The 144,179-nt window shown below is 48.6% G+C and overlaps 1 protein-coding gene across 2 annotated transcripts; it reads right to left on the bottom strand.

Annotated features, from left to right (window-relative positions):
- Positions 1 to 64,967: 64,967 nt before the first annotated feature.
- Positions 64,968 to 139,226, bottom strand: MYOM2 (myomesin 2; the record flags this gene model as incomplete). 2 transcript variants are annotated; one of them, XM_082608745.1, is made up of 36 exons in its annotated part: positions 64,968 to 65,497; positions 66,629 to 66,684; positions 67,807 to 67,829; positions 68,919 to 68,955; positions 69,205 to 69,368; positions 73,014 to 73,119; positions 77,627 to 77,665; positions 78,192 to 78,279; positions 78,469 to 78,582; positions 84,745 to 84,812; positions 86,167 to 86,226; positions 86,346 to 86,490; positions 90,772 to 90,908; positions 91,466 to 91,510; positions 93,746 to 93,852; positions 93,942 to 94,098; positions 95,171 to 95,285; positions 96,613 to 96,791; positions 97,982 to 98,108; positions 99,963 to 100,150; positions 101,755 to 101,876; positions 103,344 to 103,518; positions 104,287 to 104,470; positions 108,108 to 108,235; positions 116,762 to 116,815; positions 117,412 to 117,611; positions 119,588 to 119,729; positions 122,078 to 122,239; positions 124,228 to 124,392; positions 125,147 to 125,197; positions 125,281 to 125,369; positions 132,077 to 132,169; positions 133,304 to 133,461; positions 133,572 to 133,734; positions 137,594 to 137,752; positions 139,120 to 139,226. In XM_082608745.1, the coding sequence occupies 36 exons, from the start codon at positions 139,224 to 139,226 to the stop codon at positions 65,180 to 65,182; spliced, it is 4,425 nt and encodes a 1,474-aa protein (XP_082464871.1). In that variant the 3' UTR covers positions 64,968 to 65,179. The 2 variants fall into 2 exon arrangements, with proteins under 2 accessions (XP_082464871.1, XP_082464872.1); XM_082608746.1 differs by having other exon boundaries at positions 133,599 to 133,734.
- Positions 139,227 to 144,179: the final 4,953 nt, after the last annotated feature.

The raw sequence follows: 144,179 nt of genomic DNA, 5'->3' as shown, positions 1-144,179 counted from the left end.
CAGACAGAGAAGCTATTTCCTTCTTGTGTTCTCTCTCTTCACATTGCACTTTCAGCAGCTTTTAAAACTAATTCAGCCCTTTTCTTCAATGTGAAGCCTTCCCTCATGAAGGCCACCCACTGATACAAAGTAATTTAGACAAGCTGAGCCGCGCAACAGAAAGCTCTTTCAGGTTCCATTCTTCTGCTTTGTTGTGTTGTGTCTCCGACTCCGTAGCTGGGCATCTTCTTTTGAAGGACTGGTTTACTGAGACTTACACCTGGTGAGTGACCTCACAAGGGCCAACCTCTCATCAGGCATATTCCCCGGGAACCGGGCGAGGCAGGGGACAGCACCGCAGTGACAGGGCCACCCACGTGGCACTGGGGCTGCTGGTGGCCGCACCTGCTCCAGGCCTTAGGGTGTGTTTGCAATAACCATGCCATGTACCAGATGGGGGCGGGGGAGGGTGCTGAATCAAACCAAGTTTCACTTCTCACCTTTATTTACATGTATGCCTTTTAAATCAGCAGGAGGACATTCTCTAGAGCAATGCCCCCTCAAAAACAAAGTGTCCCTGATATTTTTTTTCTGTTTTGTCTTGAAACACCTTGCGAGATGAGGTAGTGACTAGGCAGGCTCTGATAATCCCATTCCGAATCTCGGGCACAAGAAGGTCACCCCACCCTTCTGGCTCACTGATTGATACGTTTCCGTCCTGTTTTATCCAAATGTCCCTCATAGCACTGATCCTATTATATTCCAGGCATTTATGTGTTTGTTTCATAAATATTTATAGGCCTATTTCTCCCAGTGGACCATGACCTTCTTCCAGCCATGTATGAAGACTCTATTATCTTTTTAACCTAATAAAATGTCAAAGAGTAAAAAGTAGTCACCGTTCATTAACTGCTTACTCTGTGCCAGGAACGGTGCGATTTTACGATGGTTTTCTGGGCCCTGAGATGCAGCACAATTGTGGGCCTCATTTTGCAGGTTTGGCTCAGAAGCACAGGACCTGAACCGCTGCCCAAGACCCAGGCCCAGCTGAGCCAAGGCTGGACCTCCATCCCGCCCGCCGGCCGTGGAATCGGCTCTAGCGGCTGTGCTATCTGCCCCACGGGCTGAACTTGAATAATTCAATAGGCTCTTACACAGAAGAGCAGTTATGATGTTGTTTGTTATCCTAGAAGACAGAACAGACCGAGGGGTGAAATGATAGACAGTCAGCTTTCACCGTGATGGGAGGAACCAACCCAAGGTGGCCACACTTCTTCTTTTTTTTTTTTTTGCGGTACGCGGGCCTCTCACTGTTGTGGCCTCTCCCGTTGTGGAGCACAGGCTCCGGACGCGCAGGCTCAGCGGCCATGGCTCACGGGCCCAGCAGCTCCGCAGCATGTGGGATCTTCCCAGACCGGGGCACGAACCCGCGTCCCCTGCATCGGCAGGCGGACTCTCAACCACTGCGCCGCCAGGGAAACCCCACACTTCTTCTTTTTAATCATCAGATACTTTCAAGGTCCTCAAAGCCTCCACGTCACAAACTCATCCTCCCAGTTGTGGCCAGACCTGAAGGCACACTGGTGGCATCTGTGCTCTAGATACAGTCTAAGCAGCCCAGAGGCCAGGGGCTCACATAGTCCCATGACAGAGCAGGTTTACAAGGTGCCAGAGAAAACGGGGTGAGGGGCCCCCATAGATAACAATGGGGGTAAGGCGCCCATTGACTACAAGAAACATCGTGATCCCAGCATGATAGCAATATAGGGGAAAATGGTCTTGCACCTGTGTCCAGTGCATCTATCAAATGTATGTATCATCATATACTTTTCCAACTTTTTGTTACCGGTCTTGGAAGAAGAGACACTGTCCTGCCCCGTGAAGACCGCTACACACACACTGTTGCTTTTCTAGAAGAGAAATACGGTGAATGCCTACTTCAGAACTTTGACATGTTACTATTTTTTGGTTAAAATTATTAAACTATTTCATGAATATCTGACCTTTTAAATACATAAGGGGAGTAGGGTCTAAACACGTAGTTATCTTGAGAACTTTCCCATTTAACTTATAATAGGAGTTGCTAATTAGCACAATAAAAACACAAGCCGTAGAGGTGAGCGAAATGTTCACAGTCATAACTGCAAGCTGTGTTTCGTCACTTATTTTATATTTTCCCCCATCTTGTTTAATTAAAGCAGCCACGCTTATTAGGGAAGAAAAATGCACTAATTACCAGATCACCCATACAGTTTGGTCAAAGATGGCAATGCCAGGACTCATATTAATGAAAATGTCCCAGGACTGTAAAGTTCCACTGGACTCGATTTTGTTGAAGCCTCCAGAGGAGTTCACAGGGGAGCCCCCGGCCCACAGGTGTCTCTCCCTGCGCCGGGCTGGTCTTCAGCGTCGCGGTGCATTGCATTTTCCCAGGGATCTGGCTTTACAGTGCAAAGATGAATAATCGCTTTGTCCTCTATCACCCTGCTCAGCAGGGAACTTGTGAAATTACCCGAATGATTGAATCTACTCAGAAAAATAAACGGGCCGTGGTTTTACCGCTCCCTCGGGCTGGGGGCCCGGCTCCTGGCAGGTGCCTGCTCTGTGCTGCTGGCCGGGAGGGCGGCACGGGGGCTGCGAATCCCCCTTAATTGGATTCTCCATTTTACTTACCCTGCTTTCCAGGCATCAAATTCCTGGAGAATGGCTGTCCTTCATGTTCCCATCTTGACTTTGATCACTTTTACTTTGTCTTATGAATTTTAATTCTATCAAGATTGATTGAAACTACCCCTGGAAATGAACACTTTAGAAAAGCTAAGAGCCTGGGTGGCTCTGAAAGCTGGCGGGATGGCAGGGTTGGCGGTGGAGGGCTGGGTATTTCCATCTCCTCACTCAGTCACCCAAGTTTTCTGTCACTTCATCTAAGGAAGGTTTGTAGACTCTGCACACTGACCTCTACTTCTTAGGAAAAACACTTTCACGCACACTGACCCGGCCAGACTGTCCTGATTTCCTCAGGGGTCCTGGACACAAGTGAAGTCCCCTCTGGAAGGCCCAGCTACGGCAGGGGAGGTCGAGATGGGCCTGTCTCGGGGAAAGGGCCTCAGAGGGATGGGTTTCTCACAAGAGGAGTCACACTGGACCTTCCAGGACCTGAGGGGTGACAGATGGTGCCTGTGTGTTTGTTGGGGTGAAGTGCGTGGGCGGGAGGTGTGAGGGGCCTCGGTCACCTGCTGCCTGCTCCGCGTCCTGGTGACACAAAACAGCTGCCCCTCTATGACCTGTCCCTGCTGTGGTCAGGAGCCCAGCGGGCTCAGCTGCGACCTGTGACCTTGAGGGAAAGCAGCAGGACATATTCAGGCCTCCCCCAGGGTCCACTCTGCCTGGCTGAGGCCTGGCTCCCCCTGTGGTCAAGTCCCAGCTCCTCGGTCACTCCCAGTGAGCCCCACAGGTAGGGTGAGAACTTCTTTACATGTCAACATTTGCTTGAGGAATTAGTACCTACACCCCAGTTCATCAAAGTGTCCCCCAGCTAGAGAGAACGCCGGGCTCCTTTTCACATGCTGCATGTGCTGTGTAACAAGCCACCCTACACAAAGGGCATCAGGGACTCACAGGGTGGTCAGCCCACCTGGCCAGGCTCTGCTGCCCTCAGCTGGGCTTGTACACGCATCTGGAGTCAGCTGGCAGCTCACCCTGGGACGGGTGGTCTAGGATGGACTCATCAATGTCAGCAGGGGGCTTGCAGTCAGCTGGACAGTAGGGCGACTGGCTGCATGACTTACCCCCAACGAGCTGGCCTGGCCGTGGTACACGTTCTTAGGTAGCAGCCTGTGAAAGAGAATCCTGTAGACGCCTAAGGCCCAGGCTTAGAAAGGGCATGCGATCACCTCCACCTCCTTCTCCTGGCCAGCCTGGACTCAAGGGCTGCAGACGTAGACTCCAACTTCTGACACTAAGACTGAACGGGGAGGGAAGGAGCAATTCATCTCTGCACTCCCGCCGGTCAACCCCAGCCACATCCCGCTGCATGCAAAGGATCCTCAACTCCTGCTCTGGCCCACGAAACTCTGGTCCAGCCCCTCCATCTGACCCACTTCCAGGAACCCATGATGTGCACCAGCCCAGATGGGGCCCCTTGTCCTGGGGACAGAAGAATTACAAAGAGGAGGCGTCTGTGCTTCCAGAAGAAACCATATAAGAGCATGATCTCGACCTCCAGGTGGGCAAATACTTCTGAGACAGGGTGTTTTGGTAAGTGCTAATCATTAAAAATCATAAAATGGACTTCACTGAAGTTAAGAACTTCTGCTCATCAAAAGATCCATTTAGAAAACAAATAAGAAGGCAAGCCTAGAAAAAAGAATCCCAACACACATAACTGAAAAAAGACATACATGCAGAATGTAAAAAGTACTGGAAATCAGTTATAAACATGAAAGCTCAGTTTTTTTAATGGACAAAATATTTTAATAAAAGTTTCAAAAAAGATATGAATGGAAAATGAGCACATGAAAGATAACTGGCCTCATTCTCATCAGGGAAACACAAATTACAGCCACAGTGGACATCATGTCCTAACAGCTAAAATTAGGAAGACAGACCACACCACATGTTGTTGAGAATAGGCGGCAACTAGAACTTTCTCACATGGCTGGTGCAAGGGCAAAATGGTACAGCCAGGTCAGAAAGTGTTTGTCGGAAAGTGTTTGACAGCTTCTTATAAGCTTAAAAACACACCTTCCCTGTGAGTCAGCAGATACACTCTACAGATTTACACAAGAGAAAGGAAACGTGTGTCCACACAAAGACACATAAAAGAGTGTTTAGAAGAGACAAGATTGGGGGGGGTGAAATGATGGTCATTAGCAGGTGGACAGTTAAATCGAGCATATATACACACACAATAGACTACTACTTGCCAGTAAAGAAGGAAAAAACTATTAATATAGTTCTTTTCTAAATCTATGTTTATATAGATCTATAAATCTCAAAGCATGATACTCAGAGAAAGAACAGGACACAATAAATACTGTCTGCATCTACTTATACAAAGTTTAGAAACAGGAAAATCTCATCTTTCATAACATAAATTTTAAAACAGTTAGTTATGGGTGAACAGAGTGAGTAGATGGTGACGGGAAACATTCTAGCGGGGACATTGTCTATATTTCTACCAAGATGATGGTTACTCGAGTATGGACAATTGCCAAAACTCATCAAATTGACACCATTTCTCTGCATTTCACTCTGTGTAAAGTTTACCCCAGTTAAGACTAAAAGTCCCAGCAGGTTTTATTGTAGAAATCAAGAAGCTGATCACAAAATTTGTTTGGAAATGAGATGGACCTAGAATAACTAAAATAATGTTGAAAAGGACAAAATTGGAGAAATTACACTAAGATCAAGGCCTACTATAAAGCTACAGAAATCAAAACAGTATGTTATTGATAAAAGGATAGGCAGATACTATAGATCATGAGCCCATACATACATAGTTCATTGATTTTTGTTAAAGGTAGAAAGGGCAATTTGAAATGGATCACAGTCCTAAAAGTACATGATCCTTCTAGAGAAAACCAAGGAGAGTATCCTCATGCTTTTGGTATAGACAGAGATTTCTAAGACAGGACAATAATAATAATAATAAAAGCATTTAGAAGGAAAAAAAGACAGGGGATAATACATTGGATTTCATCAAAATTAAACATTTCTACTTATCAAAAAACACTTCATAAAATAAAAAGCAAGCCAAAGAACAGAGAAAATATTTACAATACATAATATCTAACAAAAGGCATTTGTCCTCAATAGATTTAAAAAAATACAAATCAATCTGGTAAAAATTGGCAAAAGACCTAAATTGACAGTTCACAGAAGACATACAGATGGCAGGTAAGTAGCTGAGAAAGGTGGGCAGCCCCCATCACCAGGAAATGCAGGTCAAAACCACAGGGACTATCCTGGGAACCTGCTAAAATGGCCAAAATGAAAAGGTCAGTTACACCAACATCGTCAGAGATGTGGAGCAGCGGGAACTCCGCACTGGCTGATGGGAATCTAAAATCATACAACTATTTTGGAAAACAGCCTCGAAGTTTCCTATAAGGTTAAACCTATGCCCAGGCCCCTTGACCGAGCAATTCTACTTCTAGATATTTACTCAAGAGAAATGGAAATAAATATTGATAAAATGATCTGTTCAAGAAAATTCCTAAGAACTTTATGCAAAATAGCTAAACAGGGGAAACAACTTAGATGTCCATTAACAGAGTGGAAAACAAAGTGGAGTGACCTAGGCTCATCCGACTCCCGCAAGGACAGAATGCATCTCATAAGCGTTCCGCTAAGTGCAGGAAGCCAGCCGTTAGGAGGACTCTCTGTACAACTCCATCGAGACGGAGTTTTAGGGCAGGAAAAACTGATGTGTGATGGGAGAATCAGAAGAGGGGTTGCCTCAAAGGCAGGAAGTAATGATGGAAGGATTAGAGAAAATTCTGGAGGGATAGAAACGTTATGTCTCTGGAGGACAGTGATAATTAAAGATTATCTGTCAAAATGTATGAAGGGTATATTTCTAATCTCCATGTTTTATTATAAAAATTATACTTTAATTTTTTTCAAAAACGTTTAATGGAAAAGTAAGTGGGTCAGCAGCTGTCTACGTATTGGAATCGACTCCATCGGACAAAGACCACACCTACAGACATTTTTGGAAAAAATGCCTTTAATTCTAGATTTTCCGTTAATTTAGGCATTTTGGGTGCTCTGGGATAACACCACCAAGAGTCCTAGAAGCTCTTGTCTAGCTGTTTTTCTTACCTTAGACTTCCTTAACAAGGGTCTTGCAGCCACGCCCTGGATTTGAGGTCCCCACCTGTTTTCTATTTTGTTCTGTTTTGTTTTACATATTTTACTGGATGCGGAGACTGAAAGCCAGTTTCCTCTTGCAGCCCAGCAGGTCCTGGCCTCTCTGTATTCCCTCCAAGCTCAGCCTGTCGTATCTGGCCACAGGCCACTGGCGTGCTCAGCTGACATCGTCCGGAGCTCACGGTGCCAGATGAAGCTCACGGGCTCACTCTTCCTCCTCGTCTCTGCAGATGGCAGCTCCCGCTGGGTGGGACCGCGCAGCCCTGGGCCACATTCTCCCGGTTCCCATCATGGCGTTTCAAGCAAAGCCACATACGTGGCGGTCCTGTTGTGACTGTCGAACCTCCAGGTCAGTGTGTACCATTGGCATTCAAAACACCCGACAGCACTCGCCCTGTGCGGCCGGCGAGCCACCCGAGACCAGGGATCTGCCTGCCGCCCACCCTGTACGTCTCCCGTACCTGCCAGCGTGCCTGACACACACAGGGCAACAGCAATAAACACTCCGTGAGTATGGTATGAGGGAACCGTTCATGGTTACAAACATCGAAATAAGCCTCGAGTGATGTTTGGAATCTGCACACAGTCCTATCAAAATCAGCAGGTCCTAGACCATAATTCAGATCGGCAAGTGTCCTGTGAAACAAAGTCTAAACACAGAAAGATCTGCTCTGAAAAAAACAATTTTTCTTCTAATATGCTTCGCTACTCCTGTGTATTGGCAAGAAAGCAGAGGGACTTGTGATCAAGTGTGTCCCAATAATTTTTCTAACTTAATAAAAGAAAGACATCATGAACATGTTACCTCTGTCAATCCTCTTTTTAAAAATAAAGCTTCAAATAAATTATTGGGAAAAGGAAAAATGAAATCTCTGAAAAGACACCGTTTTTCAGGAAGGTAGTCATAGAATTATGTGTGTGTGTTTGTGTGTAGGGGAGCTGTAGGGGGGATGTGATTTAGAAATATATCGTCTATAATAGGAAACACTAATCAGTGCTTCAGTCAAGACAGTAGATCCTATTTTATGTAAGTTTATCTCAGCAAGTGTTTAGCAAACTCGACTTTAAGTAGGCACTAAAATCTCTGAATATATATATATTTTAAAAGACCACATCCTATGTTTAGTCAGGCTAACAGATGATTTAAACCAGCCAGGATTTTGGAGAAACAGGAAGCAGGACGGGCACTCAGGGGCTCTGGGCGGTGTGGCTGGGATGATACAATCACAGATGAAAAACTATTTCCAAACTCATGAGTCTCTCTTTATAACTTGATTTTGAAGAATAATTATTTAATAGCTATAATCATGGCATTGCCTAAGCTAGAAGCTTTTACTTAATCTAGAAAATTGTAAAAATATTACCAAGACTCTTTATACAGAAGTATAAGAATTTCTAACTCTCTGCCATTGACATTAAATAGCAACCATAAAGGGAAACTTTTGTTTAAAAATACAGAATTGACAGTACAATTATAGACAAGTTCCAGCTAGTCAATTTCTTAAGAAATCTGCCCCGTTCAAGAACCCAGAATATCGGGCTTCCCTGGTGGCACAGTGGTTAAGAATCTGCCTGCCATTGCAGGGGACACGGGTTCGAGCTCTGGTCCAGGAAGATCCCACGTGCCACGGAGCAACTAAGCCCGTGTACCACAACTACTGAACCTGCGCTCTAGAGCCAGCAGGCCACAACTACTGAAGCCCACGTGCCTAGAGCCCATGCTCTGCAACAAGAGAAGCCCCTGCTCGCCACAACTAGAGAAAGACCACTCGCAGCAATGAAGACTTAACACAGCCAAAAATAAATAAATAAAATAAACTTAAAAAAAATAAAAGAACCCAGAATATCGGTAGAGCTGTCAATGTAAATATAGACATGGTCGCCCAATTCTGGCAATTAAATCTCTACTTCAAATTTGTAATTTTCAAAATGTCTATTAGAAATAGAATGAAAAACAGCTGAAAGCATGTTTTTGTTAGTAACGTATGTCATGACAACACTCATCAAAGTCAGAATGCTTGAAAAAACAATTTGTTTCCATTTAAAACAGCTTTTGAAAGACTTCCCTGGCGGTCCAGTGGTTAAGATGCCACACTTCCACTACAGCGGGCCTGGGTTCAATCGCTGGTCAGGGAACTAAGATCCTGCATGCCTTATGGTGCAGCTCCCCTGTCCAGGAAAAAGATAAAACAGCTTTTGAGAAATGCTATCTCTCACAAGTATGCTTTTCCTGCTCTAACAGCGATATTGACGCAAACGCTTTTATCCCCTTTTAATGAATAAATATGCATTTAAAAATCTGTTAAAGTAGCTTATCATATTTAAACTCCACATTTTCTCATGCCCAGACCACGGCTGCAGTGTTCACCAGAGTGGTGATTGTCAAGTGCTACCACGTTTGCCTGCAATAAGATTTATTTTCATAAGAAATATAACATTTCTATTCAAATAGGCCATCTGTTCCTAAGTTCTCACAAGATTACAAGTTGAAACATGGTATTTTATCATTTCTTCTCTGTCCTTCATATTCCCTTTCACCCTAGCCAGTAATACACGGAAAGTTTTTAATTTATAGTCACAAATCAACTACAGAGTCTACGCTGACAATTAAAATTAAACTTGGGAAAATGGTACAAAAATATTTTTTAAGAATGAATACTGATATTTCTGGATGTGCCCCTCAGTCTAGATGGTGATATTGCAAGCTAATCAAATGTGAGAAATAAGAGAAGTATTAATCTTATTATATTACAAAGGCTACCTGGAACCCCAGACTTGGTCTCTGTGACTTAAAAATGAGGACTGATGTGGGGGAGGGGCAATATAGGGGGAGGGGATTATGAGGTACAAACTATTAGGTATAAAGTAAGTTACAGGGATATATTGTACAACGTGGGGAATACAGCTAATGTCTTATAATGACTATAAATGGAGTATAACCTTTGAAAATTGTGAATCACTGTATTGTACACCTGTACCTTATATGATGTGGTACATCAACTATACTTCAATTAATTAATTAACTAATTAGTTAATTAAAATGAGAACTGATATCATTCATTCCATGGTCATCGAGCCTCTCTTTCATGCGAATCACAGTACTGGTCTGCTCAGGCTGCCGTCACAAAGTACTAATGACCAGGGTGGTTTAAACAACAGAAATGTATTTCTCACAGTTCTGGAGGCTGGAAGTTCAAGAAGAAGGTGTCGGCAGGGGTGGTGTCTGCTGGGGTCTCTCTCCGTGGCTGGTAGATGGCCATCTTCTCCCTGTGTCCTCACATGGTCATCCCACTGTGTGTGCATCTCTATACCTCCTTCTCTTCTTCTAAGAGAGTCTGGAAAATCTTCATAAAGAACCTGGTACGCGAGCTGTGTTTTTATGAATGCCAGTTGAAAGCAGAAGAGCCGTTAGGACAAATGAGGTGCACAGTCTGGTGGTCCCCAGTGAGCCATGACTCCTGATGCCATGCCTTCATGCCTGCCTTTGACCCTGAAGTGGCTCTGCAGCCACTGAGAAGAGAGAACACAGTTGAAGCGGCGCTGTGCAGTTCTGGACCTAAGCCATAGGAGGGCCAGGCAGCTTCCACTTTTGCACTCTGGGGGAAGCCATCCACCGTGTAAGAGCCCAGCGACCCTGGGACTGCATCCTGGAGAAGAACAGGGGCCCCACCACTAGCCCAGCTGAGCCCCCAGCCCACAGCTACACCGACATGGCAGCTCCTTGGAAGGGGACGCCCAGTCCCACTGACCCCACACAGAGCAGTAAGCAGGAGGCAGATGGTTAAACTATGAAACGTGGGAGAGCAGGCAACCAGTAAGCAAGGTCAGTGTCACGGCAGATGTGAAGGACATTGAGGCCATGCCGTGATGAAAACGATGTGCGAAGCTGTGTAACTTATCCTGATGGATGACGCTGAGCGCTTGACTTCTTCTGCACTCTGACGCGCTACTGTTCTTTTCAAATCTGTGGTGGCGAGAAGGTGCTGTGTTGTGATTATAAAACTAGTTCTTTTGAAACAGATTATCTGCATTCAGTCACTGTGCCTAGAGGCTTCTATGCTTCCACAGCAATCAGTGTAAGGAGTTCTGCTTAGGAATCCAAATAAATTTATTTTTAAGAAAGTCGATGGCTCCGGGAAGTCACATAGGGGTTTAACAAATCTTGGAGTGACGAACATTCAACGTGATCATCCAGGACCTGAATTCTTAAAAGCAGCTGCTACTTCTGAGAAACATCTCCACACCCTTGGAAGAAGTAAACGGAGGAGAGACTGTCCCCAAAGTTGTTTCAGACTCACCTAAGACACAGAAATAAGGAGTAATAACACTCCTCCCTGCTGGGTCCGGAGGGAGCATTAGCCTGCAGTGAAGTTCATTTCCATAAATCACTCTGGGCCCTGATTTTCCGACTTCCCTGCCAGTGAATCATTATCGGTCTGATGCCTGCAGCGAGCCTGGGGCTGGTCACCGAAGCACCAAGGCAACCTCCCACCTCGCGCCTCCTTTTAACCTCGTGGGATCCGCACTTCTGAGGCTACAGAAAGAGGCTACTGTATCTGGTGGGACAGGGGCGGTAAGGGGAGGCCCACCTGGCACAGGGTTGGACAGACAGACGGGTCGGTGTCTGACACACAAGTGACTGAGTTAATGCTCAGTATGATTTGGGAAAAGAGCAAGAGGGCAAAATCTTCACGGTCAAGCAAAATTTGAAAGAAGCTTTTCTCTTGGCCACGATTGTGCGAATTCCAGGTAGACTGTGCACATACCTCTCAAAGTTTCAAATAGGTTTGGAGAATGTGATAAAAACAAGTGGGCTTGTGATAAAGTCTACTACACATATGTTATAAAACCAGGTAAAATTGCTTTTTATTTAAAAATCTATAGAAACATGAAAAATAACTCCCAGGACAAGGAGTGAATTCTGGTCCAGGCAAATGGTGTCGAATAAGAAATTGTAACACTTGCTGTTAGAAAGATGACAGATGGTTACACACACAAACACACACACACACACACTCCTATTTATTAAAAAGCTAACGTTTTGTATTGTATTGTATTTTTTGGCTGCATTGGGTCTTCATTGCTGCACGCGGGCTTCTCATTGCGGTGGCTTCTCTTGTTGTGAGCATGGGCTCTAGGCCCGTGGGCTCAGTAGTTGTGGCCCATGGGCTTAGTTGCTTCCCAGACCAGGACTCGAATCCGTGTCCCCTGCATTGGCAGGTGGATTCTCAACCACTGTGCCACCAGGGAAGTCCAAAGCTAACATTTTAAATACCTGCCCAGGGGCTTCCCTGGTGGCGCAGTGGTTGAGAGTCCGCCTGCCGATGCAGGGGACACGGGTTTGTGCCCCGGTCCGGGAAGATCCCACATGCCGCGGAGCGGCTGGGCCCGTGAGCCATGGCCACTGAGCCTGTGCGTCTGGAGCCTGTGCCCCACAACGGGAGAGGCCACAACAGTGAGAGGGCCGCGTACTGCAAAAAAATATGTATATATACAAGAGCAGAAGCCTTCCCTGGGTGACGGGGAATGGATAAACCAAGGGTCTGAGACTCTCCACCGTGGAGGCCAGAGTCACGGCTCATCTGATGGAAGATGGGCCAGTCTGCTGAGATCCAGGGCTCAAAGACGGGATGCCTTCCTGAGAGAGGTAAATTGCCTAGGAATTTCCAAGAACTGTGAAGTTAGATGAAGGAAAATTACCTAATAGCAAGTCATAAAGTCCTTTTCAATTGATTTGAGTATGAGCTCAGTTCCTTACACATTTCTGAGAGACAGAGGGTCTAAATCCTGTAAAACACAAGGCACAGGAAAAGAACACCACTGCAGAAATCAGAGAAGAGGATGCAGCCGAAAGAAAGAAGGCAAGATCCAATCCACGCGAGCCGTGTGCAGCGTCAGAGCCAGACAGCAGCCGAGCAGCTCCGTGCTGGACGCCGAGCACCTGACCAGTTGCCTCTGGTTCAATTCTCCTGACTAGAGAGAGGACGGACCATGAGGTCTGCAATGGGGGATCCCAAGTGATGCAGAGATCAGTCACAGAGCAGGGGAGGAGGGTCAGAGCATCACCACACACCTCAGCCCTGGTCCAGTGCTTCCACTTCTGCAAGCATGTCCCTCGCAGTAAGCCATATGCACCAAGATTCACATACAAGGAAGTCCCACGGTACACCATTTATAATGGGGAAGTAGACAGATGGGTAGACAGATAGAGTAGATAGATAGACAGACAGATAGACAATCAGTCAGACAGGGGCAACCTAAATATCTAACATTAGGGGATGATTTAAATGCCATCTAAAAATTTTTAAGAAAATTAAAAGAACAAAAGTCAAAATATAATGGCAAATGATGAAAATTACTACTAAACTATATTCAGTATGATTTTCTTGTTTGTGTTTGATAAATTAGGAATAAAAGCAGGGTCCAGTGATTTTGGATGGGACTAGAGCCCTGGACATAGGAATTCCGGACCCTCCACGCACAGGACACTTGCCTTGTCTGACTAAGATCATACTTTGTCTGGTTTTTATGATGTTAACTTGAAAATGGTTTCACTTTCACTTTATTCTCAACTAAGTCAGGTCCAAAAAGCATCCATATAGTATCTGCACTGCTCCTGCCCTTTCCCTGAAGGTGGAATTTTTCAATTCACTTCACTTCCAATTCATTGTTAACTTGATAGGAATTGGGGTGAAGAGAAAGGGTTCATCTGGGATTTGCAAATTCTAAAAGTTCTACAGATAGACAGCTGTTACGAGGGAGAAGACGGTGAGATATATTATAAATATATATAAGTTTCTTTAGGACAAATGCTGAGAATTTGAGGTAGGTGACATACAATGACAGCTCCCTTTCTTTGTCTGGGACCTGGGGTGCAGTTACTCTTTGTTTTCTGTGAGATTCTGCAAGGATAACTTCTGAAGCAAAGAGGGCTTTGGGGAACGTTGGGCAGTTGGGTTACAAGCTCTGCACTGCTCTCTGGCTCACTGGACACAGAGGACCATCTCGGTGTGTTCCTTCCATGCACCTCCCCTGGGAGGAGAAACTGCTCCGTGGCAGGAACAGGACAGCTCAGGTCCCAAGCAGAGGATTCTCCTGAGGGGTTCACATCACAGCTGCTCTGAAAACTGTACCCCTCCCCAGAGGGCTTCTGCAACAGACTCGTACAGATGAGCAACCACAAGACTCAAAATACCACTTTACCTTTAGTTTTGAGGGTAACCAACAACGCTCATAGCAGAACTCGGTAGAATCTCAGTTCTGGCATCAGCCTAGGGTCCAAGCCTTGACGAGTGTGATGGTGCATTTTACGCGTCAAGGTGACTATGCCACGGGGGGACCCAGACATTTGGTCAAACATTCTCGGTGTGTCTGTGAGGATGAATTTGGGTGAGTTTCACATCTGAGTTGGTGGATCTAGGAAAGCACTGGCCCAGTGTTGCCCTCCAGCCAGCACCGCGCCTGAGGCGCCTGTGACCCATGCATTAGGAGCTCCCCACCCAGGTAGCACCCTCCAGAGGCAGCTGACCGGGAGGCTGGGTGCCAGGAGCACCCAACTCGGCCTCCAGGAAGGCACTGCTTCTTTCCCACTCAGGGCGGTAGGCGAAGAAGGCGCGATGCAGGGCCGGGTGAGAGATGCAGAGACGGAAGGAGAATTATGACAGTGAGGGGACAGGGCTGGCCCTCGGGCCGTTTCTGGCCTTGCGACCAAACCAGTGCTGTTTGTAACCCTCCACCCCAGCTGTGGCCGTAGTTAACTACAAGCTGTACGTTCTAAGTTATTGGGGTTTAATGTGTTTTCCTACAGTGATAACCACTGAAAAGGCAACTTGAAAAAAACAAACATATTTCTGTCCCCTCATATGATATAAATACGTGAGCCTCAGGCACTGAGGCCTCTTTGATGCACACTCGTTTCTGACTAAAATCTCAAAAAAGTACGGAAACCATGTAACGAAAACTGCTGAAACACAGATTCATGAAAGACCCCATGTAGTGGGGTATCTGATGCCACCAGATCGCTTTTTTCGTAACTCAGGACTAGAAAGTTGAAGTCACCTCCCCTGAGTCACAAGCTAAACAGTGACAAAGCCCAGACTCAAACCCAGGACCCTGGTGTTCAGTCCAGTGATGAGATCAGCATCTTTTTCAGACAAGATCTAATACAAAAATCACCTCTTTTGGATTCCTGCTCTTATAGCCACTACAGGTGTTTCTATTTTGATTACTTTTGTCCCTAAGCAACTAATTACCTATTAATGTTCTTTTTTAATCAATTAAGCTACAGTTCTTCATGTCAAAGAATCTCATCAGAAGTAATGGTCTTGTCCTGCTGGAAGTTAATCTTGTTTTCTTTATTAAAACGTGTACTTCTTAATGCCCTTGAGGAAGGCTGAAAGGGAGCAGAAACAGAACCAATCTGCTTCGAATACTTGTCTCCTGTGTCATCATCATCTCGGGGGTTATTCTAACGTCTGCTCTACGAAAAGGCAGTCTCTTCCCATATTTCACAAATCGGGAAGTGTCACTGCATCGCATATGCGTAAGAAATTTCAAGCTACAGAATCTGAAACGACACCTAAAATCATTTTTCAACTTTATTTCTAGAAGTCCTACAGAATTCGACGTGCGGCAATCACGACCTGTGTTGTTATTCCCTGGAGCCTTAGAGGGTGCAGCAGGAGGTACCGCGTCTGCCACGCCTACCTCCACGCCTGGTCTTGCCGTGCAGGGAGCGGAAGTCTGAGAGTCACCTCCCTGGGAAGTCTAAGTCGTAGGCTAAGGCTGCAGGGTATCCTCAGATCTCTTCTTTCTTCTAAGCAGAAGATCTCTTCCCCAGGGTCGTCCTGGTTCACCGTGCGGAGGCTTGAACGTCAGACCACGCTTCCTACCACCACACACCCAGGGCTGAGCCAAAGCTGTCTCTTCAAAACCCTAGGATCCCCTGCAGCAGATGTTGAACTTACTAATTAAATAACAAATCTGAACTTTACAGAGGAGGAAAGTCAGGCTCAGGTAGCCCAGCCAATTCACCTGGCACGTCCCCGGGAGCTGGTTTACAGCCGAGGATAGAACCACCCTGCTCTTTGTGGTCCCCAAACGCCCTGTGACCGGGGGCTGCCTGTGCAGATGCATCATCACTGGTGCAGACCCGTGCTGTGATGGCTGGCGGAGGGCGGGTAGGGATGCAGGACCCCCCGCCCAGCACAAGCTCCTAGCAGGACACGGGCTACCTCTGCCTGGGGCACCCTCCCAGCCCCCTCAAGGAAAGCCAGCAGAAGGGCATTTCCCTGCCCTGGACCCGACCCAGAGACCCTGGCCGCTCAGAGGTGAGAGTGCCCACCCCCCAAAGGGAAAGTCATCAGTGTAAGACCCCTCCCCATAGCTAGGGTCTCCTGAGGGAGCTTCCAGGCTCTTTTCAATAACAGAAACCTAAGTGTTTGGTCATAATCAAGTTGGCCGCAGGAATTACGTCCATTTCCTGGCTGTCTTAGAAAACCACCAGATCGCACGCAACTTTGGCCTCATTGGAATGTTCTCTCGGGCCTTTCATCAGCCAGGCTTGAATATTCCAAAACAAGGGATTCACGCCAAGAAGCGACTTTGTAATGCAGAATAATTTTTAATTCAAAATAGATAAAACCTCTGTTGTTTCTTTTACGCCCTCAGTATATAAAGAAAATTGCTTACTTTATCAGCCAAATGATTGAGAGTCATCACCAGTTAATGTGAAGTCTAGAAAACACGTCATAGAAGACCAATTAAGAAAGGAAGAAGAATTAAAGAAAATTAAGGAAACACATAAAAATGACAAAACACTCGAATATGTTCAGCTCAAATATAAACAGGTTCGTTTCATTACATAATTGCTGGAGTAACTCCTTTTTTAATAAACACAGGAAATATGCCTTATAGATCATGCAGCAAATTGTTATTACAACTGAGTCCTTCTTAAGTAGCCAAATAATTAATACAGTGCCTCTCCTTCTATTGTTCCCTGGATGGAAGATTTTTTTCAGAGACCACGGTGTAAAAGTAATAACTTGCCCTTAAAACTCAAGGAATTAAATGCCCTATAAGACACATAACTTGTTTTTGTTTTTTTTTTTGCGGTACGCGGGCCTCTCACTGCTGTGGCCTCTCCCGTTGCAGAGCACAGGCTCCAGATGCGCAGGCTCAGCGGCCATGGCTCACGGGCCCAGCCGCTCCGCGGCACATGGGATCCTCCCGGACCGGGGCACGAACCCGTGTCAACTGCATCGGCAGGCGGTGACAGGCGATGCTCAACCACCTGAGGGAATGTAAACGTCTCACTAAAATTTAATGTTACACCCCATTCCCTCTGGAGGCTACTGTGGTCACCCTCTTCTCCTATCAGAAATTAGTTCTTGAATTCTAAAAACTACACATTCACAATACAGTCTAAGCAGCCCACATGGCAGGTGGGGTTTCCCTACTAAGAACTACAGTAGAAATGGTACCATCATCTAAGAGACAAGTGTCTTTTTGGAAATAGCCTGAAATAAAAAATGGAATTCTTGGGGAGTTCCCTGGTGGTCCAGTGGTTAGGACTTGGCGCTTTCACTGCCATGGCCCCAGGTTCAATCCCTGGTTGAGGAACTAAGAAGCTGTAAGCCGTGCAGCGCGGCCAAAAAAAAAAAAATTGAATTCTGTTTCTAATTTAGAATTCTGCTCAAACTGGAATCAGAGCTCGTAAAAAGGAGGAATTAAGAGTATTAGTACACTTTTCCTTTCAATAGCTGAAGATTTTTAATACATAAAAGGAGTCTGTTTAGCAATAAATAGAAGATGGCAGGAACAATGATTAAACTTCCATTTAAGAGAGCCAACTATTTTCAAACACATTGATTTTAAAGTTCTGATTTGCATTAAAGTAATTAATATGTTAATTATAAACAAATCCCATCAGTGTATTAATTCAAACCTTATACACTTCTCACCTACTTCAACTTTCTGTGTGTAGAAAAATGTACAAAACCTCCTCTTTGTACTTCTCTCTATGCTGACTAGGACCTATTCGTGATGCTAACAGAGAGAGTGGTACCAACACTAAATCAGGGCTTGGGATGCAGCTGGCGCTCTGCTAAACATCTCACTGCAGCTTTATGGGGTCCTTCATCAATACACAGACATAGAGAGCCTGATTCTGCTCTAAGTGCTAGTGATAAAATAGTGACCTGAACGGATGTGGTCCTGCCCTCATCTGGGACTTAAACACTAGTCAACCAGAAGGAAGATAAGTGCACAGAGACATAAAATGCATAGAGCGTTAAGTGTCGGGGGGTGGATATGCGAGGGGCAGTTAGCGTGTCCATTTTATAAAGGCAAGGTCGGGGATGAAAGTAACTTGTTCCAGGACACAGAGTTCATGGCCACAGACCCAGAACTGAATTCACTAAATTTGCAGTTTGTCAAACTCTACAGCCCAAACTCTTAATCACTGCACTTTATATTACTTTACCATGACTTGTGCAGGGTAAATGTACATATATTGGGCTTGCTTTCTGTTGACTGGGATAAGTTACTAATCAATTCATTCAAAACCTATATGGAGCACCTACCATGGGTCAGACATTGGAAATCCAGAAATGGATAGATATGGGCTTTGCCTTCTTGGGGCTCATCTCCAAGAGACTTCAGAGGCAAAAAAAGGAAAAAAAAAAATCCCAGATTATTATCAGGGCATGGGAGAGAAGTGTAAGCGCAGACAGGAGTGAGGGTCCTGACCAAGCCCTGAGCTGCTGTTGTACCAACACTGCCTCAATCCGTCACCATAATTATTTAAACATCTGATGAGCAAAGGGGAACAGCTTTTTTTTTTTTATTTTTGTGTGTGTGTGTGTGGTACGCAGGCCTCTCACTGTTGTGGCCTCTCCCGTTGCGGAGAACAGGCTCCGGACGCGCAGGCTCAGCGGCCATGGCTCACGGGCCCAGCCGCTCCGCGGCATGTGGGATCTTCCCGGACCGGGGCACGAACCCGTGTCCCCTGCATCGGCAGGCAGACTCTCAACCACTGCACCACCAGGGAAGCCCAGGGAGCAGCTTTTTCAAGAATAAGTAAAAGAAGCATCAGTCAATCATAAAAGAACCCTATGGGCACATAGCATATTCTTACACATGATATTAGTTGTTTGCCCCCGGAGTAAAGACTTGACGATGAGAGAGAGATGGGCTGGAAATACTTCTCGGTACCTGGCAGTCTCCTCGCTTTATTTCAGTCAGATGCCTTGGCCATCCCAGCTCTACAGTCACCAAGTTCCCTACCTTAAAAATACCCCAAAAGAGCAAGCAGTGGTTTCCAGGTCTGGCTAAATAAAGATTCTTTGTATAAAAATGTGAGTAGGGCTTCCCTGGTGGCGCAGTGGTTGAGAGTCCGCCTGCCGATGCGGGGGACACGGGTTCGTGACCCGGTCCGCGAAGTTCCCACATGCCGCGGAGCGGCTGGTCCCGTGAGCCATGGCCGCTGAGCCTGCGCGTCCGGAGCCTGTGCTCCGCAACGGGAGGGGCCGCAGCAGTGAGAGGCCCGCGTACCGCAAAAGAAAAAAAAAAAGTGAGTAAATGTCTCATTTGTCCTTTCAGCCTCATTGCCTGCTAATAATTATTTTTTCAAAAAAGAAAAGAAAACATAGTCGTTTACAAGCGCACCTTCAATTCCCCATCCCAGCGCGAGTGTTAATTAATCCTTCCTCCCAGGCCTCCGCCCACTCATCTCGTGAGATATGCCCGCTCAGCTGCACAGTCTTAGGGCGGGAACATTCTTCTTATTTTAATCTCCCTTCTCCCAGTGCCTTACTTGCACTGTTTGGATAAATAACTGCAGCTTGGAGAGGATGATAAACATGGATCAAAAACAACAAAGGAAGCAAATTACTTCCCGCCTACAAAGCAGCAGAATAGAACTAATAATCCCCGAAGACACCCCCCTGATTTACAGGTGCAGAAACTGCCTGCTCAGGACATGGCTCCTTCCTGAACGTGCGGGGACACAGAATATAAAGGAAATGAACTGGGTGTCTAGATTTCTAATAATGGCATTTAAAATGCAGCCCGTGCCTGGCCCGCACGAGGGGTGAATGAGCAGAAGCGTGAGCTGGAGTGGCCCGGGCAGGGCCCAGGACCGCACGGGGGCTGTGGCCATGGCTGCCAGGGCAGAGGGCACCATGCTCTAGAAGCAGAATCACCCACCCACCCTGACCAGGGGCCTGGACCACCCCATCATCGGCTCTTAGCGGAATCCAGGAGGATTCTTTCCTAAGTTTCCATCACCCGGCTGTGGACGACATTTGACTATGAAAATGACTTCTGCGCTTCTCCCCCAAATGCCCCTAAATCTTGAGTTAGGTGGCACCTTCCCTCTTGTCTTCAGAACGGCTGACACAAGCTTTGCGGCCCAGAGGCGACACTCGAATCTGACCGCAGGCCCAGCCCTTCTGCGGGGAAGTTACCCGTGAACTTGGGCAGCCCAGGCCCGACCGCTGCCCACCCTCCCCACCCCCCCACTCACCCCACCTCCCCTCCCCTTGCCCGAAGCCTCCCCCGCCTGCCCCTGGCCCCTGGGAGGCTCCATCTATTGAGACTTTATAATTCAGTTCTAGTCAACCCTGCCAGCTGCTCCTTATTTTTTTTAATTTTAATTTTTATTTACTTATTTTTGGCTGCATTGGGTCCTCGTTGCTGCACGCAGGCTTTCTCTAGTTGCGGCGAGCGGGGACTACTCTTCGTTGCTGCGTGCGGGCTTCTCATTGCAAGGGCTTCTCGTTGCGGAGCATGGGTTCTAGGCACGTGGGCTTCAGTAGTTGTGGCACGTGGGCTCAGTATTTACGGCTTGTGAGCTCTAGAGTGCAGGCTCAGTAGTTGTGGCGCACAGGTAAGTTGCTCTGCGGCCTGCGGGATCTTCCTGGACCAGGGCTCGAACCCGTGTCCCCTGCATTGGCAGGCGGATGTTTAACCACTGCGCCACCAGGGAAGTCCCCCAGCTGCCCCTTAGATGTGATCGCTTGAATCCCCACAAACACCCCAAAAGGAGGACATAATTAATCCATCTACAGAGGAGCTGCAAGCTCCTCCCATGTGGAAGAAAAGCAACTTCCCCCAGTGTGGACGGCAGGCGCCTCATAGCAGGCATGCAGGCGTGGTGAGCTCTACAGCGGGGGCACCTTCGGGGAGGTCCTATACCTCCCACCTCGTGGACAGGTGGACCCAGGCCTGCTTGAGAGGCCCCTCTCACCACTCAACGCAACCTCGGTCCTGACTCGAAGCCAAAGCAGATGATGGTGCTGGTGGTGGTCCCAGCCAGGGTGGGGAGCTTCCAGGGACTCAGAGCTGTTCGCCTCCCAGGTGCCGGGGTGCCTTCACCCAGATCCAGTGCGCTTCACTCCAAACATTCGTCTTTTTCGTTCAACCTTGAAAAGTGTGTAAATCAGAATCTGTGAGGATAAGGGACAGTGTCGGAAAGCCGAAGGGGAAGAGAAAGATGGGGGCATCTTCAGAGGGCAGAGCTGAGTCGCTGATGAAAGTGGGGCCCACGGACCCCAGACCCCAGTAACGAGCGACGCCCGCTGAGGAACAGAGTCCGTCAAACGACCTCGTGCGGACGCAGGAATCTTAGAAAACAAACTGGAAGATGGGAAGGTCTAGGCATAAATATTCAAGCAGGTGTTATGTCCTGTTGAACCTTTTTGGGGGATAATATCAGGAGGAAGGCATAGCGGGAAGGCATGGAGATGAGTCCTGTAGGGGCAAAGCAGAGGCGCGTCCCTAGATGTTCAGGCCAGAGGCATCCGGGGACGAACCGTGTGGGACTGACCTTGACGGTCTCCCCGGAGGCCTCTGATGCAGGGAGGACTCCTGAAGAATCAGAGCAAAGCCCAGGATTAGAGCGAGCGCGGGGGTGTCCCGGGGAGCTGAAACGAGGGTTTCAGGGCTCACCAGTGACTCACGCTCAGGACAAATGGAGCCGAGACGCCAGCAGGTCACAAGCGCGTTTTCACAAAGAGCAAAGCCAGACCCTCCTCGTGACCCCGTTGTCCCCTGATCTGGGCAGAAAACCGGACTTCAGCCTGAGCATTCACTGCGCAGCACCGCGCAGCAGCCGAGGTCTCCCCGCCTCTGCTCACTCCCTGACTTGACCTGGGGAAACTTCACCTGCTTAACAAGCCTGCTCCTTCCAGAGAAATCCAGGGGCTTCACCACACTGATAGCTTGAAACTCCCACCTGCAAGCTCTACACACGATGAGAGGCGGAAACTGTAAGGAAGAGCGATGCTTCCCTCTGGAAAGCAGCCGAGGCGAGGCCTTCAGGCAAATTATCACGCTGAACGTGCCGGTTTCTCTGCCCACATATCTAGATGTCCCTTTATCGCATCAGATGCACAGGAGACCAGGTCCCTTCCAGAAGTTTCCAGGTTGGAGGGAGCTGCACAAGGAACAGCTGCTTTCCTCCCAGCGTGAGAGCAAAGGTCGGTGCGGGGGACTGAGGTCCACCTACAGAGCTGCCACAGAAACGCCCCAGACCTAAGCACCCCGGCCCACCCTCGGGGGTGAAGCGGACCGTCCATCCGGGCTTCCTCTCCTCCGGACAGCTGGGCCAGGTGCCGCGCCTGGTTCTGTCTGACCGTGATCTCTCCACTGCAGCTCAAGTCCAGTGATCCGGACACTTGCTGGTTCCCTTGCCTCTTCACTCTTTCACTTTTGTGCTTCTCTATTTCCTTTCTTGTGTCTATTTCTCCATCGTGCTCAGCATGGTATCCTCAAGAATCAGAAAACTGACCTGATGGCAAGGTTTGAGTTTCTAGGACAAACACCTTAATATAAATCATTGTCTCCAACACAGGCTTCTGTGATCACCACTTGAACCAAAAGTTAGTTACTGTCTCTCTCCACTTTGGAGTTAAATTTTAATTTTATCAAGGTATAAATATGTGAAAATAAATATTTAAAAATAAATAAGTAAACTTAAAAATAAGTAAATATTTAAAAATAAATATTTTAAAGCCAAATATAACTGTCTCATAATGATCAGAATCACCAAAAAAGCCCTTACCCACTTAAAAAGATCCTCAGAAGCAAATATTCTCACCTCTAATCTGTTACTGATGTAAAAACACCCCATTGTGTGTCCTCAACTCCTTTCTCATCTGCCTCAAAATGTCTCTGTATCTTTTTTATGCTCGAGCCTGAATTGGCCACCACCTGGACTGCTGATTCTTCTCTGCCTTCTATACTTCACTTTAAAAAAATACTTTCTATTTTTAGACCGGTTTTAGGTTTACCATAAAATTGAGAAGAAGGTACAGGGCTTCCGTATACCCCCTCCCTCCCCCACTGCTTCCCCCGCTATCAGCATCCCCACCAGGTGGTCCATGTTTTACGACTGATGAACCTACACTGACACGTCACCATCACCCCGAGTCCATGGTTCACGTCAGGGGTCACTCTTGGTGTTGGACGTTCTGTGGGTTTGGACAAATGGACAATGACATGCATCCATCATTATAGTGTCATACAGAGTAGTTTCACTGCCCTAAAATCCCCTGTGCTCCACCTCTTTATTTCTTCCCACCACCAACCCCTGGCAACCACTGCTCTTTTTACTGTCTCCATAGTTTTGCCTTTTCCAGAATGTCATGGAGTTGGAATCATACAGTCTGTACCTTTTCAGATTGGCTTCTTTCACTCAGTCATATGCACTGAAGTTTCCTTCATGTCTTTTCATGACTTGATGGCTCATTCCTTTTTAGGTGAATAATATCATAATATCCCATCGTTTCAGTGGACTACAGTTTACTTGTCCATTCACCCTCTGAAGCACATCTTGGTTGTTTCCAAGTTTTGGCAATTATGAATAAAGCAGCTGTAAAAACCTGTGTGCAGGTTTTTGTATGGACATAAGCCTTGGACAAAACTTCTTCGGATAAATACCAAAGAGCGAGATGACTGGAGCATACGATGAAAGTATGTTTAGTCTTATAAGAAACGGCAAACTGTCTTCCAAGGTTGCTGCACCATCTTGCATCCCCACCAGCAACGATGAGAGTTCCTGTTGCTCCACATCCTCACCAGCATTTGCTGTTGTCAGTGCTCTGGCTTTTGGTCCTTCTCATAGGTGTGTAGTGGTATCTGCATTTCTTTTTAAGGAATTTTTACAGAAAGTTCTCCTCTCTCATTGTCCCTTCATTTTCATCCATTTGATTGACTCACTCAGAGGTCTATACACATGCCTAGGTCTCCTCTATGTGGAAAATGCATGTTAAGTTATTTTTTTTAATATGGTTTTAAAACTTCAAACTTCCTATTTTTTCTCATGACATTTGAAGGAAAAAAATACTAGTGGATAAGAGCCCTTATTTGGGGGTCATATTACTGAATTTACTGCCTATGAGGTCTTGGGCAAGTAGTTTAACTTCTCAAAGCTTCAATTTCCTTTGCAATAAAATGAGGATTAAAATAGAATGTACCTATCAGATTTCTGTGAAAATTAAATGAGATAATACATGCAATTAGCTTAGTAGACTTCCTAGCAGGTATAGTAAGTGCTCAGTAAGTGTTTACAGTAATAGTACAAAGGACTTTTGGCTTCTGCATTCAGAAGTTCAACAATAGCCTCCTAATTTCTTCCTTGGAATTTATTGTCTTCCTCTTTGTAGCTTGTGATGATCTTGGCTACCCTTCTTTCTCTCTCTCTCTCTCTCTCTCTCTCTCTCTCTCTCTCTCTCTCTGTCTCAGAACTTACCATACCAACCATAGGATAAGGAAATCTTAAGTTGAACATGATGACCAAGTTACTACTTCTGAGTGTGTGAGGCTTCAGGGCAGATATAAATCCCACTTCAACTTGCAACAAGATAAAGGGAAGCATTAACATAGTGTTCATACAGACTCACAACAAAAAGCCAAGTGTGAAAATATACAATTTTGAAAACAAAGTACATTTCAGGTTCAAATTTCAAAATGAAAAAAGTATACGCTAAAATATTATGAAATCCCAAGCATAGGAAACACTACTTAAAAGAGAGAGAGTAAAAACACCGCCAGACAAAACAGGGAGTTAAGTTATCTGACACAGTGGAGCCGAGATGGGGCCAGTTTTGGATGATGCATTTGCCAAGTAAGGAGGGAGATTTTCTGGCAGGAAGAATAATAAGAAGCAGATTTCTCTCTATCCCAACACCACTCTCAATGCCAGCCCTTTTGGTGCAAATCTTTCTAAGAGATTTTAAATGCAGCTTGTGTGTGTACGGTAAGACAGCAGTTCCTCCAGGACGGAGCTCCGGTTTGGGATCATCCGTGCATCTTTCTTCTTCCCTCTTCCTCCTGTTTGTGATTCGGTTGCTCATTCACCCAGGATGAAAGGACGAAGGGAAGATGGACTCTGAGCCAGTCCATTTTGCTGCTTGTTAATGGTGCTGGTCAAATGCTTGCGGGGTGGAAAGGTGGAAATAAATGGGGCGGGGGTGGGGGAAGGGCTTCTGAGCCCCATGGATTTCATTTTCTCAAGTAAGCTCTGCTTCCATTAGCACAGATAATTCAGAGTTGGCTGCATGGGTTCCCGTGTAATCGGGTCATCTGTAGGGAGATGAGCATTTGATTCCCGCACGTCTCTATTTAGACGCTAAGAAACAGCCTCCTTGGAAGCTTCGTGTTGCTTAATTCCGAGCAAACTCGAAGTGGAAATGAGAGGCACTAATGAAGATATTTGTGAGTTCATTATGGAGGAAATCTCAGTTAACAGAGAGTTGAAAGCAGGCAATTTTCCTGGTCTCAGGGAAGACCCCAGGAGAAAGCAGGATGCATTTACATGCTAACGAAAGAAACATTAAAAGCAGAAATCAAGCATGAGATTCATTTACAACCTATTCAATAATGTTTAATAACTTAGGATCTTATTCTCCTCACCTCCCAGGAACCATAGGAAGACGTATGGTACCATATGCCAGAGAACTCGGTGAATGAAGACGGCCTGTGTTTGTGAATTTACACTCTGCTTGTGCCTGAGAAATTACCCTGAATGACTATAATGCATGACCGCCATCATGTATTACGGGTGTGGGAACCTGCGCTGTATTCTCTGTACCAAGGGCAAGCAGCTCCGTGACCTTGAACATGCTGTGTTATTTCCCAGGGGTCAGACCCCCGCAAAGGTGTCCGTGAGATTCTCAGTGTCCCCTGGATGTACTCCTAACACTCTCCACCCAGAAGGAGGCCATCCCTCTCCTTCTCGACAGCCACACAGCTCAGAATAAAGTGACTACGATCGTCCTGCCTGCAGGAAACATCTCCAAGTCCATCCCAGGGTCCCATGAATGTGGCAGGCCAGCCGGGCCACCTGGAACACAGACCGTGTCATCGCCAGCCAATCCAGAATAGGGGGCATCAGAAAGCAGCGCTTTGTCCCAGTAGATAAAGGAAGAAAAGAGGAACAGACAAGATGGCAGGCGTCAACCAAATCATGATTACAGTCGCTAAGACCTCCAGCAACCTAAATAGTCTGTGAATTTATGGATAAGAAGAAGAAATAAGAATACACATATACTTACATATATATGCATAAATCAACTCTTTTAAAGACAGTGAGAGGGACCTCCCTGGCGGTCCAGTGGTTAAGACCCCGCGCTTCCACGTCAGGGGGTGGGGGTTCCATCCCTGGTTGGAGAGCTAAGATCCCACATGCCTTGTGGCCAAAAAAGCAAGAGAGAAAGAGAGTGAGAGAGAACGAGAGCGGTGACATTATTATTTAGGGGGCAACAGAGCACAGCTGGTTAGGCCGACGTGATGGCTTCTTTTAATCACCGGCTGCCACACAGAGGGACATCCCCTCACAGCCCGATACACCCTGCCTGAGCCAACCTCTCTGTCCCAAGCTGACCCAGAAGCTGCAATTACTCAAGGCCCTTCTCACCCTCATCTTCCGTAGGGCAGCTCTGGCGGTCGTGCTCAGCATCTCACAGGCCTGTCTACAGATACTGCAGAAGCCACCGGCTTCTCCCCCTCTCCCCCCATCCACTACCCACAAGAGAAGGGACGCTCATGGGTTGGGGAGAAAGTGGAGGGTAAGGCCTGGGGCTGGAGACTCAGGTCCCAGCCCTGCTTGTCATCCACGAACGGGGGTGATAAGCCCGTGTCACACGGAGCTGTCTGAGATTCTAAAATGGAGCTTTAAGAGCTGGAAATATATATACAAATTGCATATATAGCACGTGTGTAATTGCGCTGACTCGCCCAGAATGCGTCCCCACAGGACTTCGTTGTAATGACTACATCATGACGTGGTTCTCACTGTCAGGCTGCGAAGACCTGGGGGTTGGGGCCACCCTGTGTTTGCTTGTGTTTCCCCAGAGCTCCACGTGGCCCAATGGAGGGGGTCAGAACCTATGGTGTAAATGAGCCCAGGGGGACTTGCTGATGTGTGTGCCCTTCAACGAGACAGTCTCATGCATCAGCCTTGACTTCCCAGAGTTTTCAAATAGGCTCCTGGGGCCGTGACTCAGCCGGTGAGGGGGACGCGCAGCCGAACCCCAGGAGTCCCTGAGTTCCTGCCCCCCCCACTCCCTGGGTGATGACACCAGCCATCACAGACACGAGGGCTCCAGCGTGTCTACACCACTGTAGAGAAGCTCACGGCTCATCTTCTCTGGGGGCCATGCCCACGGGATGAAGGGAAACTCTGGAAACTTACCAGTGTAAGGCATCAGACTCTTGTGGTTAAGTGGTGTTTTTGATGGTTTTAATCTCAGGGATGTGTTTACACTTCGAGCATTCTGCATCTACCCCTGTGGGACATGGTAAGGCATAGACGTTTGGCCTTCATCTCCGATTCCTGGCCTGGGACCCCTAAGACCCTTGGAACTGCCTGAGTGATGGGGGGATGGGTGTCTGGTGTTCATAACAAGCCCCTCTCACCAGCCTGAGTCTGTGCCGATGAGGGAAGTCCCAAGGGGCCCAAGAGAGGAGCTCAGGACGGGCGGGGGCCAAAGGGATGCGTGCGATTAGAGGGTCGGAGCTTTCAGCCCCACCCCCCACCCTGGGGAAAAGAGGGGGTTGGGGACTGGGTTCATCCCCGACAGTCACAAAGGCGCTGGAGGGTCTCCAGGTTGGTGGCCACTGGAGGTGCGGGGGGGGGGCAGTGCACCCAGGGGGCAGGGAAGCTCCCGGCCCTCCCGCCCCCTCACTCTGTGCATCTCTGTTCCTGGGTTGTGTCCTGTCTAATAAACTGGTAAACATAAGTGTTTCCCTGAGTTCTGTGAACCGTTCTAGCAAATGACCAAATCCCAGGATGGGGTCGTGTGAACCCCTATTTATAGCCCACCAGTCAGAGTTACCAGAGCCCTGGACTTGTGATGGGTGTGATGGGTGTGACCCTTCACCAGTGGATCCGCACTAACCCCAGGCGATCAGTGTCAGAAATGAGTTAAATTGTGGGACACCCAGTTGGCGTCCACTGAGAACCAGAGAACTGCTTGGTGTTTCCTTCACCGTCTTCTCTCCATGACGGTGTCAGGGCAGGACTTCCTGGGTCTCTGTGGGTGACACGGCTCACCCCTCCACACCTTGGTTCCCTCACCGCAACACGGGGCAGGACAAAGGGAGGTCAGCCCTCGTCCAAGCCCATGGACACCCCTTCCTGTGACAGGGTCAGCTGCCCACATGCCCAGGGAACTGGTCAGTCACTCGGCTGCAAGGACAGGATGGGACCCACTAGATGCCCCAGGGCCCCTGCCCCTGCTCCCCCCTCAGGAGCTCCATGCAGGACCCTCCATCTTCAGGGCTCAGAGCCCTCCCACCCCGGACAGAGACAAGGACACCAGGTGGACAGAGTACCTGCCTGAAAGAAGCTCAAGGAAGAGAAGCCCAGATACATTTGTGCAGACTCACGGGGCGGACCACACCCTGAGGGGCTCTTGTGTGCACTGTGGACTCGGGTGATGAAGACGTGTCCCTGAGGCTCCACCCACTGTCACGTGCACATCGGTGGGGATGTTGATGGTGGGGCAGGCTGTGGCAGGGATGGAGTACCTGGGAAATCTCTGTACCTTCCTCTCAGTTTTGCTGGGAACCTAACTAAAAAAAAATGAAGTCCCTTTTGGCCTGAGCACAGCCAAGAAGGCCAGATAAACAGGGCTGTGTCACAGAACAGAGGGAATCCTAATAATCTCAGTGCCATCACCTGAAGTTCTGTGTCCACCTAAAATTCATATACTAAATCCTAACACCCAGGATTAAGGAGTTAATGGTGGGGGTGGCTTTGGGAGGTGATGAGGTCACGAGGGTGGAGCTCCCATGAATGAGATTAGTGCCTTTATAAGAAGAGACCCCAGAGAGTCCCCTTGCCCACTCTGCCATGTGAGGACAGTGACAAGACAGCCATCAATGAACGGGAACTATGAGAGATAAATGTTTATAAGCCGCCCCATCTGTGGTTTCTGTGAGAGACATCCGGCCCACTTAGTAATTGATTCAGCAAATGTCTGAGTGCCTTTCAGACACCTAACAGTATCCTGGCTTCTGGGAATCACTGACGACTGGAAAACATTAACCAAAATCCTGCTCTGTTTCACAGCAACAACCACGGCCAGAGAGGAGAGAATTTACATAGTTGGTTCCTTTGGAAGGTCCAGAGAGGTAAGGAACCACAAAATAGATAACACCATCAAACCTCACTGAATCCAACCTCCGTTTTTATTTAAAAACAAACAAACAAACAAAACAGCTTTGCGATGCACAGAAGTCCAATCTGCCACACAGCCCCTAGAGGTGAGATGGGAGACCCCCATCACCCCAATTCCCCATCCTGAGCTCTCCCCCGAAAGCAAGTGGATTTTCCAGGAGTTTGCGAGTCAATTTATAACCCATTTTGTTTTCAAAGCAGAGCACATAAAAGTGGAGATCAAGGGTGCTGCCTGGTATCTGATATGAGGACAGGAAAGCAGCCAGAAGAAGCACTGCCTAGGAAACGTGGTCATTCTTCTGATGTTTATTCTCTCTGTAAGATTTCTTTTAATCCTTTGCATAGGCTCTAACGAGAAACGCATAGTTTTTAATTTCTGACTTCTTTAAGCTTTGTTTGAAAAGACTAACTGAAAAAGATCAAGTCCTTTTAAGTGACACGTCTGTGTCTGTATGATTTTGCTCTGTCTTAATTACAACATGCAAGGGTGTCAGAACTAAAAGAAAAATGCAGATTAATTCTTTCTGTTGCTTAAATTTTTTATCTATGAATCTCATTGAGAATGTTTTATTTCTATAACTGATCAATGTACTCATTAATCTCACATGAAATAAAAGCATTCTAATCGATTTGCTTAGAAAACTTTTAAAAGGCAGCCAGAGCTGCCTGAGTGATGTCCAAATCAGCAAAGGACCAAAATGGTGCTTCAGAGTCATAAACTGTCTATTCATAGGCCACACTGGGAATGTTTCATTTCCATAATTGATCAGCTTATTGATTCATCTCAAATTATATAAATGCCTTCTAACTGATTTGTAAAATCTTTAGAAAACCTGAGCTGCAAGAGTGATTTCAAAATCAACCAAGTGCTTGATATGCATAGAAATATTACCTGGAGTCACAGAATCACTAAGAGTAGATGGAAAGGGGATTTTCAGAGCCTGCTTCTTTACTGCACTTAACGCAGGAGAATTTAGTAAGAACCTCTCCAGAGTGGGTCCTGTCCCCTTGAATTAGCTCATCCTGTGCTGGTAATAACGCTGGAGAGACCCAGTGAGCAGAAGGAGGGTGCAGGGCACCTGGAACTGCACCAACCCTTGGCTGAGGGCACCCCCAGCGCAGCGGTGAGAATAAAACCGATCTCACCAACCCTTGGCTGAGGGCACCCCCAGCACAGCGGTGAGAATAAAACCGATCTCACGAGACTGTGGGAAGGATCACAGGAAACCAAGCATGCGAAAGCTTCCTGTACAAGAGTTGAAACCCTTGGAAACAGCACAAACAAAATGAGAAGAAAACCAAAAAGTTGCACAAATGCCTGTGTATGTATAGAGTATATACATGCATATGTGTGATTAATACGTATGAAAATATTACACTGGTCATACCATGAATATGCAAATAGTGAGTACAAATCTGTAAGAAAATATGATTATAGAGTAGTCAGCGAAATGTATGGCCAAGGACAATCAAATATTTTTGACGAACAATCCAAATGCCCAAGAGCAGAGAAATGGTTAAGAAGTAGGCATATTTGATCCATAGAAGAAATATTATTATGCCATTCAATGCGGCACTGCTGAGGACTACTAATAACATAAAAACATTCTCATAAAGTGAAATGGAAAGAGAATATAAAACTAGGGAAACCATCTCTATGATTCTGGTCTACACACGACACATAGAAACGACTTTAGTTATTTCAACTTTTCATGTCCATTTATAGAATGGAATAAACTAAGCACCTATATACATATATTTTTAAAAGATGATTTAGTAGGAACAAGGATAACAGTGAAGATGTAGAAATCTAGGAAACTGTTTTTATGTTCATCAAAATAGGATAATATTGGTCTAACACGGGACAAAGGGAATGCCATATTACAAATCCTAACTTCAGTCATTCTGGACCTGCAAAATTCTGTTTTGTTTATCATTAAAAACATTTGAGGTCTTTCTTTCCCTGGGTATTAGTAAAATGTTTGTACATTTGCTCTACAATGTACCTGTGTGTGGAGGAGAAGACAGACCAGGAAGTTTGGTGTGTCTGCCACATGCCAAGTGAGCTGCGTCTGGACAAACAGCAGCCCAGATGCTGCAGGGCCGGCAGCCACCCGGAGGGCGTGGTCGGCAGGATCGGGCCCATTCTTATATTACAGTGTAAAGAAATTCCAAACGCACAGAGGTTTTACCTGAAATCCTCAACATGGCTGGGAGAAGGGGCTAGATCGCACATGCACAGCATGTCGAATAGAACTTCAAGACTGGAGACATTTGTCAACGCCATCTTATCTCATTCTCCAAACGACATAATACTAGGGAAAAGGGTCAACTACCCCTACTTTATACAGTGCTAGTAAGACAAAATTACTAAAGTTGGAAAAAGTGACCCCAATTGCCATATTATAATTATTTTAAACATTCTCACTAGGAGATCTCTTTCACCTTGGAGAGTCCTTTCCAGCTGTGCTCATTTCCAGCTGAATTTTAAAGAGATTCCAATGCTCTTATCTGATATTTTTGTTTAAAATGTTTAAATGATTTTCTGCTTCTCTAGAATCTCGAGCCTAAATCATAATGAACTAGGAATCAGAGATCCTCACAGATTCAGGACATAAGGCAAGATAAAATCTGCATCTCTTAAACAATTAAGCAATAGTATTACCACGTCAGTGTCCAGAGCCCTTGCCCCTACCAGTGACTAGTAACCCAGAAAAGTCGTGACTTGGCCTCATCTGGAAACGTCCAGCTTCAGAGGGGCCCTTTTGGTGGTGGGTCCTCTTAGCTGTCCTTCCTCAGCCATCTCTGACGGAATGACCTTGTGGAATTTCTCTTAGGAAAGCTGCTCCAAATACCCTTTAGTTGAATCATAACAGGATTTACAGCCTTTTCAATCTATCGTGGTTTAGGAGTAGATATTTTCACCCAGCAATTATTTTTCCCTTAATACTGAGCTTACCTACTGGATAAGTAAAAGAGATACTATCGATGAAATGCTCTTTCAGTGCCTCAGCTTGCATTTGTCAGCTCAGTCGATAGTTGATGCCCCAGGGCCAAATAAAAAGAGTAAAATTTTCAAGTTTTTAGAGACTATCAAACTCTGAACTGTCAGCTCCTCCTGATATAAATCTATTTTCATTTCAGTTTCTTCTGAGACACTTAGCTTCCAAACTGCCGTACTGAAAGTAAAAAGGAGGACAGAAGAGGGCGTATTGTTGAAACACAACGCAAATAATTCAAAAGCGCGAACGATTATACAGTCCCTGGCCGGTGGGATGGGAAGACGCTCACTGTACTTTCACCTTGGCAAATGAGTCCTTGTCTCTACATTGTCATTGCCACATTTCTATTTTCTATAGTAATGGATAGTAAGCTTTGCATTAAGTCGTTGTGATGTTTCCACGCGTCCTTGAAAACAGAGATTTATCTTACTGGTTAATTACAGATCAATACAGGTTAGAAATCACGGCCTTGTTGCTGGGCTACAACAGTCTCTCTGTTCCTGCGTCACAGTCTTTTGTGATCTCTCCTCAGTCAACACGGGATAAATATGCTTCCTGTCTGGAGAGTCAGACGGGCAGCCCGAGTACATCCCAGTGACACTGTCTCAGTGACAGGAAATCTCAAAAGGACGGTTATTCATGGTAGTTCTGTGCTACGAAGGCCCCACGAACACTGAACTAGCAAATACCTAATCACTGCTCGTAGGGGAAACACGGGTCACAACATCTGCATCAGTCAGTCCATATAGAACCTGGTTTTATGTGGGCTTCTGTTCAAAGACATCCTACTTAACACATAGTGTTGATTCATTAACGTGAAATCTCCGCTAACAGCACCATAAGCCACGCCCAGAGGAAGCTTCTCTGACACGCGTGTTTCCCTGTGAGGCCCGTCGCAGCCTTCTTGTCCTAAGGGGCGCTGGCCAGCCCTGCAGCACGGGCCTCGGGGGCCACTGTAACCAGTGACATCTCCCCAAAAAGCACAAAAATGCACGGAAACTTGGCACTAAATAGACCACGAAAAGAACGGTTTACAGGATGAGCACGACGAGTACTGAGTTTGGCGTCGCAAATAAATGTCGGCAATTAGGCTGGTGTGGAAAAGCGGCATCTGTGAATAATGGGGATCAGCTGTAGGTAACAAGGAAGTCAAGACACTCTCATGAAGACGCCTGCAGATGTGAGGATAAACTACAGGTGTAAAAAGTATTAATGATGCTTTTCAATAATCCTTCTGGATCGAATCTACATATAATGCGTAAACCAAGACTTGGGTTGTTTCATTAGCAAAAGCAAAATGTGCCCCATTTTCTTTCATTAGTCATATGCGTTGGGCCTCCTAAGTGGATCTGAGGCCTTTACAAAAGAAAAGAAGAACTCAAAATAACAATTTAGATCTAAAACAGGACAGGGACCATCAGAGAGAAGCAGAAGACATGGCTGTTAGGGGGAGCCCAAGTGAGTTTGTTGAGGAAAAAGGCAACGTGGACCTTGGAACGTGGTGATGGCAGCACAGGTGTGTGCATGGGTCCATACTTACCAAGCTGTTCATGTTCATTATGTGCTGGTCTTTATATGCCAATTACACCTCAACAAAGCTGGAAGGAAAGCCTTAATCCTGTCATTCCCACAGTGTCTCTCCACGACACTGATACACGTACCCTAGAAACAAGCCAAGGGCTCCAGTCTCTGAAACCCAAAATTGGGATTCTTTCCCAGCTTTCATAGAGGTGGGAAGGGAAAGCTATAGAAAGAATTCTTTTGCTATTTTCCCTCCAATCTTTGACATCTGTTCCTTTTTATCTAGTATTAAAGATTAATATCAAAGTAAGTCATGAAGAAATACCACCCCCAAAATGTAAAGATCTACCATTCGTGATTCTGTAGCTTGTTTTTATTTTTTGTCTTTGTTTGTTGGGACTGTGTGCTCATACTAAGTTTATTTTGTATATATAGGTGCGTGTGTGTGTACGTGAGTGCGTGTGTACGTGTGTGTGTGTGTATCTCACCAAGTGAGTGGAAAAGTTATCCCTTACTTGAAAATGCAATTAAATACGTCATTATTTCATGGTATCCAGCAAAAAGCAGCTACTTTCCAGTTACAATACCCCTTGAGTACTTTCAGAAAATGCTGATCTAATCCAACCTTTCACTATACATTTAGAGGAAATATGCCCCTAAAAGTTAAATCACAATCACTAAACATTATAGAACCTCCTTCCATTCCTTCATTCAGCATTTTGAGCACTTTTTATGCTCTAGGGACTGGACTAGCTCTCAACAGACAGACATGAAAGCAAACATACTCTCTACTACACTGCAGATCTCTCAGTCTCCTGGGACTTAGTATAAAATAACTTCAAATAGCCTTTTGGAATCGTTTTCTATCAATTGTCTTTAAAGTGTGATTGAAGAATATTCACTCATGACTCAATACTTTTGTGAGAAATACAGATTATCTTATCTGGGAATTTAGTTTTCTGCCAAGAAGAGTTAGTAGATCAGCAACTGATATCGACCAGGCGATGGTACAAGATCCAGTCTTGAATTCCCCACAAGGTAAGGGGAAATCTCCGTCCCTCTGACTTTGCTGTCCTCCTCTTAGCCAGCAAGCCTCTTTCTCCAATCCAACCTCCCAGCTGTTCCAAGGCTGAGTTTCTGCGTCAGTTCCTCTGGAAGCGCCCCCCCACACACACAAATCCTCAGACAAGCAGGACTCCTCCCTTCTCAATGCCTGGGCGACACTCCGTGGGGTTAGTTGTGCAGATACACTAAGAACAATGCAGAGGCATCATGGTACTTATTTGTTGATTTATTTGTTGACATTAAGCTCCTTAAAGCCAGAACTGGCATATGAACGGTTTACCCATGCACAAAACAACAGCTGATTCACATGAGCGCTTAGTGAGTGTTTCAAAATGGAATCAAACGGTGATGCTATTTACAGCATCAAAAAGTTGGCCTCCTAAGGTAGCGGTTAAGATGTGGGCTAAACTGTCCTCCCCTGGGCACGTGAGTGACCATCTTTCTACTGGAAAGTTGGATGGATTTCCCCTCTAGCACACATTAACACACATGTGGCTAACAGAGAGACCAGCAGGTGGAAAAATCTGATTTTCTAAAAGGGCTCAGATGACCTCGGACACGTCCAAAGTGCTCGGGAGAGACCTCTGCTCTCTGAGTAATGCCCTTGCCTTCATCTGAGCACCAGGTCTGACGCCCCTCCCCCTCTCCACCTTCCCTGAGGCCCAGGAAGCCATCCTGACTTCCGAGCATGTTCCGGAGCCTCCCGTTTATCTGCAGGAGCAGGGCAGCCCCTCAATCTGCTTCCACTGGTCTCCTCCAGCCTTGGTCCCCCGTACAGCACGTTCTCCCCAAAGACCTAATTCCTGCCATTATGTCTCCTTCAGATGAGGAGACCAGATGATGACATTTGGTTCTTCTCAGGGGTACCCTGACCACCTGGGGATGGGGTCCCCATGATTTGGTTTGAGGATGGCAGGAGGGGCGAGAGCAGGCTTTGTGGGTGTCTTGAAAGCCTCCAAGATCCCTGTCGCGGGGACCCCGGTGGCTGGGTTGACACAGTGGCCGTGTCCTGGAATGTCAATAGTTGGTGACTCAGGTGCGCTTCAGTGCTATTCAGTTTGTGAGTCCTCTGACCCCATCCCCACCTGGAAGGTCCTTATCCTTTATCTCGATTGTCTAAGACACCTGACTGAAGATTCCTTCATCTCCATCAATGCTACTGGTCACAGAGCTGGAAAGCATCCTTTCCAGGGCACCGGCCAGGGTGCACGACAGTGGCTTCCCGTTCACCTCATTGTCCGGTACAATAATAAACCTGAAACAGTGACGAGCTTAGATAATAAACACATACCAGTCTAGGACTCAAGTGCAAACAGCTGTCAGGCACATCCAGGGAAAGGTCTCAGTGTAATTGTATACTATCTACTATCACAAGCAAGGAAGACATGTCTTTACCTCAAATTCTCTCAGGGAAAGCACCACCTCATCCCAAGACGGAGGCTATTTTGGTCCCTGTGGATTCTGACTCCAGGTATAACAGAGTTTTGAGGTACATGGAGAAGATGTCACCCTAAAATCTAAACTGACTCTTTGGTTGGCAGGCAGGAAAGATATTTATAAGGTGGGGAGAGGGCAACTCTAGTCTCCACACACCATCCCACAGGGGCAGTCCCAGTTACCCCAGGGAACAAAACAGGACAGTTTTCTAAAGAACTTCCAGGGGAACTGCCTGACCTGAAGTCGGCCTTTATGTTCAAGCTGGTGTTTCTTAATTAGAGTGTATGGTAAACACGTCTAGTAGAAAACCTACACCATATCTGTGGCTCCAAAGAGACCCCAATCAGGTGGCTTCATTAATCTGCCCAAATGCAGGAGGCGTGCAGACCTTCACTGCAATGTTATCAAATAAGCACCCAGGTTTCAATGAAGTTTTTAAAAATGCGCACAGCAAAGCCCAGCCACTCTTACTGAGACTCTTGTACTGAACACGTATTTGTTCATCAGTGTGAAGCAGCCTTTGGTCACCCTTCACGCCCAGACTACATGTACTCGTTGTTTTTAGCTGGATTTTACACTCGGCACTGTCCCTGGGGCCAGTGTGTTGGGAAAGTCCGTCTGTGCCGGGCTCGCCGTTACCATCTGGAGGAAGGGAAATCTAAGACCAAGCTAAGGGAACCCAGGCTTGAGTCTGAAAGACGCCGTGGGTTTAAATCAGCAGATGCATTACAGAGGTGCCTCCCCTGGTGAGGTTCAGTGCTCTCACCCATCTCCTCCCTCAGCGGCATCCTTCTCACTACCTGTAGAAACCAGAAGAGTTCAAATCCAGGGTCTTTCCAGTTCTCAGGCCGCGATGCTGTACGAAGCTGGCAGTAGATCCAGAATCTGAGTTCAGATCCACTCCATGGGGCGGGGAGCCGGCAGCATCAGAGTGAGATCCTCAGCTAATGTGCATCGTGGGCCATGGGCAGTGATGCAAAATCACCTTCGTTCCAAGAACAACAAGTGCTTATTAAGGACCATCCCATATCTTCCCCCCAGGCCAGCCCCCTCCTTCCCGCCCTGAACAAGACATCGGCAGTGTCTCTTGCTCTAAAAGCCTGAACCCCACTAGGCATCACCACACCTGTCACCTGCTTTGGGGACTTTAAACAAGAGTGGAGTGTGAGCCTGACACTCTCCGCATTTGTGAAACCGGACAAGTAGAGGCTGGGGTTCCCTGGTGACAAAAACACAGGGCCTATCCCCGTGCAGGTCAGCCTGGCAACAAGACACCTCCACAGATGTAGCTGATCTCAGCCCCGGTGGCTATTTTATTTGCCCAGACTGTGCAAGCTTCAAGTGGAAATTTAGACAATTTCCCCAGAGTTTTCTTATGTCTCAGTCACAGACTTGGACGGAATCACTCCATATCACTAAACAAATAACCTGTTAGCTTGTATTTCCTTTAATGACTTCAAGGGGCAATTTGACAGGACCCACTAAACCTGTGGGCTTCATCACGATCAGGAATTCTTCCTGTTCCTCTGAAATGTATCAGAGCGTTGCTCTCTGGATGGGATTCGTATAAAATTAGCTCAGTAGTCATCCTTATCACCCAAAATGATTTCCGGTTAAATCGAGGAGGAGATTAATTTGTTCACAGTAATGTTACAGATCTAATATATGAGAAGAGAGATTCCAGAAGATGCTGAGGGGAAAAGGCTTAAAATGAGTATTGAATGATTTGGTGCAGAGTCTCACCGGCTTTCCTCCCCTTGCAATGCATTTATGAGAGCGAAATAATATCCTGGTGAAGGGCTTCTGTGCGTTCAGGCGTACGTCTCCAGGTATAGGATGATCATCTTGCCTCTCTGGGGAAATGTGATGGTGTCATGGTCCCCATTCTGTAAAGGATAAAGGCAGCCTGATTGGCAAAGCGATTTCCACGTTTCCAAGAAGCAAGGAAATCCCACTGCTGGACCGTAGCCTCCATCCCTCAGAACTGTCGTGCAGAAGCGTTTACAACGGCGCTCACCTCTGAAACAGACATGATCGCTCGGAAATTGAGGTCACACCCGCTGAAATTGCCAGTGGATGTTCATCCTGTGAGAAGTGTCATTAACGCAGTTAGGAGGCAGGAAAGCTGGAACGGGGTTGACACTCAGGCGGGATGCAGGACCTGACAGAGGAAGAGCTCGCTGTCTCTGACCCTCCACGCATCCCTTCCTCCAGGGAGAAAATGTGATCCTAATTGCCAGATAAAAGCCCTGTTTCGTTTGTAAATTTTGTTTTCGAAACCAAGTGTTGAATGGTGTTGTTGATGTTGCCATTTCATTTATTTATATCGCACGCATCATGCCTTTCGATTCCCCAAGAACCTTGCGAAGCAGGAAAGAAAAGTATCTTCGCTCCTATCACACAATTAACGAATCTGGGTCTCAGACGTGCTAAGTGCCCGGCACAACTCCACTGTGGTGAGCAGGACCCCAGGAGGGACGCGGCCACATGAAGGCAGCATCTGTGGAGAGTCCCCTCGTGCTCTGCCAGAGGGACCACTTGCTGGGTGACTGTCCCCTGGACAACAGAGGACACTCAACGGGCAAAGGGCTGCTTGCGCCCATCTGAGCTGACCCCAGGTGGGGACACCGGAGCGTGACCACAGCCGCACATCCAAGTGGAGGGTGAGGGTCTGCACGGCCAGGAGATGAGGGGCGTCCCGCTCCCCAGTGCACGGTGGCCCCTGTCCCTCCCCCAGTCCCACGTGCGGGGCTGAGATACACGTGGTTGAAGCACTTGCAGTTGCAGGAGCCGCCTCACTAGGTCCCCGGCTACGACGGTAATTCTCTGTGTCACCTGGACGGGACTGAGGGATGCCCAGAGGGCTGGGGAAACGGCATGTCTGGGCCAGGCCTGTGAGGGTGTGTCTGGAAGAGATCAGCATTCGAATCTGCGGACAGTAAATAGGATCAGCCTCCCCAATGTGGGCGGCTTCATGAGGAAGGGAGAACTCTCTCCCTGTCTTTTCTTGAGCTGGGATGTGTCCATCTTCTGACTACGTCCTGGGGCCTTAGGATTTAGGCTGACATACATCACCGCCTTTGCTGGTTTCTGGTTTGCAGACAGCGTATCTCAGCGTCCATCATCACGAGAGCCGATTCTCCTAACAAATCTCCTCTTGTACCTCAGTCATCTATCTGTCTATATCTATCTGTCTCTATCACCTATCTATCCATCCATCTATCCATCCATCCATCTTATTACTTCTGTTTCCTTGGAGAACCCAAGATGCTCGCCCTTGGTGTAAAGGTGACCACAGTGAAGAGGCCAAATGGGAAACTTTGAAACTGCCCACAAGCCCTGGCCAAGATATCAAATCAAAACCATTGTCACACCGGGGGACAGGGAGGGGAGTAGAGATTAGGGCCCTAATTAAAGACGTAAAGTGGGGGCGGGCGCACCTCTCCTGTGGTCAGACCGCACGTATGTCAGGTTTTGCAGACACCATGTCTCTGTGGCCACTGCTCAGCTCTGCACCCCAGCGATGCATGAACCCCATGAGGGCTGGGCTCACACAGAGCAGTGACAGAACGGATGTGGGCTCGGTGGGGTCCAGTGGGCTGTCAGGTGCGCCCGGGGGTGCAGGGTGGTGGTCCCCGCCCCGCCCCCCTTAGCTCACTGGAGATGGCTCTATGCAGGCCAACGTCTGTGGACCAGCCCGGGTGTCACCAGGTAGCACCCAGCCCGAGTGCTGTTTCCACAGCAGATTCCTGAGGCCCTGGCCAGAAGGTGTGTGGCCATCGAATTGTTGAAGGCGTTCTTCCTCCTTCCAGTTAGAAAAGAGGACGAAAAACAGCTGGATTCACATGGGACACACAATAATCTCCATTTAGGTCCCGCCTCAGGGCTAGGCTTCCTCGCCCGCCCTCTCCCACATCACAGGCCAGCTCTGTCCCTGGGAAACCCGACAGGAGCCACACAGGTGACTCTAAATCTTCCAGCAGCCACATTTTGAAAAGCAAAGTGTTAAATTAATTTTCATAATGTCTCTTATTTAGCCCAATACATTTAAGATATTATTTAACATGCAATCAATATAAAAATTATGAACATGGTATTTTACATCTTTGTTTTCATACTCAATCTTGAAAAACCAGGGTGTCCTTTGTCCTCAGAGCACCCCTCAGTTTGGACCAGCCTCCTGTCAAGTGCAGGATGGACCCAGGAGGCTAGTGGCCACCACTTGGACACTGACGCTGTGGTCTAAGGGGGTCTGGACCAGTGGGGCAGCCCAGAGAACACGTGACCCGTAGCACCAATGGCATCGTGCTGATCAGAGGGGACAGGATGCACGCACTCCAGGGGAGGGACTGACCTCTGGGCCTCAGTTTCCTCTGACAATAATTGTGACACCTCGACGTGGGTCATCATGGAAAGTAAATGACTTCATGTGTATCAAGTGCCGAGAACAGCGCCTGGCACATTCTAACGTTCGGAAGTTGTTTCCATCATTAACTGTGTAAAACGACAGGTTGATGAAAGAAGAAATATACTAATAAACAATTTTAAAGGGAAAAAAAGTGAGACTCAAGCACTTTCATGTAACCCGAATCTGTCTGTTGCCCTTAACACCAGAGAATGAAAAGGTGAGGTTTGTGGGTATTTTCAAACTCAGCAACATTTACACGGCTGCACTTACTAGTTTATGATGCTTGGGCTGAACTGTTCCCACCGACGTGGAAATACATTTCACACCAGTCAGTAATCTCAGTATCCCCACAAAACCACCTTCCCAGCCCCACAAACCATCTTAGGGGAAGTGGCCCAAGTGGGCCTGGCCTGTGAGTCTCCAAACAAGCGTTACCTGGAAATAGAAGATCCCAGAGGCCCCCTGGAACCTGGGAAAGCCCTGGAATCAATTATAGCAAGGGAGAGGGAGAGGGGACCCGCTCTGGTGTTTATACAGGGCAACAATTCAGCAGTGCTTTTGATTAACTGCCTAAGTAAAGACCAGGCTTAATATATTCTGGATCTAAAATAGAAAGGAACTCAGCCTGACAGGGGATAATAAACCAACGCGAGCCGTATAATGGGCTGTAACAGCCTTCCGAGTTCTCGGCACAGATCTGAGAGCTGGAGTCAAGTGAAAAGGAGCTTACATTTAGTGCTCAGAGGAGCCAGCCGCTGGCAGGCACTGAGGGCTGCAGAGCCGGGATGCTGCGGCCCAGGGCGCATGGATGGGACTCTGTGGACCGGGCTTTGTCTTGGGTTTTCCGAAGAGGGTGAATGGGGAACTGATTGAAATCTCATCATGCGTCTCCACCTTTACACATCACTCCCACTCCCTGCCGAGCCTTCTGGAAACTTTCACTGATAGAGTCTAAAGCCCCAGAAAGGCTCTATGTAAAGAAAACGGAGCACCTCTCCCCACTTTTGCTGATTTCATATTAGTTAACCACATAAGAGCTTAGTAAGCATCCCACCTACTTCACTTCTGGGAGCACCGTGGTCCAGCAGCCAAGGCCACGGGTCTACAGGAATCAGATGAGTCTGAGCTGTTGGACCCTGTTGTCCATCTCGGCACCCCGTCTCTGTGCTGCCCTCAGCCCTGCACCCCGGGACCCAATGCCTGCCGTCACCCACAGGTTTCCAAATGCGGTGACTGTGGTTCCATCTGTGAAGCCTGGCCTGCAGAGTGAACCACTGCCTGCCTGCTAAGGTAGGTAATTAGAAATTTTGATATCAATACACATACCCCATCCATTCCCCATGAATGCCAATGGATTTAGGGGTTAGAGGGAGAGAGAAAAGACAAGCAAAAAATGCATGAAAAAAATACAGCACGTGTAACATGAATCTATCCATATAAAATTGCGTTTGTGCCCATGTGCACAGAAATTTGGGGATAAATAGATAGGGCTGTCTAATGATATAATGCTAAAAGGAAAATAAACTTACTATACAATGTATATAGTATTTTGTTACACATTCAAGATTTTGTTAAAAATTTAAAAATAAATAAAACCCATCTACATGCCTATATCTGGAAAAATGCTGTGTATCTCCAGTTTGATGTGATGAGGTTTAGTTATGATTCATCACCTAATGCATCCTTCAGGAATTATTAGCATAATGATTTTTCAGAGTACAAATAAGCAAACAAAGGAGAGAAAACACAGATAATTACTAAGTTAAAAACAAAGCGGGGCTTCCCTGGTGGCACAGTGGTTGAGAGTCCGCCTGCCGATGCAGGGGATATGGGTTCGTGCCCCGGTCCGGGAAGATCCCACGTGCCGTGGAGCAGCTGGGCCCGTGAGCCATGGCCGCTGAGCCTGCGCGTCCGGAGCCCGTGCTCCGCAACGGGAGAGGCCAGAGCAGTGAGAGGCCCATGTACCAAAAAAAAAAAAAAAAAAAAAAAGCGCTGGGATTTCCCTGGTGGTCCAGTGATAAAGAATCCGCCTTACAATGCAGGGGACACGGGTTCGATCCCTGGTCAGGGGAACTAAGATCCCACATGCCGCAGAGCAACTGAGCCTGCGTACCACAACTACTGAGCTCACGCCCCTCAGCTAGAGCCCGTGTACTGCAAACTACAAAACCCACGCGCCCTGGAGCCTGTGCGCCACAGCTAGCGAGGGAAAACCCGCACGCCACAGCTAGAGAAGCCCGTGCACCACAACAAAGAGCCCACGGAACGCAACTAAGACCCGACACAGCCAAAAATAAATAAAATAAATCTTAAAAAAAAAGCGCCATTTAAAGAGCACCTGTGTGCAAAGTTAGCTGCTGACACCGTGACTCCAGAATGCACAGTTGTTGTATTCTGCAACTTTCATCTATATGTTTATCCATCCCCTTTTATTTATTCTTTTCTGTCATGAATATGCATCGGTTTCTCCTCAATCACACTCAGCTTGCTTAAGTGTAGCTACTCCTTTGAGATTTATGCTCATTTTCTGAGCACCGAGCGAGGAGAATCTGCAGGAAAAATCACGCTGCATGATTCATATCATATCATATAATTCAGATTATAGCCATACAAATCACATCCATGATTTGTATGCCATAATTTCAGCCAAATTTAAACAGCATCACATCTGTTATCTACAGAAATAACCATGAATTACCTCTCAAAACAATTTTCCACATTCTCAAAGGTACCACTTCTCTTCCTATTTATAGATATTTTTGCCATGAGATAGTGAGGTATGCGCTGGGCAGCTAGGTTGATGGAGAAAATACCTTTTTTCTTGAATTTAATTAAACAGAAATGGATTGAGTCCGTACTGTGTGCTGGACCCACACTGTGAACTGCAGGAAACACATTCCGGCCCATGCGGGCTCCTCACTCCGGCTCACCTGCCACGGTCACAACACCTGCTCTGCAGCCCCTGGGCTATCACCGCTGCAGGCTGCTTGGGTTAAGTGATCTCAGGGACATTCTGAGTCCCACGGAGATACTGCTCAGAGGTCATCCCGCCCAACGTGAAAGCATGTGGGAAATCACAGAGAATCATAACCAGGGGTATCTCTTTACTCCAGAGGATTCAGGGATCCCACCTTCACTGCATGAATCTTGACCCACAAGGGATGGCTAAGATCTCATGCTTAGCTGTTTGTGTCGTATTTTCTGGTAGCCCTTTTGGGGTTCACCACTGGGTGTATGCTTCTGAATGCGATGACCTCTAAACAGAGCAGAGTTCTGCAGCGAAGCTTCTTTTCCGTGACTCTTGAGTGCCTTTTATGGTCTTTTAAAAAAATATCAAGATATCAGACTGCATCTACCAAAATATACGTAATTCTAGCTTTCATCGGAGGGAGACTAATTGCTCCCACTTCGATTGTAAGGATAATGTGTGCTGCCCTTTCTTGAAATGAAAGATTTATAGATCATTTTAAAGGCATTTTAATCATTTTCTTCTTCTTTTTAATTCAGCATATTAATTTGCAGGGACATACTGACAGCATTTAAAGTCTCCACAAACTTAGAGGGAAACACAAAACAGGCACTTCGATAATTCATTAGGTTGAACGAGGTATCTGGGATCACGGAACGCGATGTATGTGCCTATAACATGGAAATGCCCTTAATTATATCAGGGGTCGCCAAACAAGCAGCTTGACAGTGAGACTAATTCTTATCTATTAAAAGAAAGGAGGGGGGGGCTTCCCTGGTGGCTCAGCGGTTGAGAGTCCGCCTGCCGATGCAGGGGACACGGGTTCGTGCCCCGGTCCGGGAAGATCCCACATGCCACGGAGTGGCTGGGCCCGTGAGCCATGGCCACTGAGCCTGCACATCCGGAGCCTGTGCTCTGCAACGAGAGAGGCCACAACAGTGAGAGGCCCATGTACCGCAAAAAAAAAAAAAAAAAAGAAAAGAAAGGAGGGGGTCGGTGAGGACTTCACCAAATTCATTTTACGTGGGCTCTCCAGCATTCCGTGACAGCGTTGCATGTGTGTTTGCTGCGTGTTTGGATTTTGCAGAAATGATACATTGAGCGCTGAGAAATGCACAAGCAAAGAAAAAGAAAAATTAAATGGCTTAGGAGGAGGAGATGATATTAATCTTTGGAGACTCTGCAGTGACCTTGAGCCTTTCTGGTGGGAGACGCTCTGCCCGGATGAACTTCCCAGGAAGGACCGGGAGTGAAAGGAAGGGCTCCAAGTGGCAGAGCCTCTCCTGTGCCCTCAGCCCCTCGCAAAGTGTGAGTCTTTATCTGTAAAGTGACCGTCCTTCCTCCCTGAGTTCTGTGGGTGTAAAGAAATGAGTATTTGTGGATGGTCCCCCGTCGAATTACAAAGTGATGTGGGAAGAGGGGATGGAGGGGACTCCCCACTTCCCTTCCTCCCCTCCCTCTGCAGGAGAGGCTTCTGAGGGAGGGTGGGGACCAGGGGGCTGTGAGTCCAGCTCTGGGGGAGGCTGACACGGCCCCTCCCCTCAGGAAGGTGCTGTGCGCACCTCCTACAGACTGACCAGCGGAGAATGCAGCTCTGACCTCACCTCGCCTGAAGCAGTACCTTGTGCCATGTCACCTAGCAGCTCTGGGCCAGTTCCCGTCTGCACTTCAGCAAACAGCATCCTTCAGCCACATGGAGCCCAAAGTAACCCAGCCCTTTCCTCGTGTCTTAAATTTGAGGAACCACACTGACTACTCACGCCTCTGGCAGGATTAGTGTAGCCACCTTGTGCTAAAAGTGTTAAATTTTTTAATGAAAATGCCCCTTTGGCTGATGGGAAGTAATTAAAATCAAGATGAGAGTGAGTAAATAAACACTATTGGGGAGAAATCCCTTACTGGCAAAATAAATAAACAACAATTCTCCTTGAGGCTGTAAGGTGGAGCAAGGTTACATCCATCTGTTTTACAGGTCGGCTTGATAATGAAACCAGAGAAGGTGACAACAATGTGATCCCATGTGCTCATTCCCTCCCGAGAGGTGTTCACGACACAGAGCACACTGCAATAAGCTAATTCACAACAACAATTCTTTTTATCTGTTGATGCGTCAAAGTACATAGCCATTGCCTGTTTTTAAAAAAAAAACATTGAGGGCTTCCCTGGTGGCGCAGTGGTTGAGAGTCCGCCTGCCGATGCAGGGGACACGGGTTCGTGCCCCGGTCCAGGAAGATCCCACATGCCACGGAGCAGCTGGGCCCGTGAGCCATGGCTGCTGAGCCTGCACGTCCAGAGCCTGTGCTCCGCAAAGGGAGAGGCCACAACAGTGAGAGGCCCGCGTACAGAATAAATATAAATAAATAAATAAAACATTGATTCTTCGACAATAAAAGTAACAGGAAATCAGCTGCTACAGAAGGTCCTACATGAGCATTGCTGTCCAGCACACTCCACACAGCCACTTCCTCCCCAGAGGCAGACACCCCCCCAACCCTGAAAGTGCGTCCCTCTCCTTAGTAAGGCTCCTTCTCATCCAGGTATCCGCCCAGGGTCTGGGACCGTTCCTGTCCCCGGGGAGGGGGGGAGGGGGATGGAAAAGCCAGGGGTCCTTACTCAGGGATCTCCCTGCTTGGTCTGGGTCCTTGCCGTTGTGCCCCAGGCATATTAAATGGGTCATAGCTTTGTCCTTGTGTCCTGAACACACCATCATTCCCTGTTTCAGCTCCTCCCATGGGCGCTCCTGGGATTTCCCCATCTCCCACCCAGAAATTCTGACATCTCCTGGCCCATCTGTCCGTTATGATCCACCTGCCGTCCTGTATCTCTCAACAGCCCCGCTCCCGGGTGGCCCCTCCAGAAGCCCTGGTGGACATTTCTGATGCTGAATGCTTCCCAGGCCTCACCTGCCCACACGGCCACCTGTTCTGGTTATAGAAGGTATCCTGACTTGACAGGGTCCCTTCCTCAGCACTCACCGCTGTTCCTGCAATAGGAGGATGAACACCGAATCCCAGCTCTTTTCACTTGGCCCAGTGCTTGCAGGTAATTCATTCCTTCACGCCTGGCAAGATCACAAACTATACTACAGACGTATTTCGGGAAGTCCATTTTTTGCATGTTTTGGCATATCCTCTCATAAAATGTGCAAGGTTGGCAGGGGAGTAGAAATGGAGATCCACGTATCACATCACTAAATATAGGAAAGTTAAAGTCAAGCTAACTAGCAGTGAAGTAGAACGCTTTGGAGCCACTCCCCTTACAGATATACTTTCATGAAATCCAGGAAGGTCTGGTTCTACCTGACAACTTGTAACAGAGTCCAAGCTCACTCTGCTCGCTGCACGACAAGCCAATACAACCGGAGACGAGGTGTGGAGGCAAGGAACACAACTTTATTTGTAAAGCCAGCAGACTAGTGTCTCTGAAAAACCATCTTATCGCGCCCTGGATGCCAGTTTCTTTGACAGAACAGAGAGGGGGAGGAGGTGAGGAAGTAAAGTAAAAAGGCCACTTATCTTGCAAAACATCTCCCGTGGCCAGCATCAGGGAGGGGATGTGTTAATCTCTTCCTTTCTGCAGCCATTCACAGGTGGGCAGGGTCAGATTGTCTCCCTGTGAGCTGAACAGAGGCACCTTAGTTTAACACTCTGGCAGAGGGGCCGGGTTCCCTGAGGCAGGCCATTATGTGTGATTGTAATAACAAAAGCAAAGACTAAAGTCAAAGAAACAGGTCCAAGATGGAGTCAAAAGTGTCTCTTCCCTGTTAGGAACTGTTGGTCTTCTCAGAGCTCCACCTGGATGGGGGGCGGGCTGCAAGGACGGCTGGGCCCCGGCCCTCCCCCACACCCTGGGCTTCTCACCCCAGGGTACTCCCACGATGCAAGTGGCATCACACACACACACACACACACACACACACAGGAGTGTCGATACCCAGGCTCTGTCCACCTGCAGATGGGTGCCTCTTGGCTGCAAACTGATGAAGAGATGTGTCCCTCAGTCAAGGGACCTGGGGAAGGAGCCCAAGAACCCCTAGAATCAAGGCCAATCTCCAGGGCATCTAAGGCCCCATGGGCACATCCCTGGACCCCACCAGTCAGAACATAGCCTGAGAGGGTCCCATCAGGGGTCAGGGTGGCTCCTGTCTGGACCAAGGACAGAACTGCTCTCAGCACCCAGAGTTCGCCATTAGGAGAGGCGCTAGGACCACTGCCAGTGTCTCGCCTCCATCCTCCTACAGAGAAGGGCACCCGGGACCACCTACCACCTCTGCGTCACCCAGCAGTAACTTCCATCTGAAGGACGGTCCAAGTAACCATCGGACCAGAGGAGGAAAGCTGCTGTGCTCAGAGGGCACAAGGGGGGGGGGCTGCAGAATGACCGTGTGCTCAGTCTTCATCCTGTCCTTGGTCCCAAGGGCTCCTGGGGGAGCATCTGAGCTGGAAAGAACAGAAGGAGCCCCCGAAACACCGCAACCACGGGAACCCGGAGTGGGAGAACACCCTGAGGAAGCTGGCAGGGAGGGGGCACCCCTCCTGCAGGTGGCTCAGGGGGGCTCGGCTCAGGGACACCGGCTTTTCCGGGTAGGCAGCACTGGTCCTTGGATTGTAAACTCCACCACCGAGCGCACCTAGGAAATAGGGACTGTGGACTGACCTGATCTCAGGGTCCCCTCCCCACCAGGGCTGAGGTCAGAACGGCTTCCTAGACCCTGGACGGCATGAGCTGGCAGGTATCGGAACAATTCGGGGCTGGGAGAAGTCCTGAGTGGGCTGTGCTGGGTGCACACGGGATAATATACTCACATATTCATACAGCACCGGCTTGTAAACCCTTGGGAAAGCAGCCGTTCCTGCACAGATACACACTTTTCATTCTTTGGGTGTGTTTCATCGAAGGCCTCAAAGTCAGATAAATTACACCTGACCCTGGGAATGTATGCACTGCGTGTGGGTCTTGCTGCGCTGCTCGCTTTTTGGAAGCTTGGGGTTTTTTCATTTTCTTTTCTTTTCTGATACTTCACCTCGCACACAGAGGGCAGGCATCCTCTCACTCAGTGCTCGGTAGCATCACCAGCTGTGAAGCCCCAGGGGGAGAACCCTCCAGGACCACTGCCCAGCCACCTGCCTGCCACCTGCCTGTCACCTGCGATTTTGCACGGAAGCCCCTGGTGGACGACTTACTCAGGCTGAGTGCCAGGCCTCCTGATGCCACCTGAAAAGATGCTTTTCAAGAACCAAGAAGAAATGAACGCATGTTTATAAACAGATAAAAACAACTGCTTGGCGCACCAAGGGAGCTGGGAAAACCGGAGCTTTCGCTGTTATTTTATGTTTCTGTTTCCAGTTCACTCAGGACATACTTTTGGGCACTTAGAACATGTTTCAAGGGAATCACAGCCTGATGGTTTTATCATTTTTTAATTTAATTAAACATATATTAAAACTTTTAAGATCGAAGCTATTTTCCCTTTTGTTACCTTTCTCAGTACATCAAAGAACTCAGAACCCAGAGAATCACTTCAGTGTTTTCTTAAGTCTTGCTCAGGTTTCCTCATTGTCTTTGGACACTACTGAGCTCAGAGATAAATTATTTCCATATTCAATCATTGGGTAAGTTCTCACCTCCGCATGAATTTCTGTGTGTTAATTTTTTAATCTTAATACTCCCTTTTAATTTTCTCTTTGACCTAACTTCCCCTCACTTTGTGTCATTGTACTGTACATATTGAGAATTATTTCTTAACACTTTTGAAATGAGGGGCAGGATAGGTTGACTGACCAGATGGATGGATGAATAGATAGAAGGTAGATAATAGGGTAGATCGATACAGAGGTGATAGATACCTAGATAGATGATAGCTAAGTACATACATACATGCATACATAGATGATAGATAGATAGGATAATTTAAGATGTTATTAATCCTCCACACCCATGTGGAAGAACAGAAATAAAATTCTTAGCACTGATGACATGGTTTGAGAAGTAAGGAAAGGAGCACAAGAGAGGAAACTGGGATAAAAGTGAACAAGGATTTATTTTCCTTTTACCACTTTCCAGTATTTTTTTTTTACGATGAGCACTTATTACTTTCAATAGTTTAAAAATGCAGAACATTAGAAACATACATACTCTATAAAAATAAATGCTAAGTAGATAAACTATTAGAAATATAAATGAATATAAAAAATATAGGGTTGAAATGTAATATATCTTTAAATTCTACATATAAAAATGCCACGAAGGCTGCACCAATTTACATTCCCACCAACAGTGCACAAGTGTTCCCGTTTCTCCACATTCTCACCAACTCTTGTTGATAACCTAATTTCTGATCTATTCTAAAGTACCTCAGAAGACACCTTCATTATATACTCACTCATTTTATGTATATATATATATATATATATATTCCCCCGCCCCGCCCTGCTTTGATCATGCCACCAGGTATGTGGGATCTTAGTTCCCTGACCAGGGATCAAACCTGTGCCCCTTGCAGTGGAAGCGTGGAGTCCTAACCACTGGACCACCAGGGAAGTCCCTACTCACTTTATATTTGGAAGATAGAAGCACAAATGGATTCTCTAAGATTGGAGACGGAGCAAAGAGAGACCTCCACTGATGTCTAATTCACTCTCCACAAAAGAGCTCAGAGACATGTACTTTCCAGCGAATTTATAGCAGAATATTAACAGCGTAATCATGACCTGTTTTTATTAAATGATTTTATTTGTGTTTGCTTGGTAGATAAGATTTATGGTGAATTAAATAAGGTCCATGAGATTTTTTAAATTAAATATATTAATCATTTAGAAATAGACATGTTTATGTATTTGGTGGGTACTTTTCTTTTTAAATAATGAAAAATAATGAAATCCAGGGGAAAATTTTGATCCACACAAAACAAAAATTGAATCTAAAAATGGTACACACACACATATATACACACACATACACACACATACATATACACACACAAACACACACTTCTCATTTGTTTCTTATTTTTTCCTAATTTCTCCACTTTCCCCTACTTTGACACACATTTCATGGATAAAATTTATTTTTAAATATTATTTTAATTTTAATAATATTAATGATACTAAATACTATTTTAAAGAAAAAAAATTTTTTTACAGCAGCTAAACAACCTGTCAACACCATACTTTAAGGAACAGGAATTATACTGGGTTGCAAAGGACAACACAGGAGAAAGAGGCATTTGACTTTTAAAGGATGATTTTCCTGAAGTTCTGAGGCCAGAGGCCGCGTCCAGATATGCTGGCTGAGATGACCTTGAACTTGGGAGTATTTATAGCCTGTTGAGTTACATAAGCCACACAAGCGTACACTTCATCAGGCAAGAGCGCTGACGGGCGCATTCCGTCAGGAGGACGAGCAGGACAGCTGGTGTGTGTGGATCGTCTGTTGCTTAAGTTCCTGCTAAAACTGTCAGCCACACCCTCACCCTCTCCGCCGCTGGCAGAAAGTTGGCACAAATTGTTCCATAGACAGCAGTCTCTTCATTATCCTTTAGATTTATCCTTTAGAGCAGCCCAGGACGGTGGCTGCTCTAAAAATAAAGCTTTTCCCCTCCTCGTTCTGAAATATGCAATGACAACACTGGATAAAAATGGCTAACGTTTTCAAAAAGACAGAAATCATGCCTCCTTTCAAAAGGATGGATGTCTGCTCCATCCTTTTTCCATGTCTGACTTGGAAAATTGGATTAAGAAGATGTCAGCTCACTGCTAAGTCTCAGTTTGTTAGAAATGCAGGTAGCAGAGCTCAGGGAGAGGAAGTCAAATCACTGTTAAATCTGAAGTTGACAAAGTTTGAATATTCGCAGGTGGAGACATCTCTGTGAACCAAAGACTGAGGGGAGGAGCCATCAGTTTCAAGATCAGGAGGCCCCGTGTCTGCTCTGTTCACAGGGCAAGCTGTTTTTCAATCTCATAATAACCCTGCAAAGAGTTACTGTCTCGATTTTACAAATGGAGAGAGGACTCCAGAGAGAACAGAGGTGATTTTCTTCAAGACCCTGGCACCTCGATGAGGCAACGATTGGTTACAGCTTCCGGTCATTTTTATTATCAACACATATTGTGATGAAAACAAACAAGGGATTAACGATTCCCGCTGAACTCTCAACATCTGGCACTTGAAACAGTAAACAGCAGATGAGAGCAGCAATTAGTCAACTGGGATGACGTTCCCTCCACCAGCCAACAAGATGTTGACAAGGTGAAGACAGACCACAGTGTTTTAGAAGGTTCTAGAAACAGTCCACCCCAACTGGAGACAAACAGCTCCTGCACACCAAGTAGAACAATTGAGGAGAGCCACTCCTTACAGCATCACTACATAACCTTTCCTATCATCCCCCAAAGACGAGATACAGGAGAGGATCCAGGATCCACCAGAGATGGGGACTGTGAACCCTCTAATTTGGGGAGAAGCCAGGAGAGTTCGATGGTCAGGGACCCCTTCCAAAGGGCGTCAGCACATGATTATTAATAATCATTGCTTTACGTTAAAAAGGAAATAAATAAAAGAAGAGCATTTCCTGAATTTTCAACCTGTGCCAAAATTTCTCCTTTTTCAGCTACACTTGCCACCTCTCCGGTGTTCCATCCACCCCCTACCTGACAAACCTCTTGTCGCTCAGGGGCCGTGTCCCTCGTAGACGCCCAAGGAGGCTCCCTGCCACCTGCACCTATGCTCCTAGGGCGCTGATTTTGCAGCCGGCTTTGCACACCTTACCTGCCTCCCCTGCTGGATAGAAAGGCTCTGCTGTCCTGAATAAATGACAAAGAACTTGAAACCACAGCAAAGGACCACAGATAAGGTAGAATGCGCCGTAGCACTGATGCTCTAAAAGCTACAGCCCACGGTAGGATACAGGTCAGCCTGGGCTGGAGGAAGGCTAGAGGCTGTGAGCCCAGGAGGCGAAGGTGAAGTGGCCTCTATTCTCCCTGCTCCCTGAGTACCACTGGGAGAGGCAGCGGGAAGGGATGGGAGACCCAGGGTCCAGGGAGCTTGGCAAGTGTCTCGTTCCTGCAACTTGCAATGTGGCCAGCAGCCTGTGGGCTCAAGAGGTCCCCTTTCCCTGGACTGGAGGGGCTGGCAGTGGGCACTGCACTGGACTTGTTCTACAACATTCTGTACACACCCCTGGGGAAACCCGTGCACTCTGAGGAAGTAGGACCTCCAGGGTTGTCGGCCAGTTTGGGCACAAGTACCCACAAGACCTCGAAGCCGCTGTGTCTGTGGACATACACACTGGACATTCCTCTGCTTGTGACCAGCGTCCTCAATGGCCATGCGTGGTGGATGTGCTGACCTCTGTGTTCAGCCTGTACTTTATGGTTTGAGGTTATGTTTCTCTTCAGAAAAGTGTTTCCCCTGTTGGTACCTGCTTGCCCAAGTTAGCCTTTGCTAATTGGGTCTCCACCATTTAATGTTAAAGAAATAGGAGAAACCGGCTGGTTAGAAAGAAGATTATAAACAGGAGAGAGAAAATTATAAGGTATCCATTGTTAGCTGCCAAGGTTAATTGTTCCTAATGGTTTTTCACCGAGTTTTAATTACACACAATCTGAAGGTGGTCTGCCTGGTGGTGGGGGAAGTAACCACAGGGAAAGATTCTGCAAGCCCCTTAAGATCAGGAACAGAAAACTTCAAGAAACCAAATTTACATGGCAAAGCCACGCATCAGATGTTTGAAAGGAGAGGTGGTGGGTCCAGGAAGAGGGAGCCTGCCTGGGGCCACCTGGAGGCCTGTGGCTGCGGGACAGGGCTGGGTCCTGGGTAGGCGGACTCGGAACTCCCTTAGGACACTCCCAAGACGTATCATCCTGCATCTTCCAGCTTGAGGGCACATTCCCAGGGGCCAAGGTACCACATAGTCTCACCGTTTTTCAGTGAGTTGTAGATTCAGCAAACAAAAGCTTTTTTGTATTTACTCTCTGTTCTCAAAGAGTTTGCAAATGTTTATTAAACTGAAATCTCACAAACTCGAACAGGTGAGCAGTTCCCTGGAACTGGAAATTAAACTCTTGCAATTGACAGGTAACAAAGATCCTACCTGAGTATTCTTCTCATTGGAGATACGGAGCGTGTCAAGGAGAGATGACGAGCTGGCAGAGACTCAAAGCTCTGTGCTGGGCGAGTGAGGGTTTCCTGCCTCTGAATAGATGTGGTGCATTTCATGTCCTCCTTCACCCTTCTGCCTCGGAGAGGACGTGAGGTGGCAGCCGCATCTTCATCGAGCTTCCACAATCCTGCTTGTGGACCTGCCAGTTCGTAAATCAGAGAAATTGAGTGTGAGTCCACCCCCTTCCCTGGGCAGCCTCCATTTCACATGATTATTCAAGTTACCATCAGGTTCCTGGTTCCCGCACGGCACTGGACCACCACTTGGGAGCACCCATCTCTCAGTCCCACAGGTGAGGTCTCCAAGGTCCCCAGCACATAGCTCACGTGCTGCCCACATTGGACTCAAGACCTCAGACCCCAGAGCCTCTGCACTGCATCCCTGCCTTCACGGAGGATGGAACCTCAACAACGAAAACACGAACGTGGGAAATGCTCACTTATACCATCTCACTCAAACGCTTTGGGGCCGCTTTCCTGTTCTGATGTGAAGAACATCGTCTTTCGAAAGAAGAAAAAGAAGATAAAACTTATTTTATCCTTTGTTTCTCAGTGAGTGGCACCTCCACTGATGATGATAAAATCATTAAGTGATCAAGTTTTCTCATTTAGTCAAAAAACAATATCTAAACAAGGGGTAATACATAGGTTATGGTGTTTGGTTGAAGTAATCAGAGGAAATACCGCAAAGGCTGTATTTTTCCGTCCATGGAATGGGGAGATTCTAAGCGGCTTTCTTGTGCCTGTAGGTACGGTGTTTTGTTGCTGGTGGTGGTTGTATTTTGCTTTCTTTCTGTTAACCCAGGCGATTCAACCCCGGCAAAGGCAACTGCAGCACCCGCCTTGGGCCCAAGACCCTGCTCATCACCTTCACACGCTTTTACTATAAGAAAAGGTGAGATTCATCTGCCCTTTTTTCCCTTGATGGACAAAAAAAAAGGTAAGGTTTTATCTTCAACTTAGTTACAGCAGGGGACAGCATTACCTCACGTGTTTCTTTTCCCCTGGTAAAAACTACAAGAAAACAAACCTTTTTTTTCTTTAACCCTTAGGCCGAATCTGTGTCCAGGTTAGTAATAGCTGTTCGGGGGAGGTCCCCTTCCTACAATCGAAAAGGGAAACGCGATTCACTATTTCTCTTATGCGACAAATCGATGTGAAGAATAACATACCAGGGAACATATTTTATTTACATTAGTTTAAGAAATCTGTCCCAAATCAGCTCAAATGCCTGCAACGATCCATTTCCATGAGGCAGAGGCGGGCAGTTTTACTCCGAGGGCGGGGTCTGACTTTCACAGCCCTCATACACCTGCCGCCCATGAGTGCCTGTTTATAATTGGGAGCCCAAGGCGAGAGAAGGGGTCACTGACCCTCATCTACCTAAGAAGCGGGGTCCAGACTAAAGCGGATACCTGTCCTCATTCCCTGAGAATGGCTGTTTTCGGTAGGTTCCACCTCCTTGATTTATTTTATTGTTTTGTGGTCTGTATACTCATATCTTTTTAACCAAGTTAAGAGGGAATTTTCGCTGCAAATAAACACAAGCTGAATTGAGGGCGATGGAGAATCAGGCTAAGGGGACCAGGGACCCCGCCCGCCCCTCCCAGCCCAGCAAGGACCAGCCAGCGCCTGCTTGCGTTTCTGGAAACCTGTCCAGAGAATGTGTGTCTGTAGCTGAAACCTGAGGAAGAACAGCAAAGAATAGCAAAGAGGTCTGTCTCCTGAGGCTTCAGAGTAAATGGTAAACTCACAAGTTAAAGACGCCTTGTGAGTCTGAGTTGAGGGCAGATGACATGTCGACTGGGCAGCAGAGACACAAGGATGCTCAACGCTGAGAGCAGAACAACTAATTAATCCCGGAGGACGATGCGCTCCAGCTCCCCCAGGGGGTACAATTTAGCTCAAAGTCGCCGTTTTCCATTACTCTGCAGTATCACTGAGAAACATTAAGGTACATTTTCTATTTGTTACACCAGACGTTACACAAGCAATTTTCTCAATGTTGCGATACGTGTTAAGATTGGGTCTTGTTCACGTAACCACACTGATCTCGTAGAAGCTTTGGACCAGCAGACCTGGTTGATTTGTCAGACTGTTTATCGTTTGATTTTTATTTCTTGTCCTCACAAACGACAATGACTTCATCAAACTTAAAATATATTTATTCCTTCAAAGAAGAGTCCCAATTTAACCATTATTACCAAAAAATTATATAAAAATACACAACAAAATTGAGATAAATGGAAAAGAGGGCAGAAGAAAAATAAATACTATCAGGAGAAGAGTTCTTATTCAGTGTGTCTGTCTTAAAGATCATGTGAACTTGACCTGGGTGGAAACGTCAACACTGAGGTCCTAGCGCCTAATTCTTCTTGTTTCTCCAGGTACCACTGACAAAAAGTATACATATGAAAGATATACAACGTGATGATTTGATACTACGTACGCAGGGTGAAATAATCACCACAGTCAAGCTAATCGACACATCCATCACCCATGTAGTTACCTCTTTTTTTCTTTGTAATTCTTGAGGTTTAAATGGTTGTTTATGTATAAAGAAATCAATGTCTGTGTTACCATACTGATAGGTCTCAAGGGAACCCCTAGCTGCAATTTTGGAAAAAAAACTATTTTCTTGACTAGATTCAACTGAGACCACATCATTGTAAAAATGATGCTGATTGGTTGAACACAGAAATAGAAAAGAAGTAAATTCTCAAAAAATTATTTGTAACAGTGTATAGAAGGAAGTGGGAGTGAAACCTCAGGAAAATAGATCAGAAAACGTAATAAGCCACAGAAGACCGTAAGGCAGGTAGCAGTGGCGTAGGGGTGGGAAATACTTAAGCATCCCTTTACTTAGGTAGCCTAGTTGATAAACAGGAGCACTTGCTTTTTCTTTTTCTTCTTTTAATCGTTAGAAGGGAAAACAAGTAAACATATTGCCCGGGCGTTTTCTTCCATCGGTCAAAAGAACTGGGGCATCTAAAAAAGTCACTCTAGCCACGAGATGACAGCCTCGATTGGGGTCTTGAAGGGGTGGGGGCCCCAAGGCCCCGGTCACCAGGTATAGCAAGCACCACGCCCACCCACCGGCTGGAGCACGCGCCGCCCACTTGTAGGAAAGGCCCCGCCCACCTTCTGGGGAGGCCCCACCCACCGGCTGGAGCAGGCTCCCCACCCCTGCAGCTCACTGTGCCCCTTTCTTTCCCAGCATGGGCCGCCCTGGGCCTCCCGCCTCCGTTCACCCAGAGCGCTGAGCTGTCTGGGGCCTGAATGCTCAGAAGGTTTGTCCCTGGATTCCAGGTCCCTTCTAGCCCCTTTGCTGTCCCCAGGGTCCTGACTCCCTGCCTGGTTAATGAACGCCCTGCTGAACTTAAGGCGTCCTCCATCCCTTCAGAGCCGGCTTCCTGCCGGTGGCAGGTGGTCTCAAAGGCGACCTGCTTCTCTGTTTCTCACCTGGTGGTCTCCGGGGGTCAGCCATCCTTTACCATGTGGTGAGCTGTTTCTTTAAACGCTCTCCGCGGTTCAACTAGGACATGGGAACAAAGCCAAAAGCATGGACATCCTGGGCGAAGGAGCCTTCCCTGAAGCCAGAGAACCTGCTGGAGCCCAGATTCCACCACGCCTCCGGCAGCACGCAGGTGTGTTTGCCCAGCCCACCTGCGCCTGCACCGCATCCGCCCTCCACGCGCCCACCGGCTGGCAGCTGAGGTCTTGAACTGACTCCTCATCAAAACGACAGACAGAGAAGCTGATGTCCTAAAATTCAGATCTGAGAAGTACTTTAGGAAACTTTTGAACTTCCTGAAAAATCCCAAGAACCTGTTGAAAAGGAGTCTTCTGGAAAGTCCCGCATACGAGACGAAAGCTGAGTGTCACGATGGCGGGGCCCGAAGTGTGCTGGGGAGCTGGTGATGCAGTGACACCCCGGTGGTACGTGGATGGAGCTCAGCTGGAGAACTGCTGGTCCCACTTTTACAGATTAGGAAACTGAGGCACAGAAAGATAAAGAAGGTTTGCCCAAGGTTGCTGTGCAGCTGGGTTCCGACAGGGCCAGGACTAAATCCTGAGCTCTCCCTGCGACGCTGTGTTCACCACTTTTCTACGGCAATGTATTAAAAGCAACGGAAGAAACGATGTTTGCGTTACCGGAGAAGCGGAGGAACATCTTTAATAAAATAAAAGCAGATACATCAGTGTGGCTGGTGAGTGAGAGCTGGAGTAGGGAGCGGAGTGAGGAAGAGGAACCAGAAGAGCAGACGTGGTGCGGCCTTGGCGTCATAAAGCTGAACCGAGTGGGGATTGTTTATCTTCATTTTCGTTTTTAATATAACCCTTTATTGTACCTCTTTTATATGCCCCCTTTGTTTAAAAAATACCATCATAATTCTATGCGAAAATGAGGTTTAAATGGATTTTCAACTATCTTAAGCCAGAAAAAAAAAAGAAGAGAGATTGTTATGTGTAATCTTTTGTTCCATTTCTTTTTTTTTTTTTTTTTTTTTTGCGGTACACGGGCCTCTCACTGCTGTGGCCTCTCCCGTTGCGGAGCACAGCCTCCGGACGCGCAGGCTCAGCGGCCATGGCTCACGGGCCCAGCCGCTCCGCGGCATGTGGGATCTTCCCGGACCGGGGCACAAACCCGCATCCCCTGCATCGGCAGGCGGACTCTCAACCACTGCGCCACCAGGGAAGCCCTGTTCCATTTCTTATTTAACTATACGTCCAAGGGGCAATAAAAATGAAAAGAGATCCCCCAAACTAACCATGTTTGTTCACTATAAGACAAAAGGTGATAGGGGTTGCTAATGCCCCCTGGCAGCTTCCTCTCCCAAACTTGCATTGTGAAAAAGTCCTTTGAAAAATCGAGAAGCAGGACAACCGTTGAGAAAGTACTCAAGGACAAACAAGGGCACCTGGGTGATCACAGCTCCCCGAAGATCCAGAAGCTCCTCTGGTTCAGATCCCACACCCTCACCCGATAGCTCCGCAGCATCATTTGCTTCCCAGCATCATGGGAAAAATTCCAATGCTGTAATTTACTGCTTTGAAAAATGAGGGCGCCTGCTGCGTTTGACATGCCTCTTTGAAACAGGGAATCTTTAAAATTCATACCCCAAACTTAATGTAGAGATAGATCACATCTTTTTATGACTTCACTGATGTAATGAGAGCCTTGTAATATCTCACAAGGTATGTTTTATTCCTTCTAATGTGTATCACGTGAAGATTAAGAGGCTATATTATTGCCTTCACAATGATCTGCTATTTCCTGGACACAGTAATTTGCCGGACCTGTCCTTGTCACTGGGATAAGCATAATGCCTTTAATAATTTTCCATTCACTAAGCGATGTGTTTGCATCAAAAAGATGGATCTGGTTTGCCCGGGCAGGCAGGCGTTCGGTACCTGTTCTCCGAGTGCCATCTAGAGGTTTCAGGGCCCCGAGCACAGGAACTGCCTGGGAGAGCTTTCTCCACGTTCATTAATTTAGCATTGAGAGCTTGTTCCCCAGGCTGAGAACTAGCATCTCTAAGAGCTGGGTTATCTCATCACTTCACTCCAAGCGGGAACTGTGGGAACGCAGCCGAGAGAGTGCCGGCAGAAAGGGGCTGAACCTGGGTCTGGGGCAGATTCGCGCTGAGGACAAAGAAACCGTTTGAAGCCGCCAGCACTCATCTGAGCTTAAAACCCAGCGCCGCGGAGAAGCGGGCCTTGGAAAGGCTGTTATATTGAGTTCTGTTTCCAGCAAACAAGATGCCCATCAAAGGTGATGCGAGGAAAGCAAAGGCTTTTATCAAAACCCTGCCGGTAGCGCATCCTTTCAGCCCACCTGCCTTCTGAGTGACCGGCCACCATCCTGTCCCCCTGCCCGCGGGCGGCCGTGGTGCGTCTCTGAGCTGCGGCCCGAGGGGTCACAGGTCATGGGAGCTCCCGTGGCATCGGCCGCCTCCGCCTGGAGGGACCACGGTCGCCAGGCTGGTGTGTGAGGCTGACCGGCCGTGTGTTTGCGTGTGACGTGGCACCAAGTGGAGAGAAGTGTGAGGCCAGGCGTGGCGCACTGCTTCACACCAGAGCCACAGTGTGACCCGCAGTGGCCTGCGAACGTCCGTGATGGAGAGGTAAGCGTGACCCATGTCGCTATGGAACTACCGCCACTGATTACCCACAATCCCCTCTTCTACTGCTAAGGCAGCAAAACCACCATTTTGAAGGAAAGGAGGTACAAGCCCAGCATCCCCAAGGCCTTAGTGTGAAATGAATGCTTAGGGAGCGTGAGGACAGAGAGGCAAACCCCCTCCTGCGGCGCCGCAGCTCCACGCAAGCAGCCGCGAGGACGGGGACGGGCCCCGACTCGTGGGAAACTTCCCTGAAGGGAAATGGTGAAGAGTGGCCTCAAATTTGACTAAAATCACAGAAAAGATGGTTGAGAAAGAGCAACAAAGTGTGGATGAGGAAAAAGAGGGAAAAAAGTCAAGAGGAAAGTAATCTGGGTTAAATATTAAATGTTAATATTAAATAGTCATACAATGACGGTCATCATGAGAGCACGCACGCACGCACGCAGCGCGTGCTGTGCACCAGGCACCGGCCTCAGCGCCTTCTCTGTGCTCGTCACGTGACCACCAAGCTTCGTCCGGAGCCTGGGGGTCAGGTCCCACCACTGTCCCCGTTTTACAGTGGACGGAGGAGGACCTGAGTCGGTGACTGTGCCCGGCGCCCAGTGCGTGGGTGGCAGAGCCAGTGTCCTCACGGCTCAGGCGTCTGGGCCCTCTGGCCCCCTCGGTGCAGAGGCGCTGGGAGCTTCAACAGGGACATGGTGGGGGGATGGGGAAGGGAGGGCGGAAGAGTTGGGGGGGGAGAAGAGGGATCCTTATTCCTAAAGAATAAACAGGGCTTCCCAGGTGGCGCAGTGGTTGAGAGTCCGCCTGCCGATGCAGGGGACACGGGTTCGTGCCCCGGTCCGGGAAGATCCCACATGCCACGGAGCGACTGGGCCCGTGAGCCATGGCCACTGAGCCTGAGCGTCCGGAGCCTGTGCGCCGCAACGGGAGAGGCCACAACAGTGAGAGGCCCGCGTACCGCAAAAAAAAAAAAAGGATATGGGCAATCTCAATGCCCAGTTTTATAAGACGCAAAATCTCTGTATTTCCCACGTGAGTTGAACAAGTTAACACAGTCGTTTCCCCTGGGTGTATTGAAATATGATTGACGTATAACACTGCATGAGTTTCAGATGTAGGATGATTTGACACGTGTGTCTATTGTAAAACGATGACCCCGCCATAGCCTCAAATCACATAATTACTATTTCTTTTTTGTGGTGAGGACATTTGAGATTTAATCTCTTAGCAACTTTCCAGTATGCAATGGAATATGATTAACTATAGTCGCCATGCTGTGCATTAGACCCCCCCCAGAACTTACTCATCTTGTAACTGGAGGTTTGTGCCCTTTGACCAACATCTCCCCATTCACCACCACCCCCAGCCCCTGGTAACCACCATTCTTCTCTCTGTTGCTGAGTTCAGCTTCTTTACATTTCACGTGTGAGATCATTCAGTGTGTGTCTTTATCTGCCTGACCCTTTCACGGAGCATAACACCCTGGACATCCATCCATGTCATTGCAAATGGCAACATTTTATTCTCTTTTATGGCTGAGCAGTATTCCATTGTGTGTGTGTGTGTGTGTGTGTGTGTGTGTTCACAAATATGCATCACATCTTCCTTCTCCACTCACCCGTGATGGGCACCCAGGTTGTTGCCATGTCTTGTCTATTGTGAATAACGCTGCAGGGAGCATGGAGGTGCAGGTATCTCTTCAAGACAGTGATTTCACTCCCTTTGAACGTACACCCAGAAGCAGTGACATATTCTTTGGGTGATAAGCAGCTAGTAGGACTGTTTAAGCTACAAAACAATGTTTTGGTCTGTGGTCCCCTTAGTAGGTCCTGTCTCAGTTCTGGAAGCTCATGTCTGGTAACGTCATCAGTTTGGTGAAGCGTCATTTTTACAAATGCCAAGTCACACTTCAATCCTTTACATTCCCACCTGCTCAACCTGTTCTCCCAGATGAAGCCTTCTTCCATGGTTGATTCATATGCATTTATACCTAACAATTCTCATGAGATGGCCAGAGAACTAGATATTTTTAACTGATGGTTGATTTCTTTAAAAGCCCCCATTCCACCCTCACCTACCACATTTCATAATCATATGAATCTGAAATTCACTCTTGCTATAACAGCTATCAGAATGCATATCACACTCACTCGTAAAAGGCATCATTTTCCTCCATTTTTGTAGATACAAGAAAACAAGACTTAAAATAATCCAAGTGTGGAGGGGGGTGGTGGGTGGGATGAACTGGGAGATTGGGATTGACATGTATACACCAATATGTATAAAATAGGTAACTAATAAGAACCTGCTGTATTAAAAAATGTATACCATTTATGATAGGATTGCAAAAAAAAAAAAAAAGAAAAGGTACATGGGAGGGTATTTTCATCTGTCTTTGTGTCTGATTGTGTTTTATGTTTTTATTAAACCTTTGTTCTACCTTTTAAAAAAAGTGCCTTATGCTATGATAATTAAATATTATGTTTTCCAAAAAAAAAGGAATCCAAATGACTTGCCCGTAATAAAAAGCTGGCCGTTCGCTGAGCTGGAACTCGGTGCTGGACCTGGGCTCCACGCACCGCGTTTCTGCAAGGAGTCGTCCTTACCAAGGCCTGAGGTCGTGAAGCAGAGGCAGATGTGTCTCATCACGAGCTTTCATACTGAGGCAGGAGTGAAAATGAAGCCACACGTGAACTTGACCTCTGCGGTATTAGGGGACAAAGGTCACCGCAAATGACCAAGAGGAAAGTCCTCACAAAATTCCAGCCTGTGGATGCTGAGATGTCAGAGGTCAGGTGACACCCAGACAAAACCCCCAGAAAGGGGACTCGCCACCCAGGTGCCAAACACAGAACATGGTATTCAAGCTGAATTTGGACAATTTGGGAATAAGAATAAATAAGGACAATAAAATATTACAATCCACTGAATACAATAGGAACCCATAGGTCCAATCTGAGGATGATAGATAAATACAGACATTCACATAGACATAAACGCAACACATAAACCCACGCCTGAGGAGGAGGGGACCCTTGCTCAGAGCCGGATGCTGAGTAAGAAGCCTGGAGGGTGCAGCTGTCTGAAGCATCACCCTCCTCAACCATCGGAAGGAAGATGGATTCAGATGAGACTTATCAGTGGGCGCTAAATCTGGGTGGGAAAGCGCCGAGGAGCAGGGTGTTTACATGGTCCTAAAGTGCCCCCACAGATGGTGGCCTGTGAGCTGCACAGGGACACAGAGCAGCTACCCTGGGTTGCACGATGATATTCAACTTCCAGTGGAGGACGGTGGGATATTGTGCTTCTGGACGTGCCCCCCGGGGAGGCCACCGCACCCTGTGGTAGTGGGCTGGCTGATTTTGTGTGTCACCTGGGCAGGGCCGAGGGATACCCAGAGAGCTGGGAGAACAGTGTTTCTGGGCGTGTCTGTGAGGTCGTGTGTCTGGAAGAGATCAGCATTTGAACCTGCAGACTGAGTGAAGATCATCCTCCCCTGTGGGGGCGGCCTCATCCAGTCCACTGAGAGCCCCAATAGAACAAAGAAGCGGGGAAAGGGAATTCGACGTCTGGTCTGCTCCTGCCCTCGACTTCGGAGCGCCTTTTTCTCAGGTTTTGGACACAGACCAGGAACCCCATTGCCCCAGATTCTGAGGGCTTGGGACCCAGAGGGAATTTTACCACGGCTAAACAAAAATGACTACTTAAACTAAAACATAAGCAAGTTCTTTCTAACTAAATAAAGGTCAAATATAGAGAAATCTGCCTGGGTCTACCCTTGCCAACGATGTTCTTGGAAACACTGGTGGACTTTGCAGTAATAAGAAACTCAGCTAAAGATCACCTGTACAACAGAAGAGGTAAAAATGATTTTAAAAATTCGTATCGAGACTCACAGAAGCCTGCTCAGCTGGCTGGCATTATGAGGGATGTACTTATATTTCAGGATTTCTTTGATTACCTTTGGAAAATATAATCCAATGTCATAGAGTTTGGATTGGCCTTAATGACACAGAGAGAGAATATTCTGGACTCTCAAAGCTTTCTCTGTTACGGAGCAATATGTTTAATACAAAACTAAAATACGGAGATTAGGATTTTTATGCCAGAGGAATTTCAGCCTCTTTCCAAAAAAGGGAGAAAAGTTCAAAGAAAGGATATGTTCATCCCACACATTTTTAAATCTTCACCAAGAGATCTTCTGTAAACAGCCAAGTTTCACTTTTCCCCCCATGACCACTACTGTGATCGTTTCAAATGAGTTTTCTTCCCTTCGAAATGCCTTAATTAACACACTCAAAAAGCATGCAGCCATCTATGTATTTTGTTTTCCTGACAGTGATTTTACATCCAGTGGACATTTCTAAGCCCGCACGAGATGTCACCTTCCCAGTCCAGTAGCCTCGGGCCTAAGTCCTCACGGGGAAGCTGCTGGGGGTAGCAGGCTGTGCTGGGAGTCTGGTCCCCACCCCAGGCTCCCGGCTTGGGGTGCATCACCTGCTTGTTCCAGCTGTGAAGCTGCACCGTGACCCGTAATTAAACAAGCCAGAGGGGAGCAGGGAGATGTGCTGGGGACGCAATGGTACAGGAGAGACACCGCAAGTTGCCTTTTAAAGTTTTATTCACCTGAAGCAAGAGAGAGCTGAGAGTACGGAGGCACACACGCTGTCCCACCAGCATTTCAGAGCCCCTAGGCCTGAGGGCACTAGAGGGCACAACCCCAGCGCAACGTCAGCTCACCTCCAACCCACCCCGTCCAGCACCTGCAGACACAGCGGTGCAGCCTCCCGGAAAACATCTGCGTTTCCGCTTAGAAGGACAGAAACCCCTAATCACCAAACATGAAGATTAAAACCGAAACGCACAATTGACTATCAAGCCACGCTGGACGCCGCGGGCCCTTGTCACCTGCTGGGAACAAGCACCCGTGCCGTCTGGCTCCTGGGCCGCCCCTCAATGGGTGGGCGAGGACGCGGACGCGGGGATGAGCTTGGGCTTGGCCTGCTGGGGCAGCACCACATCGGGGATCTGCTCCCCGTGCTTGTATACGCTGACCGTCACATCGATCTTCTCGCCCCCATACTTGTTCTTGACGTGGATGCTGTACTTGCCCGAGTCCTCGGAGGTCACGCCCTTGATGGTCATGTTGACATACTTGGCCTGCTCCACCTTGACCAAGAAGTGGTCGCTCAGCTCGATGTCCCTGTCGTTCTTGAACCACACCACGTCCGGGTCCGGGTTCCCGAACACCGTGCAGGTCAGGTTCAAGGTCTTAGGGGGAGGGTGGGCAGAGAGGGGAGAGTTAGAGAAAGAAAAGCCTGGCGGCCTCCGAGCAGCCTGGGCCCTCCACCCACTCGGCTATTGATCTGCCCTTCAGGACATTTATTTAGTCAACACGCTCTTTACGTATGTAGGCACCACACTAGACACCAGGGATCCAAAAAGAGCAGGAAGTTCACAGCTTCCTGGGGCAGCTGGAGAGAAAACTCAAAGGTAATCTTTTCTATTTATTCCCAGATCTAATTCATGCGTAAGTTGATTAAAAATTTGAAGGTAATCAAGCTCTGGGTTTTCCAGTAGGTATTTTTAGCCTGGTTCTAAATTTCCTTTATATTCAGACTCATGGGTTCCCTTTACCAGTTGTCCTGGCAAATCCAGAGACTGCGTTGTCTTATGATAAACTGCATTGTGGACACTTAGCAAAGCATGCTTTCGGTCCAGGATAAAGTAAAACTAGTGCTAATCCTCAATCCATGACCTGCAGGTACAGCTCGCCAGGTTTTCCTTAGCTGCTAAAGAAAAGGGCTCTACATTTTCGTGTTTTGGCCTAATAAAAATTCTCTCAAGTAGCTATGTCCCCGTGACACTGAGATGGAATCACTCAAGCACCCAGAGAAGTACCAATTAGGTATCAGTAATTCCAGTGACAGGTGACCGATTAGAACTCCAATAAATGGTTTCCCTTATACACCCCAAAATGACCTTGACAACTGGAGCGGAGATTGCTCTTTTTATTGCACACTTGACAAGGCGGCTCCCACCTTCACACGAGGCAGGTGGGTCGCGTGGGCGAGGGTGTGGGTGGGGCCCACCTGCCCCTTCATTCACGCCCTCGACCGGCCCCCCGGACCCGTGGCGTCAGAGCCAGGTGGACACCGGGGCTGGAAACACCGGGCGTTACAAACACACCATTTAATGTGTCTCCCCGTGGTGGGAAAGGTGCTCTGTGTGCATTCGGAGGGTTAGACTATTCCCTTCTTTGAGGACACAAGTTTCCCAGAGGCAGCCTGGGCCCAGCAGGACCCAGGACGCCCCCCTCCACACCAGCTGCTGGCACTGGGCCTGCCTTGGGGACCCCCCGCTTCAGCCGCCCTCCCTGGGCACCCCGTTGCCTGCCCTCACCTTTCCCTCCATTATGGTCACCACGTCGGGTAAGCCGCCGAGCACCTTGCCACGATCTGTAAGAGCGAAGTGACTCTGCTGAGAAAATCGTCCACGGGGACGATCCTGGGGGTCGAGCCCTGGGCTGAGCACCGAGGGGCACAGCAGGAGCTGGGAGGGGAGCGCTGGCCCGGGAGAGGACACAGGGCAAGGCACACCAAAGTGGGGACCCGTGCTAAGGTGCAGGGTGGGAGCAGGGGGTAAGTGACTCCAAGCATGGGGGTCGTGAAACGGTCGAGAGGAAACGCAGCCGTGAGCCGGGCGTGAGGAGGAAGGTCTCACCAGGGGCTCAGCACAGGGCAGACCCCGTCCTTCTGTAATTTAGTCGGGAACGGGGGGCCTGGCCTCTGGAGAGGGGATTTTGCAGGGGGATGTATTGCAGATATATTTTCATTTTCTGTCTACTGTGATGCTCTGACATCTGAAGTCCCACCTGGCTGGGCAGAGACAACCCCCCCGCCAGCCAAGGGCCCAGCCAGGAGCCCGCCTGTGACCTATGACGACAGCCCGGCCAGGCCCGGCCTCCTCCGCCTGCCCCGCCCCCGGGGAGGTGACTCTCCTCTGCCCGAAACACCCGGGCCGGGTGCCCGGCGGCTCGGGGCAGCCCTGCCACCCAAAGCCCAGCAAAATCACTAAAAGCAGCCAATCGTACGTGTTCCCCCCGCCCCGCCTGCCTTTCCCCTGGAAACCCCAGTAAAGGCCGTGGCCTCAATCCCTGCCCTCCGTCCTGTCCTCCGCCCCCTGACCCCCTGGCCATCCCCCCACGTGCCCGGCGTGGCCCTGCCTCTAGGACCCGAGAGTTCAGCAAACCGTCCTTCCTGGGCCTGTCCTGAGCCTCCTCCGGCGGCCGCTCCTGACTGACCAGCTCGTGAAAGGACACAGAACAGGTGGTGGAAGGTGAAGGCAGAAAGGAGGCCGGGGGGGTGGGGGGGGGAGGGGGAGCTGAAAGGCAGGCTGTGGGGAAGCTGGGGATGAGCAGGTGAAAGCAGCAGGGGCTGTGGACAGTCCTGAGGGCTTCCAAGCGGGCGGCAGGGTTTGCTGTCTATTATTTAACGCACGAAATGAACACTCGTAAGTGCAGACCTTCTGCCCCACCCCAAATAATATTTTGTGCTCGTTATAATCTAACATGTACTTACTTTTCTCTGCAAAAGCAGCTGCCCTGAAAATTAAAGGGGGGCAGAGAATAAAAGAGTCATGAGCAAATGCTATCAACCAAGAGCATCACACATTTCAGAGGTTTGCTAGAGATGAAAGCCAGATGAAGAAGGAAACGTGTTTGCTTCTCCTAGAAGAACACATTCGGGTCACAGGGTCTGAGGACCCGTATGTATGTACTTTTCCTGCCGTTTCCCACTGCCCTGTCTTCCAGCTGATAAAACTCACAGAAAAGTTTCTTTTTTCACCAGATTACATTGGAGATTTTTAGATATTTTTGAAAATGTTGGTATTTGATTTACCTAAATCGTCCATTCATCCATTCAACAAATATTTATTGAAAAACCTAGTATGGGACAAAGACTGTTCCTGGTGTCAGATGCTCTAAACTTTAGACACATGTTTAGAAACCCCCAGTTATTCTTTAAAAAGTTGCTCTAAACACTGGGACATTGTTCAGCTAAAAAGAAATGAGAATTTTCTGTACCTTCGTCTCAATTTTGCTGTGAACCTAAAACTGCCCTAGAAATATAAAGTCTTAAAAAAGAACCTAAATATATAACATTAAAAAATTGCTCTGTGTGATGTGTTGCTATAATTATACCTATTTCAGAAATTCAGCATTTAAATTCATTTAAATTAACCCAGGGTTATTATAACTCTAAAATTAACTGATAGATGCATTTACAGTTTAGAAGAATGCCTTCTTCTAGATACTGAATGGCTTAAATTGTTTGTTTGTTTGTTTTTATTGCGGTACCCGGGCCTCTCACTGTCGTGGCCTCTCCCGTTGCGGAGCACAGGCTCCGGACGCGCAGGCTCTGTGGCCATGGCTCACGGGCCCAGCCGCTCCGCGGCATGTGGGATCTTCCCGGACCGGGGCACGAACCCGTGTCCCCTGCATCAGCAGGCAGACTCTCAACCACTGCGCCACCAGGGAAGCCCTAAATTGTTATTTTTAATCCCAGCTCCTAGGAACATCACATTCCTTGGGTCAGCTAGGCGTCCCTAGATGTTCCCACACTCAGCCAAAATGACACCACGTCATCTGGACCCCAGACGGAAACATAATAGCCAAGCATGCAAATCTTACTTGAGCTGCTGGAATTCGGCAAATGCTTCATCAAAAGCTGCAAGGAAATATTTTGTACATTAGTAACCGTTTGAATGTGTTCGGCTTTTGTTCATTCCCTTAGCTGCTCTGCTCGTGAGTTTGCTTGATGAAAACTGATTGGTTTGCTTAATGAAATAGCCAAATGAATAAAGTATCTTCTCTGAATAAAAATGGTAAAATCAGATTGCTTCCCTCTCAGCATCCTTGATCACTAAGGTAATCCCTAAGTACAAAATTATTAGGTGCTAAAGAATAATGATCTTACCTTGACCGGACAGGTCAAGTGACCGTTGATGGTTATTTTTGCCGTCAAAAATCTCGAAGGTGTATTTCCCTTTATCCTTCTCGGTGGGCTCACAGATCTTCAGCCAGGCCATCTCCTCACTCCCGCCAACCCTCATGTGCTCACTCGATGCAATCTTAGCATCCCTTTGAAAAAGTCACAGGGACATACTCAATTTAGAATCTTATATTACATGTAAGATACCGGTGGGGCCATATTACACATCTTTCAGGGGGAGCCTCCTCTAACTTGCTGGAGCTGATGTCATCATAGACTTTTCTGGATGTTATACATTTACTAACTACATCAGCAGCTCAGCTCTGAAAACCTTCTGAAATTAAATCTGATACTTAGTTTTTAAAGATACCTTATGGTTTAACATATGCTTATTGGTAATAGGTAACAGACTATCAGATACTCTAGACAGTATGGCATTTTTCTGCTCAAAAAGTTAAAAATAGAGTCACCATGTGATCCAGTGGATGCACACCCAAAAGAATTGACGGCAGGGGCTCAAACAAATATTCGTACACTCATGTTCATAACAGCATGACTCACAGTAGCCAAAAGGTAGAAACAACCCAAGTGTCCATCGACAGATGATGGATAAACCAACTGTGGTCCATCCATATAATAGAATATTATTCAGCCTTAAAAAGGGAGGAAATTCTGACACCTGCTACAACATGGATGGGCCTGGAGGACACTATGCTGAGTGAAAGAATCCAGTCACAAAAGGAGAATGACCGCGGCATCGGCTCAGCCAGGACGAGGGGTAAATGCTGCACTAGAGGAGGAGGAGTCCACCAAACGCCAAACCACACGCAACCCGCTGGGCGCCCTTCTCAGGGCCCTGACCCCACCTGGGCTCTAGCGCAGGAGCCCACGGCCCCCTGAGCCAGCATGTGCACAGCCTGGCGCGTGACCCTGAGCTCAGCTCCAGAAAGGAGCCACCCGCCTTCCATCCTAAGCCCTGACCTGAGTTCTGACCCCGCCTCTGTCACAGCCCCAACGCCTTGCTGGACTGGGCACAAATGCTGTTCCCAGACACCATGTGAAGCCACCCGCCAGCAGAGGGCCAGCAGCAGACACACACACCCCCACCTGGCTCCCCCTCCCAGCTCAGAGCCCCCAGCCTGGCTCCACCCCTGGGGTGAATTCCAGAACCCTCCCTAATCAGCAGTCCCATCCTCACCCTACACCCGCTAAGGCTGGCTTCTGCTGAATTAGCCAACTTATAAGAAGGCAAACAAGTCCTGGTAGCAAAGCAGAGCTGCTGGCTGCATTGAATTTGTTATCACTGTTACCCCCTAGGCAGTGACTTTGGCTCGAAGGACTATTTGTTTGTTATTGTTTTGGGACTTAAATGGGGCAAGTCGGATAAAACCTCTTCCTTGGTTTTATTATTGGATCACAAAACATGACCAAATCCCTTCACTCCCAACTAAATTTAAAACATCTTACGTTAAGGTAAGAAAGAGGAGGATGGAAGAAAGCCTAGGTGTGTCTGCTCGTTTGTGCGAAAGAAACCCAGGAGATGGGTCCCTGCAGGGTGTGGGGAGGGGCTGGAGGAGAGGGTGGGGAGGGGTGGTGGGCGCACCTGCGCGGCAGCCCCACCTCTCCCCTCCCCCAGGGAGCTCCAGGCTTCACTGAGATTTCAGGGGCTTCTGCATGTGAAATTTCCCAGATTGAATTAAAATCCAAAGTATTTTCTTCTATAAAGAGGCCACGTGGCGTCTTCAGTGGCTGTGATGCTTCTAAGTCTTCAGTGGTCCATACTTAGCAATTTGAGGTCTAGCTCTTTCTCAATGACAGAGTAATTTCGCCTTTGAGCAAGAGAACAAAATCCTTTTGCGAAGGGACATGTCTGCTGAGTTCCCCTTTGTAAGCTTCTAACTCGTATGAAATAGGTTTCAGCCCTTCTTCTAAGTGGCCCTCGAGGTCTTACTCAGCATTTCGTCAAAGAACAATCGGCCTTGCTGACGCCCACATTTCCCCAAATCCTCATCATTCTCTATTGATTTCTCGCCACCCACTGGCACAGAATGTTCAGGTCCACAGCTCGAGTCTCCCTCGGGCGTCCCTGACTCTGTTAGGTGGGCCATTTAGCATCCAGCAGCACATTGTATTTCTTTCTTTTTTAAAAAATAAATAAATAAATTTATTTATTTATTTATTTATTTATGGCTGCATTGGGTCCTCGTTGCTGCGTGCGGGCTTTCTCTAGTTGCGGTGAGCAGGGGCTATTCTTCGTTGCGGTGCACAGGCTTCTCTTTTTTTTTGTTTTGTTTTTTGTTTTTGTTTTTGTTTTTTTTGCGGTACGCGGGCTTCTCACTGCTGCGGCCTCTCCCGCTGCGGAGCACAGGCTCCGGATGCGCAGGCTCAGCGGCCACAGCTCACGGGCCCAGCTGCTCCGCGGCACGTGGGACCCTCCCAGACCGGGGCACGAACCCGCGTCCCCTGCATCGGCAGGCGGACTCACAACCACTGCGCCACCAGGGAAGCCCCAGGCTTCTCTTTGAGGTGGCTTCTCTTGTTGTGGAGCACGGGTTCTAGGCACGTGGGCTTCAGTAGTTGTGGCACGTGAGCTTCAGTAGTTGTGGCACGCGGGCTCAGTAGTTGTGGCTCGCGGGCTCTAGAGTGCAGGCTCAGCAGTTGTGGTGCATGGGCTTAGTTGCTCCACGGCATGTGGGATCTTCCTGGACCAGGGCTCGAACCCGTGTCCCCTGCATTGGCAGGTGGATTCTTAACCGCTGCACCACCAGGGAAGTCCCGCAGATTGTATTTCAACAAATGTTTTATATTATTCTCTATTTTTCCAAGTATTGTCTAACAAGAACTTAATAGTCAAATAACCAAGGTTATATTTCAGTGATAGAATATAACTAGAAAAAGATATCCCAAGACATTTGTCCATTCAGCACTTTGGTTTACTCACGAATAGATTCACCTCAATAATGCCTTTACAAGTAAAGTAGTCGTAAGCATGAAGTTTGCCTTTTGAAATGTTAATTAGGGAAAAATAACATCTAAAGGCACGACGTGAACACTCTGAGGTCCCAGTCCGCGGAGGAGCAGACAATTTTGGTACATGGACATCACTGAAAACTTGGCCTGCAGGTGTTGCCCGTGTCCTCAGGTTAGAGACAGACACCACGGTCCCCGCTCCATCTGCCCCCTTTGACGGGGTGCTTTAGAGATAACCCTGGGGGGATGGTCAGAAGGGCAAACCCCAGGGGGCTGGGGGCAGGCACTCGTCCACACGCTGTGACCATAATGAGAGTCTCCAGTGTTTTAGTAGCGAACATGCCCACCTGGACAGGTAACCAGCAGCAGACATGAAACACAAAGAAAACCTGCTGTTTGTATAGGGTTTCATCCCTCTCGCTTTCTTCTTTTACGTACAATTAAGTTCGTTTCGGTCCTTTCCTTTTTAATCAATCTAGTGACAAACCAACAGACTGGAAATCTGGAGCATCTTTTCCCAATATTATTTCTCCATTAAGTCTGCTGGATTCCAGACAAAATGTGTGTCACCAGTAAAACCACCTTTGTCCAAACCAAGACACCAAAGAACTTTGTCTCCAGTACCTTCAGGCACTTCTTTATCTTTCTCCTTCTCTACACCCCCTCCCGCCCCCACCCAGTTTCTGTGATGGTCCCGCCCCGAGCCCAAGGCTGTCATCATTTCTCAAAACTACAAAGTCTTGAGCGGACTTGGCTATGAGCGCGTGTCCCAGCCGTGAGCCCTGGGCACCGCCCCATGGATGGCATGGCCACAGTCCACTTACTTGTGGTACCAGTTCACTTTCATTTCTTCGCTGAAATATTTCATGCAACATTGAAGTCTTATTTCTTCTGAGGTGCACAGTATCTTCAGTGGAGAAGCAGAGACTCCTGCAGAAAATAAAACCTACTCAGATCTGAGGAAAGCAGTCTGAGCTGTGTGAGAATGGACAAGCCCTGTGGCCAGGTTCCATCCTGCTGTAAATGCACCCGCACGCATATATTCTAACATCCGTCAGCCACAAATCCTTACAATTTGCCCAGGCCATGTTCATTCATTAAATAAGCTTTTGCCACACCAAAATTATCTGAAAATCTCTTTGACGATAGCACCAAGGAACTCAAATGACCCCAAGAAAATATTCCCTAAGGGCATTTCTCACATCCCTGACCACTGCCATCCAGTCATTACCACAGGAATCAACTTATAAATTAGACCACCCACAAGCTTCCCATATAGATGGGATTCCAAACTGACGGGGTCTGCCTTGTCTGCAAGATTGTACCCACCTTCTTGCATCCCCCCCTCCTTCTTCCTGGCATTTGCTAAAATAACCTTTCCCCTGAAGGGAATGGAGCCTCCAGGCACTCAATCCCCTATAGAACTTTCTGGAAAATCCATGTAAATGATGTAAGGATGGGAATCCCCTCATGGAGCTCCGTGGCTGGAGCCCAGTCTAGCTGAATGCCCCACCTCCATGGCCTCTGGCGTCCTCTTTCTCTCCACTCCTGCCCAAAGAGAAAGGCAGAAAATGATTTTTCCAAACCCCTTCCCCCGCTTTGCTTCTCCCTATGTCAGGGAGGGCAGTGGGCCGACCAGATGCAGAGGGTAACAAGCTGCACATCCTTGAGCACAAAAATACGGAAATGTTGCGGTCTTAAAGAGGCTGAATAGCTTAAAGTCAAGGGTCCTTTTTCAGACTACACTCGCAGTCGATAAATGATCATGAGCCCACAAGGTTTTCCAGTCAAGCGGGGAGGAGGGAAAGGTACCATCCATGAAACGGACAGACAGAAGGAGAGCCGTTCTCAGCTCAGATGCAAGGATGGTGCCTGTCACGTTCCCTAAATACTGAGAATCAAGCCCCGCACACAGAATTAAACTCTAGCCCACAGAACCAGATGGGTTTCATTTCAGCTAGAAAATCAACAGATAAGTAACTTCGCCCACCACAGGGAGGAAAGGATGGCAGGATGCATGTGCCAAGTCATCGGATCACAAGAGCCTGATTTCCAAGAATGACGCTGACCAGGGCCACATGACCTAGGAAGTTGTATCCCTATTTTCTGATTTTATATCCGCTGCATCCTTACTGAGCCTTGATTTTGAAGGTTTAAGGGGCATTTATATCTTATTAGACAAAATTTAACCAGATAGGTATTTAATTACACAGTCGCCACACCAAAAGTAAGTTCTGCCGTAGGTGTTTCTGTTTCACAATTGATTCTTAAAGTTATTTGATTAGACATTTCAGAGTTCTATCAATGTTAAACATAAAGGTATATAGTTTAAGCTTGGCCCCCTTTAGGTAAAATACGCCTTAGACATTTTTGTAAAACTGAAGGACCACCAACGTTCAAGAGGTGGGTGGGTAACGTCTTAGAATACACGTCTCATGATGAGGGGGGAGTGCCGAAGGGCCGTAGAAGGAAGGCTGGACTCCCCATCTAGGGACACGAGAACACTCTGCTAGTAGTTAACTGCGTGACCCAGGACAAATCACACAACTTCTCAGTGACCAGAGTCCTCATCTAGATAATGTGGGTCTCTTCCAAGGTTCTGCAAAAATACAAAGAGCCCCTCAGCACGTCTTGTCAGATACAGTTAATGGAGATGCCGAAGACCTAACCAAGGAGTTTGAGTCTCCAATTGTGTTTTATGCATCTCAAAAGTCGGCATGGAAATGAAGAGAAACGTCAAAGGCATGTACACACATACACAGAAGCATGTGCACGTTCACACATACACACAAAGCATCATCCACGCAGAGAACTGTAACTTTGGCCTCGATTTTTATCACGGGTTTGTTCGCAGCCAGAGAATTATAGAACTTTACATCTGGATGAGAACTTGGACGTCGCCTTGTCCAAATTCCTTATTATAAGGATGAGGAGGTTGAGGAACCCTAACTCTCTCTACAACAGCAGGTTTGCTTTGCAGCCAAGCACAGCCTTTAACCTTCGGGACACGAAGAACAAACAGCTGTGTTCTGTGGGCTGCTAGCTGACCCGGCAGGAAAGCCTCCTGCAGGAAAGCCTCCTACACTCTGCCATCCACAAGCCGCTGCAGGATCCTCTCTGTGGGATCAGGGTCGGGAAGATGGGAGCCCGGGAGGCTCCCATATTTATCCAAAGCCTCTAGTTGGCTCTGAAATTCGAACAAAATTTGGGGGGGCCCTCAAGAAGAGCCACTGATTTCTTCCCAACATGCAAACCCCAGAGGCTGTTCGGTCTTAGAAGCTCTGGGAACACTATCTCCCCACACTCCCCCCACCAAGCTGTGAAGGGAAATTTGGTTGAAAAGCCAAGAAAACGAATAGGGAAACGTTTCTGTGCGCCAGGAAACAGGAAAACACTGTTTTGACGGCTCTCTACTTGAAAATTCAGAAGAAGCACTCCTTACATCAACCCAGTATTACGCCTGATGCTGCTCCATGGAACTATAGAATTTGACCCAAAACGCCTCTCCCGGGTGGAGCTGGGCCCTCGTTCAACAGGTAGAGGCCACCAGGCAGCCAACACGCATGGTGAGACCGCGACTCGCGTCACAGCATCCATGTGACTGTCAGCAGAGCACAGACGACGCGTCCCCATCTTCACTCAGCTGTTTCAGGAGTTGCACGCTCAGCGCTGTCTGCTATCGGTTAGACCAACTCGGGGCTGCATTAGGTCTAAAAAGCCACTGATTGCAGGTGACAAGAGCCCACTTGGAACCCGAGCAGGAATCATGGCGTTTTCAAGGATTAAGAATACTCCTGGGGGGCGGGGGGCAGGTGGAGGAGAAGTGAGGGTGTGTGTACGTGTGAGCGTGTCTAAGTATGTGCCTGGGCGTCAGCCCCGCCAAGGGCTCTCAGAAGACACAGAAGAGGCAAAGGCACAGCTTCTCTGAGGTCAGAGGTCAGAGGACGGAGGATGGAGGTGACCGAGGTCCCTGATGGATGCAGCAAGGGGACATGGGAACCACAGATGTCACACCCGGACCGACACCCCAGGCGGCCACGACACCTCAGGGCTGCGGGGAAAGCCCACTGCAGCCTGAGCGGGACGGCCGGGAAGACGGGGCAGCTCTGGGATAACGGGCCGCGCGCGCGGGCTGCGGAGAAGCCCCCGCTTGCTACGAACACATCCCCCTCGTAGATCAAGTTACGCTTGCCCTGTTCCTTCCCGGCTGCAACAGCACTGAACATGCAGCGTCCGGTAGACCCAGGGCCCGGCTCCTCGGGAGGACAGAGGCTGAAACTGGTGATGCCGCGTGTCCCGCGCCTTCTCTCTGCCCACCACACTAACTCTCAGTAAGACGCACGTGGTCCTTCCAGGCTCGGGCGTCTGGGACCCAAGATCACGAGAATACGATAGGAAACTACGTTCTGTGTTTCTCTGTCCCCTTCACTGGTACCTTCACTTTTCAAGACACCACGATCAATCGCATCACCAATGTTACGGGTCACATGATGCTTTAATGCAAGGTCATCCCATGGAGCATTAAGCGTGAAGCCACCTTTCAAGTGGCTTAACGTACCTTCGCAAAGTGGCACGTACACCACGGAGTGGCATTCGGCCCGTTAATAATCATCAGCAGTAAAACTCATTCAAAATGTGGTCATCTATGTGACAAGCAAAAGCAAAAAGGAACAGTCTACCTCACGGGGATGTTTTGAGAGAGTGATGAAAAAATCAACGTCACAAGTTTTCCAGAAGGATGACCAAAACCCTTACAGGGCAGCAGTTGAGCGCAGACCTGGGAGAGATGTGAGCTTCTGGTCCTGACTCTGGCTGCCAGAGCCCCATGGTTAAGCCACCTAACAGCTCCGGGCCTTAGGTGCCTGATCTGATGATATCAATTAGGTCATCTCTAGAAAGCCCACAGCCGTAAAAGTTTATAATCAGCAGAAAGCCCTCTACAAATATAAGCTATTATTATCAAATTAATAACCAATATCTTTGTTCTCACAGTTTCCATGGAAGGGTAAATAGAGAGGAAGAATTTATTTGCAAAGCTAAAAAGTGGTTTAGTATGCATTAAACCAGACACAAAACCAGAGGCTTCAAAATTCATTATTGCTATTTAGCATTTGTAAGGCAGACGCTGAGAGCAATTATGGACAAAGCATCATCGGAGTTGACCTAAGGCAAATTACAAGAAGTGGCTAATTAGGGAGTCCAAACTGAGTTTGTTTTGTCTCTCTCTTTTTTTTTTAAGAAAAACATATTCTGCATATAATGCCGAAAACCCCCTTAAAAAGCATCACCGAGGCGGTCAGATAACTGTTCTGCCATTGAATCTGGGGCCTGTTCACAGGAGATGCACTGTGGTTCCATTAGCTGTGGAAAATGCCCTTCTCAGGAAATAGCAATTTTAGCACCAAAATGACTTGAAAGTTAGAAGGCATTTACTTACCACAGACTCTACTGATGGCCAAAATCATATCCTCGTACACTGAAAGGAAGAAGGAAACGCACCATTACGATGTCTAATTTGATCAGCAGCATTTTCATGTTTAATTAAATTGATACAGGAAATCAGGACGTTCATTTGAAAAATGAAACATTAAAATGGCAATAGTTATCCATCAAAGGCTCACGTGTGGCGATAAATCCTTCTCATCTATTCACTTTTTAAACAAGGAACAAGAACATTGTGCTCGACATAAATCCGACCGTACATTTAATTGAACCTCTTCACCACTGTTTCGATCACTTTAATACATTTGTCACAGGATAGAACTTGGCTCCTGAAGGCGAACTGAGATGGCATTTCATTGAAGCCCAGAGTAATATCATACCTTGTTCTAAAACACTCAAACAGCTTTGAATGCAACTCAAGTACAAATCTATTTTCTTTTCCTGCGTCCCCACTGAAGAAACAATATGTACTAAGGATAGACGCTGTGCCTTCATCACACGGTTCATCCTGCTGGTGGAATGGATTTCCTTTTAGTAGAAGGAAGAAGGTTTTATTCTACCTTTGCCAGCGATCTCAAGGACAGACACATCTTGACCTCTCTCGTCTTTCAAGGTTGCCTTATATTCACCGTGGTCCTTCTTTGACAACTGCAAATAAAACACATCCCATATGTACGTAAAACTGACGCCATGATACAAAATGTAATACAGGCTAATACATTCTCTTTGCAAACCATGGAAATTCAGGAGGCAAACTGGGAGATAATGCAGAATTCACAGGTTGTTTGAGAGAACTTTCTTATCTTGCTTCTATCTGTTTTCTTTAACACAATGTACCTTTGGTAGGAACAGCTCACAGACCCCCTTCTCCAGATCAGGCAACTTTTCCGGTTCATACAGAGCATCATCCTTTAGCCATTTGAAGACGGTTTCCTTCTTGGTGTTTGCAACCTACAAGACAGGAATCTTATGTTGAGAATGTGAATCGCTGTGGCCCATGAGAAAAAAGTCTACTCTGATTTGAAATCATAGACCTAAAAAAAATCAGTTTTTATTATAGACAGTCTCAGACAGAAGCACATGGGAAAGCTGTCGGTTCTAATAATAGCAAATACATTTCTAAATTTCAGCTTCTAAAATAATTAAGCCCTGACAGTTCCATTCGGAAGAACAAATGATTCCTCTTTGTGCTAACCCATGAAATTAGACGGTGCAAGGTTTTTTGGTTCATGTGAGATGTCAATAATAAAGACAAGATATAAGCAGTGTATTTTAAATTTATAAATAATATAAAATATCATTATTGGTCTATAAAACTGTTGAGTGACTGCTTTTTTGGCAACATGACATTGCGGACACACGGACGCAGGGGAAAGAAACTTTAACACAAAACAAGCCCACTGGGCACGAGGACTTTCCTGCTACTAAAATTCCTCGAAATTCAATCTCTGCCCTAAGCTTGAACTCGCAACTCAGCTTTGCAGAATTCCAAAGATGAGTAATCATCTCAAGTCACATGCTCTGACCTACACGTCCCACGAAGAATTCTGGCTCGGTAGGATCGGAATGTACTGATCACATTGAATTGTGTGACACGGACCATTCTGCATTCACATCCCATACAGACACAACAACAGAGATGTCAGCGACAAAAAATAAATTACAGGGCTTCCCTGGTGGCGCAGTGGTTGAGAGTCCACCTGCCAATGCAGGGGACGCGGGTTCGTGCCCTGGTCCGGGAGGATCCTACATGCCGCGGAGCAGCTGGGCCCATGAGCCATGGCCGCTGAGCCTGTGCGTCCGGAGCCTGTGCTCCACAACGGGAGAGGCCACTGCAGTGAGAGGCCCGCGTAACAAAAATAAAAATAAAAATAACTTACAAACATTGAGAGCACACGATTAGTTCCGAGAGTGTAGCAATGCAACATATTTTAGACTTCCCATAGCAGCTATGTCAGTTGCTGTCGTTGGTGACAGCCCTGGGGGACAATCCCCAGACAGCAGGGCTCTGGAATGTTCTACTCGCACTTGCAACGGGGCACAGCAGCATGCCCGATATGGAGAATAATGCCATAAATGTTTCAGAGTAAGTGCAGGGCTGTCTCCCGCTGGCCTGGGAGTTAGGCTCTTCCTTCTGAAGCCAGGACCACGTGGTGACAGTCAGCGGTAGGATGGAGTGAAGCTAAACAATCCCAGCAGACGATGTCCTTTGTCCTAACACCTCAAAATGTCCCTTGTGTCCGTTTCCACGCCAAGCCAGTCCCTGACTCTCCCCCCACTTAATTCAGCACTGTGGCCTCTTATTCTCATTTTCCAAGATATTTACGCTGTCGGTCCTTGGGTGCTAAATTAAAACCTTTCCAATGACCTTCAGCCTCTGTTCTCTAAAATCTATATCCTCAGTTACTTTATTTGTCCTGTAGCTTGGGGTGGAGGGGGGAGGGGAGTGTCTTCTGTCCCCAAATAACTCATTTGTCGCTTCTCTGAACTCTCTGCAATGTCTCTACCACTTTTTCTTTTTCTTTTCTTCCCTCCTTCCTTCCTTCCTTCCTTCCTCCCTCCCTCTCTTTCTTTCTTTTTGGCTGCGTTGGGTCTTCGTTGCTGCGTGTGGGCTTTCTCTAGTTGCGGCGAGCGGGGGTTACTCTTCGTTGCGGTGCGCGGGCTTCTCATTGTGGTGGCTTCTCTTGTTGCGGAGCACGGGCTGTAGGCAGGCGGGCTCAGTAGTTGTGGTTCACGGGCTCAGTAGTTGTGGTGCACGGGCTCAGTAGTTGTGGCACACGGGCTTCAGTAGTTGTGGAGCACGGGCTTAGTTGCTCTGCGGCATGTAGGATCTTCCTGGACCAGGGCTCAAACCTGTGTCCCCTGCGTTGGCAGGCAGATTCCTAATCGCTGTGCCACCAGGGAAGTCCTCTACCACTTTTTCAATACGCACACCTCACATGCACATAAGTATCTAGGAAAAGGTCACAACAGGATCACTCTTGAGACACAGGGCCCTGCCCGACTCTCACTGTCTGAGTGCGCCCTCCCCAAAGCTTTACTGGAGGTGTGTGAGAAATCTCTCTCCCAGATTTCCTTCTGTTCATGACTGAGGTTTCTCTTGCCTTAAACTTTTCTTTTAAAAGATGGTTTTCTGTAAAATTATAATATGAATACGTCCTCACATTGATTTTTCTCCATGTGTTTTGTTATGTAAGTAAATAGAACAATAACCACCTGCCAAAGTATTATTAGGCAAAAGCCTATATGGAAGAAGGTTCACGGAATCACAGGAGTGATGGGACACGAGTATGCAGGCTATGTGGGTTAAGTTGCAAAAGACTCACCTCTCAAGCAACAGTTATTCAGTTTCTCCAATATCTGTGTTTAAAGACTTATGACTCACTTTGATCAGGGAACTTAAACTATTATCAAGTATTCACAGGAGGGCCTACACCACTAGGAGGATGTCAGAGCACATGGGGGGCAGAATTGCTATTTGTCCCACCGCCATTGTGAGCATGTACTCAGGACACCCTTGTCAGAAAAAAGAGCCAACTGACTACAACATAGCCGCTGCCTTAATTGACATTTACCACTGTGTATGTTTAAGGTGTACAATGTATACAACTTGAGACACGTACATATTGCAAAATGGTTCCCACAATGAGGTTAGTCAACACATCCTTCACCTCACACGGTTACCACTGTGTGTATGTGTGAGCGGTGAGAACACGCAAGGTCACTCTCTCAGCAACTTTCAAGTATATAATACAGTGTTATTAGCTACAGTCACCACGCTGGGCATTAGACCCCAGAACTTACTCATTTCATAACTGGCAGTTTGTACCCTTTGACCAACATCTCCCCCACCCCTTAGCAACCACCACTTGTCTCTTTGTTTCTACGAGTTTGGCTTATTTTTTAGATTCCACATATAAGTGAAATCATGTCGTGTCTGTCTTTCTCTGTCTGACTTACTTCACTGAGCTTATTTCCCTCAAGATCCATCCATATTGTTACAAATGGCAGAATGTCCATCTTTTTTATGACTGAATAATATTCTTGTGTGTGTGTGTGTGTGTGTGTGTGTGTGTGTGACATCTTCTTTAGCCATTCATTCGTCAGCAGCTCCTTGGTTGTGTCCACATCTTGGCCGTTGTGAGCAATGCTGCTAGGAACACGTGGTGCAGGCATCTCTCCACAACAGTGACATCACTTCCTTGAGATGGACTCCCAGAGGTGGGATAGCTGGATCGTATGGTAGCTCTATTTTTTTTTTTTTTTTTTTTTTTTTTGCGGTACGCAGGCCTCTCACTGTTGTGGCCCCTCCCGTTGCGGAGCACAGGCTCCGCACGCACAGGCTCAGCGGCCATGGCTCACAGGCCCAGTTGCTCCGCGGCATGTGGGATCTTCCTGGACCAGGGCACGAACCCAGGCCTGCATCGGCAGGCGGACTCTCAACCACTGCGCCACCAGGGAAGACCTGGTAGCTCTATTTTTAATCTTTTGAGAACCTCCGCACTGTTTTCCCACAGTGGCTGCACCAATTTACATTCCCACCAACAGTGCACGAGGGCTCCCTTTTCTCCACAGTTTTGCCAACATTTGTCATTTCTTGTCTTTTTGATGATGGCCATTCTGACAGGTGGCCTTCACCCTTGATTTGTCTTCTGTTTTCCCGCTCAGCGTCTAAACATGATTGAATGTCCCCACCCAGCCAGCGGGGAGAGAAGGACTTGACCCCCACGTCCACGCCCCCCCAGGACTCCCAGGGTGTGATGGGCTCGGCTCAGTCTTCACCCATCTTCCATCCCATCAGCCAGCACCGTTCAGACTCCCAGCCCCTGGCCACCAGCCCACCCGGATGAGACGACAGGCCCCCCTCACTCAGGACACCGCTGTGTGGTATTCACTCCTTGAATTCCTCACCTTCCTCGTTCCATGAAGCCGCTTCTTGTTTCTCCTCTTATTTCTCTAAGGACTTCCCCTCAGTAATTCCCTTAAAAATCCTTCTCTCCTGTTCTACTCTGACAACAGGATATTCTCCAAAATTCTCCAAGTTTCCGTTATCTTTCTGTCTCTAAAGGCTGACCTTCAGCAACCCTGACCCATGGGCGTCGTGTCACCACCACGCGTGTTCTGCTACCTCGTAAGCCTCCACGGCCGAGCTCCAGCTTGCTGTGAGGGCCGGGCTCTCTGCGTGCTGTTTATACCATATCGCCCGTGCTACAGGCGTAACCAACAAAGTACTTGCAAAACCGAATTTATCCTCCAAATCCTCAGACTTGCTCCTGCCCCTGCAGCGCTGGTTAGTATCACAGCACCACCTGGTCTCCAAGACAGAGACCTAAGATCGTCCAAGACACTGTCCCCGCTCACATCCAATCACTCACCAACTCCTGCTGGAACCGTAGCTCCCCAACAGTCTTCCAGCGTACCTCCTACTCTGTGCACGTGACCACTGTGCTCATCCCATCTCTCACTGAGTCTCTTGGGCAGCCTCCCCTCTGGCCTTAAGAAAGAGCCAGAGTCATCACACTCCTTCTGAAAACCCCAAAGGCAGGCTCCCCGCCGTCTGCAGACCGGAGTCCACCTCTGCCCTGCTGGACGCCCTCTGGTCCAGCCCCCAACTGTCTTACCAACCTTATGTATTTCTGATTGTGGTAAAATACAGATGATATAAAATTTAGCATCTTCACCATTTTTTTTTTTTTTTTTTTTTTTTTTTTTTTGCGGTACGCGGGCCTCTCACTGCTGTGGCCTCTCCCGTTGCGGAGCACAGGCTCCGGACGCGCAGGCTCAGCGGCCATGGCTCACGGGCCCAGCCGCTCCGCGGCATGTGGGATCTTCCCGGACTGGGACACAAACCCGTGTCCCCTGCATCGGCAGGCAGACCCTCAACCACTTGCGCCACCAGGGAAGCCCATCTTCACCATTTTTAAGTGTACGGTTCTGTGGCATTACGCACACTCATGTTGCTGTGTAACCAGCACCACTGACCATCTCCAGAACTTTCTCATCTTCCCAACCTGACACTCTGTCCCCATTAAACACTGACTCCCCATCCCCATCCTTCAGCCCCTGGCCCCCTCCACCCTACTTTCTGTCTATGAGTTTGACTGCTCTAGGGACCTCATGTAAGTGGAATCATACCGTGTCTGTCCTTTTGGGTCTGGCTTATTTCACCCAAGGATCATCCATGTTGTAGCAGGTAACCGGATTTCCTTCCTTTTTAAGGCTGAATGACAGTCCACGAATTTACCACATTTGTTTATCCATCCATCGATGGGCACTTGGGCCACCTCCACACTGGGTTATTGTGAATCGCGCGGCCACCATCATGGTGCACATGTATCTATCTGAGGCTGGATCGCATAGTAATTGCACCCATTACTTCTGAGGAGCTGCCATACTGCTCTCCACAGCAGCCGACTCATAATTCACCCTCTAATCCTTCGGCTCCTAGTTTCCCACGCGGCTGTTTCACGGTTCAGCCTGTGGGAGCGGTTTCCACCCTCGTCGACCTGTACCCTTCTCAGTCATCCCCCTGCACTCAGCTCAGGCTTCACCGCTTTGTTGACTTGTCTGCTTGTTTTTCTCTCTTGTCTGTGAGTAGCTTGGGAACAGAAATGATGCACAATCAAGCTTTCCCCACAGCCTCTTCTTCTACAGAGACAGCCATAGAGCAGGGGCTCATTAACTTAAAGTCTGTTCCCCAAAATACAGGTTTTTGTAGTTAGTAGTAATTCAGGCTTACTTTATTACTGAATTGCTCAAACAAAAACTTAAGAGCATCTTATTCCCCAAATATACCTTTTATTTCCTAAAGAAATCATATGAGCAGCATAGAAATTACCAGATAAATTTCACCATAGCATTCTTTCCCGTAAGTTCCCTTACTGAAATCTTAAATAAGTATTTTATAAACGACCTACCTGAATCTTCGTTTGGTTGCCCCTGTAATCTATTGACAAAGACCACAGACGAGACTAAAAGTCTGAGTACCACCCGCCCCGATCCAACCCCCCACGCTTCACCACCACTGTGATCTGAGCGTAGCTGCTTCCTGACTGTCTCCACTGTCACGAGAATGGGAGTCTCACTCTCTTCTGGCTAGAAACGATTCCTCACCTTACAGACCAGCCGGACTTCACAGTCTTCTGTAACATCCCAGTGCAGATACTCAGCGAAATGAGGGCCTGGTGGGGAAAGGGAAAAAAGTTTAAATAAAGGAAAAACATGTATACATATACACACACACATACAAATGCATTTTGGGCAGAAGAAAGTAGCTGCTCAGTCTGAAACCAAGATAATTTAATGAAACTAATTTTCAGGGCTCTGAAGTCAGTGTGTGTAATACTGATACTGAAATCCCTATTTCTAGCTGGATGATGCTGTCTGATCTCTCCTTCTCGGTGATGTCTAATAGCTATTGCTCTTTAAAAGGAAGAATAATGAAATATTATATTTTTTTCTCAAGACATGTGTCTAACAACATCCAACAGCATAGTATAGAAAAACTTTAAAATAGGAGAACTAATTGAGGTAAGATGAAGAAAAAGCAGTTTGACCTAGCAATTATGTCAACACATGATATTTATATGGCATTTGAAATCAAAGATTAATTTATATATCTTTCAAAAATATCATTTTTACTTAATATAAATGCAGAACTCATAGGCTAATAATACATTCAACACAGAAATACAAAGCAGTTTTAGAAAGTATTTATTGATTTCTTCCATATAAATACATCCTACAAAGTTGTGGAATCATATTGTAGAAAAAAAATCATATTGTAGAAATGAGTAAAATAAATATTTTTGACTACTAAAAATAAAAATAACTTAATAAAAATAATGTCTTCATTTTATATTTTAAAAGCTGTATTCTAACTTCTTTTCAAAAACTATAGAAATCCCATATAAAAAATATTTTTCAAATAAACCCTTGGGTTGTAGTTCAGTTTCTGAAATTTATCCATTTCCCTTTGTATTTAATTAATATGCATTTTTATTTTTTACTTATTTATTTGTTTTTAATATGCATTTTTAAAACGATATATTTTAAAAGTATTGTTTGTAATTAAAGTTAAAACATCTAAAAGTTGAAAAGTTCACACAATTTTAAGTAAAATAACAAGCTCCTGGCTATTGGATTGGGTCTACTGCCCTCTCTCCATTTCTCCTAATAATCCCCCCAACTCACCCACCCCCATTCTTTATTAATTTTTGTCACAGTCACTGGACTCCATCTGGACATGTAATGGAGACACCCTTTCCTTATCACTGCAGGAAAATACGAACACTCAACAATAGATTCCAGGGCTTTTCAAGGTAGAAGCAAGAAGAAAATACAGATGAAATAAAGGGAAAGGTCAAAGAAGAGAAAAGTATCCAAACTTCTACAGCTAAGAAGTGGTCTGACTTCTCCATCATTTAAAATTGAAGTTAGAGTCGTTTGGCATTAAGTAGGATCTGCTCCAAGCAAATGCTCAAATCCTAAACCTCTGTCTTGTGCTAGTGGTGGGGAAGCCAGCCAAACACCTACCTTGTTTCCTGAGAAATTCCTTTCTTTGAAATTCAGCCTCTTCTAGGACAGCCTTGAATGCTAAATCCAATATTTAAGGAGAAACAAATAGAAATGAAATACATTTGCTTCTCTCTGGTCGAAAGAATTTGCTTTGAATTTTCCTTTACAGACATATGAAGACCTTCCACACGGCATACCGTCTCCAATGAGAACCAGAGAAGACTGATTTTTGGCTTTTCCGTCGCGAATCTGCACAGTGTAGGTGCCTTCATTTTCGATGGTAAACTGATCCATCACCATCTCGATGAGGCCAGTTGACTTGTCACACTTGATTCTGTGTGTCTGGGAGCACAGAAGGAAGGGGAGAATTCCACCGTGAAATTCCTCCCTTCAGTTTTCCCGCTGGCACCTCACAGTTGCATCAACTATTGTATCTTAAGGGATCATGGTGCCCAAAAAACACACAATAAGAAATTTCAGCCACTGAACCTCTCGGTGAACCAAAGAGCAAACGAGGGACATTGGGCGACGAAGCCCTAGGTCTGCGTGGGGAGTGACCTACACACAAAGAACCCAGCAGAAAGTCTGCACACTCCTCGGGAATGTGCCCCTGATGTGAGATAACTCAGCACACGGGGGAAAGAGAACGGGGCGCCCTTGGCCATGTCCAATCACAAAACCACAGGCAACAACCCACCACCTCCACAGCCGCGAGGGCTTCAGTCCCGGGGACTCTGGGGACACGGGCATCACAACTGGTCGCCCCCTAGTCAACACTGCCACCAGCACCAGGGTTGAAGGTGCCCAGGCTCTGCATCCCCCATCCGGGCAGCCTCCAATGGGGACCCTTTCCCGGTGCCGCCCGTCCAGAACTCACGTCTCCCTCAGACTCTACTCTCACCGCCTGTGATGAGCTACAGAGAAGGACGTGTGGTTGCGAATGGACCATGTCTTATTCCACCCTTGGATACGATATCTGCAGTCAAGCAGGGGTCGGGGAGGCCGAAGGAGCACATCCAGAGAATGACTCGTCTTCGATGCAGCCGTGATCCAGGGCAAGGAGAGCATAGCGGCGCCGGGACCGGGGCTCCCCTCAGGAGCACCACTCACACCATCACAGGAGGGCTGCTTCCTCTGGCCTGGACCCCCCAACGCTACGCCCAGAATGAACAAAAGCTTGACAGCCTTTGCTGGTGACCTTCCTCTGGCCTGGACCCCCCAACGCTACGCCCAGAATGAACAAAAGCTTGACAGCCTTTGCTGGTGACCTTTCCTGCAGGCATTCCTGCTTCCTTTCAGAGGAGCCCAGCTGGGATTTACACAAAGGCTTCCCAGCCCGAGTAATGAGCCGTCCCAGGAAGGTGGGGCTGTGGGGTGAGATGAGCGAGTCGTCGCCAGTAACCTGTGGCCAGCAGCCAACAAACAGGACGAGCGGGAGGAAAGTCCACTCCCTGCCCTGAGAACCTGCACTCCTTCTACAGCCCTTACCCTGATGAGACTGTTATAAAGAACTCCTATCTGCGGGTAACTAACAGGACAGGTGTGAGATCGGCCTTTTTCTGACACATCATGTGTATTTATTTTCACAATGCTCTTCTTTCTCTTTCAGGTGACGTCTATATTTTGGATTCCAAATGCCAGTGTCACAAGAGAGCTGAGAAGATGACTATTAGCAAAATAGCACCTTTGTTCAACATCCCTAAGCCCGCTTCCCTCAGCATCGGGCATCGTTACTAAACTCTCCTGCCTGACGTTGGAAGCGGCACCTCTGTCTTCTGACCCCTTCCGTTTAATCCAAGTGTATTTCCAAGATGCCCCGTGACCACTCCCCTGGTCAGCCCACCCTCCTCGCCCCCCGGCCCCCCACCTTGCTAGCTCTCACGTGTGCAAGCTGTAGGGCACACCTGTTCCGGGGCCCATTCTCTGCATTCCTCCTCCAAAGGAGAACCCAGGAATCCACTGCTCTTGAAATCTCCCCTAACTACTCCAGCCTCTCCACACCCCCCGCCTTCTCTGAATCGGTGCTCACTGTACTGTTTTTTGGGGGTTTTTTGCGGTACGTGGGCCTCTCACTGTTGTGGCCTCTCCCGTTGTGGAGCACAGGCTCCGGACGCGCAGGCCCAGCGGCCATGGCTCACAGGCCCAGCCGCTCCGCGGCATGTAGGATCCTCCTGGACCGGGGCACGAACCCGTGTCCCCCGCATCGGCAGGCGGACTCTCAACCACTGCGCCACCACGGAAGCCCTCACTGTACTGTTTTAACACGCTCTTCATTCTGTATTTTTTCTATATCATTCTCTGATTGAAGCTGTATTTCTTCAACTCTGGCATAAGCTCCAGGAGGGCAAGTTTACGTCTCATTTTTCTAGGCTACGGTGGACAATCACAAACAATCTGCAGACTATAAGCTGCCATCCACGGGGAAAGGAAGATGAGTGTCTGGGGTCCCAAGGGTTAACGTGATGCCTGAGGTTCTGTTTGATCAAATATGACTTTCAGGTTTTAAGTGAATAAAGCCCACCCCTGCCCACAGGCCCTGACTTCCAGGAAACATAAAAAAAATCACCTGGAAATCGGAAACTCCAATATTGTTTCAAGTAAGTAAAGCATACACTGTGTACTTGTACAACATCGCTTAGATTTTTTTCTCGATGGGAACTTGGTGTATATAAAGTGAGAGGGAGCAATGAACGGGAAGGCATGAGCTCAGATTACATTTTGAGAGAGCGGCCATTGCAGGAGGCGGTACCGATTACAGGAAGCCTCCTGATTACGGCAGCAGGACACTGCTCGCTCCCCGGAGACTCCGGTAGTCCTTGGGGGCTGGACAAGGAACAGCAGTCTTGAGGGCTGCAACAGGTGTACCTTGCCAGGGTCCTTGAGTTTCTTTGCAGTTTTGAGTATTTGCTTTTGAATACGGGGAGCAAATTTCAAGTTGATCAGACAACGGTGCTGCTCTGGGTCTGTAAGACGTTCGCCCCCATCAAACATCTGTGAGTAGAGGCCTCTAGGAACCTGCTCTAATTAGGTCTGAGAAGTGAGAAGGAACCACGCTCACCAGCTGGATTCTTAACAATCCAGAGCCTTCTCCATTTTCTCAGCTTCTGCACTGCAGGCTCTGGGCAGGTTTGAGAAAAGAATCAGGCTTCTAGCGATTGCCGTTATGCAGTGAGATGATGTTCAATGGCTATTATGTGACTTTCACAAAATACCATCAATCTCCACATGGAAAAGTCACCTGTGGACTGCTAATTAAGGAATGAAATACTACAGCCTTATTCCAAACGATGAGCCGGGTAGCAAAGACATCCGTTTTTAAAGCAAGCTCTCCACAGCAGGTAGGAATGTCAATCAAAAGATGTTCTACAAATAAAGTGCAAGTACACTAAATTCCATTGCATTCCGTAGCATGATCTCTGCTCAAAGAAAATGTCTCCAATTACCTTGATCATGCGATGCTCTTCCGTACACAGTATCTATACTGTGGACTTTTTGGCAGCCAGGAGGAAACCGCATACTTTCTACTTACTAGCCAACTCCCTAATTTGTACAGTTCTTCAAGGATGTCATCATTCTCATGGGGAAGATGGACTGGATAAGAAAACTCACGTAATCTTCGTCCATACACGATTTCTTCCTGAGAGACGTTTGTCTAACCAAGCTTTACTAAAAACCCATCAGACACAGAGGCCAGACTAGGGATGAGGTGCCCAGCTCAGAGGGAGAGTAAGTGGGCCGCGCACCTGGCATGAGCAATCCCTACATCTCAACCATCCCGTTAATATCCATGCAGCAGACACACCGCTGAGCACTGAGGACTCAGTAGGATAGCTAAGTAGACACGATGCATTGGGTATCAAGGGAAAAGAGAGCGGAGGGGGTAAAGATGGTGGGATGTGAGAGACCCCAAGGGCACCGCTGAACAACAAAGAAAGGTTCCATCAAACAGGTCGTCTTTTAACTGGGTTCCCCGTTGTGCTGTAATAATTAGACAAGGGGACATATATGGAAACACAATGTTCCACAGGCAAAAAAGGAATCCTTGTAATATTTGCAAGCTTCATTCTACACAATTAGAAGTAAAAGAAGGGCCAAGTGTTTGTATGATAGCATCCTACACATTTTTCTCTGCTCAGATTTGCCAGGCCAAGGGGGCAGCCTAAAAGCTCAGGGAAGGTGCAGAAACTAATTTCCCAGCCGACGCCTTCCATGGGGAGCTCTCAGTGGGAGGGGGGCCTAGGGAGGCATTGCTCACATCAGGGCAAAAATATACCCCTTCAAAACTGTCATCAAGAGTGAATAAACTGATCCATTGAGGATAACCGCCACCCAAGGTAACCTGAACCTTTTCATAACACCAAGTCTCTAAACGTAGTTTGTCATTTTTTAATTCCAACAGGCTTGGATTTAAAGGCCTCCTGATCTCTCATCTGACCGAGACCAAATCTCTGAACATTGCAAGAATCAACAACCTCTCATTCATGTTGTCAGCCTTCTACACCCCAACTTCTACAGCTCGAAAAGGGATGAAAACAGACCCAGAATACTGACTTTCAGGAACTGACCTTCCCAAGTAATACCTGGCCATCTCCAAAGCCAGGGGCCACGCACGCATGTACTCACCTCGCTGTCACTGACTTCTTTGTCATTAATGATAAAGCGGTAGGTGGCGTCTGGTGATAAGTGCTCAGCCTGCAGCCAGAAGCGGACCTGGCCCTTATCAAAAATCCCATAAGCTAATTCTGACTTCAGAGGAATTGCTACAGGAAGAAAAGAAATCACAAGTCAATAATGCATGAATCCTTGTGAGAAAGAAGAGCTGTATACTGTAGGAAAATATCAATCCTCATTATTAAATTTTTGGAGAATGTGAAACCCCGGAGTATTGAACTGGATTATGAAAACCAAAACAAAGAAATAAGACTCTAGTTAGCCTGGTGCTGCATTCAAAGCCTCCATGCCCCGTGAAGCCTTGCACGTGCACGGTCTGCTTTGCTGATGGGCCCAGTGACCACAGATGGATATATTCTTTCTGAATTCAATGTCATCCAATAACTGAAGATCCCATTTGATACAATTCTCACCTGGATTAAACAGCCATACTCAACCCGAAATCCAAAACACTGCATGCAATGAAAATTGCTACACGTTACAATATTAGCTAATACTTGTTTTGAGCGAATTGTTGACAAGTGTGTAAGCTGGCGCACGAAACGAGGCCATCCTCTCCCCCCAGAGCATCCCTTCCAGAGCTGCACATGGTAACGAACATGCCTTCCCAGAGCACAATCCTGCTCTGAGCTCCAGGCTCACTTACTGGGATTTTTAATCTCATTGCTCAGCGCCACCAAACGATCCAGCTCTAAAATTAAGAAAAATATAATCACTGGTTTTGACCTGTACGTTCAGAAGCTGGCTTAAAAGCAAAGCAGAGATTTGACATCACATCACCAAGTTTAATGTGAGGCTGTGAAAGAAATTAAAACTGGGAGTTCAAAGGAGACATGGGATAACTGTAACTGTGAACACTCCCCTCCAGTGAATGACCGCCTGCAACTAAGATCCTCATCATTTAAAGAACCCACTTACTCAAGGGACCTGTTAGGATGGGTTAGGGCAGAGGTCCCTGGGAGTGGGGGGCACTGGGGGGGGCAGGTGTATTCCTCGAAGAGAGGAAGACCTATAGAGGGGGTATGTAAAGGGATCCATTTCCAGATCCTCTAATTCCATATGAACTCTTCCCTGAAATGGGTCTGGCTGGCTGAGAACGTGGCTGGTCTGTGATTTTCCTTCTGCGTTAAAAGCGTCCTGCTTCAGCACCTCTCTCACCCACCCAGAATTTCACTGTGGTGTATTATCATGAATTTAAATAATAAATAATAATGATACATTAAAAAATAAAAATGCGCTGCTCCTGAGACTCCCAAGAGCAAGTTAAGAAAAATCGAAGGTTCTAAACCATTTCTTTCCTTTTCCCTCCTTCCTTCCCTCCTTCTTTCCTTCCTTCCTTTCTTCCTAACTTCCTTCCTTTCTTCTTAAAATTAGCATTTAGAAATGAGACCATGGTCACAAAGGTCTGTATGCTCCTGTTTATTTGAAACGAATGATGAAGCAGACTTTCTGTGACCAGAAGTAACTCCATCTAGACGGCTGATTTGAGGCTGAGGGCTGACACCCCCATTAGGTCTCACAGTGGGAACTTCCATACATCAAATGAGCTAAAGGTGCAGCATCAAGGTTTTGCCTGAAATGTACTTGAGGTCCGTATACAGCATAAAATGTGCTGGAAATGCCCATCCTTTGCAACAATTTAAAATTAAGGTGAAAACGTCATCTGCAAACTTTCAAATGGAGCACAGGAGTACATCACCTGTCAGAAGTCTTTAAGGATGTTTTGCTAGTATAAAGCTGTGTGAAGCCCACTGAGTGAGGGTCAGAAAGGGCAGCTTAAAAGGCAGCTGGGCAGATTCCGGTCCCTTCCCGCCCTGTGAGCAGTGAGCTTGCCAGGGAACCCAGGACGCAGCCCCTCTGCTGTTCTCCTGCTGGTCCCGTTATATGCACATGGGCTCACCCCAATGCCCCCAACGTCTGTGTGGGACCTGCGGACGCCTGCAGCCATCAGACCCTGTCCCCCACACACACCCGTCCTAGGCGTCCCCCCCTTGTATCCCTCCCCTGGGACCACACCCTTCGCTGCAGTCAAACAAAATGCCAGCTGATAAGGAAAGGATTAGACTATCAAGCTTAGGGCATTTTAACTGAGGGCCCTCAGAGACTCAGAAGCTTTTAAAGGCCCAACATGGAGTTTTGAGGGCTCTGTCCAAGGCTACACAGTTCCCTGCACATCACTGACTCATCATCGTACAAACTTGTAAAACTGACTGACCAGCATGGGGTGGTAGATAAGGGTTGGACACAAACATCAACCCAGGCAGTGGAAGAATCCTCCTCCCGAGGCCAGTTCATTGTGTGGGGGACTCAGACCCGGGGACCTGCCTAAGAGAAACGGCTGCTTTTCCCCGGGTCATAGTAAACCAACTTCCTTCACTTCTTTCTGCTGTTTTCTGTTTATGAGAGCGAGTGATTTTAACTATGGAAATTAAATATTATTTCACACACCTAAAAAAATATATACAGATAAATGTGTGTGTATATATATACATGTATGTGTTTTCTTTTATCATCTGATTAGTCGATTATTCAATGTTGGGAGAAAAGGGAGGATTCCTTCATCTGTGCGCCTCTCGTTAGTTTTACGGACTTATTTGCTAATATGCTACTTGCCAAACTAATGAAACGTAACTAAAACTCATGTCTAAAAGTACAAGTGGAAGGCTATAAAAGCAATATATACAGCAAGAAATAAAATACCCCCGGACCAGTGATTTATTTAGTGGCTAGAGTACAAACTCAAGAGTTTGTATAATTTCCAAAGTAATGTTTGGCTTTCAAAGGATTCCCCACCCCACCCCACCCCACCCCGCCTCCTGCAAACACACACCCCTTTTCTAAGCAAATCAGTCTTTTCTCTGTTAGGGTCAATCTTTGAAAGTCTTATAAAACCCCAAAAGGCAAGCCTAGGTCCTACAGGTGTTACCTTCCTCATCCAAGACAAAGCTGGAGGACACACCATCCGTGTCACTGACGGACACAGAGTAAGTCCCTACGTCCACTTTATCCAGATTCTTAAAGTACAGCTTGGAGCTGAAAGGGAAGGAAAGCCGGTATGTTAATTACTGTGTCTGTAGGCGTTCCTAAGAGGTGGTGACGGCCAACTCCAGAGTGGAACTTACTGGTCCCCCACGGTCTCAACCTTGAACCTCTCGTTACCCGCAATGTCCTCGTAGGATTTGCACCACGTGAAGTGAGAGGCGTCCGTCATCTCCTGGCAGTCAAAGCTCAGGTAGATGTTGCCTGCTTCATCCACGCCCGCGCTGATCTCCTTGGTGCCTGCGGAGCGAGAACGCCAGGGAGCATCTTAGGAACACAGTATCCTTCCAGGTCTTTTTTTTGGAGAAGGGATGGCCCAGGCGGAGGGCTTGTTTTACAGCGAATCATCAGGTTTTGCCTATGGTCTACCCAGGACAACGGGCAGATGTGAAAGAGCGAGCCCTCTGGGCAGCTGACGGAAAGCAGAGAAGTTCAGGTTTGGGTTTTAAGTCATTACCTGTCTGTCCACTTCCTCTTCTGCATCCAGCACCACTGGAGAAAACCCTCTGGGCTGCCCATCCCGGCCATAACGATCCTTTTCCCCTTTGGAATCTGACCCCTCGCCACTCCTGGGGGCCCGGGCAGCGTGGTTAGGGCACTTGTTTCCCACACACCTGGGCTCTACTTTCTCCACTTTTTCCTTCGGGGGATTGTTTGTTTGTTTGTTTGTTCCTTTTTGACCAAGTGGACACCTGGCCCAACACAGGCCAGTCAGCATCTGTCCCTCAGGAATCAGAACTGGAGGAGACACGCCGGCCTGAGCCAGGTGCACACAGATGCGCCCCTTGCCAGGAGGACACAGGAGCACAGAGCCGGGTGGCAGGGTACCCATGGAGCCAGTCTCCAGGGAGGGGAGGAATCCAGGGAAAACATGGCTTCCGGAGATCCTCCTCCCCAGGTATCCCGTGAGCTCACCCCGCTCCCTCGGAAGCACTTCTCCGCCAAGGTCCCCTCAACTGGGCTTTTACTACTTTTAACCAAGAAGATTGCCAGCAGCTTTATCATTTCTGATCAAAACTCAGCAGTAACATAAAAGACCATTGTCATCCCTGCACGTTCTACGGCTGAAATGAAGACCCCGCCACCCTTGCAGAATGACTGCATGTGCCCCCTGCTGCCCAGGATGCTGGGGGGGGGCGTGCAGTGGGTCTTTGAAGACATGCTGTACTGTGTCTGTCAATCCAACTCCTTCTATAAATGTGACGGGTACCGTCCATGCATCCGCCGTCCATTCACACACACACGCATCCCTCCTTCCAGATCACCCTGCTCTGAGGTTTGCCCTGTTAACAGCCGAGCAGATGAGGCTCACCTGGCCTGGCCTCCACAAGTACCGGCTCTGACGTGTCTGAGGGCTTCCCCACCCCACTCGCATTTACTGCCCGGACACGGAAGATGTAGGTTTTTCCTTGGTGCAGGTTGCAGACCTTGAAAGAAGGAGGAAACGTCACATGTGAACAGATAGATGAAAATGCCTTCATTCTTCATCACATTTTATTACAGACGTGTCTTTCTTTTTTTTTTTTTTTTTTTTGGCGTTATGCGGGCCTCTTACTGCTGTGGCCTCTCTCGTTGCAGAGCACAGGCTCTGGACGCGCAGGCCCAGCGGCCATGGCTCACGGGCTCAGCCGCTCCGCGGCATGTGGGATCTTCCCCAACCGGGGCACGAACCCATATCCCCTGCATTGGCAGGCGGATTCTCAACCACTGCGCCACCAGGGAAGCCTCAGACATGTTTTCTTTTTACAAATAGCCTATTCTTCCGGTCAGAATAGCCGTACAGAGGAAGTCAGGAGTGCAGAAGGGAAAAGGAGACGGGCAGGCTCATGACCTCACTTGGTGAGAATAAACAGGAGACTAACTATCTACGGGACTAAATATCATTTCACGTGATTTTTTACTTTGTGCAAAATATCCCATCATTGGGGCAATATCAAAATTAAACCCATCTCTTATACATCTACAGATGACGTATATTGTAATCTGCATTGATAACCAAAAATAAAATGTATATTAGCTAATTTCTAACGAATTCATTTAGCTGGATTCTGAGCAGTTTTTGTTCGTTCAGAAGACACTGATCTTGTTTCATGTTGTCCAACTGCTCTCCAGAGGCTGCTGCCCATTTACCTGTCACTCAGGTGTGGCCTTTCTTTAAGGAAGTACATTGCCTCTCTGTCTAAACCACACCGCAGAGCCCACAACCCAAAGAAGAAAGCCTCTGACGAGGGCAGCTGGGTCCCCGGGTCTAAGCCACTGTCACCACTAACCTGACCCCAGTGACTGGTGAATTGCAGGTGCTAAAAACAGAAGTATTTGGAGAAAGAGGGGATAGAGAAATTACACATCATAATTCTGTTAAATGTGTTTACACTCTGTGTACGTGTGTGTGTGTTTATCAGATAGACGTGCATCAGCGATCACGTGAACTGAGTGAAGTAAACACGGGCTTGGTGCGGAAAGACATAATTCTAGTCATCACTGTGGAAGGCACATCAACACAGCCCATGACCGTGAAGTGTCAGCACCACTGGGGGTTGTCAGACGGCAGGAAGGAGAGGGAACCCATCCAGGTGGTCCCCACACGCAGTCGCTCCCCACGTCCACGGAGGGGCAGGCACCTCCTTGAACCCCGTTGGCTGGCAGCAGGGGTACCAGGTCACGTGCACAGTTCCCTGGGGGCTTCGAGCTAGACCCCCGACAGGGATGAAATATGTTCCCCAGAAGACAATGCCTGAGAAAAAGTACCGTCACCTTTAGGTAGCGATGTGCCGTGGTGGCCTCGTTGACGGTGATCCACTCTTCGGAATCCTCTTCCTTATGGTCCACGAAATACCCAGAGACGGGGCTGCTGCCCGAATACACTGGGGCCTTCCAGAGCAGCACCAGGGACGTGTCCCGGACCTCACAGAACGTCAGGTCGTAGGCAGGACCTGAAAAGTCAGGTGAGCCTGTGGACTAATTCACGAGTCTACACGCTCGCCCGGGACCAGCAGGTACATCTCACAGAGAGAAACGTGTGCAGGAGAGGATCCTGAGGTACCCACCCACCTGCTGGGCTGGAGACCTGGGCATCACAGGACTCACCCAGGGAGTCTGACCACCCGGGGAACCAAGCACTCACCAGCTCCACCAGCCTAGTACCCCAGGCCTGCCTGTGACAGTAACCCTGGGGCTGCCGCTGACCAAGCCCAGGTCCAGGGGAGCCTTGAGCAGTAAAGGCAGGAGGGGTCCCACCCTAAGCAATCACTCTAAGCCCCCAAAAGCCTCTGGGAACTTCTACAGCTTCTCCTTCCACTGCCTCTTCCAAGGGGAAAAAATTAATTTCATTAAAACAAGTATCCCCCACCCCCCCAAAAAAAAAGAAGAAAAGAAAAAGCCATATCATCTGGCCACAGAACTGAACAATCGTCTCAATTTTTTGAGCTTTTCAGCTTCAACTTCAGGTTCGTTGTTTTGTCTCACTTTGTTTTGTTCAAACCATGAGCATATTATCCATGGCATTAGGGGTCCTGATGGACTGGATACAGAGAAACCGATGCCCAGTCCCTGCAAGTTTGTAAAAACAGTTTTAAAATGTGGAGCCCTGAGTAAATGCAGATATTTTGTCAATGTTCACTTTAGAACCAGAGGCCCCAAGCTCCCACGTGCTCTGGGAGGAGGAGACCTGAGTGAATACACAGTCAGTAAGGTCCTGCTCTCCCCACTCTGGCCCAGCTGGAGCCTCTCCTGCTGGGAGCTGGCCTCCCTCCGCCCCTTTGGGAGAAGTCCACCTGGCGCAGGTCTGCCCTGGACCAGCCTCTGGCCACAGCATCCTCGACCGGGGGAGCAGCTGGGGGTGGGTGGCCCCCCAGCCTCACACTTCAGTGCTAATGACTCCGTGCCTGTCACTGCCCTACCTGTGTGTCCATGGCCCAGACCACAGGGCGGGGCCACCTAAGGCACAGCTCTGCCCCGGGCCTGGCACGTGGTAGTGGTGCCAGGATCTGTGCAGAGTGACTGAAGCCTGCTGGCTGCAGAGGCTGGTAAGGCCTGGGCTGGTGCCACGGAAGGCCCCCTCTCCGGCCAGCCCCACGTGTGCATGCGAGGTACCCAGGGGTGAGTCCTGGAGAGACCGTCTTACCCGGTTCCGGCGCCGTCCAGGCCTCGCACTTGAAGAGCTCGCTGGGGTCCGATGGCTGCCCGATCCCCACGACGTTGGTGGCAGCAATTCTGAATTCGTAGAGTGAGCCTTCTGCCAAGCCCTCCACCTATTGAGAGGATGTTTAAATTATAGATGAACCCACAGACATAGAAAACAAGCTTATGGTTACCAAAGGGGAAAGGGGGGCAGGGATAAATTAGGAGGTTGGGATTAACAGGTACACCCTCCTGTATATAAAATCGATAAACAACAAGGACCTACTGTCAGCACAGGGAACCACACTCGGTATTTTGTAATAACCTATAAGGGAAAAGAATCTGAAGAAGAATACATATATACACGTATATGTATGTATAATTGAATCACTGTTGTATACCTGAAACTAACACAACATTGTAAATCAGCCACACTTCAATTTTTTAAAATTAATTAACAGGTGAAACAAAAGCTGCGTTATGACCCACGATCCATCGGGGGAAGGGGTATTTCTGGTTGATTTATAGATGGAATGTGAGGGTGAGGGACCCTGTCAGTCAGTCAAGTACGCGTCTGTGGAAGGTTATTGACCCACCTACACGCTGCAGTCACCACCTTCATCCCGACACGGTTTGCCTCATCCACTCCATAAACCCTCCCCCCAGGGATGACGTGATGACCCAGGCAGGGAAACAGGCTCAGAGACAAAAGCCACAAGGAGCCAGTGGAAGAACGGTGGGTGGGACCTGACCTCGGGCCCAGGGTCTCCACCCTCCACCCCCGGCAACACCGCACCTGGGGTGTCAAGGGCCCGGGCCGGGAAGCATCCTCGCCAGGGGACGGTGGGGAGTGACCTGTCTCCTCCCCGCATACTGGCTGGAGGCCCCTGAGGGTCCACTCTGCCTGGTCTGTGCCACAAAAGATGGAGGGAAGGCCCTGGACCAGACCTTCAGCCCTGCCTGGCAGCCCGGCCACTGGAACAAACACAGCATCTGGATGACATTATCTCTGAACACAACAGCTCCCAAAGCAAGCACGTGTCACGTGGAGCCGCTTTATCCCCTGGAAGGCAGGTCTGGCCTCATGGAATGCCGGCCTTCAGAAAGTACGTGGGCATTTCCTCCGGACTTTGGGACCTGACAGCCAATAGTAAGGTATCCGGGGACAAGCGTGGACAAAACACCAGGATCTTCGCACCGAGCTTGAATTTTGGCAATACGCGTCATACACAATAAAATGCGTGAGAAATACGTATTGCGTAAATAGAGGTGTTAGCACAGACTCTTGTACAAGACAGAGATGAGACCTCCTCTCCGCCTCCCGCAAAAAAACCCTCGCTTTACCGCGTGACTCCTGTGAACGAACAGGTGGGCGTGCTGCCTGGTAACCGCGTGAGCTACCGTCACCGGCCCAGGTGCTCCGTTAAGTACACGCCTTCTCCCTCATCCCTCTCACGAGAAGCCCCGTGTGGCGGCTCACGGGAGGAGCGGGGGCTCAGGGAGGTGAGAGCTGTTGCCCGCGGGCTGCCGAGGGCTTGCCTGGCGACTCGGTTCTGCCCTTTCTTACTCCAAGTCCACGTGGCTTGCGCTCCCTGCACCCGGACGGAACGTGTAGCTGGGCAACTGGGAGGCTTGAGCACACGCCTTCCTTGGGAAACGGGGACAGACAAGCAGAGGAGCCTCGATCGGCACCATCTCCTGCGCATCCTGCCCCGAGGCTGAGAGCTCCAGCCCCCGGGGTGGAGGCTGGACGCCGCTCACAGCAACACCTGCACCTGCCAACGACCCACCTGCCGGCTCGCCTCCTCTGCCTCGCTTCCCGAAAGAAGATGCTCCGTGACTCTAAGTTCTCAGGGTGAGTTGTTTCATTCGTTTTTGTTTCTGTGTCAAATCGCCTAACGTCACTGAGCTCTGAGACACAGAATGGGGACCCTGCCCCACATGAGAAATTGCCTGCAAAACTGAACGAGTCCGTGAGCACCCACCGTCAGGATCCTCTCCCGGAGAGGCGAGGCATTGACCTCGTGCCAGTTTTTATGGTGAGCCTCTCTCTTGTCTATGTAGTAACCGAGGATGCGTGAGCCACCGCTGAACTTAGGCACCTTCCAGCCCAGGGTCATGGAGCGGCCGTCACAGTTCAGAAGGGTGATCCCGTAAGGATGGGACGGGACGGCTGCAGGAGACACAGTGGGAAAGTCACCTGGACCTTAGTGCCATCATCATTAACCTACCGCGGCCAGCGCCAGCATCTCAGAGGGATGGGCAGCAACGGGAGATGGCCCTGGGTGCCTGTACCCTCTGTCCTGTCCAGGTCTCCCTGCTCACCATCTTCGCTTGTCTTTGTCTCGTCTTTTAAAGAGAGTAAGTTTTTAAAAAGCTTCTTTCATATATATGTATTGCAATTTCTAAATACATCTTCCCATACATACATCCATACATCCATCCTCCAATATTTCAATAATACAAGGGCCAAGAAGGACACTTGAGACAAAAGACTCTCCCCCTCCTCTAAGGAAAACCTTGAGAGAGCAGCTTTCTCATCATGGCCATGAAAAATGACCACCTCACCTTCCACGGCCAGTGATGACAGATAGACTTAGGCCAGTGAGTCTTAACTTCCCCCATAGTTACAGAAACTTCAGATTAATTCAAATGAGTATGAATTCAAGTTTCCCTTTTGAACACCCTGCTCGGAAATGGACCATCTTTTCCTAACAGGTTGAAGAGGATGTGTCTCTGCTTCTCCCGCTTCCCAACTCTGAGCAACCTACGTCCAATCATCCTCTGTTACCCGAGATACAGGTACCCGGGAATGAGCTGGTCTTACTGCAGAATTAAAACGTAAATGATTGGCTTTCATTTAGCAGGAATGACTTGAAGAGGCTAGTGGTAATGTCTGAAAGTCCCTCCTGGGAAAAACTGATAGATTATAATGAGCTTAAAATAAGAGTTAATCTTTTACTATATTGCCCACCTAAGTATCATCAGATTTGACATTCCTTGGAAACTCCAGTAACGTTATTCTATCTGTTGTTAGACGAGAAATCATAATTTCTGAAGATACTTTTAGATTTAGTTGAAGACAAAAATAAAGAGCAAAACATTTCTCTCAGAAGTGAAAAGATAATACTATGATGCAAAATGTGTCTAAGAGGCGATCGTGGTCCTAAATCTTCCTGAATACTTCTAAGTCATGGGGTCCATTTTATATGAAACAACCAGAGCAACATTATACAACACAGAGCTGCACAGATCAAGTTTCCTAGGGCCCATCACTGCAAGTTCGGCCCCGAAGTGTTCTGTGTGGTCAGAATAATAATTTTGAAAGATCACTATTTATGAACAAAGCCACAGAGTTACATAAACATTTGAAATTCTCTGGAATGACGTTAAGCTCCTTGAGCTAAGAATAGCTGAAAAAGCCATCGACGTTCTGTTTTAGCACCTATTTTGAAAAGAGACAGTCACACCCTACAGCATACATTTTAATGGGGGCATGTGCGCTTGGAAACCAGTGTGACCTCTGATAATATTTTCTATCTTCAATTTGCATTTTACTAGCATATTATCCTTTCTCCCTCTCACACTGGCATTTCCGAGACAAGTAGCCAATTGATGAGAGGTTTCCACAGAACTGCATGTTCCCTGTTCAACAATTTACATCCATTTTTCCCCTCTGGTAATATTCCAAGCGGCATCATAAAGGTTTGTTCATGCAGAAATTAAAACGTAGTGGAGAACCGAAAGCTGGCACAGAGTCGCCCATGAATTACTTACTGAGGGCGGCCTGGACTTTTATGACGTCAGACTCCTGAGAATTCTCACTCGTCCCAACAGCGTTAACGGCTTTAACTCGGAAGATGTACTGCTCACCGGTGGTTAGGCCGTGCACCACGAACCTGACAAAAACATGAATCGGGGGCGTGAATACGAGGCTCAATCCTTTCTCTTCCTACAATAGACAAAGAAAGCATTTTGAACACGCCACGAACATCTGTCCCTGGGACTGAAAAGAAGTTTACTTTTTCAAGTGCCTCATGGATGCATATTAATTCCAATCAACATGCCACGTCCAAAAGTAAGCCAGCAACACCCAACGACACTGGGGCTGAAGGGAGCTGGACTCGGGGGGCGGCGGGGGCACCAGCTGCTGCCCGCGGGTCCTGGGGGACACGGGAAGCAAGCCCCTGGAAATCCTGAGTGACCTCACTCAGTGCCAAGGCTCCCTCTTCATTTCCAAGCCTTCTGGATTTTGTCTGCATCAAAGCTCTATTCTAAAGTAGGATTCCTTTCCTGTCCTCAAAGAACCCACGTCTGTAAAACTTAGGGAGAAGGAGTGACACCACACTGGCTAAGATTTGGCTTGGAGACTGGCTTGGACACCTAACAGATTTTATGTCCTCAGTCAAGTTACCTAACCTCGGAAAGACTTTGTTTTCCCATCTGTGAAAGAGCATCATAGTACCTACTTCTCAGCACAGCCACCTTGCACACGGTAAATACTCAGTAAACGTGAGCAATAGCTATTTATCTTCGAGTCTGCAAACATGTATCAGGCATTCACGAAATTCCTGCACTAGAATATTTGAGGTGTTTTGTTCTGAGAGCTCTTCCTACACTTGCACTTGCTGGCGTGGACTGTGCAAAACATCTAACTTTAGCATCAGCTGTGTCTCTTCTTTTCCAGCCACAGCTTTTTCCAATTTATTGGTTTTTAAAGAGTGAAGAGGGAAGGGTGTCAGAGCCGTAATGGATAACCCAGCCGCAGTGGAGGATCTGACAGCTATTTTCCTAAGCGTGTCCTGGGGGAACCCTAACACACCCAGGCCTTCCCTGCAGGCTCAGCATGAGACGGGAGCAAGTCGGTGTCGGCAGAAAAGATGCTTGGCCCCACGGCAGGCAGAGCCACCGTCGCCCCTGCACAGGAGCCAGGTGCCTCTCTCCACCCACTCCCCAGCTTTGCGCAATTGGTGGCCGGAAGGAAGGCCTGTCAGCTTTGTGAACAAAGCAATTTTAAAAGTTCAAAACATCAATACAGAGAACTAAAACACCCTTCCCATCCTGGTCGCTACTTTAACTCTCCTGTTCAGGGTAAGTCTTAAACGCTGAGTACGTCAAAGGAGATGCTCTGGGGCTTTTCTTCATCGACAGACAAAGCACTTCAGCCACGGGGTAGAACTAGCTCGCGAGCTTCCAGCTCTGCAGCCCCCACGTGTGGGTGAGGAACCCGGCCCGTGGTGTGGACGTCACAGGTGTTCCTGCCATGGCACCTGCGCCCGAAGGCCCCGTGGGTCCCGGGGGGTGTGCTTCTCACATTTTCTCGGGGGCAAGGATGTCGGGTGGAGGGGGACCCAGGCAGGCAGCACCTGTTGTAGCCGACGGGCTTGTGGTTACAGGGCTCCCAGACGGAGGACCCGGCCACGCAGCAGTCCACGTAGTAGCCGAACAGGTCCTCCTCGTGCTTCGGCCGGTCCCACTGTACCACCACCGACGTCCTTGTGTTCCGGGAGGTGATGACGCGGCCGGGGGCTGAGGGGACCACTGTGCAGGGGGGACAGGGACACAGGCTCAGCGGCACGGGAGTCTGGGGGCACGCCAGAGACCCACAGGCCCTCGTCCGCAGAACTTGGGGCTTTAGATGAGATTTGGACAGGGAAGACGGCGCAGGGCAAGGGGGCACTGGGAGGTTCCGGACAGTCCCTGTGCTCTCTGTCCCCAAGTCCCTCCCTTCCGAAGAAAGTGATTCCCATCACGGAATCTCCTGCCCCTGCCGCCCCTACAGACCCATCCACAAAGCTCCCCCAGTGACGCATGCGCTTTGCTGCCTGGGAAGAAACTATGTGGGGATATAAAATTAGCCATTTAAAAAAAAATAGGACACAATTCTATCAGATTCAAGGGACTCTGCAAGGGACTCAGAATCAAACCATGGATTTCTCCCCTCGCATAATTCAGAATTTCTCTAATCTGTATCTGACATCTTCTGAGAGGGAACTTCAAGCCATATGGGCAAGAAACCCTAATGCATTTAGGGTTGGGTTTTTTGGTTTTTTTTTTAAGTGGCCATTGCCTAAAAATATTGCTAATCCATTTATTGGTTTCATAAAAAGAAGATGGAACTTTGGAGAAATGTTGACCAAAACAAGGCAGAGAGATCTTCATCTCTTGTAAAATGGAATATTAAGGCAATTTGAATTTTAAATCACGTGCGACACTAACGTCTTTATCAACGCAGGAGATGGTTGTCCAACACGGGTGATGTTATTCGGGGCCCATCCTACAGTTTGGTCACTCGCGCTAACAACTCACCGATGGTGTCCTGGGCCTGAATGGGGGCGGTGATTTCCGACGGGTCGCTCAGGCCGTGCTTATTTGCTGACAGCACTCGGAACACGTATGATTTCCCCTCGGCAAGATCGAAGACGGCGTATCGGGGGGACCTCACGGCCGTCTCTGCGTTCACCCGCTGCCAGCTTCCGCTCCCGACCACGGACTGCAAAGAAAGGGGTCTCCATGGAGCCAAGCTCCCCAGACCCGCACGGCGGGGAGGGGATGCTCCGCTCTGGCCCCCAATTACACTGTGGGGGACCCACAGCCCACGGCACCGCCGGGGCCATCCATACCTCTGTTCTGAATTTTAGGAAAAGGAAGCAAATTTGGAGAAGGAGGTGAGAAACTACCCAAAGTTGGAAATGTTACCAGAGAACATTTTTACATGAAAGCCGATAAACTATGGAAATCTTCAGGGAATCAATACATAGGTCGTAGTTTTAGTAAAGACGGAATGAACTCTAAACAATTAGAGATAATTGAGGAGTAGACGTGTAAAATTCCATCATAACTGCTCACATCTCAGTTTAAACTTTTTGCTATTTCTCAGCTATTATAGTGATAACGAAGTGACAGCAACCTAAAGGACCAGCGACAGGGTTGGTACATTATGATACAAAATGATACGTATACATTAAGTGTAGCCGTTTACGTTATTGTATAAAGATCTTTACTCAGGGGAGAGGAATTGTATCATTTTGTTCAATGTAATACAGGATGCCAACTGTATGATATATCAAGATATAAAAACCGATGGAGAAAAAGACTAAATATGTCCCACATGTTAAAAATGACTATTTTGCGTGATCAAATTATTCGTGATTTTCTTTTTTTTTTTTTTTTGCTTTATAACAAATTTAATCAGTTGTGATTTTCATTTTGTTCTATATAACATATACGTGTTTTCCAAATTTTCTACACTGCGTATTTAAGTTTTATCATTGGTAATTACTTTTCAAACTGGGATTGCATGTCTAATTTAGTTTTTTCCTATAGATATAAGCCCCCTTTTTGAAAGGAATCCTGGGGTAGTAAAAGTTGAGTGTACACTGACCCCACTAAAGCTACCAGAAAGGACTGGGAAAGATTTCGAACAACCCAGGCTTCTAGAAATTAGATTCCTGTTTAGAGAAGTCTTCTCTCATTTTAGCAAAAGTGAAGTGGCTTTCTTGGACTGACGCAGGCGTTCACAGTCAGAGGCCCCCTTGTGCCCGAGTATGTTCACCGTCTGGAGAGCAGGGGGAGGGTAGCAGGGGAGCCCTGGGCACACTTAGCTGGGCCGACGGGAGAAAAGGACCAGGGGCTGAAGGAGGCAAGACAGGGAGGGAGTGGGGAAAACACCGCTAGGGTCTTACAGCCAAGCTTCTAGAAAAGCTAGTGCCCATCTTCTAAGCAGGGGTGGAGGAAGTTCTTAGGGTTCTGCACCCCGAGAACCACAGGGCACCACTGCCTTCACGGCAGCCAAACTCTCAGCACACGAGCCCAACGTGGACAGGACAGGCCGTGCACCTTGGGCTGTGGCCACACGTGGGCTTTCCAAGCAGAGCTCACTCAGGGGAAGACGCGTGCTTCAAACTGTACTCAGATGCCAAGCTATTAACCAGAGCGCTGTCATTCCTAGCATCTTGTGCCTGGTCCTGACATAAAGTGGAAATACAGGACTAGACAGAGGACGCTGACTCATAACCATCCCTGTGGTTCCTTTTAGGCCTGATAGGAACTAAGGCCCCCAAAGACCACCTTGGATGGGTTGGGGCAGGACCGTCCTCCGTGAGTCGCCCAGTCCAGCTCCCTCCCGGGCTCCCTGCTGCCCTCCCCCACTCCCGGGGTCCCTGGACACCACGGCTCCCCTCAGGCTGTCCTGGAAGCTTCCTCTCCCTGATCACACACCCTGTGCTGTTGCTCACTGCCCGTGGCAATGGGTAGGGAATGGAAGGGTGTCCTCGGTGAGGCAGGCCTCTTTTTTTTTTTTTTTTTTTCGGTACGCGGGCCTCTCACTGCTGTGGCCTCTCCCGTTGCGGAGCACAGGCTCCGGACGCGCAGGCTCAGCGGCCACGGCTCACGGGCCCAGCCGCTCCGTGGCATGTGGGATCTTCCCGGACCGGGGCACGAACCCGTGTCCCCTGCATCGACAGGCGGACTCTCAACCACTGCGCCACCAGGGAGGCCCTAACTTTTTTTTTTTTTTTTTGCGGTACGCGGGCCTCTCACTGTTGTGGCCTCTCCCGTTGCGGAGCACAGGCTCCGGACGCGCAGGCTCAGCGGGCATGGCTCACGGGCCCAGCCGCTCCGCGGTATGTGGGATCCTCCCAGACCGGGGCACGAACCCGTGTCCCCTGCATCAGCAGGTGGACTCTCAACCACTGCGCCACCAGGGAAGCCCGCGGCAGGCCTCTTTTTAAAAGTGGGTTTGCTAGCGGGGGGGTGAAATAGGGGAAGGGGAGTCAGAGGTACAGACCCCCAGTCCTGTAGTAAATAAGTCGAGGGATATGATGTACAGCAGAAGAAAGATGGTCAGTAATACTGTAATTACCTTGTATGGGGACAGAGGGTGACTACACTTGTGGTGACCATGGTGACCACCTTATAATGTATGTAAATGTCAAATCACTACATACTACACCCGAAACCAACATAATACTGTACATCAACCATGTTTCAATAAAAAATAGTTTAAAATTTTAAAAGATTTTTAAATGTGTTTGCTGAAACTTGGTCTTTCTGGCACTGGGTAGGTGAGTAGAAAAATATCTCTGAAGAGGGCCTGAGAAAGCGCCTTTCCTCCTGGGAGGGCTGACCGCTAGATTTTCATGATGCAAAACAAGAAGCTAGCGCCCGGCAGCAAGAAGTTAACACTTGACTCTGCCCACAGGTAAGCCCTGCAGATAAGTAGAGAAAGCTGAGGGTCATTATACCGTCTGGAGCCTGAACACTGTTCATTTCCGTTCTGCTTTCCTTCACCTTGTTGTATTACACATTATTACTGTATGAGAGACATACGCTCACATTAAGAGTTATAGACTTTATGTGTATATTACACATATTGGATTCTCTATTACATTGTAATATAAATTGCGTATCACAGAACCACAGTTACAGGATTCATATGGTTATACAGGTTTTTCAACAACGGTCCACAGCCCAGTCACAGGCCAGCGATCTGAATGACTGTCACAACCTGCATTTTTAGTGCAATTGCACAGACCAAAGCAGGAGAGAGAACACATGGCATGGAGTAAGGACACTGTGTTTGAAATTTAGTTGGTGATGTACGTTCAGTGTGTGTGTGTGTGTGTGTGTGTGTGTCTGCAACACACAAACGATTTCTTCCTACGCGTCCAGATCTAAAAAGTCTGCAAACCAATGATTCTGTGTAACCCTTCGCCATCTGCAGTGTGAATTCCTCAACACAATCGCCACCAAGTGGCCACTCGGCTTATGAGCAAACTGAGAGCAGGGATCGCTGTCCCCCTGCCCACATCCGGAATCCTCAGAACTTGGGAGCCTAGAATGTTCCAGCAGGAAGAAAGCTGGCGGCTCCCTCAGTGCGAGGCCCTGGTGTACAGCGGGGAGCCAGGAGCCTGACCGGCCCCCGCGGAGGGCAGCACAGCCTGAGCAGGACATGCTCCTCGGATGCCACGCCCCTCACAAACTCCCTCAGGCATTCACAGCTCAGCCAGTTTCTGCAGCTTCACGTTAAATAACTGATCTGAGAGCTGCGCATCCTTAAAACACACGACACAGCACCACGGGAAAGCCTACAGAGATCTGCTGCTTCAGGAAACCCACCCGGGGTGTACCTTCTCAATGAAATACATCAGCGGCTCCTTGCCACGGGGGGTAGGTGGGTCCCAGCTGAGGACGACATATGTCCTGCTGATTTCGGAGGCGTGGACGTTGGTGGGAGGTCCTGGAAGCTTAACTTCACCTGGAGGAGGAATCAACACTGTGAGTGCTGACAGAAGCCAGGTCAGCCCGCTTGCTGCAGCCCATCTTGGGAGCACGACCCTCGGCTACTTTACAGGCCTTAAAGGACTCACGTATCAGTGTCGGCTTTTGCTTCATTTCTATTCTGGGAAAGCAAGCAAACTGCAAGGACTATTTTTCCAGAGCCAAAGTATAATGAACTGGTAAAGATCGTCCAATTACTTCTGTTTCCAATATAAGCCAGTTCATAAGAAAGGAATCTAATCCAAAATTCATCCAGAATTTCAGTTGGAAGTGGGGGAGGAATTTACCCAGAAGAAACAGGGCATTTAACCAGAAACGCAGCTCTGACTGTTTGGGGAATTTGTGCAGAGAAGGTACCAGCAATCGCGTCCTGCAGCAGGGATGCCTTCCAAGATGGGGGTCGTACTTTCTCTAAGGGCCCTCTCTGGTTGTTTTCCTCTCATTATGCCCTCAAAGCATGGAAACAATATATCGACTTCCAAAGCACACAGCTTCCCTTCCTGGGTAGATCTGTTCCACACCCACAAGCATTGCATCTATGTCTATATACTTAAAATTCCAGCGTGATACCAATAAGCAAGTAACTATAATAGAACAGTCCCATCAAAGAAGCCCACTGCGTCTCTTCTGACACACGTCTCTTTTTAATAAAATGCTAGGTGTCAGGCGTGTTATGTCTGGATGTGAGAACTTTTCATGAGGGGTGGAGGTTTTCCAGACACACAGTTCCAGTCATTGCGATACAAAATATCATGAGCTTCCAATTAGATTAGCACATGATTAAGATGGTTCAAAACGTCCCCAGGACACCTGGGAGAGCCCTGCTCAAGATACAATGGTTCTCTCTGGCCTGCACTGCCAGGGAGGAATTTAACAGCCGCGTGGAAACAGCCCAAACAAGCCTGGGTTTCATTTCATAAGAGTCTTGTTACCAGGCTTCCCTGGTGGCGCAGTGGTTGAGAGTCTGCCTGCCGATGCAGGGGACGCTGGTTTGTGCCCCGGTCGGGGAAGATCCCACATGCCGCGGAGCGGCTGGTTCCGTGAGCCATGGCCGCTGAGCCTGCACGTCTGGAGCCTGTGCTCCACAACGGGAGAGGCCACAACAGTGAGAGGCCCGTGTACCACAAAAAAAAAAAAAAAAAAAAAAAGAGTCCTGTTACCGTGCTCATCACATTTTACAGGCAATGGGGGCACAGAGGCACAGACGTGGGCTTACCCAGGAGCATCTGGCAAATGGGTTGGGTTTCAAACAAGGAGCCAGAGTATGTCCAGAAAAGTGCCAAGTGTGCCAGGTGGAGCAGGGCCCTGGCACACCCTACACGCCTTCTCTGGATCCACCTGCCGTGTCCACACCTAAAGAGATCCAGGGAGAGGCCCTAAAGAGAGGAGACACAGATCACCCATCCTTGGGGGATGCAGCCAAGCTTCCAAAGTGAGTCGTGGTGCACCTCAGAGGTACTAGATGACACAGGAACAAACCAAGGGGGCAGAAAGGAAATGACGCAAATGATAAAGCCATGTGAGCGTGGGAACACATCAGTGCAGAATCGCCTTTCCTGCACGTTCAGATCTGAATGCCTCGCTGTGTTTAGACCTGGCACATAACTTCAAGACCCAGAGGAAAATGGAATAAGGAGCACTTTATCTGAGGCCAAGACAAGAAGGAAGAATCCAGCTTTTGTCAGCAGGGACTCCCCGATCGGGGAGGATGCTTGGGTTATGCAGACTCTCCGCCCCACCCGGGGCCGTGCACTAATGAGCCTTGGAGATCTGCAGATGACCCCAGCCCCAGAGAGAAAAACAGGATATTCAAAATGGCCCTGGGAGCCAAGGGGAGGACCAAGGAAATAAACTGAAGTCTGTTACCGACACTCCAACTGCTGAGAGGATCCTCAGAGAGAGAAAAAGCAAATGCAGGCAAAACAAAAAGAGCAGCAACCGCCAAGTGCCTTACGGGGTGTGCTGACCACAGTGCTGCTGGTGGAGGGTCCTGCGCCTGCCTCTGCCTCAGGGTCACGATGCTCCTCTGGAGCCCTGTTCTAACGAGCCATGTCAACACCGGATGAAGGTGGACATATGAGATGGAAACGCAGCTCAGAAACGAGCTCAGGAAAACGCAGTGTTTTCCCAAGATCACACAGCTAGTGGGCGGCTGTGCAGGGGTCCAAGCCTAGGTCTTCGAATCCCAAACCCAGCTTTTCGTTCTATTGACCACAGCCTCCAGAACCTGCCCCAGAGACTCGCATCTACGTCAGTGAAACGTAAAGTTTGTTCGGAATTGTTAGAATGCCCAAGAGGACAGAATTCAAGAGAATGAACAACTGTAAATGAGTTTGCGGCATTCAGAGCAAAGGATGAATTCAATGCGTTAGCTACAAATGACCTTGTCCAAAACAGTGCAGTAAATGCTTGGATATATAATAGTAGAACAAAAACAATCTCATTATATCTGCGAGAGCCTATTCTGGCCTTTCCAAGAATGAGGTGTCTAGTTTTCCATGGAGCAACTCAAGAGAGATAGGAAGATTTGGATGATGTTAAAAGGAGAGCATGGATATTAATTTAAATGTTTGTAGGAAGACACCAACCAAGATTAAAATGATTAGAAAGATCAAAAGAGGGACCTTCAAGACGGCAGAGGAGTAAGATGTGGACATCACCTTCCTCCCCACAAATACATCAGAAATACATCTACACGTGGAACACCTCCTACAGAACACCTACTGAACGCTGGCAGAAGACCTCAGACCTCCCAAAAGGCAAGAAACTCCCCAGGTACCTGGGTAGGGCAAAAGAAAAAAGAAAAAAAAACAGAGACAAAAGGATAGGGATGGTACCTGCACCAGTGGGAGGGAGCCGTGAAGGAGGAAAGGTTTCCACACACTAGAAGCCCCTTCGCGGGCGGAGACGGGGGAGTGGTGGGGTGGGGGGAGCTTCGGAGCCACGGAGGAGAGCGCAGCCACAGGGGTGCGGAGGGCAAAGTGGAGAGATTCCCGCACAGAGGATCGGTGCCGACCGGCACTCACCAGCCCGAGAGACTTGTACGCTCACCCGCCGGGGTGGGCGGGGGCTGGGAGCTGAGGCTCGGGCTTCGGTCAGATCCCAGGGAGAGGACTGGGGTTGGCGGTGTGAACACACCCTGAAGGGGGCTAGTGCGCCACGGCTGGCCGGGAGGGAGTCCGGGGAAAAGTCTGGAGCTGCTGAAGAGGCAAGAGACCATTGTTGCAGGGTGCACGAGGAGAGGGGATTCAGAGTGCCGCCTAAACGAGCTCCAGAGATGGGCACGAGCCGCGGCTATCAGCGCGGACCCCAGAGACGGGCATGAGATGCTAAGGCTGCTGCTGCCGCCACCAAGGAGCCTGTGTGCAAGCACAGGTCACTGTCCACACCTCCCCTCCTGGGAGCCTGTGTGGCCCATCACTGCCAGGGTCCCCTGATCCAGGGACAACTTCCCTGGGAGAACGCACAGCGCGCCTCAGGCTGGTGCAACGTCACGCCGGCCTCTGCCGCCGCAGGCTCGCCCCGCACTCCTTGCCCCTCCCTCCCCCCCGCCTGAGTTAGCCAGAGCCCCCGAAGCAGCGGCTCCTTTAACCCCATCCTGTCTAGGCAAAGAACACACGCCCTCAGGCAACCTACACGCAGGGGCGGGGCCAAATCCAAAGCTGAACCCCGGGAGCTGAGCGTACAAAGAAGAGAAAGGGAAATCTCTCCCAGCAGCCTCAGGAGTAGTGGATTAAATCTCCACCATCAACTTGATGTACCCTGCATCTGTGGAATACCTGAATAGACAACGAATCATCCCAAACTGAGGAGGTGGACTTTGGGAGCAACTGTAGACTTGGGGTTTGCTTTCTGCATCTAATTTGTTTCTGGTTTTATGTTTATCTTAGCTTACTATTTAGAGCTTATTATCATTGGTAGATTTGTTTATTGATATGGTTGCTCTCTTCCTTTTTTTTTGATTTATATATACATTTTTTCCCTTTTTTTCTTTTTGTGAGTGTGTATGTGTATGCTTCTTTGTGTGATTTTGTCTGTATAGCTTTGCGTTTACCATTTGTCCTAGGGTTCTATCTGTCCATTTGTGTGTGTGTATGTGTGTCTTTTTTTAGTATAGTTTTTCGTGCTCGTTATCTTGGTGGATTTGTTTTTTGGTTTAGTGGCTCTCTTCTTTCTTTTTTTAATTACTTTTTTATTTCTAATTTTTTTTAAATTTTAATAACTTTATTTCATTTCATTTCTTTTCTTCCCTCCCTCCCTCCTTTCTTTTCTTTTTCTTTCTTTCTTTCTTTCTTTCTTTCTTCCTTTCTTTCTTTCTTTCTTTCTTTCTCTCTTTCTCTCTTTCTCCCTTTCTTTCTTCCTACAGGGTGTTGGTGCTCTGGCCTGGTGTCAGGCCTGAGCCTCTGAGGTGGGAGAGCTGAGTTTAGGACACTGGACCAGCAAAGACCTCCTGGCCCCAAGTAATAGCAATCGGCGAGAGCTCTCCCAGAGATCTCTGTCTCAGCACTAAGACCCGGCTCCACCCAATGGCCAGCAAACTCCAGTGCTGGATGCCCCATGCCAAACAACTAGCAGGACAGGAACACAACCCCACTCCTTAGAAGAGAGGATGCCTAAAATCATACTAACTTCAAAGACACCCCAAAACACACCACTGGACGAGGCCCTGTCCACCATAAAGACAAGATCCAGCCTCATCCACCAGAACACAGGCACCAGTCCCCTCCACCAGGAAGCCTACACAACCCACTGAACCAACCTCACCCACTGGGGGCAGACACCAAAAACAACGGGAACTATGAACCTGAAGCCTGCGAAAAGGAGACCCCCCAAACACAGTAAGTTAAGCAAAATGAGAAGACAGAGAAACACACAGCAGATGAAGGAGCAAGGTAAAACCCCACCAGACCAAACAAATGAAGAGGAAACAGGCAGTCTACCTGAAAAAGAATTCAGAGTAATGATAGTAAATATGATCCAAAATCTTGGAAATAGAATGGAGAAAATATAAGAAACATTTAACAAGGACCTAGAAGAACTAAAGAGCAAATAAATGATGATAAACAACAAAATAAATGAAATTAAAAATTCTCTAAAAGGAATCAATAGTAGAATAACTGAGGGAGAAGAACTGATAAATGACCTGGAAGATAAAATAGTGGAAATAACTGCCACAGAGCAGAATAAAGAAAAAGGAATGAAAAGAATTGAGGACAGTCTTAGAGACCTCTGGGACAATATTAAACGCACCAATATTCGAATTATAGAGGTCCCAGAAGAAGAGAAAAAGAAAGGGTCTGAGAAAATATTTGAAGAGATTATAGTTGAAAACTTCCCTAACATGGGAAAGGAAATAGTCAAGTCCAGGAAGTGCGGAGAGTCCCATACAGGATAAATCCAAGGAGAAACAAACCAAGACACATATTAATCAAACTATCAAAAATTAGATACAAAGAAAAAATATTAAAAGCAGGAAGGGAAGAGCAACAAATAACATACAAGGGGGGCTTCCCTGGTGGCGCAGTGGTTGAGAATCTGCCTGCCAATGCAGGGGACACAGGTTCAAGTCCTGGTCCGGGAAGATCCCACATTCTGTGGAGCAACTAAGCCCGTGCACCACAACTACTGAGCCTGTGCTCTAGAGACTGTAAGCCACAACTACTGAGCCCACGTGCCACAACTACTGAAGCCCACGCACCTAGAACCTGTGCTCTGCAACAAGAGAAGCCACCACAAAGAGAAACCCGCACACCGCAACTAGAGAAAGCCCGCACACAGCAACGAGGACCCAATGCAACAAAAAATAAATAAATAAATTTTAAAAATCAATGTGATACACCGTATTAACAAATTGAAGGAAAAAAAACATACGATAATCTTGATACAGAAAAAGCTTTCGACAAAATTCAATACCCATTTATGATAAAAACGCTCCAGAGGGCTTCCCTAGTGGCACAGTGGTTGAGAGTCCGCCTGCCGATGCAGGGGACGCGGGTTTGTGCCCTGGTCTGGGAAGATCCCACATGCCGCGGAGCGGCTGGGCCCGTGAGCCATGGCCGCTGAGCCTGCGCGTCTGGAGCCTGTGCTCTGCAACAGGAGAGGCCACAACAGTGAGAGGCCCACGTACCGCAAAAAAAAAAAAAAAAAAAAAAAACTTCAGTGAGATATCACCTCACACCGGTCAGAATGGCCATCATCAAAAAATCTACAAACAATAAATGCTGGAGAGGGTGTGGAGAAAAGGGAAACCTCTTGCATTGTTGGTGGGAATGTAAATTGATACAGCCACTATGGAGAACAGTATGGAGGTTCCTTAAAAAACTAAAAATAGAACTACCATACGACCCTGCAATCCCATTACTGGGCATATACCCTGAGAAAACCATAATTCAAAAAGAGTCACGTACCACAATGTTCATTGCAGTACTGTTTACAATAGCCAGGATATGGATGCAACCTAAGTGTCCATCGACAGATGAATGGATAAAGAAGACGCGGCATGTGTATACAATGGAATATTACTCAGCATAAAAAGAAAAAAAATTGAGCTATTTGTAATGAGGTGGATAGACCTGGAGTCTGTCATACAGAGTGAAGTAAGTCAGAAAGAGAAAAACAAATACCATATGCTAACACATATATATGGAATCTAAAAAAAAAAAAAAGGTTCTGAAGAACCTAGGGGCAGGACAGGAATAAAGACGCAGACATAGAGCATGGACTCGAGGACACAGGAAAGGGGAAGGGTAAGCTGGGAAGAAGTGAGAGAGTGGCATGGACATATATACACTACCAAATGTAAAATAGATAGCTAGTGGGAAGCAGCCACATAGCACAGGGAGATCAGCTTGGTGCTTTGTGACCACCTAGAGGGGTGGGATAAGGAGGGTGGGAGGGAGACGCAAGAGGGAGGGGATATGGGGATATATGTACAGGTATAGCTGATTCACTTTGTTATAAAGCAGAAACTAACACAACAATGCAAAGCAATTATACTCCAATAAAGATGTTAACAAAAAAAAGAAGCCATTGCTAGGAAGGAAAAACAAGTATCGTATATTAACGCATATATGTGGAACCTAGAAAAATGGTACAGATGAACCGGTTTTGCAGGGCAGAAATTGAGACACAGATGTAGAGAACAAACGTATGGACACCAAGGGGGAAAGTGACGGGGGGGTGGTATGATGAATTGGGAGATTGGGATTGACATATGTACACTAATATGTATAACATGGATAACTAATAAGAACCTGCTGTATAAAAAAATAAATAAAATAAAATTCAAAAATTCCAAAAAAAATATGCGTATTTTATACAGGTTGTTCTCCTGCAGCAAACATCTCTTCCAATATAACTGGGCCATTTTTATTCACTCAAACATCTGTGTTTTCATCAGCTGTTCAGGAGGTCATAACATCCACCTTTCCTAAATTGTTTTCTTTTGATACTTACTTGTTGGGCATCTTTCCCAGTTTCTGAGTTTTTCTGGAAGCAGAGGTTTTAACTGAGACTTTATTTTATTTTTAAAATTTTTATTGGAGTACAGTTCCTTTACAATGTTGTGTTAGTTTCTACTGTACAGCAAAGTGAATCAGCTATATGTATACATATATCCCCCCTTTTATGGATTTCCTTCCCATTTAGGTCACCACAGAGCACTGAGTAGAGTTCCCTGTGCTATACAGTAGGTTCTCACTAGTTATCTATTTTATACATAGTATCAATAGCATATATATGTCAGTCCCAATTTCCCAATTCATCCCACCCCACCCCCCCTTGGTATCCATACGTTTGTTCTCTACATCTGTGTTTGTATTTCTGCTTTGTAAATAAGATCTTCTATGCCAGTTTTTTCAGATTCCACATATATGCGTTAATATACGATATTTGTTTTTCTCTTTCTGACTTACTAATTTTTAAGTTTTCACTCATTGTCAACTGTAGTTATAATTCCAGTTAAAATCTTTGGATTCCTGGTTAATGATGCCAGATTCTCCTTCTCAGTAAATTGATCTTCCCAGATATCTAAGGACTATTAAGAAGAAGTGTGCATAAAATCCAACAGAAAAAAGGAAATGCAAACTTTCAAACCACAGGGACATTATCTGATAGGAAAACTAGTCCCTTTTAGTCAAAATGTTAGAAATAAAATTTTTGCTTAAAAAAATAATAAAACAAAATACTGTTCAGTTGTGGAGTCTGGGAGAAAGGACCCCAGCCTCGGCCAGGACTCAAGTCTCAGGTTGGGTCTAGTTACTCCTCTGTAGGTCCCCGAGGATGCCTGAGAGACCCCACATGAAGCCATGAAGCCAGGACTCCACTGACCACTCTCACTTTCATTCCCGCCCTCTGCCCTGCTGACTTTTTTAATTCCATAGACCTTAAGCTTGACCCACAGTTTTTATTTTTACATGTGAAGAGTGTACGCACCATTCTCTAGTTACAACCCTAAATCCCTAGGGTATAAGCAGCTGAAAGGAAATGGTAACGAGTTCCTTACCTTCAAGGTCCTCCTGATAGATTACGATTTCTTTATCTCCCTCCCAGTGGACTGCTGCAGAGAGAAAGGTCAGTGCTGAATCCGACGTCCAGAAAGCGCTGGATTCCCAGAATCGCCTTTGCATTACCATGACAGCAGCCGAACCACTCTGAGGTCATCAGAGTTGATATTTCGGAAGTGGTCTCAAAGAGATCAGGGCTTCTCGGCTCTTTGTACTGGATTCAAAAGGCCACGCAGGCAAGGAAAATGCAGTGACCCACTTAAAACCATAATTAAGGGCCCAATCCCGTTAATCTGGGTCATGTGAAATTAAAATTCAGAAAGGGAGGGGCTTGGCTTCAACGCTTTCTGAGTCTCATCATGTGTTGAAATGACAACATCAGTGGACTAAGAAAAGTCTAATTCTGAACCAGTTTAACTGGATTTCAGTGAAGAGCCTTAGGAAGATGAAGCACCTTCGTTTCAAGGTGTAAATGTCAGCCTGGCATCCCCACCCCTAACGTGGCCTTGACGGCCACCCGGAGCCCATGAGGCACAGCTGTGCTGTGCTCAGCTCTGAAGATGATCTCAAGGCTCAGATACAAGATGGGGGGAAAAGAGAAAGAACAAATCACACAAAACTGCTGGAACTTGAAGTCTGAGCGCCCTACCTTGTAACCGTTTGAGGTCATGGGGGTCGAGGGCAGCCACAGCCTCAGAGACTCTGGAAGGCCGGCTGATCCCTGCATTGTTGACAGCCCGCACACGGAATATGTAGGACCTTCCTTCAAAAAGCCCGGTTACGGGGTATTTACAGATCTTCACGGGGCGGTCATTGCACTGAACCCAACTGTCAGTTCCCACTTCACATCTTCAAATAAAAAATAAGAGTAGAGAATAAAACTATATCAGTCTAGTAAGTATATAGAGCTGTATACATACATTACGCACACACACATATATATATATATATATCTCTCACAGTTATAACAGGAGAACATCTCCCACGGGTAAAATAAATGCTGTCAAAATACTGATTTACACAAATAATAGTATAAATAAACTTTAAAAGACAGAACTGTCTAGGAAATGGAGTATATACACACATACGTCCCTGAGCCTTGCTAACGTACAGCTGAAGCTCAATTCCCCACTTCAAAAACATTTAGGCAAAATCTCCTCCAAAGGTCATTTCAGATCTATCCCTGACAGTTCTCTTTCAATTTACACCACAAAATCTCTGGGTGCCCCTAAGCTCCCTGGCACGTCTGCTGCCTAGGCCCAGGAAATCAACGGTCCTTCACCCGGTGTCCCAAAGACGCATCTTCCTCCACCGGGTCACAAAGTGAGTCTTCGCTGCGAGGCTAGCTCAACATCTACTCCAATCACGTTAAGATGTTTCTTTCTAGAATGCTTCTCATGTGGAATTTGGAAGTCTATAGAAAGTATTAAGTCCTGACCAGAAACCTGGAAATGTAGAAAAGATTGACCTCCATTTTTCCCAGGTTGAGAAATTTCAATACAGAAACTGCATGTCAAATTCCAAGGAGAAAAGAGCAAGTTCAGAAAATTCGTCTTGTACCTGCGCTTTAGGAAGAATCAGCTCTCTTTCCTCCTAACTCTTCGGAATTTTTAATGAAAGTTCTCTGACCTGCGTATGCTGACCTGTTTCGGCCAGAGTCTGATGTGGTCAAAACTGAGAGTCTGGAAGAAACAATCTCAGCCCAGACCAACAACCGGCAGGTTACAAGGATAGGAGGGCGTCAGAAAAGAGAAGAAGTGGAGTATTATCCGAGAAGGTGCATGAAGTCGTTTTTGCCAAAAGGTTGGGAAAATGATCAAATGTCATAGGAGAATCGAAAATAGCTTTTGTTTTGGTTTTTGTTTCAATTCAAGGTAAACCCTGAACAATGCAAACCTGACGCCAGCATATCAAAATATCACCCTGATGGTGACTATAGCTTTGTTGGATGGAGAAGAGAATTTAATCAACATAATGCAATAAAACTGAGCTGCTTGGTTTTTTCTGAAATAACTGCCTTATATTCATGTGTTTTACACATATAAAATCTTAAATTCCTACCTAGAGCCATCCTCTTAAAACAACATAGCTTATACCCTTCTATCTTACTTCTAAATTCATTATCTTTGAGTGTAATGTCTCTCAGTGATTAGAATGGATAATACACTGCATATCCAATAAATTCACAGCTCTGCTTGGTTTCCCTCCCAGGCTCTGAGCACTATTCCAAGTAAAGGAACAAGAAAAGAGTTCAAACTCCTTTGGGTTTAATGATGACCTGCATTTACGTTATTACTCAAATTCCAATATTTTGTACCTTGAAACGTCAGTATTTTTCACCTGGAAACAAGAAGAGAACGTTATTTAACTGAGAAGAAGATTGGCCTTTGGGTATAAATGAGCTGGCATCCTCAGCCCGACGTCACCATGCCCAGGCTCTCGTCCTCCGAGGGAAGGACGGGGCTGAGCACAGACCTGCCGGCCGGAGCCCCATCCCAGCCCCCGGCTGGACCCTCAGTGGAGCCTGCAGCCCGGGCTCAGAGCGAGTCTGGAGAGGCAGGGTGGGATTTGATACTGGTGCCAATCAGGCAAACTGAGCCTCAGCCAGCACACAGTGGAATCGCGTGTGGGTACATGAGGCCCTGCCTGGCAGGCGATACTTTCCAATTACCCAGTCAGGAGTGACTAATAATCAAATAGTGAAGTTATATCCCATCAAGAACGGTGTCACAAACTTGAGATAAGAGAAATACCTACGCACCTCGTCCTGGGTAATACTCTTTTGAGGAACGTTTCCATCCCCAGAGGAATCAGTGGACACTCACCGATCAATGAAATAGCCGATGACCGGGCTCTCCTTGGTCGTGTTGGGTGGCTTCCAAGTTACGATAACATAATCCCGGTTTACATCGTGGCACTGCAGGTCCATGGGCGCGCCAGGGGCCCCCGTGATCAGGGGGTCAGCGTCTGGGGTGGGAGAGGAGAAGGAAGTCACGTGATAAGGGTCCTGGGTGCAGGGGGGGACAGCTGAGGCCGGCTGACAACTTCTTCAAACTCGGTGAGCTATCTGCATGCTCTCCTCCCCTGCTTATCCTCACGCCCTTGGTGGATTGGTGACGAGAGACATACATGTATTGATGAGTCTTTAACTCGAAACACTGTCCTCTATGACACACTCAGTCTGTGATTTTCCATAAACGAATCCAAGTTGAAGTTCGCCTTCTGCCGACGGCATGTCATCACATAATGTCATGTCATCCAAAACCGACCGATGAAACGATAATAACAGTGGGGCCTTTTGAACACCTGAGCGATAGTACCTTAGACACTTGTGTGTTTCAGAGTCCTCAGAAGGTCTGAGGACTTCGATTTTTTTTCCTGCAAGTCGTGAGCACACTTTGGGTCCGTACGCATGCATCCCTTCCACACACAGCCAATTATGATCACCGTGCAATTACGTTTGTTTTCAAACGTTAATTACGGCGGCACTGAAGGCCAACGGAGCTATTTAGAAAGTTAATATGCTGCACATTTAATTTCCTTATGTAAAATGTGTATTTACTCAGGACCTAGGGCAGGTGGACCTTCTTAGCAGTGTAAGCATTGTACACTTTCTTGGTCCCATCTCCTCAGCATATTAAAAGCTAAGGATTTCTTCACACCGAGCCAAATATTGTCTCTCATATTCAAAGTCCTCAGAAAGTTGTCAGAACACTTAAACTCCCCATACGTGCACTATTTTCTTCCTGTTGGCTGCACAAGCAAGGCAATTTCAGCTACTGCATTTATTGTGCTTTCATGGGGCAAAACATCTTGCCAGAAGGCATGTACGGAGAATGGAAGGCACATTTTAGTGCCAACCGAATAAAAATGGTAAAACTTTGTGGATGTGTCTAAAACCCCAGCCTTGCAGGTTTATGCTGTCTGGTGGGGGGGTGGGGGTGTGGGGGGTTGTGCTTGTTGGCACTTTTTTTTTTTAAGTTAAAATATTCCCTGATGATACAGCCCTTCCATCATGCATGGATCTAACTGAAATGGTTTGGAAAAAATAATATACTGACAGTGTTATTCCAGGCACATATAACCTGGAGCCCGAGGTGGGCATATAGGTGCAGGAGACACGGAGAACAGGGCAGGTAAGGCGGGGGTGGGGAATGGAGGATAGAGTGGCCAGGGCCGCGGGGAGAGGAAGAGGGGGGTCCCGGTCAGGAAAGCAGCCGCCAGCCACCGAGAAGAGACTGGTGTCCCGGGGAGGGGCCAGCCGGGCCTCAGCCAGGAGGGGCCTCTATGCCCGAGGCCGCTGCACGAGCCAGGGCCGGTGCAGGGTAAGGGCTCGGCTGGGGGGCACTGCCCCGCACACAGGGTCGGGGCTTCGCAGGGGGCCAGCTCCCGCTTCCCAGAGAAGGGCCCAGGCCTCTGCACTCCACACTTTCACTGGAGAAAGGGAGAATATTTTCTTCCAAAACTGCTGTAAGATTTTTAGATTATATATACATATGTGAATATGTATGTGTGTGTACACATATACGTACACATATATACACCTGTATGTATGTATACACATATACATATATATAATATTATATAAAATTTTATCCATTTTATATATCCCTTACATAAAAGTATGTATATGTGACATATACATCTATACACATATGAATATATACACCTACAAGCCTATATATGATAGGCATTTATAGATAATATATAAATACCTATGTTATACATATACATAAAGATAAATACACGTATATCTATAACATCGACCACTGTGCCTGGTATATCACGAGCTTTGTTTTCCCTTCCATGAGTGGGATGGACAAGGCTCTCATGGGCTGCTGGGAGGATGAAACATGACAACACACGTGTCTCCTGGTGTAAACGCCCCGGAGGTGTGGCCCCCGTGGTTACTGTCTTAAACACACATGTGACTGAAGTCAGTGGTCATGACAGTGTCAGTCCTTCCTGCCACGGCCCTGGCCCTGTCACAAGGCCTAAGCGGGGGAAGAGGGGAGGGAGGCCCAGGCGGCCCGGGAACAGGCCCTTCCACTCCGGACCCCACTCCCTGCTTGGATTTCTTCCAGAATCAGCAGTTCAGGGCCATTCGCTCCTAGGTGTCATCCTACGAATTCCAGCAATTTATCAGCGACAGGGACACAAAGCTCCGCCTCTGCTCCACCCCCAGTGACACCTGCTTATGTCACGGATGCGATCGGGACGCGCCTAGGAGACACCTCCCGGCGGTCAGGCCATCTCCGGGGAGCAGCCTTGGGCTCCATCTGGGCCCCATCCCACCCCACCCGTAGCCTGCGCACCTCGGACAAACAGGAAGGCGCTGTGCTCGCTGACCCCTCCCCTGGACACGATCCTCAGGGTGTAGAGACCCTCGTCGTCCTTGTTCAGGTGGCTGAAGGACAGCAAGGCCTGGCCTTCCCCGAAGAACATCTTTGTCCACTTGGACTCCTTCAGCAGCACGTCTGGAAGACGGTCAAGGGAGACGGGCTTCAGGGACATGCAGGGACCCGGGGCACCCGCGGAGGGCAGTGGTGCCTGCCAGCCTGACCCACAGCACAAACACACACATGGGGCTGGGGGGACCGGGACACGCGGGACAGGACAGAGGTCAGCACTCGGAGTGTGAAAGGTGAGACGCGTCTGCAAGGGGCCCTGCTGTGGCTTCGAAACGCACTTGACCCACACGTTGACACCAGGAAGTCCCCCACCAGCGTTCCTTAGAAATTAATAATAAAGTGCCAACAAACCACAGTCAAAAGGCAACAAAACTAAAGAGGCAAATTTCGGGAGAGGAAGGGTAAGTGACGAAAAATATTCAACGCTGGATATCGAGGAGACACAAAATAAAATAATGAGAAATTATTTTTCACCTACTGATTTGGCAACATCCATAACTAGAGAGTGAAGAGGAGACAGCCTGTCAGGTGCAGCCTTGAACCTGCCTGTTCCATTCGAATCAGCCAAGACTATGAAACCGTGGGTCCCCAGAATCCCGGGCACTTCCTAGTCTCGGGAACACCTTCTAAGATCCATGCCAACATCCTCTGGGAATATTAGGAGAACTCTCCTCGAATCCATTTCATATCCAGAAAGCGTAAATTAGAATCTTAGAACTTCGCTCTTAAATCTTAAATTAGAATTGCAAAGGGTAAGTTAATCTCCTTTGCCACCACAAAGAGGCTCTCTCCCTTCCTCTCTCCCTCCTGGACCATGAAGATCAGACACAACTATCCTATTCCAACCGAGCAGCACAGGCCCAGTGCCCTGGGATCCCAGCAGCGGACTCCCGGGGGTTGCAAGGACACAGGCATCTCCTCTGCACCTGGGACGCGTACCTGTTCCTCTCCTCTGCGCTTGGGCCCAGGGGTCCCCCTCCGCCTCTGCCAGCTCAGAGCCCTTCTCATCTGTCAACAGCCTATTTTTTCTTTCCATAAAGCTCTCCATCATCACCGCAAACCTGCTCTCTTGGCTAACTTTAACAGTGTGTGGGGTCAGTGCCATGCGTTTGGCAAATTATCACAGCCTGTTCTGGGACATTCCTTATACTTTACAGAGACTCTGCTTTACCATTTTGTGTATCTTCCCCAACTAGATTATAAATACCTTATGGGCAGGAATGGCATATGATTCTTTGTGCTATTTTGCATGGTGTTAGGCCCTGAATAAACACAGGCAGAATGTTCTGTGACTGAATCCGTAGGGAACAAGCTCCCTTTAGAAGCAGCAGCCAGAGATGAAGCTTCCTTCCACAGTCTACCCACACACACCACATACACACACACATCACACACACTACACACACACACCCCACACACACCGCACACACACACACCACACACACACCGCACACACACACCACACACACACACACACACACACACACACGGCCGCACAGGGCAGCCCACGCTGGCTGGCGGAAGCAGTGGAGCAGGGCCCCGGGAATGGGGGCTCCCAGCCCTGCCACTTCCCGGAGGTCGGGGGGAGGCCGAGGAAGTTCCTTGCCTCAGCCGCCCACGTATGAGGGGTTGACAACACTTCCCTCCCAAAGCCCTGATGAAAATCAAGTGAGTTATCACACTCCGAAGAGAGTCGGGACGCAATAAGCTCTAATAAATGGTAGCTACTGTTTCAGCAGAGGAAAAACATAAAGACACAGACACCCCGCTCACTCCTAACCACACGGAGACCCTCTTTATGGAGCTATAACAACCCCATGACTCATCTACCTCCAGGCCTCCCTGCTAACCCCATGCCCGGGGAAGTTCAAGGTAACGCGGGTCCAAGCTGCCCCCAGGCTCGCTTGCTTTGCCGCCCGCAGCCGTCGCGGAGGTGGAGAAAGCGCCAGGTCAACACTAAGGCTCAAAACTCACCATCACCCCAGCGAGGCCGGGGGCGGAGCCCAAGCACGGCGGGCGTGGGCGCAGAGCGCGCAGGAGGCCGCGACACTCACCGTCCCGGTACCACTCGGCCCGCGGCTGCACCCGCTTCAGGTCCGGCGTCACCAGCAGCGTGCACTTGAGAGCCAGCGTCTCGCCTTCCCTCCGGAAGGTGACGCCAAATTTCTCCAGAAACTGGACGTCGAAGTGCATGTGCGGGATCACGGCGGGCAGGGGCACTGCACGGGGCAGAGGGCGCGGTCACACGGCGGGTCGGCTGGGCAAAGCGGCCCCTCACCACCTCCTGCGCTCGCTTCCTCACGGGCTGCGCTGTGGCCCGAGCGCCTGCGTCCCCCCCGCCCCGTTCTCAGGACGAAGCCCCGACCCCCGGTGTGAAGATACTGGGGGGCGCCTTCGGGGGATTAGGCGGGATGAGGTCGTGGCGGTGGGGCCCGGGATGGGGTCAGTGCCCTTGTAAGGAGAGGACGAGACCACAGCCCTTTCTCTCAGCTCTCCGTGAGGACACGGCGTCCCACACCTGCCAGCTGGGACGCGGTCTCCCCTCCTCTGAGGCACCTCGACCTGGGACCTCCAGCCACCAGAACTGAGAGAAGTAACTGTCTGATGTTCAAGACCCAGGTGTGCTGTTTGTTATGGTGCCCGAGCTGACTCGGCCACTTCTGAAGAATCAGAAAACCGGCGTGGAGTGGCATCTGGGCATTTTTGCCAAAGGAGCATGGAAGGCGGATTGAGCAGGGGGGTGCGTGCTCTGAGCCACGTGCAAAGTGTAAAGGGTTTAAATCCTGCATCAGCCCCAAGATGTGTGAGCCCCCGAATCCACGGCAGCGACGGTCAGCACACCGACACCAGCCAGAAGAAAGGGCCTTTTGCAGTACAGTTTGAAAAGGGATTTGATGCTTAGAAAATATGTTTCAATGATATGCTATGTCAGTACACATTCTTCTGCACAGAGAAGGAAAAGAATCAACTTACAGCTGATCGGGAGCCCCACAGAATGGAACGGCTCCTCGTCACCTCGGAATCCTGCAAGACAGTCAGGCGATCACGGTGGAGAAAGAGGAGAGGCGGGGGGACAGCGCCCCATCCCCTCAAGACGGCAGACTCACTTCTCACCACCACCGCCGCATTGGTGGACGCCTGTCCGTGCACGTTTGTTGCCACCGCCGAGTAGTTCGCAGTATCGTCAAAGTCCGCCCTTGGAGGGGAAAAAGCAAGACAGCGTCCTGAACGTGCTTGTGGGGCCGGCCTGGTCTCTGAGAGTCAGTGACCCGAACTCGAGCACAGCCTTGCTCGACAGCAGCTCGTGTGACCTGGACCCCCTGGTTCGTGAGTGATTTGTTTGAGAATAGTGCCAGCTCCGCCCTCGGAACAAGGTATTAACTACAGACACGGGCGACATCTGATCCCGTATGATGCCTTGGCTTTGGCTTTGCGGGGGAAGAAAGTGTATTAGCACTTCCGAAAATGCGGAACTGCACTCTCAGAGAGAAGCTTGTATTCCCTCTGGTTCTGTTTTTCTACCTGCAGCATCCGTGGTTTTATCTTGTCAATGGGCAGCTCCAATGGCCTCAACCTCCAGGAGAATCAACCCCACCTCCCTCCCCAACAAGGGGTTCCCTGCACAGACCCCCAAATCAGTGGGATGGCCCAGACAGGAAGCACCCACTCGTGGGCGTAACGAACGTGCCTGGACTGGACCCACCTGAGGCCTCCGGGCCTGGAGTGTCGTGAGGGACACGTGTCCACCCCCGGGAAGGACAATGGCCCAGGGACCGCGGAGCCCAGTTTCTCAGGGGTGGGGCTTCTCCAGCCCCCTACGTCCATCCCACGGAAGCCGAAGCTTAGTTTCTGGCTATGAACTGTCTTCCCACCAGCTTCCGCCCAAAACTTGACGTGAGGACTCTTACTCAACTGACTCTCTGCTAGTTATTTTCCGTTGGCTACTTTGTCTAAAAGTCTCAAGTGCCCAGCAAGACAGTACTATTACCCTATTAACTTGGAGAGAAAGTAGAGCCTTTAAGAAGTTGGGTAAACAAGGTCCACAAAACTCTGAACTCTGCAGCTTTCTGGTCTTTCTTCCATCTCCCCAAGCATAGGCATCACAGGCATAGTGACAAAAACACAGAAAAAGTTTACTCAGGCCTCATGTTTAGATGCTTTAAGCATCCAGTGACCCAGAGACAAACCCGTTCTTTGGAAGTCCTTCGTCATTTTATTGTATTTTCTATTCCACTTGGAGCTGAAAATAGTTTCTTTGACCAAAAAATACAGTGTCTCCAAGAAACGAGAGAGAACATTTCAGGGACCCACGCTACCTGGGAAGAACCTGTCCCTGCCCTGACGAGGCTCTAATCCAGTTCCACTGCACCCGGCGATGCCACCTGGCCTCCTGTAACTGTGCCGCTGCTGAAGGGAGAGAGAGCCGCTACCGTAGGTGTTCAAACCAGTGCATTAAGTTCAGGCTCACCTTGGAGGGATACAGCCCAACCTCAAGGCCCCTCAACAAAGCTGCAGTTCTAGCCTGAACGCATCACATTCCTTTGCTGTGCCATTTCCACGTACACCGCGGGTACAGCATATCACCAGGGGCAGAGTAAGGGTGACAGTACAACACGTAAAAATCCCGTAACCAGGGCTTCCCTGGTGGCACAGTGGTTGAGAGTCCGCCTGCCGATGCAGGGGACGCGGGTTCGTGCCCCGGTCCGGGAAGATCCCACATGCCGTGGAGCGGCTGGGCCCGTGAGCCATGGCCACTGAGCCTGAGCGTCCGGAGCCTGTGCTCCGCAACGGGAGAGACCACAACAGTGAGAGGCCCGCGTACCGCAAAAAAAAAAAAACCCATAACCATAACACGGACGCTTTCCCCATCACTGGCCATTAATGTTCTCTGCTGATCTACACGCGCGCGCGCACACACACACACACACACACACACACCAACAAACAGGCCACAGCAGCTACCTCTGGGAACACGGCTAGGGCTGGGGCTCTAGGGACCAGTGGAGAATTTCTTCTCTTCCATAACCTTAGGCATCGCTTGGATTTTTTTAACCTTGCCCTTGGGTTATTTCTTCTAAACAATGAAACCACTGTATTTTCATAAACGCATTCTTCAAACAGGAAGTATTCTTCTGGGATTAGCCCTACACCTCGCTCTACAAAGATCCCTCCCCGCTAGCGGGACTCACCCTCCCCGCAGGCCGGAGGGTTGGGCCGCCCACGGGCATGGGCTGGGGAGTCAGGAGCCAGAACAATGCGGGGGGAGAGGCAAAGGCTGCTGTACAGACTGCCGCACCAAATCCCCTGACCTGGAGGCTGGGATGGAAGCTGACTGTGACACAGACTCAGAAGTAGGAGCCGTCAGGCAAAAACAGACACCCCACCCAGAGCCGAGAGACGGGGCAGCCCAGCACAGGAAGTGGCCCTCCCCCTGCTGGACCTGAACCAAGACTGTCCCCGGGCCCAGCTGGTCAGCGTCGCTACCCACTGCTGAGTGAGGAGGTTACTGGTGCCTGAAGCACACCAAGTGCTTGAGAAGACCGTGTACAGACGTCACTCAGAGTGTGTCCGTCAGCCACCATAAACCTGTTTCCATCTTCTTCAATACCTCCCTCCAAGGCCTTTCTGGACGTTACTTAGTCTTGGTAGTCTCCAAACTGTGTCCCATAGTTTTCAAACCAAATCTCCCAAGCGTGCCACCAATTTCTTCTTCAATATGAAATTCAGCAGTTTTTAAAACAACAGTAGAAACACGCCCTTGACACACCACGTACTGGCCACTCACTGAAGCCCAGACACAGCTTTGTGCTGCGCTTGACTTGTTTGTGCCCTGATGGCCCTCAGGCAGAGCTGCTCACACCTTCCCTGCTTAACTGAACTACATTCTGAGATTTCAAGGTCAAACTTAATGTTCCCATTTGCGACTACTAATCGCTGTGAATCAGGGCTTTTCTTCAATATGGTACAATCAGAATAAAAGCCAGGGCAAAATTATGTTTGCTGAGACTATTACAAGACTGCAGTCATCAGCCACAAGTTCTGATTTCAGATCTGTTCCCTCATCAGGCCAGCCTGATAAGTCTCATCTACTGACTTTTTAACAAATAAACAGCATGTATTTAAAACTTCTCAAATACGTGTATTGAATACCTACCCTTTACTTGGGGGACACTGACGATTAAATAAAACAATGCATTTGAAAATACTTTGCAACTGGTATAGTACTGTATGAACTGTGTATATTATTCATTGAAATGTATTAGCTGAATTCTTGGACTGAAGTTCAAAAAAGGTTCCCTTTCCCTCCCAGGAGAAGGTCCTCTCCTTCGCCTTTACATTCCAATGAAACAGCAGGGATTTCTAAGCGTTTTGAGAACCGCAGTGAATTGCTCTCCATGTTTCTTAGCTGAGAACAGCTGGGGGAACCCAAGGAGGAGGCTTGTGACGCAAAGAAGTGGCAGGAGAAGCCCCAGGCACGAAGCCCACCTGGACAGCAGCGTCTCCCGCCAGAATTAGGACCCCGAAGGCAGACGTACCTAACACTCTAGCGCTGACAGCTGGTCAAGTAACCAGTTAGCACTTGATACTTAGCAGGAGGGCCCAGGCTGGGGAAAAGGTGCCTTGGAGGCAGGATCTTGGTGCACCTATCCAGGAGAGAGGCTCCACGGGGTCATCTGATTGGTAAGGAAGCCCATGCCCCCTAAAAGTATCCAGACCCACTGATTTACGCAACAGACCCCAGGCAGGGCGCACCCGGCTGAGGGAGTACTCAGGGGAGAGTTAGAACTTCTGGTCATGCTTACTTGTGTCTCGTTCATTTTGCACATTTCTTTTGTAAATGTTTTACATTCTATAAAATACAGTAGAACATATATAGATTATAAATAAACACACGTGCATGGATTGGGGGAGGGCTCATATATATTTGTTGGCTGCTCTTGCAGGGGGTGGGCTGCAGGAAGCATGGCGCCTGAGGGCACCGGACAGAGGGCACAGCAAGGGACCAGGCAGGCAGGACTTTGCAGATTCGGAGGAGACTGTGCCCAACTTAAAATTCTGTTGACAGGTCACTTGGAGACCCACATGCCTGACCACAGCCCAGGGTCCCCCAGTCTTCCTCTCCTTCCCGAGGCCACACTAGGAGAAGCACGTTGCCAGCCCACAGAGTCTATTTCAAGCCTCTACTTCATGCGGTCAGAAGTTGCAAGCAAGTGATTAAGGGGCAAACGGGTTTATTTTCTGTTTGGACCTCATCCCAGAATAGACAGAGGTGGTATCCTTTGGTCTCAATTTTTACAAACTTCCACGGGGCACTTTTGCAGCCCAGAGTCTCAATCTGAAGTGCTCCCAAAACCACTCCAGGGGAGAAACTAATAACACTTCATCTATTTTAAAGAGGGGCAGGCAAACGTTTAAGTAGCACATGAATTTCTCTTGTGTAGTCAGGCCCCATGTACTCAAAGTCTAAGCGGTGTTGACACGGGATTTACAATTTAATTCAAAGTAGAATTTGAATATCAAAGTCTAAAAATAAAGTGCAAGAAGAGATTCGCCCTGGAGTCGCCCTGTGAGGAGTGGGGAGTGCAGAGAGGTGAGGTTAGAATAAAACACAAGATCGGATGTTCTAAACACCTTTATAAAAACACGAGAGCAGCATAAAAATTCTTTGAAGAAATAGAACTCACCCTATGACTCCCAAGAGAACATTTTATGAGCATATAAAATTGTATCAATTACAGCTTCAATTCGAACAGTACCAAAGGGAACTAAGCTTTCTTTTCGGCACTTCAAGAATTCGGCGACAGTGGCCAAAGAATATTCATAGGAATAAATGTCACTCTTGTAACAGAAAGAGCTCATTCCCCAGCCAGGGGAGCAAAGGAGCCAGCATATTCCTCACCACTTAGCCGGCCACAGATCAGATGATGGTAACTCAGCAGTTTGGAATGAACAGCTGAGGTCAGCTGTAATTTGTGGGCTTCCCCCGGCTCTTTTTTCTGAAGACTATCTACATTTCATATGTTAAGAATGTCCCAATGTGGGTAAGAATACTGAGAGAAAAGTCAGTCTCAGGAATTTCCTTGTCCCAAATTCCTTAACTCTTTGCAAGCTGAGGCAAACTCCAAGTAATATATCTGAGGACATCTGGATATACTGGGGCCTCACTGATTTAGTTCACATGGTTCAAAGCTTCTCTTATTCCCAGTACAAATTTAAAAGTTGTCAACATAGTGTGAACAGGACTTACTTGAGAAAGGGAATTCGTTTCTCTTTTCAAAACGATGACTAAAATTCAGCTTGAAAACAAACCAGTTGCTAGGGCACCCCAGGTTAGAAAAGAGTCACCCCTCACCACCAAATAAAAATACTCTTCAGAATGAAGGAAAGTTTCTCTTTCTAGATAGTATGGTTTACTGCCTGTGGAAATTTCTGGAAATTTTGGAAATTGAAGGAAAGTGGGATGCCTAGACCCCGCCCACTCTCAGCCTTCCGCACCCCAGCTGACGCAGGAGCCCCCAACCCTGGGGCTGATTCCGACCCCTCTTTTTCACTGACACCCACATCCAATCCATCAGCAAATCCTACTGCTCTAACTTCAAAATCGGTCCCCGCCCACCTCACTGGCTCCACCTCATCCACGGTGGTCCAAGCCCCACGATCTATCTTTCTTGAATTTCGGCCAAGCTGTCCAAGTCTGCCCTACTATCCGTTCGCAGTCAGTGACCCTTTGGAAACGCAAGTCAGATCTTTTACTTCCCCTTTGCCCCCAGTAACAGCCTTGTGAGGGCTACAGGGTCCGGGGTGATCTTCATGGCACTGGTGACATCTCTAACCTCTGTCCTGTGACTCCCACCAACTGCTGCAGCCCTGGGGTCCTGATGCTCCTTCTCGGAGCCTCCGCCCCACGCCTCTGTCCCCTCCTCCATCCCCTTAGATGTCTTCTCCTCTAAGGCCTGCCTGGCCCCCCTTTAACACCACACCCGCCCCAGCCCCAGGCCATATGCCCCGACCCCTGCACCCAGCATCATCACCCTGATCTACTGTATGATTCCCTTTTTATTACACTTAAGGCTTGCCGCCATGTTCTGGACCTCCAAGTCAGGAATCGAGGTTTTGGTCGCTTTAACACAAGTTCCTAGAGTGTGGGGGGCACATAGTAGGTTCTCAATAAACAGTGCCAGTGGGGCCCATGGGGCCAGGGCCTCCAGCTTTTCTAAACAGCCTCAAATTTACCTAGAGAAACAAGGTTATGACTCGACACAAATTTTAATCTTAACTGTAACCTGTTAGCTGTGTATACAGAAAAGCAGAGAGTAAATGAACAGCGGAATCTCACTTTTGTTTAAAAAAAAAAAATCAAAACGTGCTTGTACGGTTCTACACGTGTGTTGTGTAAGGGAAACGGCAGTGCTGTGAGTACACCAAAATACCGACCCTGGATGTTGGAAATACGGATGAACTTTACCTTCTTTTAGTTATCTGTACTTACTGCATGTTTTCAATTTGCTATGAGAAGAAAATAAAGGTCATATTTCCTTGAAGAGTTGAGCTTAGGAACTGTTGCCCAAACCTGCAGGAGGTGCAGCCCGGCTGCTGAGCAGGTGTGAGGGTGTCTGTGCGTTTCCCCGTGGCCCTCACACCTGGCACTGCCGTCCTGCCTTAGGCCATTTTCTCCTTTCGTTCCCAGAACAGGAGCCCCGCAGAACCAACCCCTGAATCCACATCCCTCTGGCCTGACCCCAAGGAAACAAAGGGAAGCCTCTACCACCAATATTTAACTCAGAAACACCAGGAGCGTCACGCGGAATTCAGATGTGGTGTGAGCTGACCGCCGCTTCTGTGTGTGGGAGGCTGATCACCTGGGCAGGTGCTGGGGCACGGCCGTGCCCGCCAAGCCCTTACCTGTTGATCTCCAGCGTGTGCACCCCGTACTTGCTCTCAATCCTGTACTTTCCTGGCTCCCCTGCCTGGCAGATCAAGCTGCCGTCTTTATACCTGAAAGAGGGAAACACTTGTCTGAGCGTAAAGGCCGACTGGCTGTTTTGCACGTGTCCCCACCTTCCTATTTCCCATCCCCTGCCGCCCCTTGCGGGTGGGCACGCACACGTGCGCGCGCACACACACACACACAGAGCACGTTTTCGCTCTGCTTCTGCCTGATTCACCGCTCAGATCGTAGGCGGTGGGCAGCGCGGGAGCAGCTACAGGAAAGGTCCAGAGCCCACTCTTGGCTGTTTAAGGGGAGGTGGCCCTTGCAGGACTCAGACTACCTGGGCAGCCCTCAACCTGCATCGTGGGCCAAAGGTCCCCTGGAACTTGTTAGGAACGCTGGATACATCACTCCGAGGAAAAGCATAACCAGTGTTGGTCAGGCCCTGGTCCAGCCTCTGGAGGGAGGCCGCGGTGTAGCCGGAGTGCATGTGGAGAGACCCAACTGCTCTGGACCCTGCCTGGAGGAGACTGGCCTCGGTGTCCCACCAGGACAGCAGGGCCACGGCTCCCCCTAGGGCAAGGGTGGGCGGCTCTCAGCCTCCCTGGCTCGCCTCGTGAGCAACCAGAGGGCGGAGGCACCACTTTTCTGCTCTGCTGCTGAGATCCCTAACCCAGGACGCACGTGAAAGCACGGTGTGGTGCCCAACGACAGACCCTGGGGACTTGGTACCAGCAAGTGGGCAAATAAATGAATATACAAGTTAGTTTTAGCAACATACGTTGAAACTAAAAGTGTCGGTGGGGCTTATTTCATTTTCAGCATCACAAGGCTCGAGGGACCCTCTCACTGTGGCTCCAGAGCCTTGGAGTTTAGGGTCTCCACTTACATGAGTAAAAGCAGAGCTGCAGGTAAACACAGGTCATTTCCGGGAACCTGGTTTTCAATAAAAGTCCTCTGGAAAATCATTTGGGTCAATTGCACTAAAATGAAAACGCCTGCCTAGGATTTCCAGGGGCCCCTCCATGTGTTTTCACACGCGCATTTCCTGGTGAGTTTTAAGAGCATCGGTCCCTGGAGTAGGTGCCGCGCGCTCCCTGCAGGTGGATCTTCTCCACCCGCTCAGGTGAGTCAACGGCTGCAGATCCTTCAAAGGAAGAGCAGCGGGGCCTCCGCCCCGGGGAGGCGCCCCCACTCACCACTGCACCATGGGGGTTGGGAAGCCCTGCACGGTGAAGCACAGCTTGACAGACATCCGCTCCCAGATGGTGTGCGACCGGAGCTGCACCAGGATCTCGGGGGCTCTGCTTAGCTGCTCCTCAAGTGGGTGCATCTCCCAGGCCAGCCCGTCGTCCACCTGCCCCGGGAAGCCACGCGTCAGGGTGCCAGGGGCGCGAGGCTCCCGCCACCAGGCCCGCGGGCATCGTGCTGACTGCACGGCTGCACCCGGCACCCGCCCGCCCCTACCGTGTGCTGCAGGCCGTATCTGTCCACGTGCTGCAGGGCGTATCTGTCCAGCTTGTCCCGGGCATGGGTGCGGGCCAGGTGCACGTCCTCCTCCAGCTGAGCCAGCTCGCTGAGGAAACGCTCCCGTTTGGCCTCCCCGTAGGAAGCCACCAACGACTGGTACCTGCAGAAGCCAAGATGCCACAGTATTCTCGGGACACGTGCAAAGGGCACGTGGTCACTGAGGGCCTGGGACCAGACACGCGGTCCCCGGGGACTTCCTAAGTGGGCTCGAGGAGAGGGTGGGAGAGAAGCTACTTCTGCTTCTTTTGCAAGCTCTCCTCTGCGTGGCGACACACAGGACCCACTCGTTTTCCTTAGAGGCTGCCGTTTCTGAGTGAATTTAAGACTGAAGTAAAGGCTTCTGAACCAATAGATTCAAATTAAGAAAAAAGTCTGTATTCTAGAAAAAGTAAAAGGATACAGTCAGCAGCTTCTTAATCTGTCGGGGCAGAGAAATGAAGGGCACCTCCCTTCTGGCCCGAGGGCCACCTCTGTGGGCTCCACAGGTTACATCCTGGCACTGCCCGGCCCAGCGATGCGTCCACCCACCCTGTCACCCCTCCCCGGCCCCATCCCCTCCTTCACCACCGCGTTCCCGAGGCCCCAGCAGAGCCAGAGGCTTGCTGTGCCCTGGGCTGCCCGGGAAGGGAAACCGGCAGCATCAAGTGTGCAGCCGGGGAGGCGGGGACCAGGTGGACGTGGCTCATAAAGGTGGGGTGTCAGACTGGAGGACTCTCTGCTCTGCGTGGCCCAGCGGTGTGGGGAAAGCCGTCCTAGAACCCGGGCAGCTCCCCCACTCCCCGGCCTCTCCCGCCCCACCCCCCACCCCTGCAGCCCTAACCACCAGTCCGCACTTCTCCAGACACAGCGCAAACCGCAGGCCTGGTGTCAGGTGTCCGGGAAGTTGGAGATCGAACACAGAGTTTCAGGAAACTCTGCAGCTTCTTCAAGCAGAACCGTGGAGGTGGGAACTATAATAAAAGCCAAACCCCGAGCGAGTGCTGACTCAGCCTCATCTTCACTTCTGACCAGCCCAGCCCAGCCCACACCCGCCTGCGTCCCCTCCCGGACACACACCCAGGATCTCCTCGCTGCTTAGAGGTCATCTCCTCGCCCCTCCGGCCTTTCCCCACACCCTCTGCTCGTGGTGACTCTCCACGGAGGAGAACGAGCGTCTAGGATTTTGGGCACAGGCGCAGGCGCACACCCATCACAGCACCCTCATCCCAGCTGCCCGGTTCCCCTCCACTCACAGAGCCACACGTACAGACACGATTCTGTAGGTCCCTGTGGGAGAAACAGCGAGCGCCTTGCTAAGAGGGCTCGCAGGAACCGAGCCTTCTTGTCTGCAGTGAATCCCACTAAATGACAGCGCAAGCAAAGGCAAATCTCTATTCGTGCCGCAAACTGTCCTGATAAGCTTAAAGGATCAGAAGTCCCACAGGGACCTCGTTTCAAATGTCTATGTGAATTGCACTTGTCAATAGCACCGCCAGCCCCGAAGGTTTTATAATAAATATTAGAACTAGAATTGCTCCCCCTGGCCGGCCCGGCCCCAAATACTGTGATCTGGGACACTGAGAAGGCGCCCCTGCTAGTCTGTGATGGGGTGACTGTGACACTGACCCTTGTGCAGAACGATGTCACTCATCGTGCCTCTGCCCTAAAGACGAGCCCCTCGGACAGCTGCATAACGCAGGGAGGCCCACTTTTCACAGGACGGAAGTAGAGGCATCAAAGGGACATTTCTAATCCCCTGTATCTTCCAGGAGGACATTTCCAGACCCTTCAGGGCACGCCGATGCCTCGTTGGTATTTATTTTACATGAAGACATAGCTTAACTCAAACTGATGAACCCATCACTTCATCTCTCTCCAAGGAACGATTTTGTCCTGTAGGTTAAACTCATATCTGCCCCAGGAGGTAAGGAATAAATACGTACTTTCAGCAACGCCTAAGGCCAGCAAGAGTAGTGAATTATCATAATAAGGACTGGAATTCGTCGAACTCCTCGAATCACCCTACACCGGGCTCCCTCGAATGGCAGTGACAGAGCTGTGGGGGTGGCGATAAAACCTCCACGAACTCCGGCCCAGCTCACCCAGACCTCCAATTACTTAGATGTACTTTTAAAGGAGGAAAGACCTAATTTCAATAAGACCTTTCACATGGGAGATATGCACATGGGTTGTGAGAATAAAATCCTGGGAGGGTCCTAAAATGCAGAATCCCCAAGCACGGGTGCTGGGCTCCGTGGAGAGCTGACACAGCCCTGACCTATATCCACTGCACTTGCCCAGAGGGACTGACATTTACCCTGAGCTCCAGGGACACAGTAACATTATAATCAGGCATCAAGAATCAAAATACATTCTTGAGTCAGATTTGCTATTGCAAGAGTAGCTTCATGTGTTTTAGGAAGATTTCCAACAGCCAGGATTGTCACAAAAGTCATTTTTGCTGAAACCACATCAATCATGGTAACACACTCCCTGACTGTTCAAATTAATACAAGCTTACTTTCCCCATTTATTTCACCCCAGGAAACTGAGGAATGGGAACTTTATGGGATAAGATCACACCGAGGTATAACTGGTTAAAATAAAATTATAAAGCTCTGGTCCTCTCACTCCCTGTGCCAAAACCTTAAGCACAGTAGAACCCTTTCTGAAATAATCCAACACATAAAAGTCCAATTTCTTAATGTACACATTCTGAAGTGATTCTTTTACAAAAGAAGTCGTCCCTTGACAATAAAATAAATTTTCAGGGCAAAATTCCCACAAGGTATCTAAAAGATGATTCAAAATGTTTTTTTTGTGTGTGTGTGGTACGCGGGCCTCTCACTGTTGTGGCCTCTCCCGTTGCGGAGCACAGGCTCTGGACACACAGGCTCAGCGGCCATGGCTCACGGGCCCAGCCGCTCCGCAGCATGTAGGATCTTCCCGGACCGGGGCACGAACCCGCATCCCCTGCATCGGTAGGCGGACTCTCAACCACTGCGCCACCAGGGAAGCCATCAAATTTTTTAAAAAAATAAAGGCTAATCTTTTCAGCTATACAATATTTTTACTAAACAGATTCCTTAGCCATAGTGCAACTTTCAGACTGAAACATGTTGAGCGAGATCTCATTTTCCTTCCGGTTTTGAGTGTTTTAACGATACAGAGAAAACTTTCTAGAAATAAGTAGGAGGAGAAGGTGACGGGGAAAAAATAGAGCAGATATGAAATGAAGCATTCATGAGATGCTCAAGTACTCTGCTCTGAAAAGATCCAAGTCAGTTGACCACCTGTTTCTCTGTGATCTGGAAATAATTTGAAGACTGACATTCTTAGGAACCCACCCCATTCCTGTGACATCTTCCCCATGAGCTGAGTCTGTAGAAATGTGAAGCATGAGTGTCTACAGAGCCCCCTCCCTTCAGCTCTGTGTCCACACGGACACGTGGCTGGAATCTTGGCCTCTCTTTGGAAGATTCCCCACTCAAGTCTCAAGCCTCACAGCTGTTCCTTAGTAGCCAAAGAGGCTGGTGGTGGAAGTTCAAAAACTCTAACTCAGACCTTTAGGTCTCGAGGCCTCCGAGTGTGACCAGCGTGCTTTCTGGGGAAAGGGAGTGAGTTTGGGGGGAGAGGACAGAGGCCTGAGGCCAATCCAGCTGCAACGTGTGGACAGTGGCCGTGGGTCCTCTGGACCGCAGGGTTGTCTTCTGCACGAGGATGCAGAAAATCCATCCCCAGTCATTTCCTTGTCGGGGTGAATCAAGACGATGATGGTGGAGAATAAGAATCGACTGAGAACAGTCGTGCGTGGCTTTCACTGCAGCAAGTGTTCCCTTCCCAGTTTGCACACGTCCCCTTGCAGCTATGCCCCCCCCCCACCGCCTCATTCTCTGACCGCAGAGCCCCTGCCCAGGCCCCGGGGCAGCGCAGGGCCCCCAAGGCTGGCCTGGCGGCAGGCAGAGAGGGCACGGCGTTACCTGTGCTTCCTTTCCTGCTCGTCCTCTTCCAGCGCGGAGCTCAGCCTCCTGGCACACAACCTGCAGGTGGTCCCCTCCGGTGCCGTCTGGTTGGACTCTATCTGCGAGGACGACTTCTGAGTGACAGATTTCTGGGAAGACGTCTGGGTGGAAGCGCGCCTTGGCGAACATGGGAAAAATCACATGTGGTGGAGAAGTGTAAAAATGCATCGGCACAAACAACATCACTCCCTTTCCACGCCCCCAAACCATCCTCGAAATGCAGGGCACCCACACCTGCACATGCGGACACATACACATGCACATGCCTGCAGGCACACCTGTGTGTATGCTCTTACTTGCACATGTGAACACACACACACACCCCCCAAAGTGTGGCCTCCAGCCCGTCTGCACAGGCCCATCCCCCACAGGGGCGCGCCACCCCCAGACTCAGCTGCCCGCCACCCCTGCCCCTCCCTCAGGCCAGCCAGTGCCTTCCAGGCCCTTTTGGCCTGAGGCCATGATTATATATATATATCTTAAGGGATCTGAAGCTCCTGGAGGCTGCTGGGAGGGGCAGAGAATGTTTGGCTTTATTTGTTACCAGGATGGCAGCTAACCACGAGGACCACAGGTGGTTCTAAATATAGGGGCTGGGGATGGGGACCTGAGGCCGGAGCCTGTGCCTGGTGTCCACCTACTAAATTAACACTGCAGAAATGTGGGCGGCCAGGGCATGTGCCGCTGGCCCCTGCAGACGCAGAACCTCAGAAACTCACAGATGAGGCTGGGGCTTGACACCAGTCTATCAGGCAGTGAACAAAAAATCTACCTTTTGCAACATTATTATTAACGTAGCAAAATTATCATTGAGATGGGCTTCCATCCGATCTTCACTTGGCCCCCATTAACTTCTTTCCCACCGACATTCTATCCCATGGGTTTCCTTCTCATTGCCCTCGCTTTTTGGTGACCTTTTAGATTCTAGCTCTGGAAGGCATGTGAAGAAGAGTGAAGTCAAGGAGCAATTACTGAAGGTCCGTGACTCATGAGCTAAACCAGGGGCTAAGAGCCAGTCTACCAGGACCTGCCGGGATCTACAGGATTTGCTGAGATCTCCCAGGATCTTCCAGGACCTGGCAAATCTGCCAGATCTTCTAGGATCTCCCAGGATCTGCCAGAACCTGCCCAAATCTGCCAGATCTTCTAGGATCTACCAGGATCTCCCAATATCTGCCAGGATCTCCTAGGATCTACCAGGATCTGCCAGGATCTCCCAAGATCTTCCAGGACCTGCCAGGATCTACTAGGCTCTGCCAGGACCTGCCACGATGCCATGGAGTGCCCCACACAAAGTTTGCTGTGCAGCCGGGTCAGCCACGTTCCCCGTCTGGCTCTGGACACGGGCATCGGGGAGCATTACCTCCCCGGCTAAACCAGTTCATCTCCAGGCTTCAGGGGACTGGATCAAGCTTCTTGCCTTGAAAGTCAGACAAAGCTCGTAATCAAGGCTCGGCCTGCCCCGTCAGTGAATGACAACTTACTTTTTCGCTGCATATTCATTCAGAAGGTACCTTGTTTGAATATTACGGTATGACTGGTCAAAGTGTTTATGTCTCTTTTGGTAGAAGGGCACGGCAACAAGCGACATCTTTGTGGGCACCTAGGAAAAAGAGTAACAGATAGAGCAGAGGTCCTGGAATTTCTAAAGTAATCAGGCTCCTGCACTTCACACTAACCTTTTAGGTTGTTCCAAAGAGGAAAATCAACTCCAATTAACAAAACCCTTGTGGGGGAAGAGAATATAAGAAAGAGTCTATAAGAGGAAATAATCTTGGACACCTATTAAGTTCCCTGGGACCTGACTTCATTTCTTGTTTGCTTCCATAAAAATTAGAAGATTGAGGGGCTTCCCTAGTGGCGCAGTGGTTGAGAGTCCGCCTGCCAATGCAGGGGACACGGGTTCGTGCCCCAGTCTGGGAAGATCCCACATGCCGCGGAGCGGCTGGGCCCGTGAGCCATGGCCGCTGAGCCTGTGTGTCCGGAGCCTGTGCTCCGCAACGGGAGAGGCCACAGCAGTGAGAGGCCCACGTACCGCAAAAAAAAAAAAAAAAAAAAAAAAAAAAATTAGAAGATTGAGCCGCACGTTTCACTTAATTATAAACTCACCCAATGTCTATAAACTACCTAGTTTGTTCAAGGCAACATGAAAAGCAATGTGAGTGATAAGGATAAAAATAATTAAAGCACAGTTCAGAGAAGTAAACAAACACTTAGAATACAAGAGAGGAGGAGATAAGAGCAAAGGAGACACAAAAAGTGCTGGGAAGTAACAGGGGGAGCACGTGGCCCAGGGCCATGGCAGCCAGAGGTCCTGAATCAGGTGACATTTGAGAAGAGCCCAATGGACTGGGGAGGTGATGGGCGGAGGTGGGGCGGGCAGAGGGCATCCCAGGGGCAAAGGGGGAAGCAGGAAAACACTGGGGCTCAGGATCTCGGGAAAAGCAGACGGGAAACATCGCTCCGGAAAGCATGCGGCCGCGTGGAGCTTTCGGCATCCGCGCAGGAGGTGAAGCCTCTCCTGCTCTGAAGGGGGCTTTGAGAACAGAATGGTCTCCAGGAAGCCTTCCAGACCCAGTCCCCTAAAATCCCATCTCACTGACCACTTGTCGGCTTTCTTGGTTGGGAGGGGCAGGCCTGGGGGCTGAGCCCAGCTCCAAAGTCTGGGGGATGCGGGGAAGTGAGTGCTGTTTGGCTAAATTCTCCCCAAACAAGAAGTTGTCGAGACCCACCCTGCAGCAAGGATGTGGGGATTTGAAGCAGCGCAGGTATTAGACGGCCGTTTGCTGCATGTGTTCACCCAAATAAGTAAAATGCCAACTTACTGGGCTGCTTGACTCTCTCTAAAAAGGGACGCAGACAATGTCCCTAAATCCCTGTGATTTTTTTTTTTTTCGGTACATAGGCCTTTCAATACTGTGGCCTCTCCCGTTGCGGAGCACAGGCTCCAGACACGCAGGCTCAGCGGCCATGGCTCACGGGCCCAGCCGCTCTGCGGCATGTGGGATCTTCCCGGACCGGGGTACGAACCCGTGTCCCCTGCATCGGCAGGCGGACTCTCAACCACTGCGCCACCAGGGATGCCCTCTTTGTGATTTTTAACCTCCCAAATAAATGGGCACAAGAACTCCTCCAAACCCGAGCTCCATTTTTTTTTTTTTTTTTTTTGCGGTACGCAGGCCTCAGTGTTGTGGCCTCTCCCGTTGCGGAGCATAGGCTCCGGACGCGCAGGCTCAGCGGCCATGGCTCACGGGCCCAGCCGCTCCGCGGCATGTGGGATCTTCCTGGACCGGGGCATGAACCCGTGTCCCCTGCATCGGCAGGAGGACTGTCAACCACTGTGCCACCAGGGAAGCCCCGAGCTCCATTTTTGTCCTCTGTGTTGAAATTGGAATAATCTGCCCCGATTTAAAGAAGGATCCTTAGGAGGCCTCATAGCACAGCCCCAAGGGACACGGGGGTGGAAACAGGCAGAAAACGCCAGGTCCTGTCCTGAGACGGGCCCTCACCGTCATTCCTCATTGCAGCGCACACCTCTAAGCAAATGTTAGAAAACCTTACAAGCATAGAATTTGCTCCAAGTCTGTGTCTCAGGATCCGTTCCCTTTAGACTGTGATTTCCTAGAATCACAGAATTATAGAGCTTGGAAAGGTTCTTGGGGATTATCCAAACCCCTATTCTATGGGGGAGGACGAGTGGGGCAGGGGACCCGACAGCCTGCCCACCCAGAGGCCACCAGACTTCTCTTTCGGGGTCTTCTATACTTTTCCACACTAACTCATCTCAAAATTCCCTCCTAAAAACCAACTAGTCAACCAACTACCACATCTCCATTGAGGGTCCAGCGTGTGTCTTGTGGCTGGCATACATTTGACTATAAATATATAATAGAATGTTGCACCTAAAAGAACCCAATAAAAACATACCCCCTCCATCCCACCCCCGGTTGGAAAGAGGTACCATAACATTGAGGTCAAGTGCACAGGTTTTGACACCTGACAGGCCTAGGATCAACTTCCGACTCCAACACTACTGTGGAGTGACCTTGGGCTGACCTAGCATTTCTCTATCTTGGACGTTCTACTGAATCTGCACAGTGCTGGCCCGTGCTTGGTAGGGAGGAACAAACAACCAAAACTGGGAGCCGCCCCTAGCACACTATTGTTGTTTGTTGTTGTTAAGTTGAATTCTGCAGGTAGGACAGGGTGTCTGAAAACACGCACTTATCCCTTTAATATTTGCACACTATCCTCGACTGCATCTCTGGGATTTTCCAATGAGTTTCTCAGGGTGAATCTTCAAGGAAAGCTTCTGCCCATAAGGTACACACTCCGTTGCTGGGGACAGGTCACTGGATTGATGTGTGGGGGCACATGGGTCACCACTTGGAGCCAGTTTCATCTAGACGCCTTCTCCCATCACCCCTGCGCTCATGGAGGAAAAGGCAGCTACAGCAGAAAAACCCAGAACAGCCCCTGCCCCTGCTGTTGCACCAGTGTTCCTGTCCTGTCACAATATTTACTTACATCTCTGTGGAGTTACCCTTCAGATCCGGGTGTGTTTCTTGGCAGAGGGAAGAGTCCAAAAGTGGCCTAGGTGACCGGCGAGGATAAGCTATCTCGACACGTTTAGAGTGTGGCAGCTATAGCACCCTCAGAGCCCCCCCTTGGTGGGACCCGGGTCCTGTTCAGAGCCAGCGGCCTGCGGGCTCTGAGTGCAGTCAGCAGCCGGCGTGTCCTGGGCTGACGTGACGCCAACTCGTGTGGCCGGTGAGTCCTCACGCCTCCTGCCGGGAGCAGGCACTTTGTGGAGATCAGGGGCAGGGCCGGAGTCGAGTGCACATGGTTCCCCTGCTCTCGCTCTGACCGTGGACTTGCTGGAGGTACGACCCCCAGGACACCATGGGGCCGCGGCGGTACCCAGGGTTCAGCCCACGTGATTCTCTGCTAGCTGAGTGGACATGACGCTGACACACCCGCACTTGGAGCACCTGCCCTGCACCACGCCGGCCAAGCCTGGACCGGGGGGCCATTGCATTTCAAGGACTGAGACATCTCAGGGACGCCTGCTCCAGGGAAGGCAGCAAACTCCCACCTTCTGTGCATGGAACCCCCTGCCCGCGCTCACTGACTGTATGAGCCTCAATCCCAGCCCAGGTGCCCGGGAAGAGCCACCACACAGCCCAAGCCCACGGCAGCCCACCCATTTGGGCTCTGCTCAGTGGACCTCAAATTCCAGAACCTGGGGACTTCCCTAGTGGCACAGTGGTTAAAAGTCTGCCTGCCAACGCAGAGAACACGGGTTCGAGCCCTGGTCCGGGAAGATCCCACATGCCGCGGAGCAACTAAGCCCGTGAGCCACAACGACTGAGCCCGCGTGCCACAACTACTGAAGCCCACGTGCCTAGAGCCCGTGCTCCGCAACAAGGGAAGCCACCGCAATGAGAAGCCCACACGCCGCAACTAGAGAAAGCCTGCGTTCAGCAAGGAAGACCCAACGCAGCCAAAAAATTAAAAAAAAAAAAAAATTTCCCGAACCTGCCTGGGTGTCCCTGTCCCCACCGGGGGCCTGCAGACAGGGGTGAGGACGCCTCGTGGAAGCAAGTTCCCTACAGGCTCAGCATGGGCTCCAAACCCCCTCAGCCTGGGGCTGTGAGGGACGTAGCCAGCTGTGCTGGGACCCCACCGAGAGGAGGGCGTGGTGGGCGGTGTGCACAGAGCTCTCTCCACTTTCTCCTCTTTAGGGAAACGACCCCCAGCTGACGTCTCAAAACACAGTGAAGAAGGGGCCTCCCTGGTGGCGCAGTGGTTGAGAGTCCGCCTGCCGATGCAGGGGATACGGGTTCGTGCCCCGGTCTGGGGGGATCCCATATGCCGCGGAGCGGCTGGGCCCGTGAGCCATGGCCGCTGGGCCTGCGCGTCCGGAGCCTGTGCTCCGCAACGGGAGAGGCCACAACAGTGAGAGGCCCGCGTACCGCAAAAAAAAACAAAACAAACAAACAAACAAAAAACAGTGAAGACAGCGGCCCCCAGCACAGTTCTGGGGGGTGAGTCCCTCATGGAGGGGGCGTCGGGGGCTGGATTCCAGCGCTGACCCTGCCGCCCACCCAGCTCTCGGGTCTCAGTTTGTTTCGTTGGGAACAGAGGGGCCAGAGGAGGAAGCAGGGACTTTCCTTCAAGCGCCAGCAGCACCCAGATCTGTGGCTTAGTTTAAAACCACTGACCGCCCTCAAATACCAAAGAAGCAGAGTCGACCTTGGTCAAACCTCAGGCTCTGGTGTTTTCAGCAATCGTGAGTGAATTTACACAACTTGAGATGCAGCACCTTATTCTGTCCTGGTTCGAATCTCGACCTTTCCCTACGAGGAAACTGCTTCAGGTGATGAAACTAACCCTCAGGTCACTGGTTCCCGGGGACGGAGCCAAATTTCCATCCCGGCGTCTGACTCGGCACCGGCCTGCTCCCCACCCACCACTGCTCCTGACACGTTTGGGAATCATGACACTGAAATGAAACCCGAGCCTGTCCTCAAGTACAGGGGGC

This window comes from Mesoplodon mirus, assembly GCF_964341445.2.
Source record: "Mesoplodon mirus genome assembly, chromosome: 20".
In the NCBI taxonomy this organism is placed as follows: Eukaryota; Metazoa; Chordata; class Mammalia; order Artiodactyla; family Ziphiidae; genus Mesoplodon; species Mesoplodon mirus.
Note: the sequence above shows the minus strand (reverse complement) of the source record. Positions and strands in the feature narration are given on the sequence as shown.